This window comes from Aquarana catesbeiana, linkage group LG05, assembly GCF_042186555.1.
Source record: "Aquarana catesbeiana isolate 2022-GZ linkage group LG05, ASM4218655v1, whole genome shotgun sequence".
NCBI classification, from domain to species: Eukaryota; Metazoa; Chordata; class Amphibia; order Anura; family Ranidae; genus Aquarana; species Aquarana catesbeiana.
The window spans coordinates 536,027,971-536,172,149 of NC_133328.1; positions in this window are offsets into that span (position 1 = coordinate 536,027,971).

A 144,179-nucleotide genomic window follows, 5' to 3' on the forward strand; every position below is an offset into this window, starting at 1 on the left:
TTTCTGCTAAGTCCGCCTCTATGCCTTGCGCTTTTTGTAACAACGTCCCTCTATCTCTAGTTGCCCTCCACTCTGGTGTGCAGGCTTTCAGTCTCTCACTTATCTGTGGAATTAATCCCTCCATAAATTGTCTATTGAAGGCTCGGATTGTGACTGGCAGGGCCAAGTCCAATCCCTCATCTGCCATCATACTTTCCATAGATAAGTAAAATTCCGATACAGTCTGTCCTGGCATTTGCTTCATGGGTGATATGGACCCCCTCTCCTGTTGTTTTGCCTGACAAAAAGCTTCTAATCTAGCAATAAAAGGGGCCCTTGAGTCTATATGTCTGACATGTCCTGCCTCCAGGTTGCCATCCCCATCAACTTGTCCTGCAGGTCTGTGTGGACCTATTTCTGTCATAAACTGGTTAAACAGGGTCAGAGTCATTTTGTGTCTGCATAGATCCTCCCCATCCTGCCAGGTCGCTTCATGTGTATTCATTAACTGTGTCACAAATCTACAGAAAGCAGCTGGCTTTGCTACCGGGTCTGGGGCGCTCTGTATTAATGCCATAAGGGTGTCTGCCGACCATGGTGCCCAAGTCCTTATTTGCATTCTACGAGTGACAGTAGGCGGGGCATTTGGATGGGCTGCTTGTCCAAATTCTGGATTGTTTACCTGAACAATGCGTGTATCAGTGCGTACGGGAGCTACAGTTTCTGGATGAGGTTTTTGTGCCCCACAATGCACACATTCTACTGCCCATTCTGGGTTTTGTGCTCCACAATCCTGACAAACCCATCCTCTCCCCTCAAGTACAGGATATATCTTGTGTGGTTTGCCTTCTACGTCAGTGTATGGGGGTGGGATGGCTGAGCTGGGAGCCTCGACATTTTTTGTTCTTCTATCTTTCATATCCCAACCATCACAATCTGGATTATATTTCCACCCCTCTTCTTTCGCTCTATTTGAGACCTTAATTAAGCATTGAACCTGACGCATCCATTGCTTCTCTAACACCTCTCCTTGTCTGTCCCTTTTTATTTCACTCCATACATCCGGGTCTAAGCCCGCTGCTCCTTTCATCTTAAATTTACGAAGGACATCCTTTAAGTCCTGTGCTTCGGTTTTCCCATAAATGTTCTTAATTATCTGTGGCACCGTATAGTGCGCCACAATTCCCTGACGGGGATTTGTGTTCCTCTGGCCCATTCTAACAGTCCTGCCTAGGTAGCGTGTGGGACACTTAGTGTACAATATAATGCGGCTACAACATACACAAGAATGAATAATTACTTTATATGCTAGCCCAATAACAAACCAGCTAAGTTACACTAGTTCCTCGTTGCCTTCCTCCTAGGGTGCTAGAATACTAAAAACCTCTTCCGGAATGAGATTTCTGAAATCGAATTACTTTATATGCTAGCCCAATAACAAATAATTACTTTATATGCTAGCCCAATAACAAACCAGAATGCGGCTACAACATATACAAAAATGCGGCTACAACATATACAAGCATTCCTTTAAGTGGCCAGGTATCCGACTAGATCTCCGGACTTTATGGAGATCTTATTCCCCCCCTCGTATCTGGGGTCCCTCTCATGCACTCTTATCCCTGCTTTATGGAGCAGACAGGGCTTATACTCTCAACCCGTCTATGGTTTATGAGTTAGATGTGAGGTTAAGCATAAGCATCAGACCCCCAAGCTCACAAGCCCTCAAGTTCCCAATCATGTGAGGGAAGGCGCATTCCGTTGCTTAGTTCGGCAATCCCCTTCTAACTCATACCATCCTTGACAAGGCTCATTCACTTTCTCAACAAGACAGACAGACAGACAACAAATAAACAAATAATCCCAGCAATATAAACTAAAATATGCAGTAATTCTAGACTCACCACTACAGAGGCTGGTGTTTTAAAACCAGGAGAACCGTAACTGACAGAACGGATAGGCACAAATCAGGGGAGCACAGAATATAAGAAAAATAAAGCTTTTTCTTACCTGGCCAGGTTTTTGATCTGTGGTTCCCGGAATGCCTATTCCTTTTTGTTCCGTCAGCCGCGTTCGTCCACCTCTTGTAGTATCATCGGTGAGTCCCTCGTTCGGGCCCCAAAATGTTAGGGGCAACTCTTAAACAAGTTGCTTTAAGTTTATATTGCTTTGTCAAATTATTGCTTCTATAAGAAAGATGACACGGAGTCAGGTATGTCTGTATCACAGTTCTGAGCATAAAGGACTGCACCCTTTACTTCTTTTATAGGCAGCTTTACAAGCAGTAATCTTATCGGCATTACCAAATGAGGTTAAGGTACAAAGAGTTTCTTATCAGCGAACATGTAATGATTATTCAGCAGTTCCAAATTCCATCTAGATACAGATTGATACGTACACAGAAGAGAAAAGCACAAACAATTTAAATAGAACAATTGATACGTACACAGGTAAGAAAGGAGCACAAACAATTTAAATAGAACAATTGATACGTACACAGGTAAGAAAAAGCAGAAACAATTAAAGTGGAACTCTGAGTCATTATTTCAACCCTATCAGTGAGCCCTTAATAAAGGCATTTTTGGTTCAGTTATACTCGCCTATGTGTGTTTTCCTTAAAAAAAAAAAACAGTTTATTTGTGAGGAGGCAGGTACATTTCAAAAATACTATGTGAAATTAACAAAGGACACCAACACCAAACAATCTCATTGAGATTAAATAATACAAGATAATAATGGTATTGTGGTAACTTGACACACAAAACACACCCAAAAATATTCTTTATTAAAAAGCAAACAAAATTAGAAAAAAAAATAGCCTTGAAAAAAAAATTTTTACAATTAAAAACAAACAAAAAAAAAATTGGTCAGATGTGACAAATCAAAATATATTGAGGGAATCACAATAAATAATAAAGAAAGAAGTTTGTGAGAAGTCTGTGTGAATATAAGCAGCAAAACTACTTCATTCTTCTCACATTATAAAGAAGAAGAGAGTGCGCTGTATTAAACCATTTTTTACAATGCAGCGTGACGAAAGTGCTCTATCCATTCCGAACGCTAATTTTACCAGACCGAGCTGTTCAGTCTCGGAATTTCTTCTGAGCATGCGTGGCACTTTGTGTGTCGGAACTGGCCACACACGGTCGGAATTGACGCGATCGGATTTTGTTGTCGGAAAATTTTATAGCCTGCTCTCAAACTTTGTGCGTCGGAAAATCCGATGGAAAAATGTCCGATGGAGCCCACACATGGTCGGCCGACAACACACTCCGATCTGACATTTTCCATCGGAAAATCCGACCGTGTGTACGGGGCATAACATGTCATCTACACCCAGTGTTAATTTTGTCGACTAAAACTGACTAAAACATTTTAGTCGACTAAGTTAATACCATTTTAGTTGACTAAAATATGACTAAAACTAAAACAATTGAGTTTACTAAAATACGACTAAAACTAAAATGGCATTTTAGTCAAAAGACTAGAATGGGACTAAAACTAAAATGCCATTTTAGTCAAAAGACTAATGCCGTGTACACACGATCGGATTTTCCGAGGGGAAATGTTGGACGTGAGCTTGTAAGTCCAACCGCTTGTATGCTCCATCGGACATTTGTTGTCGGACTTTCCGCCAACAAATGTTGGCTAGCATGCTCTCAAATTTTCCGACAACAAATGTGTGTTGTCGGACTTTCCGATCGTGTGTACAAAAGTCTGTTGGACAAAAGTCCAAAGTACAAACACGCATGCTCGGAAGCAGAAGCGGTCGGTCTTGTAAACTAGCGTTTGTAATGGAGAATTAACATTCGTGACATGGCAAATTATGAAATCTCCATATGCAGTGCACAATTCTCTTCTTCTTTAATGGGATAATAATGAAGCTGCTTTGCTGGTGATACTGATGGAGTTATTGCAAACACATTTTCAAAGGCTTCTTTTTTTTTCTAGTGATATCAAGAATAATATTATTATGTTTTTTTTGTGTTTTTTTATTTGTGCAAGTTACTACAACAATATTATCCCATAATTTTTAAGATCAAAGCTACTATGTTGGTGTCCCTTGTCAATTTTACATTGTATTTCGAAAAATGTAACTGCCTACTTCCAAACTGTCATTTGAAGTAAAACACATACCAAGTATTATTCATCACAATTTTTTTATTGTGCATTAAAAAAATAAAACAAATAAAATTAGACATGCTATCTGCCAATAGAACTTAACTAAAAAGTGCATTCTATGCATCCAAAAATATAGAAAATATACCAAATTAAATCATTATTCAACCAAAAAAATCATGTCAAAGCAAGGCCAAGGCTAATAATAAATAACACTTTATCTCCTCCGATTCCACAATATGTCTGGTTGACAAACGGCTGTTCAGAAACTAACTGAAAAGCGCGAATCAACACTCACCAAACTTCTACTAACACGAAATTAGCAGAATGAGCCCAAAGTGTGGCGCTAAAGAGCTGAAAAACCACGTAGTACGTCTAGTACATCACTACGTTCGTAATTGTTGGCCAACATTTGTGTGACCGTGTGTATGCAAGACAAGTTTGAGCCAACGCCCTTCGGACTAAAACTAAATTGAAATTTGACATCAAAATTAACACTGGTCTGTAGTGCATGTTCATACTTCAATACCATAAATAAAGCATATTAGATTTTTCACTCCAGCAGTATATAATGAGTTTGGAAATTGTAGAGAAATGCTTAAATAATGCATTACAATTTAACTACACCTATTAGATTTTAGATGACTAACATGAGTTTCAGTCGACTAAAATGTCCTGGAGATTTAGTCGACTACATACGACTAAAACTAAAACAATTGCAGAAGACTAAAATAAGGCTAAAACTAAAATGCCATTTTAGTCTTAAGACTAAGACTAAAACTAAATCGAAATCTGCTGCCAAAATTAACACTGTCTACACCATTATAAATGTCAACCCACACAGAGTATGCCATCATATGTTGTTACTCACAATAATTTTATACCCTTATAATGAAGGCATTAATGCCCCCAATACTCCTTCTTTGATGGGTGTGTTCTAAAGTTATGAGCATATCATCCTCAAAGCAAGATTCTATCCAAGACTAAGTCCAATGGGGCCAGACCTGGAGTAGCTAGCCAACATCCCGAAAATCTTATTAAACCAAGTCGGGCTGCCCCTATGCTGGTAGATAAGGCGTTCATACCATAATGTTACTCCCATATTAGTTAACCACATATCTGGTGTTGGGGGGGGGGGGGGGCTGTGAGGTCCAATGTTACAATATCAGCTTACGAGCTTAGAACAAGGCCCTGGATACCGCATCCCAAACATTAATATCTGATATGACATCTTCCAGAATGCCCAGTAGACACAGCTTAGGGTCAAGGGATATGTCCAATTGAAATGCACTGTTAATGGTGCACAATATACAAGTCCAGTAGCTATGCAATTTTGGACATCTCCACAAAAGGTGTATTAGTTCACTATTGTCTCTGCTGCACCTTGCACACATTGGGTTGGGACGAAGCCCTATATTAATCAATTTGAAGGGGGTATGGGTGAACCTATAATAGAATATATATCTGGCACAACCTTTGAGTGACATTTAATGAGCACCTGCATACAGACTATGAGGCCTCAGACCAATGATCCTCATCTATAACACCTACATCTTTCTCCCATTTTTCCCTTGCCGTGTTAGGGAATCTATCCAGATATTCCACCAACAGCATCATATAACATCTAGAAATGAACCCTTTGGTGGAAATGGACTGTCGCACCATGCTAAAAAGAGGGGTTGGAGACAACGTAGGAGTCTCAAGGGAGGGCTGCACCTTAAAGGCATGTTGTAGTTGCAGATAGGGGCAATGCATATTATTCGGTAGCCTATAGTGGTATTGTAGCTGGGTAAAAGGTAGTAGCTTGCCATAACTAAAAACGTGGCAAAGATGAGTAATACCATATACTCGCCATCTGCCTGCGCCCTGTACTTTACCAATTCTGGATAAGTATGATTATTCCAAAGTGGGCTATAAGTAGTAAATCCTGACACCCGCTGTAGTTGTTTTGCCTTAGACCAAATGTTATGTATTAACCTATACGTGGGGTATGTTTTATGAAAATCTGAGCCTCAAAGGCCTCTGGGAGGGTCTGAGTCGCCACAAAATGTAATGCCACTGCTAAAGTAGAATCAAGCTGCACATCCTTCCCACCGTTTGTATCGCTCATACCAAGGGCAGCCATCAGAAATTTCTGGGCCCCTCACACAGCTTTAGGCCTGGGCCCCTCTAGCCTGGCCACCAACATTCCCCAGGGCTTGCCCACGGGCCATCCCACCGAATCCACACAACTGGCCAGCTCACCTGTACGCACTCAGCCCCCCCAATCCTGTACATATGTCAGTCCCCCAATCCTGTATATATGCCAGTCCCCCTCACACCAGTATATATGTCAGCCCCCTCACACTTGTATATGTCAGCCCCACCCCCCACACATCTGTATATATGCAGCCCCCCCACACCTGTATATATGCCAGCCCCCCTCACATCTGTATATATGCCAGCCCCCTCACACCTGTATATATGTCAGCCCCACCCCCCATACCTGTATATATGTCAGCCCCCACACACCTGTATATATGCCAGCCCCCCTCACACCTGTATATATGTCAGCCCCCCCCACACCTGCATATATGTCAACCCCCCTCACTCCTGTATATATGTCAGTCACTCTCACACCTGTATATTTGTCAGCCCCCCACACGTGCATATATGTCAACCCCCCTCACTCCTGTATATATGTCAGTCACTCTCACACCTGTATATATGTCAGCCCCCAACACCTGTATATATGTCACCCCCCTCGCTCCTGGATATATGCCAGCCCCCCTCACACCTGTATATATATGCCAGCCCCAAACCCCACCTGTATTTATGTCAGCCCCCTCACACCTGTATATATGTCAGTCCCCCAACTGTGCACAAAAGGCTTGCCAGAACCGGGACACAAACTGACTACCCCCTGTCCGAGACAATCACCTTGGGTAGCCCATGTAAGCGAAAGATCTCCTGAGCAAAAATGGAAGCCAGTTCCTTAGACGTGGGCAACTTCTTAAGTGGAATACAACGAGACATTTACGAGAAACGGTCAACCACCATAAGGATAACTGTGTTGCCCTGGGAGTTGGGTAACTCCACAATTAAATCCATAGACAGGTGGGTCCAGGGCCTCTCTCCATTGGGTATGGGTTGTAGGAGGCCCACTGGAAGGTGTCGTGGAGTCTTACTCTGAGCACACCAGGAACAGGCAGCTATGAAGGCAGTTACATCAGCACATAGACTAGGCCACCAGAATTGTTGGAAAATGGCCCAAAAGAGTTGATTCTTCCCAGGGTGGCCAGCAGCCTTGGGAGAATGGTAAGTCTGGAGCACAGCAGTAAGGAGACTCTCTGGGACAAATCAGCGGTCACAAGGTTTCTCAGGAGGAGCATGAAACTGAGCAGCAAGAATTTTGTCATCCAAAGGAGAAGTGAGACTGGTGCGAACCTAGCCAGAATACGGTCAGGAGGAATCACAGGTACTGGAACCGACTCCATCTTGGAAGTGGAGGAAAATTGTTGTGACAAAGCGTCAGCACTTACATTCTTAGTACCGGGTAAAAATGAAACAATGTAATTGAAACTAGACAAGAAAAGAGCCCATCGCGCCCTTCTGGGAGAGAGGCGTCTACCCTCAGACAAGAATGTGAGATTCTTATGGTCAGTAAGCATGAGAACCGCAACAGTGGTACCTTTGAGGAGATGTCTCCATTCTTTCAGGGCTAAAATGATCGCTAACAGCTCTCTGTCACCAATTTCGTAATTGCACTCTGCAGGTGACAATTTCTTGGAAAAGTAGCCACAGGGATGCATAACGCTCTCAGAGGTAGGACGTTGAGAGAGAAGGGCGCCAACTCCAGTCTCAGAAGCATCAACCTCAAGGATAAAAGGTAATGTAGGATCAGGATGTGCCAACACAGGAGCAGAAACAAAGGCAGCCTTGAGACTCTCAAAGGCCTTAATGGACTCCGGAGATCAACACTGTGGGTTACTGTCCTTTCTGGTCATATCAGTCAGGGGCTTGACCAGAGACGAGACGTTACGAATAAACTTCCAATAATAGTTGGCAAAGCCAAGAAAACGCTGCAGAGGACATAAACCCATGGGTCGGGGCCACTGTAGGACTGCTGAAAGTTTCTCTTGGTCCATTGAAAAACTAGCAGTGGAAATGAAACAACCCAGGAATTTAACCTGTTCACGATGGAATTCGCACTTCTCCAATTTGAAATAGAGATTGTTCTCTCTTAGTTTCTGAAGCACATGACAGACATCTGTGTGGTGGCTCTCCAGGGACTTGGAAAATATGAGGATATCGTCGAGATAAACCACCACACATCACTGCAACAAATCTCGGAGGACATCGTTAATAAATTCCTGGAAAACTGCTGGGGCGTTACAAAGGCCAAAAGGCATTAGGAGGCACTCATAATGGCCTGTTCTGGTATCAAATGCAGTTTTCCACTCGTCGCCCTCCTTAATCCTCACGAGATTGTATGCCCCTCTCAAATCAAGCTTTGTTAAAACCGTTGCTCCCTTGAGGCGGTCAAACAACTCTGTAATCATCGGAATCGGATAGGCATTCTTAATCGTGAAACGATTGAGACCCCTATAAACAATACTACTCTCAGTTCACCACTCTTCTTCTTCACAAAGAAGAAACCAGGACCAGCAGGAGACGAGGATTTACGGATGAAACCTCTAGAAAGTGCGTCTGCAACATACTCCTCCATGGCCTTATCCTCCAAGACCGGCAAAGGGTAAACACAGCCACGAGGGGGTATGGCACCAGGTTGAAGGCCACTTGCGCAATCATACGACTGGTGTGGAGGCAAACTACAGGCTTGAACTTTGTCAAAGACATCGCTAAATTTTCGGTACTCCTCTAGCAGGGAGGAGAGAGAAGAAGTTCACAGGACCTTGGATACCTTCTGTAAGCATAACTTACTGCATTGTGGCGACCAGGAGAGAACCTCAACACAGAGCCAATCAAAAGAGGGGTTGTGCCTCTGTAACCAAAGATAACCAATAACCAGCGGAAACTTAGGTGAGGAAATAACTTGGAATTGGATTATCTCATGGTGAAGAGCCCCTACGGCCATGGACAAAGGAACAAAGGAACAGTCTCATGAGTCACATGGGCAGGTTGTAGAGGTCTCCTGTTAAGAGCCTCAATGGCATGTGGAGTGTCAAGCAGCTGCAGTGGAATTGAGTGCTTCGATACAAAGGCAGCATCAATAAACAGGCCTGCAGCCCCAGAGTCGATTAGAGTATGTATCTCGACAGACGACTCAGCCCAAGAAAGGGTAACCGAAACCAAGGGCTTATCCTGGATAACTGGGGACGAAACAACTCCACCTAAGGTCTGTCTGTGACAGGACCTCAAGGTTCGGGCGTTCCCTGGACGGGTAGGACAAGACTTCAAAAAGTGACCTGCCTGGCCACAATAAAGGCACAATCTCTCCCTCTTCCTAAGGGTTCTCTCATCCACAGAGAGACTCGTGAAGTGCATGGGTTCATCTTCACTGACCGACTCAGTACCAGGAGGCATGGGAGGTGAGGGAGGCAAGGGTGGGACTGAAAATCTCAGAGACAAATATACAGGAGGCTTCCACAAGCGCTCCTTAAAAGAGAGTCTTCCGTTGAGTTTGGAGTCAATGAGGATGGCAAACGTGATCAACTTCTCCAGCTCAGTGGGTTTATCTCAGGCTGCTATCTCATCCTTGACGGTATCTGAGAGACCATGAGATAAAGCAGCCACGAGGGCCTTATTGTTCCAAGCAACCTCTGCTGCCAGAGTACGGAATTCAATGGCGTGATCTGCAACAGTTATCGTACTCTGTTTGATGGACATGAGGCAATTGGCAGCAGAAGCAGAGCATGCAGGATTGTCAAATACCCTTTTAAAGGAAGCCACAAACTCAGGGTAACTCAAGACAACATGTTTTTGCATCTCCCATAGAGGGTTTGCCCAGGCCAAGGCTCTCTCATAAAGCAAAGATATCATGAAACCTACTTTGCTTCTGTCCATGGGAAACGCCTGGGGCAGCATCTCAAAGTCTATCTCAACCTGGTTGAGAAACCCTCTGCATTGGACTGGATCGCCCCCAAATCGCTGGGGAAGCGGAGCGGAACCAGACATACCTCTTTTAGAGGTAATACTCGAGGCAGGTGCCTGCACAGAGACTAGAGCAGCAGCAAGGACAGCCTGCAACATAGGTTGTACCGGAGAAGCCACAGTGGGAGATTCCAAGTGAGCCATTTGTAATGCCATGGCAAACTGATCCATGCGGTGATCCTGCTCATCCAATCTGGAAAAAATATTACCAACAAGTGAATTAACTGCATCTTCTGAATTCATGGCCTTCGCCTACTGTCAGAAACCATGAATCAGACTGAGACAGAAGTACAATTAAATTTCACTTGTTTAATAATAATAAAAAAAAGGTAAACAGAGTAAACATAGTCAAAACATAGCCAGAGTTAAGGAACCGGAACGGAAAGTCAGACAAACTAAAGGGGAGCCAGAGATGAGCGTAGTAGAACAGCAAGCAGGATCTGGAGCCAGTAGGAATGTCAGCCAAGCAAGTCTTTAACAGAAACACAGGAGAGCATCTCTAGAGATGTGACCAAGGTGAAGGCAGAGATCATCTGGGCTGGACGGCTTAAGTAGGCAGGACTGAGGAGCAGGATATCATCAACAGGTGAGTCACTGTGGAGAGATAGGAGCTGGCAATTAGCCGACAGCTGAGCAGGCAGCTCAGAGAAGGGAGGGCTGAGCCCAGCCCTGACAAGTTCCCTCAATGAACTTTAGCTCCCCAGTGTCGGCAGCACTCATGTAGCCCCAGACCATGACACTCCCACCACCTTGCTTGACTGTAGGCAAGACACACTTGTCTTTGTACTCCTTACCTGGTTGCCGCCACACACGCTTGACACCATCTGAATCAAATAAGTTTATCTTGGTCTCATCAGACCACAGGAATAGGTTCCAGTAATCCATGTCCTTAGTCTTCTTGTGTTCACCTGCTCCCCATTCACACCTGAGACCTTACAGGGGCGGATCCAGAGTCTAGTCTCGGGAGGGGCACTGCCAGAAAATAAGGTGTTACGGTCTTACGGAACTGAATTTAAAGTATAATACAGTGTACAGAGGTCAGTAGTATGTAGGGTAGTGTACAGAGGTCAGTAGAATGTAGGGTGGTGTAGAGAGGTCAGTAGTATGTAGGGTGGTGTACAGAGGTCAGTAGGATGTAGGGGCACTGTGCAGGGAACAATAGGGCACACGATGGGGGGGATCGGGAGAGCATACACTGGGGGGATCAGGAGGGCATACACTGATATACTGGGGGGGGGAATCAGGAGGGCATACACTGATACACTGGGTGGGGAGAATCAGGAGGGCATACTCTGATACACTGGGGGGGGGGAGAATCAGGAGGGCATACACTGATACACTAGGGGGGGGGGGAATCAGGAGGGCATACACTGATACACTGGGGGGGAGAATCAGGAGGGCATACACTGATACACTGGGGGGGAGAATCAGGAGGGCATATACTGATACACTGGGGGGGGGGGGGGAGAATCAGGAGGGCATACACTGATACACTGGGGGGGAGAATCAGGAGGGCATACACTGATACACTGGGGGGGAGAATCAGGAGGGTATACACTGATACACTGGGGGGATCAGGAGGGCATACACTGATACACTGGGGGGATCAGGAGGGCATACACTGATACACTGGGGGGATCAGGAGGGCATACACTGATACACTGGGGGGGGAGAATCAGGAGGGCATACACTGATACACTGGGAGGGGGGGATCAGGAGGGCATACACTGATACACTGGGGGGGGGGAATCAGGAGGGCATACACTGATACACTGGGGGGGGGGATCAGGAGGGCATACACTGATACACTGGGGGGGAATCAGGAGGGCATACACTGATACACTGGGGGGGGGGATCAGGAGGGCATACACTGATACACTGGGGGGGAGAATCAGGAGGGCATACACTGATACACTGGGGGGGGGGGGAGAATAATCTTAGTCATAATCTTTTAATGAGTTCAATTTCTCACTTGTCATGAAAAGAAGATGAAGATCTCATTTGTCCTCTAACAGCACCTTTATGATAAGCTGCAGTAACTCAGCATAGAGGTGCCTGTAAACAAGTCCACAATGTAGTGCTGGCAGCAGAGCTCACCTCCAGGAACTTTCACACGGCTCTCTCTGCTCAGCAGCTGCACACATCTCCCTCTTCCAGACGAGCGTGATCTCGGGGAAAAGGCACCTCCCCATCCCGCCCACTCAAGCAGCAGCCTGCAGGAGAGAGGCTGAAGAACTACAGGGGGAGGTACAGGGGGTGGAGAGTGCAGTCCTGAGGTTTCTAAGCAATAATTCATGCTTAGAATGGCCGCAGATCTGGTTACCCAGGGCGCGCTCAGCCTCAGTCTTCAATATTTTCTTGGGGGGTGCAATTGCCCCAGTGCCCCCCCTGGATCTGCCCCTGAGACCTTGTAACACTAACGAGTCACATGACACTGGGGAGGGAAAATGGCTAATTGGACCCAATTTAGACAAATTTTATTTAGGGGTGTTCCCCCCCTTTGTTACCAGTGGTTTAGACATTAATGGCGGTGTGTTGAGTTATTTTGAGGGGAAAGCAAATTTACACTGTTATACAAGCTGTACACTCACTACTTTACATTGTAGCAAAGTGTCATTTCTTCAGTGTTGTCACATTAAAAAATATAATAAAATATTTACAAAAATGTGAGATACTGTATATGTCAGCCCCACACATACACAAATCTGTAAATACACACGCCTTTTGCCCCTCCTTGTACACAAACAGCCCCCTCCCTTTCCTTCACAGCCCGTACTTGTAAAATAATTTTTCCTACCTAGTCCCAGCTCATTTTCACAAAGCTGACATGTTGCTGACATAGACGAGCAGACGAGCACAGTACAGGCAGTTCACACAAGGGGTGCACATGCACATAGTAGCCAGAGGTGGCAGTAAAGAGTTCGATGTCTGAGCTCAATGACACAGAGAGCAGCAGAAGCTGCAAGATCGTTTCTATAGTGCACAACACGGCTCCCCTTCACCCGTCCTGCCTTCTTCTGGCCCAGACAGTCCCCTCTGGCCCTGGTTCCCCTTACAGTTGTATCGGCTATCAATTGCTGTATCTGGGCTGCCAAGTAATGCAGCAAGGGATTTGGTACATCTAAACCTCCATTATCCTTGGATCACTGTAATTGTTCCAGTCTGAGTCTGGCCGGCCCTGATTTCCAAAGTAGTGTATGGAATATGGATTTAACCAGTCTAAATATCTTGAGGGGGATAACCACTGGTGCATTATGATGAAAACGAAGCAGCTGAGCCATCAGAACCATTTTTATCAGGATGGCTCTACCTGCAACTGACAACCATAATTCGGACCACAACTTAACCTTGTCTCTAAACCGGGACAGTAGTGGAACTATATTTAAATGGCAGTAGCTTGTTATCTCTGCAGAGATAATGAGCCCCAGATACCTAAACTGCATTACTACTGGCACCGGGCAAAAGGATGATAGCTGAGAGTCCAGGGCCTGATCCAATGACAGGAGTGACGACTTAGTCCAGTTAATAGTCAGGCCGGATTATCTGCCAAAATCTGAGATTATATCTATGACTGCTTTTAAAGAGGGGCCCGTGTCCTCCAACAACAAAAGCATGTCATCTGCGTATAACATTATTTTTTCGTGCAGTGTTCCGTACCCAAAACCCTCCTCCAGATTACTATTTCTGATTTTAACCACCAAGGGCTCTATCGCAAGGGCAAACAGGAGAGGGGGAAGAGGACACCCCTGCCTTGTGCCCCTTCCTAATTGGAATGACTGAGAAATCCTGCCCCCCTCCATAATTTCTGCCTGAGGGTTATGATACAGCAAATGTACCCAATCGATAAAAGTCTCACCAAAACGAAACTGTTCCAGCACTGAGATTATATCTATGACTGCTTTTAAAGAGGGGCCCGTGTCCTCCAACAACAAAGCATGTCATCTGCGTATAACATTATTTTTTCGTGCAGTGTTCCGTACCCAAAACCCTCCTCCGGATTACTATTTCTGATTTTAACCACCAAGGGCTCTATCGCAAGGGCAAACAGGAGAGGGGGAAGAGGACACCCCTGCCTTGTGCCCCTTCCTAATTGGAATGACTGAGAAATCCTGCCCCCCTCCATAATTTCTGCCTGAGGGTTATGATACAGCAAATGTACCCAATCGATAAAGGTCTCACCAAAACGAAACTGTTCCAGCACTACCCACAAATAGCACCACTCCACACTATCGAAGGCTTTGTTGGCATCAAACGACAACAACGCCCTTGCTCCCTGATTATCTGCTGGGGTTTTCATGTTTAGATGTAATCTTCTAAGGTTAACAGCAGTGGATTTATTAGGCATGAAGCCCGATTGGTCTGTATGAATGATGGTAGAGATTACCTTATTCAGCCTCCTAGCCAGCACCTTAGCTAGGATTTTTATATCAGATTGTAGCAAAGATATAGGCCTGCACAAGTTGGGCTCTACGACCGGCTTATTAGATTTCAGGAGTAGAATGATAATGGCCTAGACATGGAAGATGGTAGCAGACCTTGCTCACGAGCCTCATTGAATACCTTGAATAATCTAGGTAAGATAGTTTCTGCATAAGTTTGAAATACCTTCACTGGTAGCCTATCATCTGCAGGAGCCTTAGAGGTGGGAAAAGAGCTGGTCCTCTCCTGTAACTCAATGTGCGTGGAGCATCCAGGCTATTTTGGTGGGCATCAGAAAGAGTGGGTAACCAACTGCAAATCGTTTGACAAAGCATCAGAGGTATATGAAACCTTAGATGCGTATAAGTCTAAGTAAAATTTCACTAATTCTGTCATAACAGTTTCTGGGGGAATTAGCGAGCTCCCCACCAGGGAGTTTTAAAACGCCAATCACCGGGGGGCCGCTGGGTGGATATTTACTATTTTAGCAAGGAGGTGACCAGTTGGTTCCCCCTTCTCATTACTTTTACTTTAGAGAAGAACCTGTTTTTTTCTACTTTAGGGTTAAGCATTTGTGTCAATGCATCCTGAGCGGCCAGCCAGGCAGATCTGGACTCATCTGTGGGTTGTGCTATTTGTATTCTCTCATGATCCTGAACATGTTGACCACCCCCCTGCATTGGTGTTCATGGTAGCGAAATGTAACACTTCCTTGCATTGCTGTTAAGGGCAGTGAGATGTAACCCTCCCTATCCCCCCCCCCCACACCAGGCATTGGTTGTCATGACAGTTAAAATTACCCCCCACTTTCCCTGCATTGGCAGTGAAATGTAACCCTCTCTTGCATTGGGGGTCTTGGCAGTGAAAGTTAACCACCCATCCCCCCTCCCATCGGTGATCACTTACTACACACTCATGTGCCGCTCTCTCTCTCTCACTCCCCAGGCTGGAACTTTACTTGTACTGTGGGCGGAGATAACTCTGTCCAAAATACAGTCTCTCTTTCAGTGCCGGGTGCTGGAACACAGAGCACACTCCAGCACCTGGCATCCCGCTGGCACTCTGCTTTCTAGATGGTGCACAACAGGCCATGGACTGCATGCAGCCTGAAGACCACATGATGAGTGCAGGGTTTTAGAGGGATTTCCTTTTACTTCCTGTTTTTGCTATGGGATAAGTAGTGAAGGAAAATCTTCCTAATAGGACACATGTGGCAAAAAAAAAAAATCTGCCAGGGGTTATAACCTTCCAGTATGTTTTTCCTTTAGTTCGACTTTAACCCTTTTGCTAGCCAGGTCTGTATGTCATATGGACCTGACAGCAGGGGGGTTTACACAAATTCCTAGTGGCGGTTGTGTTAATTCTGACAAGCAGACTCCTGCCTGTCAGGTGGAAGCATTCAGGTGGCTGCGCTGCTGCCCAATTGTTTCACAGCCCCCCGCGTGCGCATCCCCGCCATGTATCCCAGGCTCCACTTGCCCATCTGTGGATGCAGGAACAACATAGCAGTTGCTGGGGGGTAGAGCTGTGGGAGAAGAGGGGACTTATGTCCGCTGATTTCCTCCCCTCCTTGCTGCTGACTGGGAAAGCGACATGTTTGACAACACTTCCAGGTCAGCCTCTCAGTGTTCCTGGTCAGCTTGGTAGGGAAAGAATGCATTTTTGCATGCACATGCTTGGATGATAGAAGTCATCAGAGCATTACCTCATTCTTTAAGTTCTAGGAAAAATCCACTTGAAAATGTTTAACGTCTGTGAACAGACTATTAGCGTTTAGTAAATCAACCCCATTGAGTCAATAAAATAGGTAAAACAATAATTCTGCAATATACAGTAGCATACACAGAAGAAATGTATTACAATTCATTAGTTATCAAATTGCTGAAGACAAATGAAATAGAAAACCTAATCATAGACTGTTTGCAGGTATAAGTACAAAATAATATAGCAAAGCCCATACAATTAGAGTATAATTGGTTGAGAAACTATGCAAACCCAAACCAAGTATAGGAATTTTTGGAACTTAGTAGTATCCTAAACATAACAGATCACAAATGAGTATATGGCACCGCAGCTTGAGTATATTGGACCTTAACAGTAAGAGCCAGTGTTCAAAATCAAGTAGGAGCTGATATGTAATGGACATCAAATGGAAGATTCTGCCTGCCACATATCCCAAATTTTTTAGAATTTTTTTTCAGGCAACCTCTATGGCCTAGTTCAGGTTTTTATATTATTCTCCTATTTCCATTGTTGTAATGTAGGCACCCCAGGTTGAATCCATACCCTAAGCCTAGTACACACGATGAGATCATCGGATGAATGAACATCCGTTTTTGTTTTTTTCTTTGCATGCTAGTCTCTATATAGAAAACGAATAGGTTACTAAAGTATGAAAATTCTCATAAGACAGAATAAAAATTCGGTAGTGATGTAATGTATTTGTATTGTGTTTTTGGACGAAAACTGTACTGATTAAATGAAAATCATACGATCTGGTATTGTACAAGAAAAAAATGTAATGTTTGTCTTTAAGGATAACTTCAGTTGAAAGCTGTGTACTAACAATAAGATTATCGTACGATTATTTCGAAAGCGGTATTTTTTGTACGATTTTCTGATCATGTGTACTAGGCTTTAGCTATCAGCTTTTTGGCAGTAAACAATAACACATGCAAGAAAGGGTTATAGATACATGTTCAACTCTAAAGACTCAGAAGGACCCAGCAGGCATAAACGAAGGTCTAGTTATAATGGGAACCCATGACGTCATGGAAAAACTTTATCATTTGCTTCCAGTAAGCCTCTATTTGACAGTAGGGCAAGATAAGGTGGGAAAAGATGCTAGAGACCCCTTGACACTTAACTTAATGAGTTACAAGATGGTTTACATCTTGATAACTAAACTGGTGTCACATAGGTACAATGAATTATGAACAGATGAGTGAGCTTATCAGTACGTTTCCGGGAGACTAACCAAGGGCTGGTTAGAACCTCTTCTCAGGTCTCATCAGCAAAAGGACCCACATCAGCCCCCCCCATATAATCTTTCTATTATAAGCCTAGGCTTCTGCTGTGGGGTGTTCATTTTTGACTGTTGTGTACTTTCTTCAAAGTATGTTCATGACTTTCACATTAAATGAGTATAAATAGAGAAAATCATTTAAAAACATACAAACACTGACCTTACACAAAGCTTGAAGCTGCTTGTTGTATTATTCAGTATTACACAGAAAGGTTATACTGTGTGTAAACATTGGTGTTATTTAAGAAAAGTGGCCTTTTAATAGCACAGTTTATTTATTTTGCTCAGCAAAGTACAAATGATGACTATTCAGGAAATTAGATATTTATAGTGAACCTGTGTACTTTCTATCATAAGGTCTCATGTCCACAGACGTTTTCACAGCCGCTTTTAGAAGCGTTTTTCACAGCTTAAAAACACCTCTCCATGTTACCCTATGGCCTCATGCCCACCAAGGCATTTAGGAGCTGTAAGTGGCAAAGGCGTTTTTAAGCTCCAAAAAAAACACAGCGTTAATCCTTGTCCAGCGTTTCTCTGTCTTTATTCAAAATCAGTGGTTCCCTATGGGAGCCCATTGATTTGAATAGAAGTCGCACCAGATGTCGGATCAAGATGATCCGACTTGTGGTGCGACTTGTGTGCTGAGAATCTTGAAGGGGAACCCCGCCAAAATTTTGCATGAGGTTCCCCCCCAAGATCCATACCAGACCCTTATCCAAGCATGCAGCCCGATAGGTCAGGAAATGGGGGGATAGTGCAAGCGCCCCCCCCTCTTGGGCCATACCAGGCCACATGCCCTCAACATGGGGGGTTGGTGCTTTGGGGCAGGGGGGCCCTGCGCCCCCCTGCCCAAAAGCACCTTGTCCCCATATTGATGAGGACAAAGACCTCTTCTCGACAACCCGAGGGGAGAACACGTCGCCAGAAGAGGGAGAAAAGCTGGAGCTGCCTTAATAAAATACTTTAAGAACCTGTGTAGTGTGTTTATTTTTGACACTTTTTTTTAGGTGAATGGGTAGGGGTACCATGTACCCTATACTCATTTACATGGAGTGGGGGGGCCGGGATCTGGGTGCCCCCTTGTTAAAGGGGGCTTCCAGATTCCGATAAGTCCCCGCCAGCAGACCCCGACAACCTCCATGCAAGGGTTTTTGGGAAGAGACCCTTGTCCTCATCAACATGGGGACAAGGTGCTTACCAGGCCACATGCTCCAAAGCACCAACCCCCCATGTTGAGGGCATATGGCCTGGTATGGTCCAGGAGGGGGGGCACTCTCTCGTCCCCCCCTTTCCTGACCTGCCGGGCTATGTGCTCAGATAAGGGTTTGGTATGGATCTTGGGGGGGAACCTCACGCAAAATTTTGGCGGGGTTCTCCTTCACGATTCTCAGCACACAAGTTGCACCGAAAGTTGGATCATCTTGATCCTACTTTTGGTGTAACTTCTATTCCAATCAATGGGCTCCCATAGGGAACCACTGATTTTGAATAGAGACAGAGAGAAAAAAAATAGAGTTTTTAACGCCGCTTTTTTCCTGGCGTCGATATTAGCTTTACAGCTCATTTTTTAAAATGCCCGTGGGCATGAGGCTAAAAGTTTGAAGTGAACTTGTGGCAGTGTCAACAAGACTTCATTTTACATTTTGCTTTCTATGCTTCTGGTCTATGCTGTGCCATTGTCAAGATATAGGCACATCAAATGTGCAAATAGTGACTTTTTCTGAAGTCAGCATTTGCATATTAAAGGCTCACCTTTGTGAAAAAAATAATAATTGTACATATTTTTCAGGAAAAATATGTGCATTTTTAATTTTTGTTAACTGGAGTCTGCAGAGCATTGCACTCGGAATCAGTGGATCCCCGGAGCTGCAGACTCCACCTACATCTCTGAGCCTGTACCTCCATACAGGCTGTCAGTTTCAGAGCTGCAGGAAGAGTGAATGGACTAGAAAGGGAGCTCATCAGAGTAACATATTTCAAAGGTGAACTTATCTTTTAACCATAGCTCCTCACTGCCCCTGATTTCCAGGGACCGTCCCTAATTTGGAACAAAGTCCCTCCTGCCCCTCTTTCCTCCTCATTTGTCCCTCATTTTGGTCTGATCTATGTAGTTGTATATAAAATGCACTTTTTATCTTTCAAAAAGTGTTTCACAGTGCTAAACTTTTCATCCAATTTCTAAATTGCTGCATTTGTAAATGTCAAAAGTTAGTATAAAGGAATAGTAGTGGTAAAAAAAAGCACTTTTGGGTTAAACTATTCTTTTTTCTTTATAATTCTAGGGGGTGTGGCAGGGGTGTGTCCTATGCCTACATAGTTTTGCTAATAGGTGTCCCTCATTCCTGTCTCAAAAAGTTGGGAGGTATGCTTTAACACTTCAATATCATTTGCACACGCAGCTTCCCTTGTGTGAGACTACATGACCATTTTTACCCACTGGTCAGAATCCGCCCCCCAGAGTAACAAGAAATGAAAGATTTTAAAATCACCATAAACTATTCTGAAAAAAATGGTGGGGGTGGGAAACTGAAAAAGAATACCAATGTGTAAGAGGGTGTTAGGAGGCAGCAGTGAGGTTGTATATGCTTGTTCATGAATAATGGGGCAAGGCGTAATTTCCTGTCTGGCCACTTGATGGCAGCCTTTCCCAGAGTATAACTATAAAAAGTACAGAGTAGATGGTGTGGAGTGTGCAGGTTCTAGTAGGACACAAGTAGAGAGTTCCTGGTGTGGCCTTCATGGGATATTGCAGGGCCTGGAAAAGCAGAGATGTAGACAGTTTTGCCTGGATGGGTATGCCATGACATCCTGTCCCTTAGATGGACTTAGCTTGGGGTACATGACGGAAGAGAACCATAAGGTGGGCATCACTGACATCAACTTCTGGAGAAAATTCCTTTTTATGTCAACCATTGCAAGTAAGTAAATTTATTTATATTATCAGTGACTCGTCCCTATTATTGCCGTCAGTGACCCATACCTGGAGTGGTTATACCTAATGGGGCAAAGAGGTGTGGGCTGGGAATGTGTCTATGATTGAATTTGCTACAGGATTGACTATTCTCTCATGATTTCCTCAGGAAGTGAGGGCTCACACCAGCGAGAGCTTAGACTGGACTGCTGGCGGTACCCATGGTTTGAACATGCACTATATTGTCAAAAATATTGGGACACCTGCCTTTACATGTACATGAACTTTAACCACTTTAAGACCGGGCCTATTTTTCAAACTTGTTGTTTACAAGTTAAAATAATTTTTTTTGCTAGAAAATTACTTAGAACCCCCAAACATTATATATATATATTTTTCGAACACCCTAGAGAATAAAATGGCAGTCGTTGCAATACTTTTTGTCACACCGTATTTGTGCAGTGGTCTTACAAGCGCACTTTTTTTAAAAAAAATTTACTTTTTTGAATTAAAAAATAAGAACAGTAAAGTTAGCCCAATTTTTTTTTATATTGCAAAAGATGATGTTACACCGAGTAAATTGATACCCAACATGTTACTCTTCAAAGTTGCTCCCACTCGTGGAATGGTTGCATGTTTTGAGTTACAGAGGAGGTCTAGGGCTAGAATTATTGCTCTCGCTCTAACGATTGCGGTGATACCTCACATGTGTAGTTTGAACACTGTTTTCATATGCGGGCTCTACTCACATATGCGTTCGCTTCTGCATGCGATCTCAGCAGGACGGGGCGCGTTTAACATTTTTAAAAAAAATTTCTCATTTATTTTACCTTTAATTTTTATTTTTTACACTGTTCTTTAAAAAAAATGTGTCATTTTTATTCCTGTTACAAGAAATGTAAACATCCCTTGTAATAGAAAAAAGCAGGACCCCTCACTCATCTCCTTACCTAACAGGGAGAAGGTCACGATTGCCTCCGCCGCTGTCGATGGCTCCAGTAAGTGGTGGAGGGCACCGGAGTGTGACGGAGGCCCTCTCCCACCACCGATAAAAGTGATCTTTCAGCGAATCCGCCGCAGAGACCACTATTATCTGAAAGCGGGCCGTCCGCTGAAGAAGAGGATACTGGGGTTATGGTAGCTAGCTGCTGCCATAACAACGATAACCCTCTTCAAACAGCCGACGTATAATGGGAAGTGGCACCCTAGTCTTAGTTCGTAGGGTTCAATATTGAGTTTACCCACCCTTTGCAGCTATAACAGCTTCAACTCTTCTGGGAAGGCTGTCCACAAGGTTTAGGAGTGTGTCTATGGGATTGTTTGACCATTCTCCCAGAAGCGCATTTAGGTCAGATACTGATGTGGATAAAAAGGCCTTGGCTCGCAGTCTCCACTCTAATTCATCCCAAATGGTGTTCTAACGGGTTGAGGCCAGTCAAGTTCCTCCATCCTAAACTTGCTCATTCATGTCTTTATGGACCTTGCATTGGGCACTGGTCCAAAGCATTTGGTGGCGGGGGGATTATAGTATGGGGTTGTTTTTCAAGGGTTGGGCTTTGCCCTTTAGTTCCAGTGAAGGGAACTCTTAAGGCATCATCATACCAAGACATTTTGGACAATTTCATGCTCCCAATTTTGTTGCAACAGTTTGTGGATGGCCTCTTTCTGTTCCAACATGACTGCACACCAGTGCACAAAGCAAGGTCCATAAAGACATGGATGAGTGAGTTTGGGGTGGAGGAACTTGACTGGCCTGCACAGAGTCCTTAACTCAACCTGATAGAACACCTTTAGGATGAATTAGAGTGGAGACTGCGAGCCAGGCCTTCTCATCCCACATTAGTGCCTGTCCTTACAAATGCGCTTCTGGAAGAATGATCAAACATTCCTATAGATACACTTCTAAACCTTGTGGACAGCCTTCCCAGAAGAGTTGAAGCTGTTATAGTTGCAAAGGGTGGATCAACGCAATACTGAACCTTACGGACTAAGACTGAGAAGCCATTAAAGTTCATCTTTGTGTAAAGGCAGGTGTCCCAATACTTTTGACAATATAGTGTATATGTAAAGTTTTAGGTAAAGCAAGTCATATACATTTTTACTATGAGCTCAATTTATGCAAACAGACTTGAATGGCTAGGTATATTACAGCAAATCTCCAACAGGGACATAGAAAACAATAAAAAACTGACTCTAGCCTTCCCCTACTCTACTTAAAAAAAGTATTTTTATTTTTCAGTCCATCTTGCTGTTCGAGAGTTCTTCTCAGTTCCTGTCTAGTAAACCACCCAGCTGTGCAGCTTTGTCAGATATACTACCAAGTACTGGTAATGTGCATTATGACAATGAGACATCCCTTAAAATGCTAGTCACAGTTTTTTCCACTAGATATTTTTCCCTTACATGCAGAAATGCCCTAAAACAATGTGTGTGTGTCTTGTCTTTAGCCCTTCTTTGGGGTCCAACCAAGCAATTGTATCCTCTCATGATTTTAATTACCTCAATTCCTAGACACTTTCACCCCCTTCCTGCCCAGGCCAATTTTCAGCTTTCAGCGCTGTCATACTTTGAATGACTTTTGTGCGGTCACACAACCCTGTACACAAATTACATTTTTATAATTTTTTTTCAGACAGATAGAGCTTTCTTTTAGTGGTATTTAATCACTACTGGGTTTTTTATTTTTTGCTACAATTTTGAAAAAAACAAGTTTTTCTTTGTTTCTGTTATAAAATTTTGCAAATAAATAATCTTTCTTCATACAATTAGGCCAAAATGTATTCTGCTACATTTCTTTGGTGAAAAAAACCCAAACAGTTTATATTATTTAGTCTGTAGGAAAGTTTTAGAGTCTACAAACTATGATACATATATCTGAAAAAGCGATCATTCCTGATATAGTGACAGCCCAAAGCCCAAAAATGCCAGGACAATACAAATTCCCCCTGAATGACCCCTTTTTGGAAAGTAGACAGTCCAAGGTATTTAGTAAGAGGTAATCAATTTCTATTGATTACTGACATTTTATACCAGTATATAATATTATACATTTTATCTATGTTTTTTTAATGTTGCTTGTTGAGCTGTTTTATGGTTGACCGCATGGTCACATTGTGCCCAGTACTTAATTTTTAATAATTTATTTTTCATGTGCGGTGTTTTGTGTGTGTGTGTTTTTTTGCCATGTCACCTGAGAGACTTTTTAGGGTAAATTCCATTTTTTGTTCCTTTACTACCAACCAGGGTATATTGTGCCCCAATTCAGTTGTGGATCCGCACAATGGACCCACTGGTAATGGTTCTCGAATTCCTCATTCTGAGGCCTTTGAGATCCACATGAGAATGGCCTTTCTCGCTCTTCAGAGAGCCCGTCAGTTTGAGTGCACACAGTGGTGGGACAAATCCTTTTTGTAGAAATATCTAGAATTAAAAATCACCCCTAGAAGATAAGGATCAAAAAATGTGTGGGTTCTTGGATGAGGGTCTGAAGAAGGGTTGGCATCTCTTCTCTGAATTCTCTACCAACAAATGGATCCAACTCATTATTCAGCAGAGAGATTGTAAATTGGAGAAAGCTAAATATATGGTCGCAGTCCAAGAGACTCAACTCCTATGTTTCTCCACTTCCAGCCTCTTTGATAAATGATCCTAGACCCTCGATCAAAACCTAAAAAAGTTTGAGAATAACTTGGTTTATAGAAAACTGGGTAAATTTGATAATAGATAAAAAGTAGGACAGCCGCACTCCAAGTTTGCCTTTTATTCAAAAACTACAAACAAAAATACATGCCACAGCAGAACAAAAGAACTAACGCGTTTCACACTATATGAAGTGCTTAAGCTATGATTAAGCACCACATATAGTGTGCAATGCATTAGGGCTTTTGTTCTGCTGTGGCATGTATTTTTGTTTGTAGTTTATGAATAAAAGGCATATTGGGAGTGTGGCTGTCCAGAACTACTTTTTATCTATTAGCTATATGTATTGTCTGCACCTGTGGCTTCTTAACTGGTGGAGATTTACCTTTGGTCGATCCTCCTGGAGCGATGATACCTCCCTTCTTTTTCCTGATTTCTGGACTGGGTAAATTTGATCAAGACCTTAGTTACTATAAGGAGGGTCAGATTTTTAACTGGAAACATCTTAAACGTCCTGTCCATCTTCCCCCTCCACCACCCTCCACTAAATCCTCATGTCCTAACGGTAATTTTAGAAAGCACAACACTGTCAGCCCCAAGCATGTTGGCACATCTGTAACTTCCAGGAATCAGTCAATTTAAAAAGGTTGAGCCTCTGACTTTTTCCCAAAGTAGTAAGTCAATTCCCAGTAGGTCTTCTTCATCCCAGCTCCCAGGGGTGGGTCCCTTGTGAAAAAGGGATGTTCCAGCACTACATCTCATTCTCTAGTATCCGTATTGGATGGTTCTACCATACCAACCAGTGATGCACTTGCTAACATTTCCAAGCTTGGGTATCCTAGTAGTCCCATCCATGTGACTTCCCGAGATGCAGAGAGCCCTACTATTGGGCCTGTTAATTCTTACCCCATTTCCACGTCTAATAGATTTAGTCCCCTTTAGGACGATATCAATACTCAAGTCACTTACCCCATCAGCCCCTCCTGTGTATCGGGTAACAACTCTCCCAGGGGTGACCCGTTATCACTCCTTGTTAATTCTTTTTTAGAGCATCCCCCCACCAACCCATTGGAAGGAAAAAGAACGTTTCACGAGGTAGACGTGGGGGAAGGAGAAACTTCAATTGATCACAAAAAAGACAGGAAAGGGAGCAACTAGCAGTAAATAGTACAATTAAAATCTACAATTTGTCTTCCCACACACTTACAGAAGCCGAACATTGTCTGCTTAAGAGAGGCCTTAGTTTTTCGCCATTTGCTACTGCCAACAAATTCAGTCTTTTTAAAGATCTTAACTGTTTTATACGGAATTTAACAGTTAAATGGCATTATATTAAAAACACCAATGACAACTCTTTGTCCCAAATTGAGCCCTCGACTAGTCACAACATTTCCAACAGTGACCACGATATTTCCACTCTCAAGGACTTATGGGACTTATGGGATGAGGGCCATATTGATAGTCAACCCTTGGAGGAGTGTTTTGACCCTTCAATCTTACACACCCCCTTTCCATCTCTTATTCCACTCAGTCCCGAGGTTCTTTTTTGGACACCTATTATCAAGTGGTGTACAAGGACTTGGTTGAACTATGTGACATTAGTTTAAGCCACAAGTCCAACTTATTGCCATTTGAGCAACTAGCTCTTAAGGCCCTAGAAAATAATCATAACATCATTATCAAACAGGCCAATAAGGGGGGCATTATAATCATTCAAGATCAGACTGAATATCTCAATGAGTCACTGAGGTTACTATCTGATAAGAACACCTATCGAGTCTTGCCCAAAGATCTGCTTCCAGAGTTCCATTTGGATCTCCACAATATGGTCCTTAGTGCTACCAGTGATGGCATTCTTAGCGATAAAGAAAGGCAGTTCCTAACGCCTACTTCATGCAGCACACTATATTTTTACCATCTTCCTAAGGTGCACAATTTGCTTTTGAATCCACCTGGTAGACCCATAGTGGCTGCTACCAACAGCTTTACCAGCGGACTCTCCCAATATATAGATGGGTTTCCTCAGCCGATTGTTCAAAACTTCCTTTCCTATATACGGTGTAACGTGGTCAATCCGCGCTACCCCCAAAGGATATTGGTGAAAACAATATATGAAAATTTATGAAAAAATATATAAATAAATATGATGCAGTGAATGTTAGTACCTAGGTGACGGTGCTGCAATCTAAAAAAACTGGAATATTCAGCTTTGAAGTGTAATATAAGAAAGTAGATGCGCAACCCAAACAAAAAGAAAATCAAATGTGTGCAGAATAGGAACACCGATTGGTGCAATGTCCCGTCAGAACAACCCAATGAGAACATATATCAGCAAACTGATAGCAAGAAAAATTAATCTGAATTAAACCTGTGTTAGGATATGAAATACATATAAGAAATATATATACATATGCTAATAAAAACACGGGAAAAAGCCCATAGAGTGTTCTATAAAGTCCAGTAAAGGATGAAATAAAAGGTAGGTAGAAAAAACCCCCAAATGGTCCTTTCCAGAATGTAATCCCACACTATAATCAGCAGATGATAAGGAACGCCTGATGGACGCTTACCAGAACCGTAGGACCTCTGTTACGGAGGTCTAATGGGCACAGACAGGAGGAAAATCTCAGACGAGGGTGGTAGATTCAAATGTCCGTCTGGTTCCTCTCCTCCAATGGTACAATCTGGCTCCGCTATGCTCCGTGGGATCCATGCTGGCGAGCAGGAGTGCGGGCTTTCAGAGTATGTGTCATAGGAACAAAGAAGAGGGCTTCATAGTTCAGTCCATTTGGATTAAAAATGTATTAAAAATGTATTAAAATACCGACAAACACAAAAAACCGACAAGCACAAAAAACAGGCAGACACTTCAATGCGAAAGGGAAAAACACAGCCGTGGCTCACGCCAGCTGGCTGGTATGTGGTGACATCAGATCCTCTAGCTCCGCCCAACACTGCATTTCTCCGTACAAGGCCTCTACGGAGAAGGTTGTTGTTCTGACAGGACATTGCACCAATCGATGTTCCTATTCTGCACACATTTGATTTTCTTTTTGTTTGGTTTGCGCATCTACTTTCTTCCTATATACGGGACTCAATGTTATTGACATCCTCCAAAACTACTCATGGGACAGCCACTATCTTTGGGCATCCCTGGATGTGTATTCTTTGTATACCTCCATTCCCCATGAGGTAGGCTTGGAGGCTCTCAATCATTTTTTGTCTAGAGACTCACGTTATAATTCCCGCCAGGCCCAGTTTATACTCGAAGGGATTAAGTTCTGCCTCAAACATAATTATTTCTCTTTCCACGACAAGTTCTATCTTCAGACTAGAGGCACAGCTATGGGTGCAAGCTGTGCACCCTGCTATGCGAACTTAACAATTGGTTTTTGGGAGGAATCTTCTATTTGGAATAATAATCCCTAAGCCAAACATTTCATTTTTTATGGCAGGTATATCGATGACGTGCTCATGATTTAGGATGGGACAGTCGATGAATTTGGCCTTTGTGGTGTATTGCAACAGCAACCCCTTAGGCCTCACATTCACGCATATCATTGACCATGATCACTTGTTTTTTTTGGACCTGGAATTGACTCATGAGCATGGTTCAGTTATCACCATTAACCATTCCAAACCAGTTGGTGGCAATTCCTATTTACATTTTGGGAGCTGCCATCACCCTTCTTGGAAGAACAACATACCCAAAGGGCAGTTCCAGAGGTTACGTAGGAATTGTAGGAGGGATACTGACTATATTGCCCAGGGCAGGTTACTTACACATAAGTTTAGAGAGAAAGGCTACCCGGACGAACTCTTGCAGGAAGCGTTTGAATTTTGTCTTACCCAACAACCTGCCGATAGAGCCATCATAGCCTCTTCCAACTCCGGTGCTTGGTTCATCACAGGTTTTAAAGGCAATTATAATGCCATTTCTAACATTATCCGTAAGCATTGGCCCATTCTCTGTTCAGACCCCAGGTTGGGCCCGCACTTACCATCTGCCCCCCAGGTTGTTTTCAGGAGAGCTCGTACCCTGAGAAATTGTATTGTCCCCAGTAAACCCCCCCAAAAAATACTGTTAGAAACATGGACATCAGGTGTTTTTTTGATAACCGGGTTGGAATATTCCAATGTAAGAAACGAGGTTGCCTGACCTTTCAATTTATAACAAATGGTCAGTCTTCCTTCCTTGATAGTTCTGGCAACACATATTCCATCAGACAATTCATTACGTGTTCTATTCAATTTGTTGTCTATGACCTGCGGTGTCCATGCAACCTTTTATATGTGGGTTGCACCATCCAGACTGTCATGAAGATCCTGCCAGTAACCGGCGTCCCAGGCGCACGGGAACCCGGCCACGGGTCCCATTGCGCATGCGCGTGCGTTCACGGGTGCGGTCACGCACGGGTACGTGCGTGCGCACTCCCGCCGGTGTCAGGCGGGCTATTTAAACCTGCCTGTCACACTCCATCCCCGCTGTCTGCTCTACAGCGTTCTGTGAGTGTTACCTGATCTGTGTATCCTGTTATCTGACCCGGCTTCCTGTTTGACGATCCTGCTATCTGCCTGCACCAGACCCTCTTGGCTTGCCTGACCATCCCTCTGCATCATCCCTGGTACCTCTGCTGTCCGAACGTTGCTGACCACTGGCTTGTTGACCCTCCGCTGTGTTCATCAGCTTCCAGTCTGCTATTACCTGCTGTTGTTCCTGGTTCCAGTCCAGCTTCCAGTCTGCTATTACCTGCTGTTGTTCCTGGTTCCAGTCCAGCGTTCCAGGCTACCTTCTGCTGTGTTCCAGCCCAGCGTTCCAGGCTATCTTCTGTTGTGTTCCAGTCCAGCGTTCCAGGCTATCTTCTGTTGTGTTCCAGTCCAGCGTTCCAGGCTATCTTCTGTTGTGTTCCAGTCCAGCGTTCCAGGCTATCTTCTGCTGTTGTTCCAGTCCAGCGTTCCAGGCTATCTTCTGCTGTTGTTCCAGTCCAGCGTTCCAGGCTATTACCTGCTGTTGTTCCTGGTTCCAGTCCAGCTTCCAGTCTGCTATTACCTGCTGTTGTTCCTGGTTCCAGTCCAGCGTTCCAGGCTACCTTCTGCTGTGTTCCAACCCAGCGTTCCAGGCTACCTTCTGCTGTGTTCCAGCCCAGTGTTCAAGGCTATATTCTGCTGTGTTCCAGTCCAGCGTTCAGGCTATCTTCTGCTGTGTTCCAGTCCAGCGTTCCAGGCTATCTTCTGCTGTTGTTCTAGTCCAGCGTTCCAGGCTATTACCTGCTGTTGTTCCTGGTTCCAGTTCAGCTTCCAGTCTGCTATTACCTGCTGTTGTTCCTGGTTCCAGTCCAGCTTCCAGTCTGCTATTACCTGCTGTTGTTCCTGGTTCCAGTCCTGCATTCCAGTCTCTGTCCTTAGTCTACACCTCAGACTACTGACTCCAGAGGGTGCCACCACTACTGGACTTTCAGCAACTGTTGATCCTGCCAGGCACCCATACCACTCTTCACTCCTGGCCCTCTGTCTCCATTCCAGGGGAACGGGAGTGGGAGCTGTAAGGGAGGTCTTTTCCTGCACTTCAGGCTCACAACCTACCAGGTACGTGACAGTAGCAGACAGGCCATGTCTGAGCCTGAGCAGGGAACGTCTCCCATGGAGGAACTCTGTGCACACCTGGCAGGATTGACTGAAGCAGTCAAAGATCTGCAGCAAGGATACACCAGACTGGAGGAATGAGTGTTAACCCTGTCTAACCCCATTGGGGCCCAGGGAGCTTCCTCTGCTCCTGCTCCTTCAGTTGGGCCTTCCTCAACGGTGGAGATGCTCCCTCAGGAACCTAAGGTTCCCACACCTGAACGTTTCTTCGGAAATCGCCATAAGTTCAGAGCCTTCCGCAACTCCTGCGAACTATTTTTTGCTCTTCAGCCACGTACCTTTTCCCTGGAGGCTACAAAGGTGGGCTACGTAATCTCTCTACTCTCTGGTGACCCCCAAACCTGGGCCCATCGCCTCTTAGAGCAAAAGGACATATCTCTGACCAACCTCTCCACTTTCTTTGACGCACTAGGCCAGTTATATGATGACCCCCAGCTATCTGTAACTGCAGAGGCGGCTCTACACACCCTTCAACAAGGTCGCAGAGCAGCAGAGGATTATGTGGCTGAATTCAGGAAATGGAGTGCGGATACTAACTGGAACGATGCGGCTCTCCGTTATCAATTTCGGTTGGGACTTTCTGATCCTCTGAAGGATGAACTGGCCAGGGTGGGTACACCACAGACTTTAAATGCTTTAATCGATCTAGCTATCCAGATCGATCGACGCCTACGAGAGCGCAGGTCTGAGAGAGCTATGGGGTCTTCTCGTCCAACTTGGGTTACCCCTAAGGTTCCCCATCACCCATCATCAACACCACCTACCTCCACGCTTAACTTACCTGAGCCAATGCAATTAGGAGTCCTGCGGCCTTCACTCACCCCAGAGGAACGACAACGTTTCTCCCGCTCTACAAGACTCTGGTCCGCCCGCACCTGGAGTATGCTGTCCAGTTCTGGGCACCAGTCCTCAGGAGGGACGTACTGGAAATGGAGCGAGTACAAAGAAGGGCAACAAAGCTAATAAAGGGTCTGGAGGATCTTAGTTATGAGGAAAGGTTGCGAGCACTGAACTTATTCTCTCTGGAGAAGAGACGCTTGAGAGGGGATATGATTTCAATTTACAAATACTGTACTGGTGACCCCACAATAGGGATAAAACTTTTTCGCAGAAGAGAGTTTAATAAGACTCGTGGCCACTCATTACAATTAGAAGAAAAGAGGTTTAACCTTAAACTACGTAGAGGGTTCTTTACTGTAAGAGCGGCAAGGATGTGGAATTCCCTTCCACAGGCGGTGGTCTCAGCGGGGAGCATTGATAGCTTCAAGAAACTATTAGATAATCACCTGAATGACCGCAATATACAGGGATATGTAATGTAATACTGACACATAATCACACACATAGGTTGGACTTGATGGACTTGTGTCTTTTTTCAACCTCACCTACTATGTATACTATGTAACGTCGTCGAGCAAATAACTTGTGCCTGTATTGTGGGGAACCCAGGCACTATGTCAGGAACTGTCCCCTTAAACTCCGTAAGTGTTTATCCCTATCTACTGACTATGTGACATCTCTGGTTAAAAATACCACTCACCTTGCTATTCCTCTTCTGCTACAGCTTCCAGGGAGGGATCTACAAATCACCGCCATTATTGACTCAGGAGCTTGCAGCTGTTTCATGGATTCTCGTTTTGCCATCCAACACCAAATACCTTTGTCACCTAAAGCCCATGGACTCTCTATCCATCTAGCTGATGGGACCGCTATCAAGTCTGGACCTGTCACCCAAGAGACTATGCCAATACCCGTTTTCGTTTCCAACGTCCATCAGGAACAGCTGCGCCTGGACATTATCGCTTCACCCCTGTTCCCCATAATACTCGGCATGCCATGGTTACAGGCCCATAATCTGGACATAAATTGGATCAAGGGTGAGGTGACCTTTCCCTCTCCTTACTGCCAACAGTTTTGCAGAACCCAGAACATCCAGGAGAACTCTACACTGTTATGCCTAGATACAGATCCTAGTCTACATCAATCCATTCCTTCCGCCTATCATGATTTCCTGGACGTATTTAGTAAACAGAGGGCAGAGGTGTTACCCCCTCACCGGGCCTATGACTGTCCCATTGAGTTACTTCCTGGTGCTGAAATTCCTTTTGGAAGAATATTTCCCCTGACTGAGGTGGAGCAAGGGGCATTGAAGGAATACATTGACGAAAACCTCAAAAGAGGCTTCATTCGTCCATCCACGTCCCCCGCAGGTGCTGGCATCTTCTTCGTGCAGAAAAAAGATAAAACCCTCAGGCCATGTGTGGATTACCGCAAACTAAACAAAATTACTGTGAAGAATCGGTACCCTCTCCCCTTAGTACCAGAGTTGTTTCAGAGACTGGGGACGGCTACCATATTCACCAAACTTGATCTCCGTGGGGCCTACAATTTAGTTCGTATTAGGGATGGAGACGAATGGAAGACCGCTTTTCGTACCCGTTATGGACATTTTGAGTACCTCGTGATGCCTTTCGGCCTGTGTAATGCCCCTGCCACATTTCAATACTTTATTAATGATGTGTTACGTGACTTTCTAGACCTGTTTGTCATCGTCTATTTAGACGACATATTGATTTTCTCTTGTTCCCTTGAATCCCATCGCAGGCACGTCAGAAGTGTATTGGGTCGACTTCGACAACACGGTCTATATGCAAAGGCTGAAAAATGTGAATTCGAACAGGAAAGTATTCCATTTTTAGGGTTAGTCATTTCCAGTAAGGGCATTAAAATGGACCCCCAGAAGGTCACGGCTGTTCTAGATTGGCCAGTCCCGTCTGATAAGAAAGGAATCCAGCGATTCATTGGATTTGCTAATTTTTACCGCAAATTTATTAAGGGGTTCTCAGCCATCATTGCACCCATCACACAGCTTACCAAACAGGGTACACGCTTCCATTGGTCGGCCGAGGCTCAAAAGGCTTTTGAGACTCTCAAGGGCCTTTTCACCTCCGCCTCTGTACTAAAGCATCCAGATTCCTCTCTGCCATTTATTCTAGAAGTGGATGTATCTGAAATTGCTGTAGGAGCAGTATTATCCCAAAGACAGGGAACCAAGGCCCTGCTGCATCCTGTGGCCTTCTTTTCTCGTAAATTATCCACGGCAGAGAGAAATTATGATGTAGGTGACAGAGAGTTGTTGGCAATCAAGTCAGCATTGGAGGAGTGGCGCTATCTTTGGAGGGTGCCGCTCATCCAGTTTTAATCTTTACAGATCATAAGAACCTGGAGTATTTGAGGTCTGCAAAGAGGTTGAAACCACGTCAGGCCAGGTGGGCTCTCTTTTTCTCCAGGTTCTCCTTCCATGTCACTTACCGTCCTGGCTCCAAGAATACCAAACCTGACGCCCTGTCTAGGATGTTTCACAAACCTCAAGAGATTTCCCCTCCAGACACCATTTTGTCTCTGGGGAACTTTCTTCTACTTCAGGGAAACCTGCTTTCCCAGATTAAACAGGCCTTCGCAGGAATAGAATCTTCCATTAAGACAGAGCTCCAGGTTAAGGATGGGTTATTGTGGCATGAGAGTAGGATCTTTATACCTGAAACACTACGAGTTGCAGTACTAGAGCTTTGTCACGATCATGCGCTGGCTGGGCATTTCGGTGTGGCTAAGACCACTGATTTGGTTCAGCGCACCTTCTGGTGGCCTCAGCTGCGCAAAGATTGTAAGGAGTTTGTAGAGTCCTGTACCACCTGCCTTAGGAACAAAGGGCACAAAACAAAGGCATGGGGTCTACTAAAACCCTTGCCTGTCCCAGATAGACCCTGGAAAATGCTCTCTATAGATTTTATTGTAGAACTACCCCCAGCCGGGGGCTTCTCTTCAATCTTTGTCATAGTGGACCGGTTATCGAAGATGGCGCACTTTGTCCCAATGAAGGGTACCCCTTCAGCTACAGAAACAGCACAAGCATTCATTAAAGAGGTCGTCAGGCTCCATGGGGTACCAGTTAATATCGTTTCAGATCGAGGGGTACAATTTACCTCTCGATTCTGGAGGGCTTTGTGTAAAACCTTGGACATTGAACTCTCATTTTCATCGGCTTATCACCCCCAGACTAATGGGCAAACAGAAAGAACAAACCAGACCCTTGAACAATATTTGCGCTGTTTTTCTTCCTTTGCCCAAGATAATTGGATTGCTGTTTTACCATTGGCCGAATTCGCTTATAACAATTCTATTCATTCTGCTATCAAGCAAACTCCGTTCTTTGCGAATTATGGTTTCCACCCCTCATTTTTACCAAATTCTCTTCCAGAATGCACAGTACCCGCAGTCCAGGAGAAATTGGATTTCTTTACCTCTAAGTTTTACAGGACACCATGACCAGAACCCAGGAGTACAACAAAGCAACCTTCGATAAAAAGAGGCAAGGTGAGCTCTTACTTGCACCTGGGGATCAGGTATGGTTGTCCACCATAAACCTCAGGTTGGCCTGCCCTTCCAAGAAATTGGGTCCCAAATTTCTTGGACCATTCCCTGTTAAACGGAGAATTAATGAAGTTGCATATGAACTTGAACTCCCGGATTCACTAAAGGTACATCCAGTTTTTCACGTGTCCTTGCTTAAACCATCTATTACCAACCCATTTCCAGGTCGAAGTACGGATCCTCCTGATCCAATCCTGGTACATGGGGAAGAGGAATTCGAGGTGGAGGCTATCATGGACCACAGGAAAAGAGGTAACCAAAATCAATTCTTAATAAAGTGGAAGGGGTTTGGCCCAGAGGAGAATTCTTGGGAACCAGAGGATAATATTCATGCTGAAGACCTGTTACAAGCCTTTAAAACAGCTCATCCAGAGAGATTTTTTTCAAAGGGGCATCCTGAGGCTGCCCCTTGGGGGGGGCGCAATGTCATGAAGATCCTGCCAGTAACCGGCGTCCCAGGCGCACGGGAACCCGGCCACGGGTCCCATTGCGCATGCGTGCGCGTTCACGGGTGCGGTCACGCACGGGCACGCGCGCGCGCATTCCCGCCGGTGTCAGGCGGGCTATTTAAGCCTGCCTGTCACACTCCATCCCCGCTGTCTCCTCTACAGGGTTCTGTGAGTGTTACCTGATCTGATCTGTGTATCCTGTTATCTGACCCGGCTTCCTGTTTGACGATCCTGCTATCTGCCTGCACCAGACCCTCTTGGCTTGCCTGTCCATCCCTCTGCATTATCCCTGGTACCTCTGCTGTCCGAACGTTGCTGACCACCGGCTTGTTGACCCTCCGCTGTGTTCATCAGCTTCCAGTCTGCTATTACCTGCTGTTGTTCCTGGTTCCAGTCCAGCTTCCAGTCTGCTATTACCTGCTGTTGTTCCTGGTTCCAGTCCAGCGTTCCAGGCTACCTTCTGCTGTGTTCCAGCCCAGCGTTCCAGGCTATCTTCTGCTGTGTTCCAGCCCAGTGTTCCAGGCTATCTTCTGCTGTGTTCCAGTCCAGCGTTCAAGGCTATCTTCTGCTGTTGTTCCAGTCCAGCGTTCCAGGCTATTACCTGCTGTTGTTCCTGGTTCCAGTCCAGCTTCCAGTCTGCTATTACCTGCTGTTGTTCCTGGTTCCAGTCCAGCATTCCAGGCTACCTTCTGCTGTGTTCCAGCCCAGCGTTCCAGGCTACCTTCTGCTGTGTTCCAGCCCAGTGTTCCAGGCTATCTTCTGCTGTGTTCCAGTCCAGCGTTCAAGGCTATCTTCTGCTGTTGTTCCAGTCCAGCGTTTCAGGCTATTACCTGCTGTTGTTCCTGGTTCCAGTTCAGCTTCCAGTCTGCTATTACCTGCTGTTGTTCCTGGTTCCAGTCCAGCTTCCAGTCTGCTATTACCTGCTGTTGTTCCTGGTTCCAGTCCTGCATTCCAGTCTCTGTCCTCAGTCTACACCTCAGACTACTGACTCCAGAGGGTGCCACCACTACTGGACTTTCAGCAACTGTTGATCCTGCCAGGCACCCATACCACTCTTCACTCCTGGCCCTCTGTCTCCATTCCAGGGGAATGGGAGTGGGAGCTGTAAGGGAGGTCTTTTCCTGCACTTCAGGCTCACAACCTACCAGATACGTGACACAGACCCTGTGCACCAGGATTGGTGAACACCGCAGGTTCATTAAAAAAGGTTTTAGAGAGCACAGCATTCCCCGTCATTTTGCTACCCACCATGGTATGAATTTTTAGGAATTGTCGGTCCTAGCCATCGAATCTATACCCTTGAGTGACATGACGGGGAACAAAAGATTTCTGCGTTTATGTTAACGCGAAACCCTGTGGATATATAAGCTCAATACTCATTCACCCAATGGGTTGAATGAGGAACTTGTCTCTACAGGTTATCTAATATATTTCAGTTGTTTCCTCCCCTGGTTTGTTTTTTTGTGCATATATAGACAAATATAGATTTCTTTTGTGTATATATGCAATGCATCATTTTTGGGAACTTAGAATTTTTTTTATATGTCTCCCTTTGACATGGTGCTGTGTGTGTCTTTCCATATACATATTTTTTTTCTTATTTATTTTTTATGTTTTTACATTTTTATATGTATACTAGTCTATGTGGGTATGTGTGTGTGTGTGTGTGTATATATATATATATATATATATATATATATATATATATATATATACAGTATGTATGTGTATATATATATATATATATATATATACGGTATATATATATATATATATACATATATATATATATATATATATATATATATATATATATATATATATATATACACATAATTAATGTTTATGTATATAGATCATTTTTTTGATTTTATGACTTATTTCTTTTCATTATTTTTAATTATCATCTTCTTTTTTATACATATTTTTTTGTAATTTTTTAAAATATATTTGTATTTATTATTTGTCATTATTTTAATTTATTATTTAATATATATGTTTCACATATATTTAGATGTAATGTTGTTATTCACTCGGGTGGGTGGAGCCTCATGGATGACAGCGGTGCTCAGCCCCTCCCCTACCTGTTTCCTCATTTCCTGTTTTGCTCTAGTTAAATCTTCACACTTTGCCGACTAACAGATAACCTGAAGAAGGGTCGTGGCCCCAAAACATGTAGTATCTCCAGTCGGCGATGTGTGATCTTTCTTACTCTTCTGGTACCAGCAGCTTTTGATCGGCCCCAGCAGCAGGGTTTGCCCATATTCGTAGGATTTTCTTGGCTGGCTTCCCCAGGCTGTGATGTCACTTCCAGGCACCGGACCCAGTCCAAGCAGCCATTGGACACCAGCCCCTACAGTTCCCGTGGCTACAGCTGCAGCCCCCCCTCCACCGGACCCCTCTCCCTACGGTTCTGGTTGGGCCCCTTGTCAGTGGCACTCCTGCACTTTCTGCTCCATGGCTCTGTGTAGTTTTCCCTGAGCCCCTGTGACATCCATTTGGCTCCAGCCTCCAGGTATTGCCAGTTCCATACCCAAGTCTCTGCATGACCGTCTATAGATTGCTGTAAACCTTGGTGATTACCTTCACTTTTTTATAAAATAAAGAGTCTTTGCTTCATACCTGAGGATTTTGTATATATCTGTTGTTCAGCGCTGTCTTTTCCCCTGATTGTCTATGGCAAGTTTTTGAAGTTGTTAATTTTTTGTCACAATTGTTTGGAAAATTAAGAAATTCAAAAAGATTTTTTTCTTCAAAATATATAAAAAAAGTTGTCTTTTTTTTTTTTTTTTACATACCAGTCAGTGTCCCTGATCACCGCCACACCGGTTGTATGATGATCCTGTACTGCAATATAATTTTTCCAATTTTTAAATTCATTCATTGTGTACTATTGTGATTAGCTGTGCCACAGCTAATCACATGGTACAGATGGACTGTGATTGGCCCTGTCTGTACCAGGTAGAAGCAAAATAAAATAAAAGGTCTGCAGTCACCAGTGATGCACCTCCATCCCTATATACATATACAAAAAAAGAGAGTCGCCCTGGGACTTTAAATAAGGTGGTCACAGTTAGCCACTGAGTAACAAGAGTAATAGCAGTATAAATGTTTATTAAAATTAACGTACATACATGGATAATATAGCATATTAGCTCAGCCAATGGATTTGCACATAATAAAGAGAATAATTAAAGTTGATACAAACGTTATAAAATGCAGTATGCACGCATCAGAAAACCCGACGCATGTTTCGTGAGATCATTGCTCGCATCAGGAGTGGATGCGGATGAGATGTATCTAAATAAACAAAAAGATGTGTCACAGTGGTAAATGTAAGAACAATGGCAGAATGGGCCAGAGCAAAACGGCCCAATACTTACCAATGAACGAAACCAGAGTTTCCATCGCTGAACCCCCAAATGGACGGCAGCAGCCAGAGTATGGCACGGGAGCTGAGGGGGAGAAGACGGACACAGGTACCCCCAGGGGGGACGCCAGGAGGCAGACACGGCATAAGTATAAGTATAAGTACTCAGAACAGTAAAGCTCCGTACACAAGATCGGATTGTTGGCTAACAAAACCGTGGCATTTTGGCCAAAGGACGTTGGCCCAAACTTGTCTTGCATACACACGGCCACACAATTGTTGGCCAACAATTACGTACTAGACATACTACGTGGTTTTTCAGCTCTTTAGCGCCACCCTTTGGGCCCCTTCTGCTAATTTCGTGTTAGTAGAAGTTTGGTGAGTGTTGATTCGCGTTTTTCATTTCTCACTTTTCATTTCGCGCTTTTCATTTCACGCTTTTAAGTTCGTTTCTGAATGGCCATTCGTCAACCAGCCATGTTGTTGAATCGGAGGAGATAACATGTTATTTTTTATTGGTCTTGGAGTTATTGCTTTGACATAAACCAACAACGCACATCTGTCCGTGGAAAATTTGAAAACCTGCTAGCCAACATTTGTTGGCGGAAAGTCCGACAACAATTGTCCGATGGAGCATACACATAGTCGGATTTACCGCCAACAGCCTGACATCGAACATTTCCCGTCGGAAAGTCCGATCGTGTGTACGGGCCTTTAGGGTTCATTTACATTTGTAGTTTGGGGGGTGATAAAACACCATAGTTAAAACATATTTTTATCATCCCTGCCCCAACTGCACTACCTTTGGGTACAGTGGTGTACACATGTTGCAGCCGCAGCATGAGTTATACGCCCTGTCATGGTTGGTGGGTGTAGCACCTGCCAAGCATGACCCATTCACGTGAATAAGGCCGCTCTGCAAATGCCCTGCAACCTTGTGCAGTACAGCAAACAAGCAGTTAAAGCAGACAGGGTTGTGTTGCTTTCTCACCACCTGCTTTAACCCCTTGGACCCCGCGAAAGCATGCAGTTGCGGGGCGCTTGCAGAGTGGCCCCATTCACTTGAACGGGTCGTGTTTGGTAGGCAGTAACACCTAACAAAAGCAACAGTGGGTTTAATTCCTGCTGCGGCATTTGTACACCTTTGGCTGCTGCCTCAGCAACTAAAAGGGGGTAGGGATTGGAGGCGGTAAATCCACAAATCAGCTGCAGGGTTTTACCAACCCCCAACTTTATGTGTTAACGAGCCCTAAGGGTGCCGCTGCCGAATTCAACTAAGGGCTCATTCACAAGTGCAGCAGGCACTGCTGTTCCTCTGAAAAGCAATCTGAGTGTGTTTGGCAGGTGGTGAGTAGGGATGAGCTGAACACCCCCCTTGTTCGGTTCGCACCAGAACATACGAACAGGAAAAAAGTTTGTTCGAACACGCGAACACCGTTAAAGTCTATGGGACACGAACATGAATAATGAAAAGTGCTAATTTTAAAGGCTTATATGCAAGTTATTGTCATAAAAAGTGTTTGGGGACCTGGGTCCTGCCCCAGGGGACATGGATCAATGCAAAAAAAGTTTTAAAAACGGACGTTTTTTCAGGAGCAGTGATTTTAATAATGCTTAAAGTCAAACAATAAAAGTGTAATATCCCTTTAAATTTCGTAGCTGGGGGGTGTCTATAGTATGCCTGTAAAGGGTCGCATGTTTCCCGTGTTTAGAACAGTCTGACAGCACAATGACATTTCGAAGGAAAAAACCCATTTAAAACTACTCGCGGCTATTGCATTGCCGACAATACACATAGAAGTTCATTGATAAAAACGGCATGGGAATTCCCCACAGGGGAACCCCGAACCAAAATAAAAAAAAAAAATGACGTGGGAGTCCCCCTAAATTTCATACCAGGCCCTTCAGGTCTGGTATGGATATTAAGGGGAACCCCGGCCAAAATTTTTTAAAAAATGACGTGGGGTTCCCCCTAAATTCCATACCAGACCTGAAAAGGTCTGGTATGGATTTTAAGGGGAACCCCGCGCCAAAAAAAAAAAAAAAAAAAAACGGCGTGGGGTCCCCCCAAAAATCCATACCAGACCCTTATCCGAGCACGCAACCTGGCAGGCCGCAGGAAAATGACAAGAGACAGTTTTTGACAATTCCTTTATTTAAATGCTTCTTCTTTCTTCTTTCTTCTATCTTCCTTCATCTTCTTCTTCTGGTTCTTCTGGTTCTTCCTCCGGCGTTCTCGTCCAGCATCTCCTCCACGACGTCTTCTATCTTCTTCTCCTCGGGCCGCTCCGCACCCATGGCATGGGGGGAGGCTCCCGCTCTTCTCTTCATTTTCTTCTTCATGTTCTTCTCTTCTTCCTTCTTCTCTTCTTCTCTTCTTCATTTTCTTCTCCGGGCTGCTCCGCATCCATGCTGGCATGGAGGGAGGCTCCCGCTGTGTGACGGCGTCTCCTCGTCTGACGGTTCTTAAATAACGGGGGGCAGGGCCACCCGGTGACCCCGCCCCCCTCTGACGCACGTGACTTGACGGGACTTCCCTGTGATGTCACGGGGAATGCCACAGGGAAGTCCCGTCATGTCCCGTGCGTCAGAGGGGGCGGGGTCACCGGGTGGCCCCGCCCCCCGTTATTTAAGAACCGTCAGACGAGGAGACGCCGTCACACAGCGGGAGCCTCCCTCCATGCCAGCATGGATGCGAAGCGGCCCGGAGAAGAAAATGAAGAAGAGAAGAAGGAAGAAGAGAAGAACATGAAGAAGAAGATGAAGAGAAGAGCGGGAGCCTCCCCCCATGAACCAGAAGAAGAAGATGAAGGAAGATAGAAGAAAGAAGAAAGAAGAAGCATTTAAATAAAGGAATTGTCAAAAACTGTCTCTTGTCATTTTTAACATTTTTGACAGTTTTTTAGTGAAATGGTAGGGGTAAGTACCCCTTACCATTTCACACAGGGGGGGGGCCGGGATCTGGGGGTCCCCTTGTTAAAGGGGGCTTCCAAATTCCGATAAGCACCCCGCCCGCAGACCCCCACAACCACCAGCTAGGGTTGTGGGGATGAGGCCCTTGTCCTCATCAACATGGGGACAAGGTGTTTTGGGGGCTACCCCAAAGCACCCTCCCAATGTTGAGGGCATGTGGCCTGGTACGGTTCAGGAGGGGGGGCCGCACTCTCGCCCCCCCCTCTTTTCCTGCGGCCTGCCAGGTTGCGTGCTCGGATAAGGGTCTGGTATGGATTTTTGGGGGGACCCCACGCCGTTTTTTTTTTTTTTTTTTTGGCGCAGGGTTCCCCTTAAAATCCATACCAGACCTGAAGGGTCTGGTATGGAATTTAGGGGGAACCCCACGTCATTTTTTTTTAAAATTTTGGCCGGGGTTCCCCTTAATATCCATACCAGACCCGAAGGGCCTGGTATGGAATTTAGGGGGACTCCCACGTCATTTTTTTTTTTTTACATTTTGGTTCGGGGTTCCCCTGTGGGGAATTCCCATGTCGTTTTTATCAATTAACTTCTTTGTGTATTGTCGGCAATGCAATAGCCGCGAGTAGTTTTAAATGGGTTTTTTCCTTCGAAATGTCATTTTGCTGTCAGACTGTTCTAAACACGGGAAACATGCGACCCTTTACAGGCATACTATAGACACCCCCCAGCTACGAAATTTAAAGGAATATTACACTTTTATTGTTTGACTTTAAGCATTATTAAAATCACTGCTCCTGAAAAAACGGCCGTTTTTAAAACTTTTTTTTGCATTGATCCATGTCCCCTGGGGCAGGACCCAGGTCCCCAAACACTTTTTATGACAATAACTTGCATATAAGCCTTTAAAATTAGCACTTTTGATTTCTCCCATAGACTTTTAAAGGGTGTTCCGCAGCATTCGAATTTGCCGCGAACACCAAATTGTTCGCTGTTCGGCGAACTTGCGAACAGCCAATGTTCGAGTCGAACATGATTTCGACTCGAAATCGAAGCTCATCCCTAGTGGTGAGGAGGTGATATGTTGTCTCCTCACCATCTGATTTAAACCCATGATTCCCACCACAGTTAGAAAGCAATCCCTATGAACACACTTAACCCTTTGATTGCCCCTGATGTTAACCCCTTCCCTGCCAGTGTCATTTATACAGTGATGGTGCATTTTTTTTAGCACTGATCACTGTATTGGTGTCAGTGATCCCCAAAAAGTGTCATTTAGTGTCAGATTTGTCTGCCGCTATGTCACAGTCCTGCTAAAAATCGTTGACCATTACTAGTAAAAACAAAAAAATAAATAAAAAGTTCATAAATCTATCTCAGAGTTTGTAGGCGCTATAACTTTTGAGCAAACCAGTCAATATACGCTTATTGGGATTTTTTTTTACCAAAAATATGGAGCAGAATACATATTGGCCTAAATTGATGAAGAAATTAGATTTTTTTACATTTTTTTACTGGATGTGTTTTATAGCAGAAAGTAATATATATATATATATATATATATATATATATATATATATATATATAATTTTTTTTTTTTTTTTTTCAAAATTTTCTGTCTTTTTTTGTTTATAGCGCAAAAACTAAAAACCGCAGAGGTGATCAAATACCACCAAAAGAAAGCTCTATTTGTTGGAAAAAAAAGGACATTCATTTTATTTGGGTACAGTGTCGCACGACCACGCAATTATCAGTTAAAGCAACATAGTGCCAAAATGGCCTGGTCAGGAGGGAGGTAAAACTTTCCGGAGCTGAAGTGGTTAAGGTTGCCTACCCCTACTCTAAATGAAAACAAAGATTACTCTGATTAGCTTAGGCAGAGATCGTGACATCATATATCCGCCTCTCCACCTCAGCCAATTAGAGGAAGCTTTGTAGTCATTCAGAAAATACAAAGCTGCCAATGAATAGCCTGACGTAATTTTGTTCCGGGTGTGAACCAGGATGTTTCTGTCCCACAGCCGGAACACAAGGCTGTATACTACTACATGGTGCTGAGGCTACATACAGTTTATACAGCGTGCCCAGCAGGTGCACCTGTCAGTGTAGGAAATAGTTTGTTTTGAATAGCTTGGCCAAAACAAACTATTTAAAGGGACTGGTTTATTTCCAATGATGAGCTTTTGAAGTTAATAATTATGAACTATGTAGCAGTACCCTCATGAGGGCTGCTGAGTATAGTAGTCCACCTGTCACCCTGCCCAGCCAGGCGCACACTTTTTACACTCCTCAGAGACAATAAAGCAGTCCTTGCATTTTGTTTTTGTTTATTTTATTGAGGGGTATTAAACTTGGATAGGGATGCCAAAATGCATTTTACTGGGATTAGGAGCTGGCCTAGTACATTTTGCTGGGATAAAGGGCTGGCGTAATACATTTTACTGAGATAAAGGGCTGTATAATACACTCTACACTAAAGAGATGCAGGGTTGGTTTAATACATTGTAGGGGGCTGGCACAATACATTTTACTGGGATAGGGGGCTAGCATAATACATTTTATGGGGATAAGGGGTTGGTTTAATGCATTTTACTGGGTTAAAGGGCTTAGCATATTACATTTTATTGGTATAAGGGGCTGGCACAATACATTTTACTGGGATAAAGAGCGTGTATAATACATTTTAAGGGGATGTGGGGTTGGTATAATACATTTTAAGGGCATGTGATTTTGGTATAATACATTTTACTGGGATAAAAGGCTGGCATAATACATTTTACTGAGATAAGGGGCTGGCACAAAACACTTTACCGTGATAATGGTCTGGCATAATACTTTTTACAGGGATGTGGGGCTGCCATAATACATTTTGCTGGGATAAGGGGCTGGCATAATACATTTTACTGGAATAAGGGGTAGGCATAATACATTTTGCTGGGATAAGGGGTTGGCATAATACATTTTGCTGGGATAAGGGGCTGGCATAACACATTTTACTGGGATGAGGCGTAGGCATAATACATTTCACTTTAACCTGAAATAAAGAGCACCAGAAATAGAAAAAATGTGTTTAGTTTTGGGTTCTTATTTAGCACATGTTGTTCCTTATTGCTGATATTTGTGGGGTCTTGGGTTAGAAAAGGTTGTACACCAGTAATGTTGATCGTCTTCTACCTATTTATTTACATCATTGATGTTTTGATGGTTAAACTGGTCACACGTGGCAGGAAATATAAACATCACTATAGCCTTAAGACATAAACCTGCTTCCAACATTATGTTCCAACTCATTTTAATTAGGTGGCTTCTTCAGTTTACCATCCTCATGATATCCATTAACTGCTCAGGTGATTCCTTTGTATCTCTGCTCCGTTTTATTACATTGACGTCTTTCAGCGGAAGACTTAACATCATGACCTTAACATTTAATGTATTAATCCTAATTTTATCCTTCTGCCTTGACTCTCAGCTGTATTAAATCAGCGCAGGTTAAGTCTGACTTGCATATTTCCCCACCCGGTATGAATAGGTGCACTGTGTAGTTCCCCCCCTGTGCTGACCACCCAGTTTTATGAGAATCTGCAGTGAAGTAGAAGATCTGTCATTGTGGAGGGATGCTGGGCAATGCGGATACAGCATGGCATTGATCACAAACAATGCACCTTCTTTGTCTACTATCTCCTGAGCTAACCTGACATAACTTTAACTTGTGGTCAATGCTATCTTTATTCTCTTCAGGAGGAATGCTATTTGGCCAGCATTATTAAGAAATTTTCTGCACAATGTTTAGTGACTGAGCAATAAGCCACGATTCTATTAAAAAGCCATCTGTGTAATTAATAGCACATTTGTTCTCAGCCGCAGCTCAATTTGTCCATTAGTGGTGGAGAAGTTCAGGACAAAGGCTAACGCGGTTCACTTCCATTTTACAAGAATTTTCCAGGAAGTTAAAAACACATGATAATTTATCAAAATGAAGACTTTTATTGAAAGAGCAGAAAAGACACTGCCTCTTTTCTGCTCCATTGTTCCAGGAGAGGTTTTTCAATACTCCTGCATCTAGATGGTCTCCACCTTTTATTGTTGGGCACATAATAAAGGCAGAATGTGTAAATGTCTTGTAAAAGCCCAATATAATGATAGATCGCTTTCTAAAGCGCCACATCAAAACGTTTGTGAATGGCTTATTTTTGGAGCTGACATTTCAAGTATGGTTTGGTGTTTCTGCCTCAATGCAGCCACTTAAAAGTATTCTTATAGCCTGGGGCCGAACAAGTTTTACATGGGACCTTTTTCCATATAAAAGATGCTGAAAAAAAGTGTTTGAATGTAAGGTGTGTGGTTAAAGAAAAATGAAAGGCTAGGGTTTTATTTATGGTTTTATTACACCAGGGGGGAAAGGCTTAAAAGGAAAATAGTCATTAAAGAGTAATAATCAGTTTTTAGCTTTTATACACGGAAAAAGAAGCGAGACTACCAGTGGGATCCTGCCATGTAAGTCACTGTTATGGGAAATAAACTGTTCTCCATGTGTACTCAGGTTGGGATGAAAGAATGTAGATTTATTTTACCTATGAGTGGAAATCCTGTGTTTTGATTTACAGGAAAAGTCACAATTTAGGGCAGTAGTTTAAGTATGGCTAATTTATATGAATAGAGCCCATAATCATGGGACTCATTTCATTTGTATGTTAACTACATGTTTGGATACCTGTGCATTTTTATGCTTATGACAGCGGAGGAGGCTGTAGAACAGATATCCCTAGAGCAGGCTTAACACAGGGGGAAAACAGCAGCAAATGGCTGAGAAAATGCAACTTAGCCAGTTGAATCGTACCCTGGGAAGGATGAGCAAGATGACGTCAGTGAGTTTGGGGAGAGCATAGAGATATACAAAGGTTTCTCAGTCTACTGTCCAGATTGTGAGAAAACCACTTTACATTTGTAGGCACCTGAAACAGAAACAACAAATTATAATTAAAGTAGCACTATAGGCAACACTTTTTTATTCATTTCGGATAGAGTAAGGGAGTGTTACAACTCCACTTTTTTTTTTTGCCATCTTTGTCTCATTGGGGAGATTTCCCTTCACTTCCTGTCCCACAGCCAAACAGGAAGTGAGAGGAAATCCCTGTGTAGCACCCTCTACCGATAGGTAGGTGCTAGTAAGGTATTTTTACTAGGTTATCCAGCACAGGCAAATTTAGGCAGGCCTATGCTGCAAGCCAGGCCTGTCTGTTTTGATCTGGGGGCTGGGAGTGGTCAGAGTAGCAGTGGGTGTGACCACCTGCACTTCAGTTCTGAGGCGCCTCCCATGTTTCTGAGGAGAATGTTCTATAAAGGGGGCTGGGCCTGGAACTGGAGTGGCAGGCAGCCTGTGTGTGAGCCCTGACCAATCCCTATCGAGATTGGCAGGGGACGGACCTCACATATAAGCTGAGGTGATATTCCACTGGGGGTAGAGTCGGCTGGGTGAAGTGAGGAATGGCGTGTTAGCCACTCGCAGAAGGCCATCCCCATCTGGGGGGTGGTGCGCCAATCACAGGAGAAGGCCTGGGGAGAGCTGTGAGGGAACATTGCCTCTACACAGTCATTGGCAATGTCTCTGCCACCACACGGATGGCAGGGAACTCCTGGAGCAGAGGGGCAAGTGAAACTGTCGGTACGCATGGTGCAGTTAAAGTTCCTCATCAAAGACTCAGGGCTGTTGGAAGGTTGGTGAGTGTTACCACAGCTTAGGGGTGGAGGTGCCAAGGGCTGGAGGTGCCAAGGAGTCTGTGAGGGAACTAGTACACGGTCACTAATGGAGTCTTCATCAAACACACAGTGGATGATGGGGAGTCCTGAATCAGAAAAGAGACTGTGGGTATCTGTGTCAAGTCGATGTAGCCTGCGGGCTCATGATTTGCAAGTTGGGCTGGCTGGGAACAGTAGTCCATATTTGCGAGAAGATATGCTTTTAACCCACTGGACTCCGGGGAGAGGTTCTGCAGGCCTCAGACCTAGTGGCAGCGAGCAACCAGAGCCACTGTAGGGAGGCTTATTCAGAGTGGGCCCCCTGCTATTCAGTAGAACAGGATGTGTCATATTTCAAGTAGTATGTCTCTACCACCACACGGTCGGATGGCAGGGAACTCTTAGATGGAATAGTCTGAGGTTGAGCAGAGAAGAAGCAACAGTCTGCATGGAGATGCAGGAGGAAATTCATACCTAATACAATATGCACATTACATCTTCTGGCTCTAACTTGATCAGAATGTACTAAATCCTAACATATGATGGCAATAACTTATCCTATGGGCATCCCATATTCCTATCCCTATCCAAGTTGTACCCCTCAATAAAACAACAGAAAACAAAACTCGCAAAAGACTGTTCATTGTCTCTGGAAGTGATGTATGAAGTCTGGCAGTGGGGTGATTTGGCGGATTGTTCGTTATTAGCTGCAACACCATGGCTACACCTGCAAATTAAGGGAACTCCTTGGGGACCCCCAGGCCACCAGAACTAGTGTCCCTATTAGAAGATTTCCCCATAAATACTTTTCTAGGGATAATTCAAAATTTGGTATTTTCTCTTATGCCGTGTACACACGGGCGGACTTTTCGACCAGATTGGTCCGACAGAACGAATCAGTCAGACAATCCGAACATGTGTGGGCTTCATTGGACCTGCAGCGGACTTTTTCGGTTGAAAATCAGACGGACTTTAGATTTGGAACATGTTTCAAATCTTTCTGCCGAAACTCCGCCGGACCCAGTTCCTATCGAGAAATCCGCTCGTCTGTATGCTAGTCAGACGGACGAAAACCAACGCTAGGGCAGCTATTGGCTACTGGCTATGAACTTCCTTATTTTAGTCCAGTCGTATGTCATCACGTACAAATCCGTTGGACTTTGGTGTGATCATGTGTAGCTAAGTCCGTTCGTTCAGAAGTCCGTCAAAAGTCCGTCAGAAAGACCGTCGGACCTTTGATGCCGAAAAGTCCGCCCGTGTGCACACGGCATTACTTTCACTTTCAATGATACTGGTAAACAGGACAAAGAGAGAGGGTGAATCTCCTTAATGGGGGCACAGACAGAAATAGAAACTGACAGGTGTTCTAATCTCTCTTCACTCTATCTAAAACTTAAAAAAAAAGTTTTGCCTTTAGTTATACTTTAAAGCTGAACGCCAGGCAAACAGGTAAAACCCAGGCAGTTCCTTTTACTAGCCCAAATATTTGTATTTTTGTTCTTCCATTTCTGAGATTTACACAACAATGCCACAAAGCACAGTCAGGATGACACCACTTTTTCTGTTACAGATGTAAACTGTACAGTAAAGAGCAGCAGCAGATTGATAAGCTCTTCTCCCTATTTACTCTTTTGTTTCCTTCTATCATCAAATAGTTACATAGTTGGCAAGGTTGAATAAAAACACTATCCAGTTCAACCATAGTGTGTGTGTGTACTGTTTTCCATATCCCTGTACATTGTGTTTGTTAAGAAACACATCTAAAAGTCATTTAAACTTATCCACACTCTCCACTGACACCACCAGCTGTGGAAGGGAGTTCCTTATTATTACAAAGAACCCCTTATGCAGTTTAACCACTTTCTGCCCAGCCAATTTAGATACATGGCAGGGTGGATGCTCACTAGTTCTGGCAGGATGTATCTATACATTCTTGAAGAACTGCGCCTTGCACGTGCCCCCTGGGGCACACAGTGGTGCGATTTGTAACCACTTTGTCCACAGGACACAGCAGATTACCATTCATAATACTAGACCGATGTGATTGGCTCTGGTACCATGTTATCTCTGTGACCAATCAGTTACAGTAGTAAGCTAGGCTGTCATTCATGAGGCCTTGCTTGCTAATGTTTAATCTCTGTGATTGGTCAAATAAAAGTAAGTAAATAAAATTGTTAAAAAATATATATATTTTTTATACATACTGTCTCCAAGGCAAATGCAGTGTCACTACGGTGATATTGTACCACTGCGGCGGTGATCATATACAATGGCTGACTGCTCTGATATCACTGAATGTCAGTGCTGCCAGACCATTATCTCTGATCAGCACAACAGCAGTACAATGTCACCAAGATCAGTGCTGTTAGTCAGTATCCCTAATCACCGCCACCCACTCACAGTGTCCCCAATCATCACTGCACCAGTGTCCATAATCATTGCAGTCCACTCACAGTGCCCCTAATCCACCACCCATTGGCAGCAGCGGCGGCCCGTCCATAGGAGGGGGGCAACCCCCCCTCCTGTGTAGTCACAAAAAATAAACATTTTTAAAACTGCCCCTTTAAGAGAAAAAAAATGTCCTTTAACTAAGTGCACTGTGTTCGGGCGCCGGACACAGTGCACTATGGGAAGCTCCACGTCAATGCAATCACGAGATTGAGTTGAGTAGCGCTGAGTAGCTTCCGCTCGTAGAATCACTACGGACTGGACATTGTTGTTTAAATCTTGAGGTTACTTCCGGGTCTCGTGTAATAGACCAAAACTGGAAGTGACGTCGGCAGCTCCGTTCTTCGGCTCGAGCAGAGCTGCTGGAAGGTAAGGAATGAGATCTCGTGCGCCATGCAGCATGAGGGATATTCGGTTCAGTGCACTTCAATCACAGATCACTCGGGGGAGGTCGGAGAAGGACTTAGCACTATGCAGTGCTGTCAGTCCTGTCTACTGTATGATGCTGCTCTATATATCCTGATGTGTGATGCTGCTCCATATATCCTGATGTGTGATGCTGCTCTATATATCCCGATGTGTGATGATGCTCTATATATCCTGATATGTGATGCTGCTCCATATACCCTGATGTGTGATGCTACTCTATATACCCTGATGTGTGATGCTACTCTATATACCCTGATGTGTGATGCTGCTCTATATACTCTGATGTGTGATGCTACTCTATATACCCTGATGTGTGATGATGCTCTATATACCCTGATGTGTGATGCTGCTCTATATACCCTGATGTGTAATGCTGCTCTATATACCCTGATGAGTGATGATGCTCTATATACCCTGATGTGTGATGCTGCTCCATATATTCTGATGTGTGATGCTACTCTATATACCCTGATGTGTGATGCTACTCTATATACCCTGATCTTTGATGCTACTCTATATACCCTGATGTGTGATGATGCTCTATATACCCTGATGAGTGATGCTGCTCTATATACCCTGATGTGTAATGCTGCTCTATATACCCTGCTGTGTGATGCTGCTCCATATATTCTGATGTGTGATGCTACTCTATATACCCTGATGTGTGATGCTACTCTATATACCCTGATCTTTGATGCTACTCTATATACCCTGATGTGTGATGCTGCTCTATATACCCTGATGTGTAATGCTGCTCTATATACCCTGATGTGTGATGATGCTCTATATACCCTGATGTGTGATGCTACTCTATATACCCCGATGTCTGATGCTGCTCTATATACCCTGATGTGTGATGCTGCTCTATATACCCTGATCTGTGATAATGATCTATATATACTGATCTGTGATACTGATCTGTGATGCTGCTGTATATACCCTTTCTGTGATGCTGATCTATATACTCTGATCTGTGAGGCTGAGCTATATACTCTGTGTTTTGGGGTGTAATACTAAGTATGCCTATGGTGTGTGTTAGAAATATCTTATTAATTGACAAGTTTGTTTAAAAAAATATATTTTCATTTTCTTTCCTGTATTTTCCAAAAACCTGTGGCAAAAAATGAAATTTTCAGGATAGAACTTTTTGACCTTAATTCTAAGCGGTATGTGTGGAGAAAACCAGGCACTGCTCATCACCTGTCCAATACAGTCCCAACAGTGAAGCATGGTGGTGGCAGCATCATGCTGTGGGGGTGTTTTTCAGCTGCAGGGACAGGACGACTGGTTGCAATCGAGGGAAGGATGAATGCGGCCAAGTACAGGGATATCCTGGATGAAAACCTTCTCCAGAGTGCTCAGGACCTCAGACTGGGCCGAAGGTTTACCTTCCAACAAGACAATGACCCTAAGCACACAGCTAAAATAATGAAGGAGTGGCTGCACAACAACTCCGTGACTGTTCTTGAATGGCCCAGCCAGAGCCCTGACCTAAACCCAATTGAGCATCTCTGGAACTAAAGACCTAAAAGACCTAAAAATGGCTGTCCACGTTTACCATCCAACCTGACAGAACTGGAGAGGATCTGCAAGGAGGAATGGCAGAGGATCCTCAAATCCAGGTGTGAAAAACTTCTTGCATCTCTCCAAAAAAGACTCATGGCTGTATTAGATCAAAAGGGTGCTTCTACTAAATACTGAGCAAAGGGTCTAAATACTTAGGACCATGTGATATTTCAGTTTTTCTTTTTTAATAAATCTGCAAAAATGTCAACAATTCTGTGTTTTTCTGTCAATATGGGGTGCTGTGTGTACATTAATGAGGAAAAAATGAACTTAAATGATTTTAGCAAATGGCTGCAATATAACAAAGAGTGAAAAATTTAAGGGGTTCTGAATACTTTCCGTCCCCACTGTGTATATATATATATATATATATATATATATATATATATATATATATATATATATATATATATATATTGTAAACTCTATAACTTTTACACAGACAACATGACATACTGATTTGGATTATTTTTACCAAAGAAATGTAGTAAAATATATTTTTGGCCTACATTTATGAAAAAAAAGGTTATTTATTTGCAAAATTTTATAACAGAAACTTAGAAAAATGTGTTTATTTCAAAACTTTCAGTATTTTGTTTTACCTATATAGCAAAAAAAAAAAAAAAGCCAGTTATTGTGTACTACCAAAAGAAACCTCTATCTGTGTAAAAAAAATGATATTAATTTCATTTGGGTACAGTGTTGCATGCCTGAGTAATTGTAATATTGTAATTAAAACTCTGGCAGCTCTGAAATCTGAATATTGGCCTGGGCAAGAAAGCGGTGAAAGTGTCTGGTATTGAGGTGGTTAAGTTTGAACCGTTTCTCATCCAACTTTATTGTGTGTTCATGTGTCTTTTTTACAAACTTAAGATTAAAAAGTTTCCTCCGAACGCTAGAGTCACTATTCAAAGATTTATATATTGCTATTATTTTCTCTCTTAAAGTGGGGTTCCACCCAAAAAACAAAAATACCTGGAAAAAATCTAAAAAAAAAAACCAAAAAAAATTTGGATATTTTTTTTTTTCACTTACCTCTAAATGCCTGTTGCTAGGTGGTCCCTCGTAGTCTGCCTGTTCCTTTGCCTGGGCTGGTGACATCACTTCCCCCCAGGCACAGGAAGGGCTCCGCTCTGCTCCCTCCCTCCTGTCAATCATCTGGGACCCATTACAGGTCCCAGGTGATTGAGCTGCCAATCACGGCGCGCGGCGCCGCTCGCGCATGCGCAGTGGGTGCCAGGCTGTGAAGCCACAGCCCGGCGCCCACAGTTGAAATGCCGGTGCCAACGAGCGGAGGGGGGGGACGAGCGGGGCCTCGATCCCCCGCATCGCTGGACCCAGGGACAGGTGAGTGTCCAATTAAAAGTCAACAGCTGCAGTATTTGTAGCTGCTGACTTTTAATTTTTTTTTTTTTTTTGACGGCCCCCTAGGTGGAACTCCTCTAAGGGCCTTTTCTTCATGAGTGTAATGTTTGTAGTTGTTCCTTATAAGTGAGGTGCTCCAGCCCCCTCCCCCTATTAGCTTTGTTGCTCTTCTCTGGATTCTCTCCAGTTCATTCACAGCCTTCCTAAGGATGTGTGACCAGAACGGGAGAGCATAAGATGTGGCCTAAGCAGAGTTTTGTAAAGTGGAAGAATTATAGTTTCATCTCTTGAGTAAATACCCTTTTTAATACATGCAAATAGTCTGCTGAACTTCCCTTGCAGCAGCTTGGATTTGATTGTAATTGCTGATTCTGTCATCTACTAGGACCTCCACATCATTCTCCATCCCAGATTTTTCCAAAGGTTCTTCCCCTAGCATGTAACTTACTTGCAGATTTTTAGCTTCCAAGTGCATTGCTTTACATTTTCCTACACTCAACCTTATCTGTCATATAGCTGCAACCCCCCTTTTAACTAGGTCTTCTTGTAAAGCTGCTAGATGCTGTTGTGGAATTATTGCTCTGCTAGATTTGTTTAATCTTTTGTGGGATATTATATCAAATGCCTTAGGGAAATCTAGATACACTAAAGGCATAGGCCCCACTCTATTCAAATAACATCTCACCTCCTCATAAAATCTTAAAAGGGTTGGTCTGGTAGGATTAGTTTTTCATAAATGTTGGTTACTACTATTGATACAAATTTCATCAGTAAATTCTTGTATATGGTCCCTTATCTTTCCTTCCCATAGTTTTAATATTGATGTTAGGCTGACTGGTCTTTAGGTTCCAGGGATATATCTTGGCCCTTTTTTGGTTATTGGTACCACAATGGCTTTTCGCCAGTCAGCTGGTACCATTCCAGTCAGTAAACTGTCCCTAAAAATTAGGAATAATGGTCTGGCTATGACAAGTTCTTTAACCACTTCAATACAGGGCATTTTCACCCCCTTACTGCCCAGGCCAATTTTCATTTTTCAGCGCTGTCGCATTTTGAATGACAATTGCGCAGTCATGCAACACTGCACCCAAATGAAAAAAATTTTTATCATTTTTTTCTTTTTTTTGGTATTTGATCACCTCTGCGGTTTTTATTTTTTGTGCTATAAACAAAAGAAGAACGACACGTTTGAAAAAAAGACAATATTTTTTGCTTTTTGCTATAATAAATATTCCAATTTAAAAAAAAAAAAACAATGTTTTTCCTCTGTTTAGGCCAATATGTATTCTTCTACATATTTTTGGTTAAAAAAAATTGCAATAAACGTATATTGATTGGTTTGCGCAAAAGTTATAGCATCTACAAAATAGGAGATAGATTTATAGCATTTTTATTATAATTTTTTTTTTTACTAGTAATGGCAGTGATTTGCGATTTTTATCATAACTGTGACATTGCGGCGGATACTTCGAACACTTTTGACACTATTTTGGGACCATTCACATTTATACAGAGATCAGTGCTATAAAAATGCACTGATTACTGTATAAATGTCACTGGCAGGGAAGGGGATAACACTAGGGGGTGATCAAGGGGTTACATGTGTTACCTAGGGAGTGTTTCTAACTGTAGGGGGAGGGGACTCACAAGGGGAGTAGACCGATCAGTGTTCTTCTGTACTTGGAAAACATGATTGGTTTCCTCTCCCCTGACAGGATGTGAATCTGTGTGTTTACACACACAGATCCACGTCCCGGCTCTGTTACTCGCAATCGCGGGTGCCCGGTGCCACACATACCTGCTCCCTAGCGACGCGACGGGCACGAGCGCCCCTAGATGGCCGGGAAGCCCAGGGCTTTATATGACGCCCGCCCAGGATTGGAGATCCCCCCTGCGGATGTCATATTACTATGGGCAGGGTATGAAGTGGTTAAGGACTCATTGGTGTAAGCCATCTGTTCCTGGTGATTTTTTAAAATTATGTTTTTCTGGTCCTTTTTTTTAACATTGATCTCTGTCAGCTACAAGTGTATATTCAAAATAATGACAATAAACAATATTAAACTTAGTGCTGAAGACGCCCAGTGGGAAGGGCGAAACGCATCAAGCGGGGACGAGATAGACGATACAAACTGGCTGGAGCGCATGGCAAGACGGCGATTTTCATTTACATGCCCATATGATCTTTTTATGCAGTGAGTGCATTTGTTTTTAACTCTTTCAATAAACCAAACAGTATTACGCTATATACATCTCTCTCTTCATTGGTATACTGTATACTCTATACCACCACAATAGGAACCTAGTAACCGGAGGAGCAGGAAGGAGATATCCCATCCACTGATGCAGGATGAAGACCTTATGGTTTTATGGTTTTAAATCATATTGCTAGTGAGTGGGGACCAAGGAGGAGAGCACAGAGTGGCACTGGAATCCTCACAAGCAGGAATTAACTACATTTGGCACTTTATCTACACGGATGGACTTTCACTTATGATTACACTATTATGAACTTTATGGTTGCACTAGCACTTTATTTGTTTGTTCAATATTTGTTTACATAGGAGCAGCACTAAATTTAATATTGTTTATTGTCATTTTATAGGAACCTGACACAATGGCAGCAGCTTCCCAGTACATATAATATAATTTATTAGATGCTTAAACACAGATAGTATAACACATAACCATAGCGCGGGTATTTACACTATTCCACATATTCAATATAATGTCTAGTTTGTTATACGCCCCCTTTTCATTTGTTTAAACTGAGGAGAAGAATGTATTAAAGAGGAAGTAAACCCTGATGGGTTTTACCTCCTCCTTATTCCCCTGCAAAGTAAAACCATAATGGGCTAGTATGCATCGCATACTAGCCAATTATGTGGCACTTACCTGCGAACAAAGCCTGCGATGTCCCCGCTGCAGGAAGCATCCATCTTCGCCCCTCTTCCTTCCAGGGCCGCGGACTCCGGCTCTGTCACTGGCCGGAGCTGAGTGACGTCGCTCCTGCACATGCAGGAGATATTTTCAGTACATATAGGTAAGCCTTATTATAGGCTTACCTATATGTAAAAATAGGTCAGGGGGGTTTACAACCACTTTAAAATTGAGCTGTCTTCTTCCTGTCACTTGTGGCCAGCTTCCCTTGATCATAATTTATAGCGCCAACATGTTCTCCCCTCAGTTTTTTACTATTAATATATTTGAAAAATACTCTCCTTAGCAACGTGCCTTTCGTAATCTATTTTATCTGCCCTGATCGCATTTCTTATTGTACTTGGATTGTCAGTAGTGATCCTTCAACCTTATACTTATTAAATTACTGTTTTTCTTGCTAATATTTGCTAATATGCCTGTTTAAGTTATTGTTTAAAGGCTAGCAGAGGGCCGCATTCAGCCCATGGGCCACAGTTTGGAGACCACTGGTATAGGAGCTGAGTGAAAATCATTTTTTTCAATGGAGGACGAAGGGGGGAGTGCGTACTCGTCAGACCATCTGTACTGCTATTCTGCCTGAAGACCCTAAACTGTTAACCACTGCACACCGGAAGTTCAGAGACAGGAAGAAGACAGGCACCCCTGTAGTTAAAATTTTCTCCAGGATCCATCCGCCTGCACAACGGGGGACATACTTAATTACAGATGAGTAAAATGACTAAAGGTGTGGAGATTTTTTTTCTTTGCTAAACTTCACTTTTAAAATGTACCTTCATCCTAAAGGACATGTTGTGCTGCCCTGCCTCTTCCCCCTCCCTCTATTACAAATAGTTTTTTTTAAGTGAAGTCTTATCTAGGTGAGAATTTCTCTCTGCCCCCTGTGTATGCGCAGATGTGTTACAGGTCCTGAGAGAGCCCTGCAGCACATTTGCACATGTGCCAGTTTTCCCGGTCATCTGTTCACACACAAAGTCTGCTACAAGGGAAGTCTGAAACTTTTCCTGTCTTTATGCGTGCCTGGAAATCACCTGCCGGTCCACAAGGGGCACAGGGGCACCACCCCCCAGCCTGTGGCGCTGCCCCCCAGCTTGCACCATCTGTGTGGCCATGCACTGTGACCAATAGATTTTTACCAAGTCCATCACCCCCTCACAGGCATGTGGCTACATCCAGAGGCCCCAACTGGCAAGTTTTATATTGTCCTTTGGGCGCAGAGCACTGTGGCCTGAGCCCTCCCACAATGCAATGCCAGTGAATCGGTATTGGCTTCCTGGCAGAATCCAGAAAGAAGAAGCTGCAGCATCGGACAATCCAGGGGAACTCTGCTGTAGGGTAAGTGCGGACCTAGAGGGGGAAGCCCGCACCCCCCCCTCAAAATCCTCCAGCACCAGCCGCCACTGGTGCAGAAGTGCCAGCCTGCCAGGCGGATGTGCCAGGAACTCAAGGCTTGGCAGAGTCTGTGGACACATCTGCGCATCTACACACCTGCGCATGTGCCATAATGGTGGCGTAATGTAACAGTAATGTAACTGGCATACTATAGTTGTACAGGAACATACGCACACATTCACCTATCATTATGTTTTTTTTTTTCTTTAAGGAAACCCATGCAAACATGAAGAAGAACATGCTATACAAATATTATGCAAACAATAGGATAGAAGACATTGTCCCAGTGGGCCGCAGAACTAAACACATATAAGTAGCATACTGATATGTCTATTAATATCAAGCTGCAATATATTTAACTGTCCGTCCCAGTACTGGGCTATGGTTTATTGACCATACTGGCACAAAATGAATAAGGGCACAGACACATCTGAAGGGTTGTCACTCATACTGCCTCATTGTATAAAATAGAAAACAGATGTAGTGATTGTCATTTATTTCTAATAAGGTCATATGAAATCATGCAAACATAAAAAAAATGACGTGTCTGGAAGTCTTACATTGCAATTAATCTCGTTGTCTAGATGTATGCCAGCATTTCTCCAGAAAGAACAGCTTTGTGTTTCTCAAAACATAACAACCAAGGGATCTGCATTAATTTATTACAAGCGCTGCCATTTATTACAAGCACTGGGGATGATGGGAGTTTTCAACAAAGAAAGCACTAGAGATCTTTCCATCTGAATCCCATGAATAGAGATAAGAATACACTCTTCAGCATGATATCCATTAGATGGATTATAAAGGCAACTAGTAAATTAATCATGCTTCTCACTGATTTTATGGCTTGATGTCCATTTACGATATCTAAATCAATAAGCAGCTGCAGGCAAAACACCATTTAAAACATTAAAACCACCAATATCAACATTTTTATCATGCTATACATTTTCATACAGTTGTTTATTTCTTTAACAATATTTCCAATAGATTTTTCAGTTTCACTATCATGCCTAAATTTATTTTGGTAACAGCCTCTCTCCCCTGTAAAGCAGCACTCAGACTGGTAGAGGGAGGGACAGCACCAGAAGCCAATCAGCTGTGCTGCACGCGCATGTTCTGACAGGGATTGGGAATAAGATAATAGGATGAGAGAACAGGTGTACAAAGTTTTACAGTTGGTTTTCTGTAGGGCCAGTGTCAGTTTGCTTTTGTTCGCTTTAGAACTGATTTTCTCCCTGTACGAGTGAGAGAGAATGCAGGTGATATGAGAATGCAGAAGCACCTGAAGCAGGTCTAATGCAAGCCAACTATGCCCTCAATAAATTCTGAATGATGTCAGAAGCATCATAAACTGATGTAAAAAACATGCTGCATGTGCCTAGTAGAGCTGAAGCAGCCACAGCCTAAATAGAGAAGCCTCTCCTGCCAGCATGCTGCAGACAAGGGCTGTTGCTCTATGTGTGCAATAAGTAGTCTTTTTACAAACACGTTCAGAGCTCCCCAATCAGCAAAGAACATGAGTTTTTCTGAATGCAGAGCTATAGTTCATTCATAAAATGTGTTGATCCTCTACTGATATACCACTGTTTCAAGACAGCGAGCAAGGGTCTGTACAGAATGCTGGCAGTGAGCAGGCCTCACTGGGGTGCTGGGCTGTGGAGGGGGGTGGTAGCAGTTATGGGACAAGGTCATCTAGAGCCCAGGTTGAACATGCCAAACTGCACCCTCCCTCAAGATGTATAAGCATTATGTGTCAAGAAAAATCCCCCCCCCCAAAAAATTGAGCACTAATCTGCATGCTTACCCCCAAAGCATAATTTCCCCCTCCTCCCAGTACAAATCTGCCCCCTGCTGAAATACCCCCTCCCAGCACAAATGCTTGCCTTCCATCCCCTAAATCCCCCCAACACAAATGCCCCTCCTCTAAAAAAAAAGTCACCCCTCCCTTCAAATTTTCAATCTCCATATGCATCCTCTCCCTGCCACTCCAAATCCCCCCTCCTAGCATAAATCTACCCCCTAAATTTCCCCTTCTAGCACAAATCCCCCCATCCCAAACAAAAATTTCCCCTCCTAGCACAATTCCCACCCCCCTTCACCAAATTCCCCCTCCTAGCACAAATTCTCTTCCCCTTTCCCCCCCTCCCAGCACAAATTCCTCTAAACCACCACTCCAAGCAATTCTTACCCCCTGCCGTCCCCCCAAATTGCCCCTCTCAACAAAAATCCCCTTCAATCTCCTTGCAGCGTCCCCCCCCCCTCCCCACCTCACATGAAACCACAGTGTCCAGGGCAGTCGCCTCTCCTGCCCACCCTTTGTCCCAGCCCTGGACGGTAGCAGCTGGATCAGGCTCTCAGCGGCTCACTGAGAGGGTGAGCCAGCTGCAGGTCCAGGCATCTGGGTGGATGGAGACCATATGGTCAGGATCTTTTCAGAGACTAGACTGGATCTGTAACATCAGCTGACAATGGGCTTTAGCCCACAGCTGGCTGAAAATGGGTCACAGGAGTGCAGAATGAACTGTACTCCTACGATCCACAAGAAAAGTACAGCCAAAAAAGCTTTCGTTTTACTTTTGCTTTAACCATACCAATAGTGAGATGGTGAAATTACAAAGCCAATAAGGATAGCGCACACAGGTGGCGAAGGACTATGACTGCGTCGGGGCATAGTGTGTTTTTGTGCTTTCTTTGGAGATTTTTTTTCTGGCGGAAGCTGCACCTGCGCTGGCTTTTGATATTCCAGCTGAGGGGTGTTGCCAGCGCTGGAGCATAGAGTGTATTTTCAATTACAATTTGGATCATCTTTTCCCAAAATAAAAACTTGGCCATGACAGTGACCACCAAGGCCCGTTTTCCTCTGGAATAATATCAGGTTGTATCAAATATTTTTACACATCTTTAGGTATATGGCTTCACATCCTTCCTTTATTTTCTCTTTTCTGCTCCAAAAACGTCATCTTAGTGCATTTCAATGCAGCTACAATGGCTATTATTAGCAATGGTATGTTCTTATGTTACACCATAGGTGCAAATTGTTATGTTCAGGGATCTCAAGAGATGCTCCATATACTGGGCCTATCAGTGGGTACTTAAAACAGTATAATGAACTATTTTTAATGCACTCTCTGAGTTTGCTGTTCCTTATGTCAGTCAAGCATTTCGGCAGACTATTTCTGTATTTGGAGAGACTTCTCATATCTCTCACACCTATCAGAAATCATCAGTAGCTTCTTCCCTCACAGACAATTAAACAATGTCCCTGGAATGTTAATTGCAGAGAGAGTAGGTAAACCTTTTTTTTTTCTATATTGGTAAAATCTAAAGTAACTATTGAGAAAAATGTGCTCAGTGCATAAAAGTTTGCGTTTATACAAAGGCCATCAGGATACTTCCATTTTTAAAATTTTTTAAATCTTTGTCTTTTGAAGGTGACATGCTTTTAAAATGACAAATTGCTTTTCACTTTTAAAGGTGTTTAGCTAAAAAGAACTCCCTATAGTTTTACAGACTTTACGAGAGTCTTGGGTGTCCTTTACAGCACAGCTCAGAATGGAGGTGGGAGAAACAGCACAAGGAGCTAATCAGCTGTGCTGCAGTACAATGAGCATTCTGATAGGGGGAAAGAGCAGAGTAACAGAGAGATGAGGTCATCAATCTGCTGCGTTTCCTTTTACTGTCAAATACCAGGGTGGGGCTGAGGAGAAGAGTTTACTGAACAAGTGTTACTGAGCTGCATAGGAGAAAAATCGTGTCTTCTTCTCTGTTAGACAAAACTGTGGCATGTGACAGAGCTGTGTAAATCTCAGAACAGATAGACAGAAATGCAAATCATTTGGTAGGAAAAACAGCTCCCTTATATGTATTCTATCTGTGTATTTAGCTGTTGTCCTGAAGTTCTGCTTTAACCACTTCAGCCCCGTAAGGTTTTATCCCCTTCCTGACCAGGCCATTTTTTATGATATGGCACTGCGTTGTTTTAACTGACAATTGTGCAGTTGTGCGACACTGTACCCAAATAAAATTGATGTCCTTTTTTTCCCCCACAAATAGAGCTTTCTTTTGGTGGTATTTGATCACCTCTGCGGTTTTTATTTTTTGCGCTATAAACAAAAAAATTTGTAAAAAATCTAATTTCTTTATCAATTTAGGCCAATATGTATTCTGCCACTTTTGACACTTTTTTGGAGACCAGTAAAACTAATACAGCGATCAGTGCTAAAAAAAATTCACTGTTACTGTACTAATGACACTGGCAGGGAAGGGGTTAACATCAGGGGCGATCAAAGGGTTAAGTGTGCTCCTACGGGGTGCTTTCTAACTGTGGGGGATGTGCTTTGACTGGGGGAAAACAGAGATCCGTGTTCCTGCTTAGCAGAAACACAAGATCTCCATTTTCCCCTCTGGCAGAACGACAATCTGCCTTGTTTACATAGGCAGCCCGCTGTTCTGTCTCTCCTCGGAATGATCGGCGGGCCCCAGCGAACATCGCAGCTGCCGAACCCGGCGATTGGCTCCTGCTGTGTCCAATCACAGCGGGGGCGGGACTCTGGCGGCTCGCGCGCCCCAGAGCCTAAGAAAGAAATCACGTACAGGTACGTTCTGTGCTTAAGGGCTGCCCTGCTACAGTATATGTACATGGGGTGGTCTTTTAGAGGTTAAAAATAAAAACATACTAACAATTGAGAGAAATATACAGTGAAAGTATAATTAGCAGCTGCATTATGGGTCAAGATGTTGCACTTAAATTGGTTATAAACCCTTTCATATACCCAGTGAAAAGACTGGTCTCAGGTGATACACAGAGATGAAACAAATCTTCCTACATAAGTTGTACCTGTCTATCTGCAGTCTTCTCTTCTCTACATCTGTTCAAAGTGCTGAAACATTTAGCTTGTTTGAGCTGTTAGAAAACAGAGGGTGGAGAGCTGAAGCTACACTCTGCAGAGCTCAGTGAGGAGAAGTCTGAGAGATGATTTGAGGAAAGGGACACACTCCCCACCACACAGCACACAGCAACAGAGCTGAGGCTGTCAATCTGCTGGAGATCCCTCCCCTGTCACCTTTTTTCTCTTGGTGTCAGGAAAACTTGTCAGAAGTGATTCATACTGATTGCAGAGGAATGAACCTGCAGGCAGAAATTACACTTTGTGCTTTTAATTGAGACAAGCACAAACTATAGAGGGATGTGCATTGTTATTTTTCATGCCTGAGGTTTATAGCCACTTTAAATATTCAACCAGATTGTGTAAAGTACAGCTTACTGCTTTCTAATACATCTGTACTGATGTTTGTAAGATCAGTTTCTCTTTGTGGTGCCGGATGCCATTCCATACTCAGAGGAAGATAGGAGCTGTGCTAGAACGGGCCTCATGAGAAAGCTGCATATAGCTGGGGCCATTAGGCTGAACTATCATGTATGGAAACGTTATCTTAGAAATTTGTGAGTGACAATATATATTTCAATTGCCGTGACAAATTTGTATTCCAAGTAAACTGGGTTACATGTTTTAATGCCCAAAGGTGAGATTCTTAAGCCTTGCCTTTAGTGTGCCAAAATTCCATCCATTATTCTATTTAGCAATCCATCCTACCTATTTTACTAAGCCCCTCCTCCTCACAAAAATGTAATCAGCAGATACAGACAATGGGCCTACAGACTGAAGTATAATATACTCATTGGGTTGATTTACTAAAGACAACACATTTTGCCAGGGAAGTTGTACTTTGCAATGGAATTTTCACTTGAGTTTAGTGAATGTGGAGAAATTTCACTTTGTAAAGAATATTAAATTATGTGCAAGAAAAAATATATATAATTTTTGCTTGCACATGATTGGACATTCACTAAGCTCTGGGGAAAATTCCCATGTAAAGTGCAACTTCCCATGCAAAGCGAATAGTCCATTTGTCTTTTGTAAAGCAACTCTATTATGTTTAACAGAATAAAGTTCAGCTAAAGATAATTTTCTTTTGGTTATGTCTGGTTTAGATTTGTATGGAGGTCTTCTTTAACTAGCAAGCTTAGCCATGCAGAATTTTACGGTTAAAAAAGAAATGGTTTGGTAATCTCCAATAGTTAACAGTGGCAGGGAGATTATTTTATACAAGGCTGTTATTGTCATCTGAAATGTGAATGATACCTGTATATCCAATAATTTGTGGAGCTGTCAAGGCAAATCAAAACAGCTCTACTTAGAAATGTCAGCATATTTGATGCACTTTAAAATCTAAGTAGACAACGGTGACAGCTAAAGATGGTTATGAAATAATAAGAACAGCAGCTTATATTTAGTGTGACTGATGACATCATCACTTAGATAATCAGGGTTATCTCATGCTTGGCAGTTACTCAGGCTGGGGGATTAACCTTGAAGTGTGAGGAAACACTTTGTGATAGCTTCATACCTGTATTTAGAAAATAGGGTTAAGTTGGCATTTATTCAGGGTGCAAAAAAACACTGCAGGAGAGAATAACACCGACAAGATACACATCAATCAAAATGGGCCATACATGGTAAAGAAATAATGTTCAGACCTAGACATTCACCCCAACAGTGAGGAGATACAGCTTAAATTAGATCTTACCATAAATACAGTATGTATACATTTACAGATCACCCATCAAAACATGTTTTTTCTTTTGCATATTCTATTTATGGAGTATTTTGATGTATATTACAAAACAAAGCCTATTGGGCATACCCAGGCTTAGGTACAATATAGAAAAACATAAAAGACATAAAAACAAAACCAACCACTTACATGGCAACCAATGCCCTCCGGCACTCAATGTACCTTTAAGAGTAGAGTTGTCTTAGGTGAAGAAAGGACAAAAATCTTACAACAGTAAATCTATTGCCCCCCACCACAGGAGGGAAAAGTGTAGCACCACAAAATCTAATGGGACACTTCAGTGGAAATAATAGTATCAGTTGAATCTATCCAAAGATTTCAAACCTTTTTTTACAGCATCCTCTAGATCCATAGGTAAATTTATATAGCCGCACCGCTGCATTAACTATGTGTTTCCAGAAATCAAGTGTGGGAGCCTGAGGGGACTTCCATTTGAGAAGTATAGCCTTACATGTATAAAACAATAACAAGCCTATCAACGTTCTTATAGCTCAAGACATAGCCAAGAGATGGGTCAGACTCAGAAAGCAAACATCAATAGTTAGAGGTATAGATATTGAGGTTACAGAACGTATGCACCTGGACACATCTTCCCAAAAAGACCAAATGACAGGGCAGTCCCAGAAAACATGTATGAAAGTTGCCGAGTCTTCTGGACAACACAAACATTTAGAAGGATGTGCTGGAAAAATCCTATGTAATTTTTGAGGGGTAAAACGTACTCTATGAAGGATTTTAAATTGTATTAAGCGATCCCTGGTATCTTGCCGCTCTTATGCCCCGTACACACGGTCGGACATTGATCGGACATTCCGACAACAAAATCCTAGGATTTTTTCCGACAGATGTTGGCTCAAACTTGTCTTGCATACACACGGTCACACAAAGTTGTCGGAAAATCCGATCATTCTGAACGCGGTGATGTAAAACACGTATGTGGGGACTATAAACGGGGCAGTAGCCAATAGCTTTTATCTCTTTATTTATTCTGAGCATGCGTGGCACTTTGTGCGTCGGATTTTTGTACACACGATCGGAAATTCCGACAGCGGATTTTGTTGTCGGAAAATTTTATAGCCTGCTCTCAAACTTTGTGTGTCGGAAAATCTGATGGAAAAAGTCAGATGGAGCCCACACACGGTCGGAATTTCCGACAACACGCTCCGATCGCACATTTTCCATCGGAAAATCCGACCATGTGTATGGGGCATTACAGTAAAGAACCCTCTACGTAGTTTAAGGTTAAACCTCTTTTCTTCTAATTTTAATGAGTGGCCGCGAGTCTTGTTAAACTCCCTTCTGCGAAAAAGTTTTATTTCTATTGTAGGGTCACCAGTATGGTATTTGTAAATTGAAATCATATCCCCTCTCAAGCGTCTCTTCTCCAGAGAGAATAAGTTCAGTGCTCGCAACCTTTCCTCATAACTAATATCCTCCAGACCCTTTATTAGCTTTGTTGCCCTTCTTTGTACTCGCTCCATTTCCAGTACATCCTTCCTGAGGACTGGTGCCCAGAACTGGACAGCATACTCCAGGTGCGGTCAGACCAGAGTCTTGTAGAGTGGGAGAATTATCGTTTTATCTCTGGAGTTGATCCCCTTTTTAATGCATGCCAATATTCTGTTTGCTTTGTTAGCAGCAGCTTGGCATTGCATGCCATTGCTGAGCCTATCATCTACTAGGACCCCCAGGTCCTTTTCCATCCTAGATTCCCCCAGAGGTTCTCCCCCCAGTGTATAGATTGCATTCATGTTTTTGCCACCCAAATGCATTATTTTAGATTTTTCTACATTGAACCTCATTTGCCATGTATTTGCCCACCCCATTAATTTGTTCAGATCTTTTTGCAAGATTTCCACATCCTGCGGAGAAGTTATTGCCCTGCTTAGCTTAGTATCGTCTGCAAATACAGAGATTGAACTGTTTATCCCATCCTCCAGGTCGTTTATGAACAAATTAAATACGATTGGTCCCAGCACATAACCCTGGGGAACCCCACTACCCACCCCTGACCATTCGAGTACTCCCTATTTATTACCACCCTCTGAACTCGTCCTTGTAGTCAGTTTTCAATCCATGTACTCACCATATGGTCCATGCCAATGGATCTTATTTTGTACAGTAAACGTTTATGGGGAACTGTGTCAAATGCTTTTGCAAAATCCAGATACACCAGATACACCTTTCCAACTCTTTTCTATATACAGCTTGATGGTAGGAAGGATAATTTATCATTTTCAACTGGCAGCACTGTTCACAGAATACAGAAAAGAAACATAAATTGCAATTTTTGCATTGAATGGATTAGGAGTAAATAACAACTGTCATGTATTTATTCATTCCTAAAGAAGAAGGGATTAAGGGGGTAATATGATTATCTTGTATAAATATATTAATGGTCTATATAGTAAATTCATTGGTGTTCAATTTAAAGCAGAACTTCACTTTTTTAATCAACATTGACTATTTTTAATTTTTATGCTGCTAGAATTAGTAAATACATAGGAAAGTATAACAAATTTACTTGTTTTAAACTTTTTTTGTAAATTCCATCAGTTCATAAATACTTGTTGTTTTCCAGGACTAGGAAAATCATGTCATACATCCCAACAGTCTTCAGGAGGGGGGAGGGCATAGAGCCCAACTGTCCCTGATTTTGAGGGACTGCCCCTAAATCAGAACATAGTCCCTCTGTCCCTCTTTCCTCCTCATTTGTCCCTCATTTTGGTCTGATCTATATAGTTGTATATAAAATGCACTTTTTATCAATCATAAAGTGTTTCCCAGTGCTAAACCTTTCCTTTATTCCAATTTCTAAATTGTACATTTCAAAAGCCAGTATAAAGGAATAGTAGTGGTAAAAAAAAACACTTGTGGGTTTAACTAATCTTTTTTTGAATAATTCTCTTTTAGGGGGCGTGTCAGGGTGTGTGTCCTATGCCTACATACGTTTGCTAGTAGGTGTCCCTCGTTACCTTCCCAAAAAAGTTGGAAGGTATGGGTTTTCTCAGCTAAGCACAACCTCCTGCGTGCATGCCTGAGCTACAGCCCGATGGATTCCAGGAAGTAAATGCTACATAAATCATTACTAAACTCTTTAATTCATTTTTATTATTGAAAGAAAACACATCCATGTCCCCATGCTTTATTTTGCTGAGAATTCACTTTGAAATTCACTTTGAAAAGCACTCCCCTAGCATTTCTGGCCATGGCCATCTTGAGTCTGCCCTTACTCAAGATAGCCATGGCCGGAAATGCTAGGGGGATATTTCTCAGCAAACATGGATACATGGAGGCATGGGTGAGTTTGCTTTGAATATTAAAAATGAATTAAAGAGTAACTCCAATTTTGTTGAGAAAAAAAAACATTCCCATCTGGGTGATCTATGAATGCTACAGGGATTTTACCAAACTTTGTTGCAGATTCCTACTTTTTGTTGTTCTGCAGAAATAGCTGTTTTTTTTATCTGTGTCCATATGCAAAATGAATGTGAATGGGAGTGATTTTATAATTATCAATCAGCTGCTGCACTTGCAGGGTTCTAATGAGGAAAGTCGCAGGGTCTACATCCCTTTAGATGTGATTTCCCTTTGGGAGTTTATCACCAAAAAGAAAATTTGTGTTGCAGGGGATACCCAAAATCTGACTTGTACCTTAGTGCAGACTTCTGGGAAGATCAGTAAGCCAATCACACATGCGGGAAATTACATTTCTCAGGGGCATTCTGTACACCATCTGTGTACAGAACGCCTTCAGGTTGCCATAGTATATTGCATTTTACAGGAAATTACAGCACTGCAGATTGAAAAGGAAAGGTAATTTTTAATAACATTCAAGTACAATATGACTTGTGTCGCAATTGTATACACTATATTGTTTTTTGTTTTTGTTTTTTCCCACAAAAGTGGAGTTACCCTTTGCATTTAAAAGAAAAGGAGTGTGAAATAAAAAAGGAATTTCATTACTGAATATTATCATTACAGAGAAATAGATATTTCATAAAAATGCAAGACCAGTTGTAATGACAGCCTCCCTCCTCAAGTGGCAGTAACAATACTTTATGAGCAGACTTCGGTGAAAATGATGGCTGGATTATTTTCCCCATTGCCTGCTATGAGTACATATTGCATATGTTTATGGAAGTGGAATCCTAACTCCATATCTCCTATAATTCCAATAGTGAGTTAGGTTACTATCTGCTATAATTATCATCAGGGCCAATTGGTCCTGTTTGGGGACTAAGTCTAGGTTCAAATTATGCGGTTGATGCATTTTTCAGGCACATTTTGCAGCGCGTTTTTAAACCCACATTTTTTATGTGTTTTTGCATGCAGTTTTTTATGCATTTTGTATTTTCCCTTTAAAAATACTGTATCTAGCTGGTTGCTAAGGAGCAAACTGGGAAGCTGACCATCACATCCAGAACAACCAATGATTCATCAGCTGTCAGCTGAGTGTAAAAAAAAATTGAGAAAAGAATTGCTAGCAAAAAAATTCTGAAAGAAAAATAGTGTGGGGTTCCTTCCCAGGCCCCTTGGGTACCCTACCCATTCACCAAAAAAAGTGTCACATAGAAAAAAAACACAAGCACAATCCAAAAATAATGTTCCCTGATGTAGATCAATCACGTCACTCGCAAACAAAAAACAAAAAAAAACCTCCACACTCATCAAAGGCTAACCTCTGACTGCCTGCTCCTCCTTCTGACAGTTCTTAAAAAGGGAAGGGGCGTGGTCACCCGTGACATCACCTGGTGGCCCGCCTCCTTGTGACGCCACCACCCAAGCATGCGACGCATCAAAAATACAACACTTGTGTTTCTGGTGCAACTCCATTGGAGTCTATTACACGCAAAACGCAACCCTTTTCAAAAAACGCATCAGCTGAAAAACACATAGATGTGAACGTGTACCATAGGAAACCATGTTAAATGGACTGTAGTGCGACTCTTAAACATAGATATATTCAGTGTGTGTCACTCTCCTGATGGTCTCCTGTGAACAGGTTGCATTTCTCTACATTTTGATATTTGGATGTTGGCACTGTGCAACAGTCATTGCTATTTCTTTATTCTTTACTGATTCCATGAAAAGATCCATTCTTGTGAAATGTGTTGACCTTCTGGAATTTCCAACTTGGGAGTTATATACTAATATGTAAATTGTGTTATTATATGAAACGTTGATCATGAGAGATGTGATCATATTGCTTAGGACTTGGTTACGTGCATGTTTTTAATATTGGTACATTTGAACTTAGGAAAAAAATTGAATAACATTTTATACAAGTGTGTCATCTCTAGTACCAATAAAGTCCGTCTTTCTTTTTCTTTTTTCAATGATATCAGGATGTGGTACACAATATGGCGGATTACCTCTTTAAAAAATCCCTTTAAACTAATATGACCCAAATCATATTACTGTGTGTTTTTATTGGACAAACCAAGGTTTGTGTACTTTGAACCTTTAAAGCGGAACTTCAGTCATTTTTTTCATCTTTCCATCTATTAAATCTTCTGCCCTTGTTGTTTAACTTTGGATAGTAAAACATTTTTTTGTGCCAGTAAATACCTTACAGCCCACTTCCTGTTTCTTGTCTGGTCATTAGCCTAGGCTTATGACATCGTGCACAGCTCTCTCTATCACTCTCGTGAGAGTTTGCCAGGAAGGGAGGGGGGGATGAGTCATAAGAGGGACAATGAGAGCTGCAGAGTTGGAGGTGTGCCTCTATGTGTCTGTGTGAATCCAGGAAGTGAACAGGCAGCAGCTTCAGCTGCCCACAGTTAAAATGGATGCAGCCAGACTCAGAGGAGGGAGATTTCTAAAGCATATTTGGCAAGTACAGAATCACAGTATATATAAAATAATATGCAAAGTGTTTTTTTTTTTTTTTTTTACAAATTATGTGAGCACAGACTGCAGTTCCTCTTTAAAGTATTTATCTGCAACATTATAGGGAATATTTAGAAATGTTAATTGTGTCTTTTAGGTACCCTGGAAAATGTACCTTTTGTGTGGAATTCCTCCTAAAATATTACAGTACACTATCTGGTATGAAGGTGCGTACAGCTCATATACTGTATCTACAGTGTGAGATCTAAAGTACTGCTGCCTCTGACTACTAGTCTCAGGATATCTGCAGTGAGATCTGGAGATGTCAGCATTTTACTGCTCATTTTTCACTATGCTGAAGTCTCTGACATGACAAATGCAAAGCATGCCTCTACCAAGATGGCCATTTCCACGCAATGTAAAACAAGGCATGGTATGTTAGTAATGGGGGAAAGAACAGCTGAAAGGCAACCACAGGCAATACTGGTGACCAGTCCTTTGCCCCGTCTACCTTTTTTGGGGGAACAACTTCCTGAGTTCAGTTCTTCTTTAAATTAAGTTTATTTTTCCATTTTATATGTATTTGAAACATGTGCATAGCACACATCACCAAACGTCTCTTTACTCCAATAGTGTAGTACAGCTTTTCTTAAACAAAAACCCAAGTGTTTATGATAAGCCCAATGACTGCGTAGTATATGTAGTCTAATTTTTCTAAGAACAAAACCAGTGACAAGTGATGTAGAACATCGTACATATAGGGGTCTATTTATAAAACATTAGTTGGACAAATGTCACACACATTTGTGCAGACTGAACACATTTTGACTGTAATTTCTATACTGGATTCAATCCTATGATTGCCAGCTCCATCTAGGGACCAAAATGTGGTATAATTTCTCATTGAGGTATTTCAGAATTCCTTACCTAATTGTGACCACTAGATGGAGCTGACGATCATAGGAATTAATCTATTACAGAAATTACAGTGAAAATTAATTCAGCCTACATGCAGGGCCGGATTAACATAGGGGCTATTGGAGCTGCAGCTCCAGGCCCATTTGCCAAAAAAAAAAAAAAAAAAAGATCAAGGGTCGGTAGGGGGTAGGTAGCCTAAGACCTACCCCGTCACTGGTCAACATTTAGGGCTCCTAGGACCTAATGTTCTGGAGATACGGGGCTCCTTACACAGCCTGTCAGAAGCTACATACAGCGCGACCAGTTTAAATACAAGCTGGCACACTCTGTTTGCAGCAGACTGAGAGGATGAGCTCACAGTGCCTCTTCTCACTTCTTGTCAGAGGCACTGAGCTCAATGGACAGCTTGGAGTCTTGGACCAATGGTAAAGTACCATTAGCCCAAGCTGTCCAATAAAAATGAGTCATAGAAGGGGGCATGTGTCTAAAAGACACATGCTCCCTTCCAGCCCTGCCCTTTTAATTAGAAGCAAAAACCTGTTTATGGGTATAAGATTTAATCCCATGTTTTTCTCACACAGTTAAGAGGGGGAATAAGAATCTTCTGCTGCTGAAAAGGTACAAGCTAAATCATATATTATTATGTTATAAGTTATAAGATAATAATTTATTATTTATCTATTTACTGTGAAATTACTGGTTTGAAGTTATAACTTCAAACTTCAGTAATTTGTCCTTTAAGCCACCTGCTTGAGTACAGTTTTTGAAAATATAGTAAATTACCTTAAAAACAATATATAATAATTATTTGTGTATTACTTATGGTAATTAACCCCTTGCCACCCAGGCCGATTCTGACACTTCTCTCCTACATGTACAAATCATAATTTTTTGCTAGAAAATTATTCAGAACCCTCAAACATTATATACGTTGTTTTAGCAGACACCCTAGGGAATAAAATGCTGGTCATTGCAACTTTTTATGTTACACAGTATTTGCGCAGCAATTTTTCAAATGTGTTTTTTTTGGAAAGAAACTGTTTCATATAAAAAAGAAAAAACCCACTAAAGTTAGCCCAATTTTTTTGTATACTATGAAACATGATGTTACTCCGACTAAATAGATACGTAACATGTCATGCTTTACAAATGCTCACACTTGTGGAATAACTTCAGTACTTAAAAATCTCCATAGGCAATGCCTTTACAGGTTACATGTTTAGCGTTACAGAGGAGGTCTAGTGCTAGAATTAGTGTTCTCGCTCTAACGATTGAGGTGTATGTAACCTGTGTGTATCTGGCTCTGGTACTAGCCAGTGCCTCACCAGCCACTGACCTCACCGCACGTCCCTGACCCAAATCTTAAAAATACATTTGGACAGGGCTGTACGAATGCCGTAGCTGTGATTTTACTTCACAGTTGCAACGGCACCTTTTTTTTTTGTAATTTCTTTAGCTGCAGCATCTTTAACTCAGCCTGCAGAGTTTGACAGGCAGCACCGCCTGTCAAACTCGCCTATTGATTTCAATGCGGCCACTCTGCAACTGCAAGCCAAACTCGCTCGCAGTAGCAGCATAGTCCAACAATGTAAAAATACTATTCAGCAATGAAAAAAAATGCAAAAAAAAAAAAAAACCAAGGAGGCAGCAGTAGCACCTCATAAACACCTGTCAGCTGCTGCTATACCACTTATTGAAAAGCAATCCACCACAGATCACTTTTCAGAGGGCAGTAAGCATTAAGGCAAAAGTGAAAGAACCTTGAAACACATCATCCATTTCACACTCATCACCACCAAGCAGGTCACTCCCCAGCCACTTCCCATGTTAGCCACCTCCCTTCAACTTAAATCACAGGTGAATATTTCCCAACCTGCAGATGGCAGACCCTACTCCAAAAGATATCACTCCCAGTTACTCCCCCACCCACTGCTTGATATCCCTCCATGACCACCTCACACCCCCCTGCTGACAGACCTCTCTCCCCAGCCTGTCCTCACACACCCTCTCACCTGCTGACCTGTGGGTGGGGAAATCACTCCCACAGTGTTATTGTGTTCTGCCAGTGGGGAGCCTTCCCTACCCACACAATACAATGATCAGTGTTGCTAACTATAGCTGTTAGCACTGATTGTTTTGAGAAAAACCTGGCAGGCTGGTTGTACTCAAGTCGATAAATAGATTGACTTGTATACAACCAGCTAGCCCATACATAGATCGACTATGGTTGGTCTCTGCTTAATTGGCTTAATTTTAATCCATGTATGGCCCACTTAACCACTACGCAGTCCCTAAACATCCTTCCACAAACCTTTACATTTTTCCTTCCCAGATTCCTTCATCCTCCTCTCCTGTACATAGTGCCCACTGTCATACCCCCCACAATCCTCTCCTGTACATACTGCCCACTGTCACATACTTCTCTCCTGTACATAGTGCCCACTGTCATACCCTCCACACTTCTCTTCTATACATAGTGTCCGCTGTCATACACTCCTCTCCTGTATATACTGCTCACTGTCATACCCTCCACACTCCTCTCCTGTACATACTTCTCAATGTTATACACTTCTCTCCTGATTCCTTCATCCTCCTTACCTGTACATAGTGCCGACTGTCATACCCTCCACATTCCTCTCCTGTGCATACTGCCCACTGTCATACCCTCCACACTCCTCTCCTGTGCATACTGCCCACTGTCATACCCTCAACACTGCTCTCCTATACATACTGCCCACTGTCATACCCTCAACACTGCTCTCCTATACATACTGCCCACTGTCACAGGCCCTGTATCTGCCATTTCATTCAATCACATACATCGCTACAAACAGACTCTAAATAAACAGTCCATTCGGTTTTTGCGATCATAGTGGTACTTTGAATTTGCTTAGCATTTCCCTATGGTTGGTCTGGCCAGAAAAACAAACACATATTTACATATATTGTGAAGCAAAACCTTAGTCTCCCTCTAGATTGTAAGTCAGCACATCATAGGCATTCGTCCATGTCTGACTCTTTTACATTGACTCAGAAATATATATATACTTCTTTTTGTGTATTTTGTATAGGATTTGATTAAACTACAACATTTTGCCTGCTGATATTGTCTTAATAAATAAAGAAAATATGGGCATACAGCTAAATAGCATACTGGGCACTCACGTTTCAGTTTACTGTAGTTAGTCCTCAATAATAGAAAACATCTGATTTGTTGCCAATAGTAATCAAAATGGGGCATCTTCTGCCAAGTAAACATGGGGAAATAACTAGGAGGAAGTTGAACAGATCCATTATTTTATAAGCACATTCTGGACAAAGTAGCACATTTTAACAAGTGACATAACACATTTTAGCACAGATGCATTAATGCAACGCAACAGACCTCCTAGGTGTGAATGAGCCCCTAAAGTGGAATTCTAGGCTATTCCTAACTACACTTAAACCTGCCCCCTCCCCCTTTGTAAATCCTATTCTAACTGCCCTGTGAAAGGAAGATGATTATACTTACCAATTCTGAGGGCGCTCCAGTCAGATCACGTGATTGGCTCTAATGCCCATACACACGGTCGGAATTTCCGACAGAAAAAGTCCGATGGGAGCTTTTCATCGTATATTCCGACCGTGTGTATGCCCCATCAGACTTTTTAGGTCGAAAATTCAGACGGACTTAGATAGAGAACATGTTCTATATTTTTCTGACGGAACAAATTCCTATCTGGAAAACCGCTCAACTGTATGCTGTTCCGACGTACCAAAAATGACGCATGCTCTGAAGCAAGTACGAGACGTTGTATGTGTTGACTGGAGCGCCCTCAGAATTGGTAAGTATAATCATCTTCCTTTCACAGGGCAGTTAGAATAGGATTTACAAAGGGGGAGGGGGCAGGTTTAAGTGTAGTTAGGAATAGCCTAGAATTCCACTTTAGGGGCTCATTCACACCTAGGAGGTCTGTTGCTTTGCATTAATGCATGTGTGCTAAAATGTGTTATGTCACTTGTTAAAATGTGCAATTTGTCCAGAATGTGCTTATAAAATAATGGATCTGTTCAACTTCCTCCTAGTTATTTTCCTATGTTTAGTTGGCAGAAGATGCCCCATTTTGATTACTATTGGCAACAAATCAGATGTTTTCTATTATTGAGGACTAACTACAGTAAACTGAAACGTGAGTGCCCAGTATGCTATTTAGCTGTATGCCCATATTTTCTTTATTTATTAAGACAATATCAGCAGGCAAAATGTTGTAGTTTAATCAAATCCTATACAAAATACACAAAAAGAAGTATATATATATTTCTGAGTCAATGTAAAAGAGTCAGACATGGACGAATGCCTATGATGTGCTGACTTACAATCTAGAGGGAGACTAAGGTTTTGCTTCACAATATATGTAAATATGTATTTGTTTTTCTGGCCAGACCAACCATAGGGAAATGCTAAGCAAATTCAAAGTACCACTATGATCCCAAAAACCGAATGGACTGTTTATTTAGAGTCTGTTTGTAGCGATGTGAGTGATTGAATGAAATGGCAGATACAGGACCTGTACTGTACATCTATCTCAGCACACAATCGTTTAGGGATAAGGAATTGTTGAATGTTTTCTTTTTTTTAACGCAATTTACCAAACGATATACATGTATATTTATTATGGCAAGGTAGTAAAACTGATATGTCCCATGGTAAGCTGGCACAAGGCACAGACAGAAATCACAGGGCCTGGTTTACTGGAGCATGACTCTGCATTCACTTCAGTCATTCAAGAGGGGGGAAAGAGAAGATTTTTTTATTCAAATTCCCCTCAAATGATTGAATATTTGTGTTTTGTTCCTAGAATTGGCACTGCACCTCATTTATCAGCTGTATTTATAGACTGTACAAAGTAAAACAAGGAATATGTCCTATCCTTTCTAGTTTTAACTAGACACAGGTATCCTTCCTGTCTAAGTAGCTGCCTGTAGACCAAACACCTAGAAACACACAAAAATGAAGCACAACTGTACTTATGTCTGAAGTGTCAGTGGAGCTCTTAAGGGATAGCAGCTCTAGAGATGTCCTGTATCTTCAAACATGGAGCCATCATGACCAGTGTGAATTTTAACCACTTCACCCCCGGAAGGATTTTCCCCCTTTCTGACCAGGCCATTTTTTGCGATACAGCACTACGTCCCTTTAACTGACAATTGCGTGTTCGTGCGACGCTGCACCCAAACAAAATTGACATCCTTTTCTTCCTACAAATAGAGCTTTCTTTTGGTGGTATTTGATCACCTCTGCGGTTTTTATTTTTTGTGCTATAAACAAAAAAAGAGCGTCAATTTTGAAAAAAAAACAACAATATTTTTTACTTTTTGCTATAATAAATATCCAAAAAAAAAATTCATCAGTTTAAGCCAATATGTATTCTTCTACATATTTTTGGTAAAAAAAAAAAATTGCAATAAGCATATATTGATTGGGTTGTGCAAAAGTTATATAGTCTACAAAATAGGGGATATATTTATGGCATTTTTATTATTATTATTATTTTTTTACTACTAATGGCGGTGATCTGCGATTTTTAGTGGGACTGTGACATCGCAGAGGACAGATCGAACACTTTTGAAATTTTTTTGGGATCATTGACATTTATACAGCGATCAGAGCTAAAAATAGCCACTGATTACTGTATAAATGAAACAATACATAAAAGAACCGCGCTAAATATAAGCAATCAATGAATCCTCAATTATTTCGAATGCTGTAAAGTGATCAATATAAAATAAATTAAATATCAACACAATATATATGTGAAAAATAATCAGAGAAATGTGCTATAAAACTGGATGCAGATAAATATAAAAAGTGACAAAAAAAGGTAAAGTCCGTGACAGTAAAAGTGACTTCTGATATCAACAGTCCTTATTGCAATATGTTCCACCAATAGTGATTGGAAACTTTAGTGAATAAAAACATCTTGTGAGAAGAATCCACCACCTATGTAGATATATGTTTACCAGAGGTAAGCTGTAATGAAGCTTATGCCAGAAATCCACTCAGTGGGGACACCACCATCTGTCTCAGCATAGAGGGAGGATCACCCGGGACTCACCGACAACAAGGCCCAATAACTCAGCAATGGGAACCCAGGGGAATAAGAAACATATCCTCCATAGTGTGAATCCGCTTGAATAGTTTTTTGAAAACAGTAAAAGTAGCGCACTTACCAAAAAGAACGAATAAAACAGCATGTAATATAAATCAGCCGGCCGGCCTGCATGCACCCGTTCGCAATGGGATAGAAACGATGACGTCAGTGTGTCTGCCTTCCGACGTACGTTTCGTCCTTTTGGACGTTGTCATAGGAACATTTTTTTACTGTATAAATGAAACTGGCAGGGAAGGAGTTAACACTAGGGGGCAATCAAGGAGTTAAGTGTTCCCTAGGGAGGTGTTTCTAATTGTGGGGGGATGGGACTGACTGGGAGTAGAGAGAGATCGCTGTGCCTGATTACTACAGCAGCTCTCTCTCTACTTCCCTGACAGAACCCCATTCTGTTTCTGTGAGGAGTAATTGCGGGTAGCTGGTGGACATCACGACCATCGGCCATGTGCATCAACTCCGGCGTCACGCTGCGCGCGCCTCTTAGAGCTCTTAAAGTGGCCGACATTCACCCAGGGAAGCCAACCTGCCACAGTATAATTACAGAAGCTGGTCGGCAAGCAGTTAAAGGATAAGTTCACCTTTGTTCATATTTTTTTTTTCTAAATTCCAGCCACCTATGTACCAATATAAAGAAAAAGATCGAAGCTTTACTATTACTTTAAAGTGTATTTGTTCCCAAACTATTTACCTATTTTTATCAAGCTATAAATAGGTGGTAAAACAAGCTGTCTTTGACCTCTCTAACTATATGTATAATAAAGCAATTCATTCTCAAAGATCCTTAAAATCACAACAAGACTTTGGGAACCGGATTTCAGTTGGTTTTAGTAAGTGTTTACATTAGACTGGCAGTCTGACACAATTATGTAGCAAAATTGTTGTAAACTTTAAAGATGATTTTATCCACGATGCCTATAGCTTCAAAGGAGAATGAGGACTTTCTTTAAAGTAATCAAAAATATAAAGCAAAAGATGGGACTTAAAGGTGGATAAACTTGCCCAAGACATCACACTTTATGCATAAAAATAAAGCTTATTATATACATTTACAATCTTTTTAGCGCATATCATGTAGAATCCACAAAAATTACAGCATGGAAATATGCAACAATTGCCGTAAGCACATCTCCTGCCTTTCAACCTCATTACATGTTAGTAAAAGTCACATCATGCTTGTATCATATAATAACGCATATATTGAAGATGAAGGAAATTTCCCAACAATGAGATAAATATGCAGCAGGAGATGCGTCTCAATGGCAGGACCTTCTTCAGGGACTCTGGGCACTGATAACAAAACATATCACATCACATTACCTAGAACTAGATTATATACATAGTACCATAAGATTGCATTGTAAAGTACTCACAAAATGGTTGTATAACACAGTGTATCAACTTAGGGATATCAAATTATTTAAATGGCTTTTTGTTCATAATATGCAAATAAAGGAAGGAAAAATATATAAAAACCAGACTGAAGCTCAACCTTAATGTATAAATCTCTAATCTAATCTAATCTAATCTAATCTAATGTCCACGTTCGGTCTTGAGGACACATTATATTCTTTTTTGACTTATAACATATATATACTTTCAGCGGCGGCCCGTAATCTATATGCAGGGCTCCTGACGCATGGATTCCTAAGGGTTTTTTTTTTTTTTTTAAGCACATGATTAGGGTCAGAGGCTCTAAAAGGCTTAAAAAAAGTCCACCCAGTTGTGTGACAATAGGGAATGAATTTGCGCTGTTGTCTTCTTGATTCTCCTCCTGGCCAATCAGGAAGCGGGTCATGAGACCCGTCACCCGATTGGCCAAAAGGAGAAGCACTCATATTGACCGCTTATGAGGAGGAGGGAGGAGATGCATGACGGAAGCCGCTGTGATGCCAAGGAGTATGTAAAGATTCATGTAAAGCCCCCTTTTCACTTTAAGGGAAACTAAACAAGATAGAGGTATACATATTGTTTGTCTAAAATTCATTTCCTGTCTTTTAGGTTTCAGTTTGGTTCTGTGTTTATAATTTTATAAAACTTCAAGCTACAAAGGAGTTCTACACACTGGAGAAGACCTTATGAGGGATCCGGACCAACTTTACTCACTCACGCATTTTCCATTTAACATTTGTCCCAAGTGCTTGCTCTATTGCTGAAGAGTAAATATGGTTTCTTGCTTCCTCTGTATATCCTGTGCGAGCTGTTTCACTGCACTGAAATAAAAGCAAACCCAAAGAGCTCTTGCCAAGAGTCTTGAGTTTGTTGGTGTTCCTCATTACAAGGGAAGTGCTCATAATTCTTGTGAGCTGTCCCCCTTAACTTCTATACATACTTGTCTTGATGCTGAAGTACATTATATTATTCTATTCACTTCTAAACTGTGTCAGAAGTGTGTGGACGTCTGAAAGCGAGCATTTATTTTACTTAAGAAAACAATTTAAGATTCAGGGGTCAGTATTTTAAAATCACAGACTGTGGCTGTGCTGAGTAAATATGTCAAGATGAAAGGCCCTGAATTCTGACATTAACACAACATTTCAAATATTTGTCACTAAGCAACAAGGTGTACATAAAGTCAAACCTGCCAATCAAAATATGATATTTAGCTTCCTGGTGCTCTGAGGTAGAATAACAAGAGCGTACAATTCACACTTTAGAATTCTAGAAGTATTCCAGAATGGAACTGAAAAAGGATATTGGATGGGTGTCAATATATTGTCTGACATGTATTATATTTTTTTTCTTTGGCTGCTCAAGTACATGTCATAATCTCAGCGGTATATTCTGTGAAAATGATTGGCTAGAGCAAGTAATATTTCACAGAACGAAGTCAGTAGAAAAACTCCAGTCTGTAGAAAAACTTACGTTGAGGCCTGTATACTGTGACTTTGCCATTTGTTTATGCTGCTTAAGCATCCAGGTGTAGTGTGCAGGCAGCTAATTCATGTTTATGGGCAGACAACTTGCGTTCAGGACCGCTCACTTGCACCCGCACTCCTGTCATATTAGGACCAGAGGCCGTGTCGGTGCAGCGGCTGCATCCCCATAGACTTGAATAGGCTGCTTGCATGCAGCGCCTTATGACTCAAGCCACATTAAAAAATGGCCCATTTATGGTGTATGAGCCTCAGCGTCTGAGAATGAGGCCCAAAATGTCTAATGGAAAAGCTTTTTAGACTGCTAATTTGAAAAATGCTGAGCTCCTAAAACAGACATCTCAGACCCCTTCCTGCTGGCCTTATTCTGTGCTACCTCATATATGCGTTGCTGTTTTGTGTTGAGACCACTATCAGTTTCATGCTGTCAGCGCTGTCACTGATAGCTCCAGGCCATAGAGTGATGATCAGAAGCCAGTGAGATGGGCTCCCGATCACATGTTTACCGTGACAGCTAGAAAACAAGATAGATGTATACAGTTTGCTTGCACCCGCACTCCTGTCATATTAGGACCAGTGGCTGTGTTGGTGTTGTGTTGAGACCACTCTCAGTTTCATGCTGTCAGCGCTGTCACTGATAGCTCCAGGTCATAGAGTGACGATCAGAAACCGGTGAGATGGGCTCCCGATCCCATGATCACTGTGACAGCTAATCACGTTGATTATAGGTGATGATCACAGCAATCCTAGCTAATAGGCATTTTAACCTTTAAGACCACAGAATTTATTTCTTTGGATCAATTGAATAGTTTAATTATAAAATAAGTTCACTATAAGTGTTATTCTTCATGATTTGCGCTTATTTATGGCTTCTGTAGCAAAAATGATATAACTACCTATTTCTTTTCAAATAGCCAGTATTTGCAATTCACCTATGGAGTAATCAAAGTGACCTACACTTTCTGTATGTAACTTTTTAGATATGATTTTAAAACTGGCAAAATACATTTTAAATGAAGGCCACCTACTGTACATCTTTATACAGGCCATTGCAGTGTGTTAACATGCGATATGTTAAGGGTTAATGCGCATTGTGTTAAACAGAAGCTGACACCAAATTATTAATTTAAAATGCTTACTTGCAGTGTTTTCCTTTCTATAAATAATTTTATATTCACCTGAACATTGTGCCTTTGATCTTGCTAAAAATGTAAATAGTGCAGGAAGAGTCAATTCCTAGCACAGCTCCCTTTCTCCTTGCACATCTTAGCACTCTCCTCTTCTAGGAAAGTTTAAATACTCTCTATGCCAGGCTTCACTAAATAGCGGACCAGACCAAGTTACTGTCCTATCCAGACCACCATGGTCCTGCCATTTAGGAGCCAGCTTTTCCCTCAAGCCTTGGTCACTGTTATTGTAGGCAGAGTGAGGAGCGGAATGCTGTTCATTTCTGAGGGGCAATCAGGAGCTGGCTTTTCGCCCAAGCCTCGGCCACTGTTATTATAAGCAGAGCTAGGAGCGGTAGGCCGTTCATTTCTGAGTAGTGGGTGGGGGCTGCAGAAATTAACTTCTCAAGTTAACCAGCAGGTGATTGGTTGCTAGGACACAGGGTGGTCCTAGCAGCCAATCATCATCTTGTTAATAAGAAAAGTTAACTCCGGCTGCTCCTGTCCACCGCTCAGAACTGAACAGCCTCCCGCTCCTCGCTCTGCTTACAATAACAGTGGCCGAGGCTTGGGGAAGATGTAAGAATGGGATTGTAATTTAAGAGGAGGGGACTGTAAAGTGAAAGATCTGAGTCATCACACAAACAGGATTCAGACCTCTGTTGGAAGAAAATTTTACTGATTGGACCTCCGTGAATTTTAATTTATTACCCCTGCTCTATGCTAATCCAGCCCCTCCACCCCTCCCCTATATAACCTTTTATATCTGAAAGATGCCTGACAATTAGATTTGGATTAATTGTCCTCTCTGCAGCCAAAATGCACACTATTGTTTATGGACTCTACTACTGGTACAAACAACAAATAATTAAAAAAAAAAGTATGGAATACTTAAGCACTGCTATGTAAAAATACTAAAACAGTGTTTGTATCTAGAACAGCTGCACCATTGAAATAGTGATCTCACTAACATAAACTGTAAAACATTCAACAAAAATAGTGCACTAGTTCAATCTATGTATAAATCCAAAACACTGGAGCTTAGCTATAACACCTATAGAACCTACCAGTGATAATGGTTTAGCAACATGAACATTAATTGAACATACATTATAGTGATAATATATGACACTCAGTGGTGAATATGTGATAAATAGTTCAAGTGAAATAAGTCCCAGAAAATAGTGATGAATGTAGGATCCTTCCTTAGACATCGAATATGTGCCACATAGCAATGAAATCTCATGATAAAGATCACCACCGCCAGCTCCAGGTGAATAGCCCGCTCACCTTAGGAAAAGATGTTTTGGGTCAAATCACGCCTCTGGTAAAGTGGTCTTTGACAATCCTGAAAGGCAACACTGCTGTATGTATGGTCATTTGTACCTCCTTCATCGTGCAAAATTGCTTCAATAGATAGGATTTTATTAAACCAAAAATGCCCACTCACATAGCAATCATCTTGTAAAATGCAAAACATCTAAAAGCTTGCCTCCTCACTGCTTCTTCCGGGTTTACTGAGACACCAAAAGTGATGTCACTGGCTCCGCCTGACGCATTGCGTCACTGGTCACATGACTTCTTCAAAAAGGCAAGCATTTGAATCTGCACATCTCTTCAAAATTTTATAAAAAGGCATTCTGAGCCAATCACTTCCTGTATCATCCAGGAAACATCATATCTCATCATGCACTGCTTTACTGCATCACAGAATAGGGCATGTTTTACCACTCTGGACCACACCTCCCTCATTATTATACCACCTCTTTTTTCCACTTACTTTCCTGCTTTTTCCTTTAAGGTGGCCATATACAATTTGATTGTACAATTTCCTTTAGATCTACCGTCAACTATGTAGTGAAAGAGCCTGTCTGATTTGATACATAATGAATAGACTGCTCAGGTGGTAAAGAAGCTATACAATCAGATTGCGTAGTGTATGGCCAGTTTTATACAAGCACATGGGAGGGAGTGGGTAGAGACAGTCAGCTGTCATTGTGCTTGTGCATAGACTAGAAGTGAAATTGACCTTTAATGTTGTGTTGTCCAGTGTGATTGGAAGCACAGGCCTTGTCAGCAGCTGGTTTGGCAAGACCTAATGAAGGGAGCGTTGTTGGATCCATAAACCGCCATGGCTACTTTTATTGGAATAAAGTTGTATCTGGACCTCTTAACAGTGGTACAGTGCTTCAATTTTTTAACATGTATTTATTGATATCTGCATCGCTGTTGGGAGATTTTACCTCCAATCCTGACAAAAAAGAATGAAGAAAATCCCAACAAGCAAACTGATAACAACAAAGATTCTACCACTCCTCCTTTAAAGTGATTTTAATACTGTCCCTTCACTTCCTGTTCAAGTAACACAACCAGAAGTGAGGGCAATCTTCCCTAAATCTTCCCACTGAGGACACAGCAATACAACTCCTTTGTCCATGTGCTCTAACCCTGCTCTATTCTAAACTAACAAAACATTTTCAGTAAAAGGGTGGACTGGGACTATGGTGAAAATTGGGCATGGCTACTAATCGCTACAACCAAAATTGGCTACAGACAAAAGATTACTCCCAGAAATACACATTTTTTGTAATCTCTATAGAAGCTCAAATCCACATGTAAACACATAGGGTACATTTTGTTATATTAGCTAGCAGCCCCTAAAGATGGTTTTTAAATGGGAAAATCTTCTATTGTGGCTTCTATGAAGTTCAATAGTTTACTGTGGCTCCTTGTGTTCTACCCATAAACAGTTACACTACTTTGATTAAGTGCTTTGGCACAAAAGGAATATTAATCTATAGTATTTGACTCAACCTTCTGTGTTTGAGAAATTGTTCCTTTAATCAAAGGATTTGCCACCCTGTAGTTGAAACACATGGAGCATAATAAACCATGAATTTTCATCCTGCTCTTTCACATTACAAATTGCCTGGTTACATTCATTATGGGCATGACCTCATCACTCTGATATTTACCACAAATAAAGAATGGCAAATTCTCTGCTGGATTGTGGAGGTTTAGAAAAATGTTTCTCTCATTCATTAAATGGAAAGGATGGTTTATTCACCGTGTGCCACGACGATCTTCAGCCAGGATGACTCTACATGGAGAAAAGCCATAATGTTAGACACCGTAAAGCTGAATTCTGTTACCCACAGCAACCGATTTGTGTTTTATTCTTATAGTCCATAAAATTGAAAACTGTTTCACTTTTTGCTGCAATAAATTTCTCTGTTTTGCTTTCTTTTGGGCTGCTGAACATATCAATTAAAGTGTTTCATTATATCTGTTTTGTAAGTGCTGTCAGAGCTGCCCTGAATCTTTGCTCTCTACTAGAGATACGCTTGGGCATCCCCTGAACTCATCTCTAACCCAAACTCCTTCTTTTTTGTACTCCAAAGAGCTGCAGACCTGGTCATTCAGTATCCTGCAGCTTATGTGACACATAGGAGATATATTACTAAAGGCTAGGGATGGTCTCGATGTTCGAGTCAAATGTAAGTTCAACTCGAACATCAGGTGTTCGCCGAATACAGAACATTATGGGGCAGGATCAATCGCAGGAAATTGAAGCGCCACGGAACGCCCCATAATGCACTGCGAGATTGCAGTGCATTGATGTCTGATGATTGGCCAAAGTATGCACCTGACCTGCATTCTTTGACCAATCACAGCGCACTCTGCTGTGAGAGCCATGATTGGCCAAAGGCAGGGTGCCTTTAGCCAATCATGGCTCAGGGGGCTAAGTCCACGCCCCACACTATATAATGCTGCTTACACGGCGGCCATATATAGGGTTATGAATGAGAGAACTAAGTGAACATGTCCAAATTGGGCCCAAAGTGTTAATGTTTTGTGTGGCCATCATTATTTTCCAGCACTGCCTTAACCCTCTTGAGCATGGAGTTCACCAGAGCTTCACAGGTTGCCATTGGAGTCCTCTTCCACTCCTCCATGATGACATCACGGAGCTGGTGGATGTTAGAGACCTTGCACTCCTCCACCTTACGTTTGAGGATGCCCCACAGATGCTTAATAGGGTTTAGGTCTGGAGACATGCTTGGCCAGTCCATCACCTTTACCCTCAGCTTCTTTAGCAAGGCAGTGGTCTTGGAGGTGTGTTTAGGTCATTATCATGTTGGAATACTGCCCTGCAGCCCAGTCTCTGAAGGGAGGGGATCATGCTCTGCTTCACTATGTCACAGTGCATGTTGGCATTCATGGTTCCCTCAATGAACTGTAGCTCTCCAGTGCCGGAAGCACTCATGCAGCCCCAGACCATGACACTCCCACCACCATGCTTGACTGTAGGCAAGACACACTTGTCTTTGTACTCCTCACCTGGTTTTCGCCACACATGCTTGACACCATCTAAACCAAATAAGTTTGTTTTGGTCTCATCAGACCACAGGACATGGTTCCAGTAATCCATGTCCTTAGTCTGCTTGTTTTCAGCAAACTGTTTATGGGCTTTCTTGTGCATCATCTTTAAAGAAGCTTCCTTCTGGGACGACAGCCATGTAGGCCAATTTGATGCAATGTGTGGCGTATGGTCTGAGCACTGACAGGCTGACACCCCACCCCTTCAACCTCTGCAGCAATGCTGGCAGCACTCATACATCTATTTCCCAAAGACAACCTCTGGATATGATGATGGGCATGTTAACTCAATTTCTTTGGTCGACCAGGGTAAGGCCTGTTCTGAGTGGAACCTGTCCTGTTAAACCACTGCATGGTCTTGGCCACCGTGCTGCAGCTCAGTTTCAGGGTCTTGGCAATCTTCTTGTAGCCTAGGCCATCTTAATGTAGAGCAACAATTCTTTTTTTTCAGATCCTCAGAGAGTTCTTTGCCATGAGGTGCCATGTTGAACCTCCAGTGACCAGTATGAGAGAGTGAGAGCGATAACATAAAATTTAACACACCTGTTCCCCATTCACATGTGAGACCTAGTAACACTAAGGGATCACATGACACCAGGGAGGGAAAATGGCTAATTGGGCACAATTTGGAGATTTTCACTTAGGGGTGTACTCACTTTTGTTGCCAGTGGTTTAGACATTAATGGCTGTGTGTTGAGTTATTTTGAGGGAACAGCAAATTTACACTGTTGTACAAGCTGTACACTGACTACTTTACATTGTAGCAAAGTGTCATTTCTTCAGTGTTGTCACACGAAAAGATATAATAAAATATTTACACTTTTGTGAGATACTGTATGTATATATACTCTGCATTCAGTATAGACTATATATACAGTGCAGGCAGTCTAGTGTGTATATAAATATATATATATATATATATATATATATATATATATATATATATATATATATACACAGTGCAGTCAGTGTACAGTATATAATACAGTGTATTGAAGTGGCTAAGGGGAACCGGGGAACCCTTTGACACCCTATGACCCTCCCCAAGTCCATACCAGGTCCTTTGGGTCTGGTATAGTTTTTAAGGGGAGCTCCATGCCAACATTAAAAAAGAAAAACAGTGTGGAGTTCCGCCCAAATCCATACAAGGTGCTTTGCTTCTGGCATATATTTTAAGGGGAACTCCACACCAAAATGTACAAAAAATGGTGTGGGCCCCCCTAAAATTCATACCAGACCCTTATCCGAGCAAGCAGCCTGACAGGTAAGGATAGGGGGATGAGTGCCCTATCCCTGAACCATACCAGGCCACTTGCCCTCAACATGGGGAGGGTACTTTGGGGTCCCTGGCCCGGTGGTTGTGGGGATCTGTGGGTGGGGGGGCTTGCCCCCAGATCCCACCCCCCCTATGTGAATGGGTATGGGGTACATTGTACCCTTACTCATTCACCAAAAAAAGTGTCAAAAATTAAAAACCACAATAGACAGTTTTTTTATAAAAAAAAAAAAAAAAAAAGTGTCCCGCAATGTCCATCCATCTTCAATCATGCTGCTCAACAGACCCGAAAACAAAAAAAAGCTCTGCCTCGATGGGAGGTGTCCCCCCGACTGCTGTCTCTTAGCTGTGACAGCTGTTATATAGGCAAGGGCGGCAACCAAGTGACCCTGCCCCTTCTAACATCATGTGCCATCAAAGGGGGGCGCGGTCATCTGGTTACATCAGCGGGTGGCACTTCCCTTGCCTAATATAACAGTTGTTACAGCGAAAAAACAGCAGTCGCTGGGAGGCCTCCCATGCAGGCGGAATATTTTTGTTTTTTTATCAATTTTTCGGGTCAGTCAAATGCCATGATTGACGATGGATGTACATTGTGGGACACTTTTTTAAAAAAATTTTTTTAAAGGAATTGTCAAAAACTGTCTTTTGTGGTTTTTACTGTTTGACACTTTTTTTGGTGAATGGGTAGGGGTACAATGTACCAGATACCCATTCACATGGGGGGCAGGAACCCTTGTTAAAGGGGGCTTCCAGATTCTGATAAGCCCCCTGCCCGCAGACCCCCACAACCACTGGGCCAGGTTTATGGGGATGAGGCCCTTGTTCCCATCAAAATGGGGGCAAGGTGCTTTGGGGGGACCCCAAAGCACTATCTCCATGTTGAGGGCAAGTGGCCTGGTATGATTCAGGAGGGGGGTGCTCACTCGCCCCCCCCTTTCCTGGCCTGCCAGGCTGCTTGCTCGGATAAAGGTCTGGTATGGATTTTGGGGGGGACCCCACACTCCCGCCGCTCTCCGGTGCCCTCCTCCGCTACCGACGGCTCCGGGTCTGCTCCCTGGCTTGGTATAGAGACGAGTGAGGGGAAGATGGCCCCCACCCATCTCCATACCATTGCAAGGTGGAAGCGACGTCAAAACGTCACTTTTGACGTAGCTCTTAAATGGACATTTTTTTTTTTAATGACATTTAACTTTTTTTATTGCATTTTAGTGTAAATATGAAATCTGAGGTCTTTTTGACCCCAGATCTCATATTTAGGAGGTCCTGTCATGCTTTTTTTCAATTACAAGGGATGTTTGCATTCCTTGTAATAGGAATAAAAGTGACACAATTTTTTTTAAACGAACAGTGTAAAAATAAAAAAAGGTAAAAGAACAGTATAAAAATAAAAAAGGTAAAATAAATAAGAAAAATGCGCCCCGTCCTGCCGAGCTTGCGTGCAGAAGCGAACGCCCGCGTGTGCAGTGCCCGCATATAAAAACGGTTTTCAAACCACACATGTGAAGTATTGCCATGATCTTTAGAGCCCTAGATCTCCCCTGTAACGCAAAACATGCAACCTGCAGAATTTTTTAAACGTTGCCTATGGAGATTTTTAAGGGTAAAAGTTTGTCGCCTTTCCACAAGCGGGTGCAATTTTGAAGCATGACATGTTGGGTATCAGTTTACTCTGCATAACATTATCTTTCACAATATAAAAAAAATTGGGCTAACTTTGCTGTTGTCTTATTTTTTAATTCCAAAAAGTTTATTTTTTTTAAAAGTGCGCTTATAAGACCGCTGCGCAAATACGGTATGACAGAAAGTATTGCAACGACCGCCATTTTATTCTCTACGGTATTAGAAAAAATATATATAATGTTTTGGGGTTCTAAGTAATTTTCTAGCAAAAAAAAAAACAGTTTTTAACTTGTAAACAACAAATCTCAGAAAGCGGCTCGGTCCTTAAGTGATTAAGTTAAATATCCCTTAATAACCCACACCGATTTTTACATGAATTTTTATCTATATTGCCAGGAGCCGGCAACACATTACAGCCGCAAGCAATTTTAAATGACATTTTTTCCTTTAGAAATGTCATTTTACTGTGGCACAGTAAAACACATCAAACAGATGCACCACCTTACAGGCAGACTAAGGGGACCCCTCAGGCACGATATTTAAAGGGATATTTAATTTCTATTGTTTCACTTTAAGCATTATTAAAATCACTGCTCCTGAAAAAACGGCCGTTTTAAAAACTTTTTTTGCATTGATACATGTCCCCTGGGGCAGTACCCAGGCCCCCATACACTTTTTTATGGCAGTAACTTGCATATAAGCCTTTAAAATTAGCACATTTTATTTTTCATGTTAAGTCCCATAGACTTTAATAGGGCTCGCTTGTTCACACACATTTTTTTGCCTGTTCTCATATTCTGGTGTGAACCGAACTGGGGGGGGTGTTTGGCCCATCTCTACTAAAGGACAATGGTTTGTTCACTTTGCAAGAGAAGTTTCTGTATGTGTGGGAATTATCCCCAGAGTCTGGTGAAGGAGGTCAAGCTCTGCTGATTCCATTATCAAATCATGTGCAGGCAAAAAATGTGTTTTTTTATTTTTCTTGCACCTTATTGGGTATTTTTTCCAAGGTGATATTTCACCGCATTCACAAAGCTCTGGGGAAGTTCCATTGCAAAGTGCAACTTACTTTGCAAAATGAACAGCCAATTTGATACACCTTACAAATGTTCTACTTAGCTAAATAAACCTAGCTACAAATGAGCAGGGCATTTTAAAAATCATGTTTTTTTTTTGTACATGGTTGGATGGTTGAAGCTACATCTTTGCTATTTAAAGCAATATTAAAGTCTTGGTTTTCCTTTTTTTCCCCTAAAATAACAAACATGTTATACTTACCTGCTCTGTGCAATAGTTTTGCACAGATCCTCCTCTTCTCGGGTACCACACTGGTGCTGCTGGCCCCTCCCTCCTGCCAGGTGCCCCCACAGCAAGCTGCTTGCTGTGGGGACACCTGGCAGGAGGGAGGGGCCAAGCAAGCAAGCTCCCAATCCGTGGCTCTGTGTGTCAATTCACACATATAGCCATGGCTCAGCCCGCCCTGCCCTGCCCCCTCTATTTCCTGATTGGCTCACTGGCTGTGATTGGCAGGAGTGCAAGTCTCCAGAGAGGGGGCTGCTGCACACAGAAGTTCTTTTTACCGTCATGCATAGAATGCATGAAGGTAAAAAACCTTATGTGCATTTACAACCACTTTAAGTTTAGTTACTCCATGTAGCGGTGTTTCTAAAAAAATACAAAATTAGCAAACAGGTAATGTAGTTGGAGGTGCAATTAAAGTGTAACATTAGCCCAGCGAGACAATAACTCTGGCGATGGTACTGAATATATCAGTGAGACTGATTCACCAATACATTGAGTGAGAGCTAATTTATTTGATCCAATCATGTGAAAAGCAAATTTCTGTTTACTCATTAAATCTGCACTTAATTGGGTATTCAAAGTAAACAGAAATCTTCTTTTAACAAGCTTGTAGGGTAGGTGGGGTGTAGTTGGTCGTCACGTCCTTCATGTTTTCCACCCATTAGGTGCCAAGCAAGAGTCACATGAGAGGCTTACCCCGGGATGTTTTTTTCTGTGTTACGCTAGGCACTTTGAATAGGGTCACTGCCTTACACAGGGGTTACCTTGACTGGAACAGCCAAAATCACCACAGTCACTTGTGCAATTAGGAGGGACACTCAGAGGCCTTGCACTCTCCACCTGTCCAGCATATTACGCTACCTCACTCCCAGTAATAGTATGGGGTCCCGCCGTGCACCTAGCGCGGACTCCATCCATGCACTTCACTTAACCTTTTCTCTTCCGTACTTGTGTACAGGATAAAGGTGACGGCGGTGCAAATCTGCTCCCATTGCTAGGTAAGATGGATTACTGTTGAAGGAGTGCCAACAACATCTCCCTCGTTGGAAAAGACTATCTCATCTGTCACATGCACACACTTACGATGGACTGCTTTGTTACCCTTGGTAACCTCTGTTTCTTCACACTATACAAACTCCTGTACCACTTCACCTCTTCATACCCCGATGTGTTTAGTGACCAGAGCTGTAATTATATGTGCCGGTTACTTGCATTACACCCCTTCAGTAACTTCAGACCAGGCAAAGGAAACATTTCAAACACTTAACCTGAATAAATTAACATGATGACAAACACAGAAAACAGTCTGAAATAAAGTGCGGTCATTTCTCTAACATCCCTAGTCCCTAACTTCAGGCTTGTGTCTGCCTCAGCATACCTTCCTAGGAAAAAGTCCATTACTGGCTGAGTCCATAGATGGTATCTAACCTCTGCATGGCACTGGAAATCCAGACTCTGGCAATGGCATTGAGCGGGACTGACAGAGCAGCACACACCAGAACTGAACTGAACTCCAGTACCCTAGAGCCCAGGCCTCCGTCCTTTTTATAGCAAACTGGACTGGGGGGTCGGACCTAAGAAAACCAGCCAAGAAAGACCAGAGAAACACAATTAACCCCCACCTTCCCAGGAACTGCAAGCATAACAAGCCCTTAGTAAGTTAGCTATGTTGTCTATCTGTTTATCTGTTCTCACTTCTGTTCTTATGTCTAGGCAGAAAAGTTGGGGAGCGGGGGATTTAAAATATTTGCTGCTCCACTTTTCTGGTGTTAATGACTTGCGCCAAATTCATGAGGCATTTGCAACACTTTTGGTTCTAATGCCACGTACACACGGCCGGACTTCCCGACAGAAAAATTCCGAAGGGAGCTTTCGGTCGGATATTCCGACCGTGTGTATGCCCCATCGGACTTTTTCTGTCGGCATTTCCGACGGACTCAGATATAGAACATGTTCTAAATCTTTCTGTCGGAAATGCCGACAGAGTTTAGCCCGTTGGCAACTCCGGCAGTGTGTACGCGGCATAACAGTGACTCGTTCACCAAATTCTGGTAGTTCTAAAATACTCCACTTTTACATTGTTTTGCATTAAATGCACCAAATGTGAAAGTGGAGCTAATTAAGACTAACTCTCTTTTGGCATACAAACTGGCTCAGACAGATTTTGCTAAAGTGTTTCTCGTGCATTCTGAAAGTGGTGCAGCATGAGCTCTAGAAAGGTATATGAATTTGCATTCTTCACTACTTTTAGAATGTTTATTGTTTTGACTTCAATACTTTTGCTTATTGACCGAAGACAAGTATCTATGCTTGTACTAGATAAGTAACTTAGAAGTACTGAATTGTCACACAGTGGGGTAGATTTACTAAAACTGGTGCACTCAGAATGTGGTGCAGTTTTGCATGGTAGCCAATCAGCTTCTAACCTCAGCTTGTTCAATTAAGCTTTGGCAATAAAACCTGGAAGCTGATCGGTTTCTATGCAAAAGTGAGCCTGATTTTGCACTCTCCAGCTTTAGTAAATAAACCCCTGTGAGGCAACATTTTCAGAAAAAGGCCAGTGATAGTAAACCCCATACCTCCCTCAAAAGAGGTGGTCTTTAGGTAATGCTTTTTCATGTATATAGGTAATGAACTATTTCAACAACACTCATGATTTTCCTTCTGTTTTAACATATGCAAGTAAACCCTAAAATTTGTTTTGCTACAGCACTGTGTATCTTAAACAATTCCCATTTTTTTTATGTATTATTTATTTAAGTTTACATTTTCTAAAGTGTCCAACAATAAGAATACATCCAATTATTACATTCAAGAGTAATTTACATAGATGGTGATAAACATTTAAGTTACAAATCCAGTTATATGTAAATTATGAAACCATAAAGAATAGGAGATTAAGTACATCAGACATGGCCACATCTTTTATTGTGGCATAATTTGCCATTCCTAAGTATATTATTAAAGGTGTCAAACTTTGTGTATCCAAGTTTATAGTACCATCAACTGGCCATACATTAGTGACTCATCTGTGTCTAAGCGGGAGACTACCCAAGAGTATATGGGAGAAGATAGGGGCAGGTAAAAGAGAGATTGACAGGAAAAAAAAAGAAAGAAAATGGCCCAAAAAGACAGCAATTTGATATAGTCCAAGATATTTAACTAGCTAGAATTTGTAGTAGAAGTATAAACATTTTTTTTTTCATTTTGGATAGAGGAGGGTTTTAACCTGTGTCGGTTTTTTTTTTTTTTGTGTCCCATTGGGAAGATTTACCTTCTCTTCCTGTCCCTGGAAGTGAGTGGAAATCCCTGCAAATTAAGGGAATCCACTGGGGCCACCCAGGTCACCAGAACTAGTGTCCCCATTGGAAGCTTTCTCCTTTATTACTATGCTGGGGCAACCCAAAATTTGTGATTTTCCTTTACTTTCGCATCTCAGTGATAATGAGGGCACAGACATCAATAAAACCTAATATTTGAAGAAAAAAGCTTTGCCTTATATTTAAAATTCCTCTGTACAGGAGTATGCGATCCAGTAGAACTACTGCATTTCTTGTGGAACTTATCATACAGTATGCATCTTTTAAGGAACTAGTTCAATTTTCCATTTGTCTGATATCCTCTATCCTGCGGAAGCACTGCAAAGATGGAGGGGCTGTGGAATTCCACAGGGCAGGAATCCATGAACGAGCAGCCTCCACTAAATGTCTCACAACCAATTTCTTATACGCTTGAGATACTACTGTACTATGGATTAGGAGGAAGGATGCAGATAAATGGGGTACTGCCCAATTTTAGTACGCGCTGCAGGTGTCCAAGTAAACTGGAATTCCTTTTCCTACTTGTTCAAAAAAACTAAGTGATGATTTTGAGGTCTCTTCGAGTAAATATTTATAAGTGAAAGATAGAGCGCGTCCTGTTGGTCCTTCCATTCAACATTCAAGCTTAAAAAGAGTTAATGAGCATGTGAATAAGGAAGCTTTGGGTTATGATTTGAGAAAATGAGAGAGTTGAAGAAGGTGCAAAGGCTCCAGGTAACTAAAAAGCTGTTCGTGTGACATGATTATCCACTTAGAGTTTCTTACATATTACATCGCAGAATATATGTGGTTATGATGCAGTGACAATAGGGAACCCCCTGTAACCCTGGTAGGATTTTAGGGTTACCCAAAATCAAATAAAAGAGAGATGGGGTTGATTATATGCCATGGGAACTGAAAGCCGTAGCACTAAACCGCCAGGTAGGCACAATAGATGGATGTCTATGTAAGTCTACCGATACAGCACTGGTCTCCAAGGAAGTACCTTCAGTGGAGTAGGGGATATTAACTGTTCCAATGCAACCCACTGTTTAACTTTCATGTGCCTTCTCAGTGCTGCTGATCTTTTGCTGACTCTTTAGAGCCACTTTCTTTGTCCATGTATGCTCTACAGCCACAGTTGCAGGAGCATTTCTGAGGGCGGATAAACTGATGGTGACAACAGTGGACTATGTCTGCGTGATGTGTATTGAAACCATTTGTAGGCTCCATGAAAAGCAGATGTGTCAGATTGACTACATAGGAAACTGGGCGAAAGGAACTGAGAATTATCATCCTATAATAGGAAATGCCTGAACAAAGACCTTCATAGCAAAATCACCATTTTTTAAAATTACAGCAGCAGATTAGAAATTATTTTAAAAGACTGTTGATTTTACAATTAAAGCTTATAAGATGTTTTAGTTTTTGGGTCTACATATAGTTAAACATCAAAAGTATGAAAATCTGCTACATACAATAAATTCATACAGGAGACTTTGAATTGACCACGTAACACTAATGCCCTGTACACACGATCGGACATTGATCGGACATTCCGACAACAAAATGGATGTTGGCTCAAACTTGTTTTGCATACACAAGGTCGCACAAAGTTGTCGGAAAATCGGATCATTCTGAACACGGTGACGTAAAACACGTACGTCGGGACTATAAACGGGGCAGTAGCCAATAGCTTTCGTCTCTTAATTTATTCTGAGCATGCGTGGCACTTTGTGCGTCGGAATTGTCCACACACGGTCGGAATTTACGCAAACGGATTTTGTTGTCGGAAAATTTTATAGCTTGCTCTCAAACTTTGTGTGTCGGAAATTCCGATGGAAAAAGTCAGATGGAGCCCACACACGGTCAGAATTTCCGACAACAAGCTCCGATCGCACATATTCAGTTGGAAAGTTTGACCGTGTGTACAGGGCATAACATATAGTTGGAACAAAAAGCTGTATTATTGTGTTAGCCCCTTCGCAACACCTTAATGAGTTCAACTAAAAATTATTTGTCTTTCTTTAGATAATTGTTTGAATTTAATTGAAATGTATTATTATTATTATTATTATTATTATTATTATTATATTATTATTTTTGTTACCAGTTGTGAGTCTTGAGTGCAAATAAAAACCCAACATGGTGTCATTCAGTAACTTTTTTGTTTCCTATAATCTCTTAATTCTTTTTAATTTTCAAGGAGTTTTTCAGTTATTTTTGAAAAGACAGCACTACATCTGACCATCCTTATGCTGTTTGTTTTGATTTCCATAACTACAGTTAGCTAAGTTTTAACAGCTTTATTTGTTTATCCTGCGTGCAATTTACGGTTTAAAACAAAGTTTATTTTCTTCAGAATTTTTGCCAGACTTTACTCTGCCGCTGCAGATGCCAAAACACATCTGAGTTACTTTGATTTATCTCATCCAGTTGCTGCTGGCTTTTTATTCTAACATATAGCTTATTTCTGGATAATTTATTTGAAGACTAAGCATTCCTCCACCCATGTGATGCAACATTCATTCTAGTGTCTATTCAAAAATCTTTTACTGATGTATATACACTACATGTTAGTTATTTGTCTAAGTGTCTACAAACTATGGTATATATACTGCAAAATTTTAATACATTTTTTATACTAATAATGGCGTCAATCAGCGACTTATATCGGGACTGTGATAGCATGGCAGACAATCTGACACTAACTGACACTTTTGACACTTTGTGGGAACCAGTGACACTAACACAGTGATTAGTGCTAAAAATATACACTGTCACTGGACTAATAGCACTGGCTGTTAAGGGGTTAAACATCTAGGGTGATCAAAGGGTTAAATGTGTGGCTAACCAGTGTTTTTGCATTACCATGTGGTGCTTTTACTAAAGGATGTGCTGGATTTTATTCCCTGCTCTGCTGGGAAACAAAATCCAGCACATCCCCCCCTTGCATAGACAGAGCTCTGTTCTGTCTTTTCTCCTCTTCCTCTTCCATACATTGAACAGCCTTTGCTGGTAACAAAACACAGTAGGCTCTGCAAACTGGTGGAAACACCCTGTATGATATGTTTATTTTGAATGTACCATTTTATAAAAAGTAAGAAAAAATATATATAAAAGATCAACTTATAAATTTGTCCAAAAATTAAATTAAAATAAAACTGACCACAGGTCAGTATTGTTTCCCTTTAAAGACAAAGAGTACTTATTTAGGTTGGATCACCTATTCAAAATCTTCCCATCCAGCTAGATATGCTTTAATTTGTGCCCTTTTTCTGTATATGGTGGAGAGAGGTTGGTGTCTCACTGGTGCTCTGGATGTTAATGAAAGATGCACCTTTAACACCTTTCTCTTTCTTCTGCTATTCAGTTTCCACTATTCATTTTTTAGTTTGCCATAGCCTAGCCCCACAAGTATGAGTTGGCAGGAGGAATCACAGCATTTGATAGGATAGCAGGCATTATACACACCTGGAAGTGTGAAGTACTTGCAGTGGCCAGGGAACAGCAAAGTGGCATTTCAAGACATGGACCACCATATAGATAAGTAAATTCCCTGTTTTTTTTTTTAGCAGATATAATTTTGGATATAAGTGGCCTGTTACTGATGATGTTTTCACAATGCAACAAAACTTTATGTATTTAAGGACACAGCACAGCGTCTATACCCCCATTATACCTCCTTCACAGCATTATCTTTATTTCTACAGTACAAGTTATCTTTAACCTCCCTGACGGTATTCCCGAGTGTGGCTCAGGGTGAATTTTCAGCACCAAAAGCGGTAACCCCGAGCCACACTCGGGATCGCATCACAGGATCCAGGTACAGCTTACTTACCTTGTCCTCAGAATCCTGCGATGTCTCCCCATTGTGTGTGCGAGCTGTGTCCTCCGCTCGATTCATCACAGAGCCGAGCTCCGTTCCCTGTGAGCGTTGCGACGCACAGGGACAGAGAACGACGCCAGATTCAAAAAGTGAAACACACACAATACATACAGTACACTGTAATCTTACAGATTACATTACTCTATCAAATAATTTCACATCCCTTTTATCCCTAGTGGTTTGTCAGTGCCCTGTATGCAGTTTTATATTATAAATACAGTTTTTTCTGCCTGGAAACTGGAGATTGTCCATAGCAACCAAAACCGTCCCTTTACATCAAAAGCAGTTTTAGACCAGCTAGAAAACAGCAATAATAAATTAAAATTACTTGCAGAATTGAGCAATAGTGATTAGTGGGGAAATTTGTCATCAAACACTGAAAGTAATGACAGCGACAATTCTGCAAACGAGCAAATTTCAGTGTTTTTGATTTGATTACATTATTTAATATTTTTTTATTATTATTATATTATTATTTGTTATAATTATTTATAGTTATTTATTATATTATAATATATGATTTCGTGTTTCAAACTTTATTATACCCGGGATGTCTACTAGACTCTTGTTTGGACCGATTTAAGTGAGTTTTTCCTAAGAATTACAGGCCTACAATATAAAACGCCAAATTTCCATGCAAAATAATTGTACCGCTTTGAGCATTAAAAATCTGAAATAATCATACCACCAGGGAGGTTTAAAAAGTAATTTAAAAAAAGCAGTTGTTCCTTCCACATGGTATTTACAAATGATTTCTGATATGAAAATACTATTCTCAGATCATGATATCATTGGGCTAGCTCATCCCCCTTGTTTTGTGGTAGTACATCAAAGTATTAAAGTGTACCATGATGTCCTTCTAACACTTGCACCACACATCACTGTATCAGCCTACAGTCACCGTCATCACTTATAATAAGAATTTACGTTTCAGCAAATTGGAATTTCTATTCTCTTTCTCTGCTGCCAACTCCTGAGCTGGTGGAAAGATGATAGCAGGCAGATTATCTTTTAACAAGTTTTGTTCTGTCTTGGATTTTCTGCAGGGAACCAAAGAAGCAGATGTAACTATTCTATGTCAGGGAAAAATATAACTATAAAAAAGATCTTTTACATAATTGTCAATGGTAACAATTATTTATCGGATAAGAACTTTTTATATATACTCAGATTGAAACTATAAATTCTTATTCTTCAACTTTATATACCAAAATATATTGGAAAATCTGTGTCTGATAACAAGCATATCTGAGAGTTGAAAGAACTTTTATCTGACTTAACCCCTACATGGCCTGTTTGTAGAAGGCCGTACTTGGTGCAACTGGGCTATGTATGGCCAGCCTTATAAGACTCATTCATTTAAAGGTAATGCATAATGTTTCCAATATTTATGTATTTCGATAAATATGTAAAAGATAAGTTTGTGTTATATTTTCTTATCATTATGTTTTAAGGATGTAAAGCAAATGTACAGATTTTTTTTAATTTAATTTGTTTCTTTCTTTATTGCAGCCAGAACATTTGGTGTGTACAAAGTCTTGTCTTGATAAACATCTCAAGGAAAGAACTGAAGTCTGCCCTGAACAACTTGAATTTCACTAGATTCCTGCCGAATCTGATAAAATACAGACCCTGGTTAGCCTTAAGGGCTCCATCCGGCTCAATAAAAGTCGCTTTTTCAATCAACATTGTTGAAAAAGCCCGGTAAAAAAACGCCAGCGGCACAGTGATTGTATGCGATCAGATGTAGTCACTGCTTGGGTATTCTGACAGCAGCAGGTGCCGGCTGTCAGAATACAACTAGTTGGCAAGGGAGATTCAGGCTGCTATACATGTATGACTACCTTTAAGGGTCAGTTGACTCAGAGTGGTATTCCAGATATAGGTGGTAAAATTAGTCACCACTATGGAAAACAAATCAACAAGGCGTACCTTTAGGGAAAAATGCATCTTGTGAAAGATATGAAAAAGCAATATTGTACACTCTTCCAAATGCCTTCACTAAAATACTTCTCATTCTCATTTTTATACATGTGTGCGGATGCAATGCTAATTTTGGTAATATCATGCTTAGGACTACAGTGTATATATATATATATATATATATATATATATATATATATATATATATATATATATATTATATATTTGATTCTGACCACCACTAGGGGCTGCTGCTTGGAGACCTTCTGTTTGTGTTGAGCAGAAAGGTCAATCCGTCTCACATGAGCAGATTTTTTAGACCATAGTGACCCAGCAAAAAGGTAAATGGCAGTTTATTATTAGAATTTTTGGGAAGGATTTGATGCAGGATGAGGTAAACATACATAGGAAGGGTATATTCCATTTTCTAGCCTAACTGGTCCTAAATTGGCTAAGGATAATATGTAAATAAATGTATAGTACATGACTGCATTTCTACTGATGGGGAAAAGACTGTCTATTAATTAGCCTCTTTGTTGCTGCTGCTTATAGGCAAAGGTGTACTGGATCTAATGGTAAATCTGGCCCTAGGCTAGGTAAAGTGTTAGGTGTTAGAGAAGGTGGCTATGAGATTCGTGATTTGGAATTAGGTTGTGCAAGGGTTAGTGTGAGGGTGAACTTAAATGTTAGTGACGAGGTTGCATGTTAAAGCATTTTTCTAAAGGTTAGGTTAAAGGAAAACTACACCCAAGAACAAAAATGTTACATCTGAGGATTGGTAAGCTAAAAAAGTAACATCTAAGAAATGATAAGCTGCAATATATAAAATTTTTGTCTTTTGGGTTTATACATGCTTTAAAATTTACCTAAAGTTCCCCTTTTACAAACTAAAAGCAGACAGTTTCTTCATTGCCGAAGAGATATGCAATGTCTCTTCTGCAATAAAATACACCTACCTGCCTGTTAGCAGAGTTCCCTGGCATGTAAACTGAGCTGTGCACGTGCAGCTCTGCATACAGTTCTGGCACAGTCCCTTTGTTCTGGGATCACTGATTCCTGCGTATGGGTAAGAGTGATGTCATCCCACACCGGCTAATGAAGATGGCTGAAGACCAGCACCCAGACGAAAATGCTGGTGAGGGATAGGGAGTGTTGATGAAAAGGTACATTTAGCTTTGCTTTAAGTGCCCAAGCCGGGGGTAGGTTAGGTATTAGGTGATACTTTAAAGTATAAGTGTAAACCCTAATGATGAACTTCTGTTAATTGCTTCTTTAGGTCCTTTAAAGATATTATTAAAAATGTTTTGTTATCTCTGTGCAGTAAGTGCAAAAAAAAATCTGATGATCCTGATAGAAATAATATGACCTCATAACATTCTGAGCGCTTTCCCTATGCTGCCCGCTTACAGCTACCATGTTTAAAATGATCTATGTAGACTACAAAACACCTCCAGTTATGTGATGGAGAAGAAAAGAGGAGGAGGTGTTCTGTAGTCCTGTCCTAGGGTGACAGCTCTACTCCTTCATAGATACTGCATTGTCATGTAAGAACAGGAAGTGTCCAAATTCACCAGTATAAGAAAAAAAGCCTAATGCCGCGTACACACGGTCGGACTTTTCGTCTACAAAAGTCCGACGGACGCCGACGGACTAAAGCTGGCTGACAATCCGATCGTGTGTGGGCTTCCCCGGACTTTCAGCGGACTTTTTCAGCCTCAAATCCGACGGACTTTAGATTTGAAACATGCTTCAAATCTTTACGTCGTAACTCTGACGGACCCCGAAATCCGCTCGTCTGTATGCTAGTCCGATGGACAAAAAAACGACGCATGCTCATAAGCAAAAACTAAACGGAAGCACTCGGTCTGGTAAAACTAGTGTTCGTATTGTAGGTAGCACATTCCTCACGCTGCAAAATCTGTGATCGTTGAATGCAGCGCATTTTAATGTCTTCTTTACGAATGCTATAAAGAACGAAGAATGTTTTGCTGTTCATATTCAAACAGTTCTCCCAAACTGATTTCTGGATTCTTTTTCTCTTTGATCTCATGAATGATATAGTATGCTTTTTAAAAACAATGTTTCCATACTAATAATAATTTTTACACTTGTTTTTTTTTGGTGGAGTCATCTTTTATTGTAAATTTTATCCAGATGTTTATTTTATGATTGTTGTCGAACTTCTTTGATGTTTCTGTATGTTTTTTGTTTTGTTTTGGTGTTTGTAAAGTTACCACAAAGAACCCTTTTTTTTTTATAGTGATTTTTTCTTTTTTGTATATAAAGTTAACCCAAAGAACCGTTTTTGGTTATGTATCATTTTTTTTGTGAAAAGTTACTACTAGAACATTATTAACATTATGAATGTATTTTTGGTGTGTTTTTGCAAACTCAATGAGATTGTTGTCCCTTGTTAATTTGACATTGTGTCTAAAATCAATGATTTAAAATAAAACACATAAAGTCTTTTCATAAACTCAAAAAATATCCATTGATTCATGGTCTAAATAAAATAAAGAGGAAGTCAACACAGGAAAAAGTCTGTGGACAAGAAAATTGGGAACTTGAGGAGTCCATATAAGAGGGAGCACAATCTGATCCAGGAATCCCAGAGATCAACAGCACCAGCAGATGATATAGATGTCCCCAGACTGTGGTACTACAACAGCCTGCGTCTTCTGTCAGACCAGACTGAACCCAGGTCATCACTTTCTTCTCTTCCCTGCAGCCTTTCCTCCACGCTGCCCTGCACCCTTCCCTGCAGCCTTCCCTGCAGCCTTCCCTGCAGCCTTCCCTGTAGCCTTCTTTGGAGGCTGTGGCTCTGGTGTTTCAGTTGTGGCAGGAGGGGGAGGGGGAGGAGGAGGAGGGGGGGCTGCCTCATGTAGTTGGGTGTTTCTTGTTAGCGTTCCCTGCAGCCCCTTCTGGATTGTTTCCCCAAATAGTCGCTCGCAAATGAGGCGCTGCTCCCAATCCATTTTAAGAAGCCTGCTGGCTAAGTAGCAGCCATAGGACTCTTCCGCTTCGGGGGGGGACTTTAAAAAATGGGTGGCCTCTTGCATGAGGCGCAGGGATGCCTCCTGTGTGACCGTCCCTTCCTGGCCCTTTTTTTTGGAAGGCGGAGGGATTCGGTCAGGCTCCTACTGGGCCCAGCCACCTCACTGGGCCCAGCCACCTCCTGCCTGACACTGGGCCCAGCCTCCTCCAGGATGATGGTGAATCCGGCCTCCTCCAGGCTGTCCATGGGCCCGGTCTCCTCCTGCCTGCCACTTTCCCCACATTCCTCCTGGATGGACTCATCCTGTGTATAAAAAAAGGACATAGTTTTTGTATATATTTTTGGGTTCATCAATGACACACAATTTGCTTCTCATGACTAGCAAATTCAATGTGAATACATCTCTTTAATAAAAGAGTCTAATCAGACACCCTAACTTTTTGAAGCAGGTGCCAAACATATTTACCCACTACTGTCAATTGATATGTATACACAATTTTGAGGGCAAAATTATTTGAATCAATTATAACATCCAGTTAACATCATTAATATTAGGACAGTAAATATTTGTTAAAATAATTTACCTGACTCCAGATGGTCATATCCGGTTCATCCAGGATGAAAGACCCAGCTTGCTCCTCATCAGCCTCTGCTGGGGTGGAGGGAAGGGTACATGGAAGGGTGGAGGGAAGGGTGCATGGAAGGGTGGAGGGAAGGGTGGAGGGAAGGGTTGAAAGTGATGCCCTGGCTTCAGTCTGGTCATCAAGAAAACGGAGTTGATTGTAGTACCACAGCCTGGGTACATAAACATCATCTGCTGATGCTCCTGATCTCATTGATTCCTGGATCTTGTTATGCTCCCTCTTATACATGTTCCTCAAGACCCCAATTTTCTTTAACAATGTCTCCATTGTTGCTTCCGGGATGGTCGCCTGGACAAAGGACAGAAGTCTCTCCAGCGTTAACTTCCTCACATGCTTTAAATAATACTGAGGGTGTTTCACCTCCCACAAATTCCTCATCTCTCTGTATTTTGAAATAAAAGCTGTAATGAAATCTGGATCCTTAAATAGGGGATTCATAATGTCTGTAAAAGATAAAGTCACAAGACAAAAAACACTTATTAGGTTTCTGCTAAACCCTCATCATCTTATCACTATGTAGGCCTCATCAATCTGTCAAGCCATATAGGCCGCTTGCTACAAAGTCTTGACCAAATGTATACATTTCAAATTACCTTCGTTTAGTAGCGTCCCAGTCCACTATCACCTACGCACAGAACGTACGTACGACACAATACGTAACAGCGCTTTATACACTGCACATGCGTAATACTACGCCTACTTGGCCCGCCCCTGACGTTCTTTTTGTTTACGCATATAACCCGCCCTTGACTCGACACGTGCGCAAGAGCCCTCTTTATACACTACGCATGTGTGAAACTCCGCCTGCGTCGCCCGCCCCTGACGTTCAATTTTAACTCATGTTCTCCGCCCCTTAATTCAACACACAGAACGTACGTACGACACGTGCGCAAGAGCCCTCTTTATACACTACGCATGTGTGAAACTCCGCCTGCGTCGCCCGCCCCTGACGTTCAATCTTAACTAATAATCTCCGCCCATTTTTTTTTACGGCGCGTAGTGGGGTGAATAATGGCGGAGACACATCAGGTGTGTACTACCTCAGGTAGCGAAGAAAGCCCGGAGGCCGGAACGTCAAGATCTGTGAGGCCTAGATTTAAGGCCTCCAATATGTCCTTTAAAGAGATGGTGGAAATGGTGGCCATTCTTAAAAAAAAGGACTATGATGGGAAGTATGGGCCGTACGCCCGGCCAAATTTGCGCAAAGCCAAAATAATGGCGAAGGTGGTGAAGACCTTACAGGCTTATTTTGGGGTACAGCGCTCAAAGGATCAAATTCGAAAAAGATGGTCCGACCTCAAACTCCGGGAGCCGGATCAGTACAGACGGATCCGTAAAGTGCTGAAAAAAAGTAAGTACTTATCGTGTTTTCATCTTGTGTTGATTACCTCGTATAGTGCTCCATGTGCTTTTCTTTCCTATACGATTTTTGCATAGTTTGAAACAATCTTTTAATAAACCTCGTTACATATCTATAGATATATGTATATATATATATATATATATATATATATATATATATATATATATATCTATCTATCTATCTATCTATCTATCTATTTATATTTATATCTATTTATATCTATTTATATATATTTATATTTTTATATATTTATATATATTTAGATATATATATATTTAGATATATTTAGATATATATATATATATATTTATATATATATATATATATATATATATATATATATATATATATATATATATATATATATATATATATATGTGTAATGTTTTTTGAATATTTAAATTTATATATATTTTTATATTTAGATTTAGTTTGATATTTAGATTTGTATTTATTTATAGATATAGAGAGAGAGAGAGAGAGATCAAGATTTTAAGCTATATTTAGATATTGATATCTAGATATCGAGATATCTATCTATCTCGATATGTCTTTAGAAAATAAAATCTTTAAGTCAACTAGGAACTCTACACAAACAGACAATTTGTACACCACTTCACTACAAATGTTTGAAGATTACTATGTACTAAAATATCTGTGTGCTAAGTATATTAATTTTTTGCTTCACATAGGGGAAAAATCACTCAGCCAAGAAGAACCCAGTCCCCCCCAACCAAAAGAACATACTTGGGAAATCAGCCCAAGCCCCACTGAGGATGTGGAGGAAGGAGAGGTGGGCGACATGGGCACCCCACCAGGTGAGTGTCTGACACACCAGCTTACGGTAATCTATGCATGGCTGCCTTTTTTTATGTAATTTTTCTACTCTATTTTAGGTGATCTGGTTGTGCTTGACTCAAGCAACAGTGCCACCCCCGAGGATGTTCATGAAATATGCGACATGGGCACCCCACCAGGTCAGTGTCTGAGACACCAGCTTATGGTAAGGTAAACTATGTATGTGTGCATATTTCTAAACACATCTTTTTTTTCATTCCATTTTAGGTCCAAGTGACTATTTCACCACAGACAGTGCCCAACGGCTAATTGCTCAAATAATGGCCTGGAATGGGGAGATAGATCAAATGCGTAATCGGCTGGATCGTATGCAGCAGGAAATGAAGGACATGATTGATGTTTTGAGTCGAATCTAAATGCCCTTTTTGAAACCCAAAAACATCGATCATGTCCTTCATTTCCTGGTTTGCTGACCCCATTCTGGGCCTTCTCTTTATTATTTTCTGTAAATGATATGCCTGTTTTACAACATCAACAAACCACATTTTTGAAAATAAGGAGGCCTGTTTTTAAAAAACCCCCAAAAAATAAAAAACTGTTTTTAAAAAAACCCCCAAAAATTAAAAAACTGTTTTTAAAAAAACCCCAAAAAATAAAAAAAACTGTTTTTAAAAAAACCCCAAAAAATAAAAAAACTGTTTTAAAAAAACACAAAAAAAAAAAAAAGGTTTTTAAACCCCCCAAAAAAATAAAGTTTTAAACCCCCCCCAAAAAAAAGGTTTTTAAAAAAACCCAAAACAAAAAATAAAACAGTTTTTCAAAAACCAAAATAAAAAAAGGCTGTTTTTAAAAAAGCCAAAAAAAAGCCTGTTTTTCAAACAAACACCAAAAACATTTTGAAAAATGAGGCCTGTTTTGGTAACCCCCCCCCCCCCCCAAAAAAAAAAGGCCTGTTTGTTAAAATCAAAATGCCAAAAAATATATATTTTAAATTATCTAAAAATCTAAATAATTATATCATTCTAAATTTATAAATATATCGAGATATTTTTGGCTAGGAACATTTTATACTAAATGCATAAGTGAATGTATACCAAAGATTAAAAACCTCTGTTTAGGAATTAAATTAATGTGTGGTTTGTTATTTCAATGCTCAGTATCAGTTTGTTTAAATTTAAAAAAGTTGTTTACAGTGACAATGGAGCTTATTTAGAAATTTACAAGGAAAATACAGTTGGCACTACAACTGCTTGACCATAACCTAGGAGAAAGCCCAAAAGAAAGGCAAGCAATAAATATAATTCAAGATTTCATCAAGATTTTTTAAATTTTGATTCTTTAGATATCCTGGCCCATTGCAATGGCCCCCCTACCCATAAAATAATTAACATATTGCTGTCTAACTTGACGGGCACTTTGGGGGGCCAAGCCAGTACGGACAGTATCCAGGCCCGTAAGATTGTCACTGCTAATAAGTCTGGCCTCAGGCCCAACTGGCACAATATAATTTTGTGAATGTTTGTGCAAAAAGTTGTGCAGGATGCAGCACGATAAAATGATAAAATTCATTTTGTATTCCGCCAAATTAATGGAGTTTTGAAACAGGCGGAACCGGCTGGCCAGAATCCCAAACGCATTCTCAACAACTCTTCTAGCTCTGGCCAGCCGGAAATTAAAAACCCTCCTCTCCGGGGTGAGGGTTCTTTGGGGGAATGGCCTCATGAGGTGCTTGCTCAGAGCAAAGGCTTCATCAGCAATGAAAACAAAGGGGAGTCCTTCCACGTTATCCGCATCAGGTGGCATTCCCAGGCCACCACTCTGGAGACGCTGGCAGAACTCCGTCTGGGCAAATACTCCTCCATCCGACATCCGGCCATTCTTCCCCACGTCCACATATAGAAATTCATAGTGTGCCGACACCACTGCCATTAAAACAATACTATGGAACCCCTTATAATTAAAATAGTATGACCCCAAATGGGGTGGTGGCACGATGTGGACATGTTTCCCATCTATAGCCCCTCCACAATTGGGAAAGTCCCAACGGGTGGCAAAATGGGATGCCACAGTCTGCCATTCCTGTGGCGTTGAAGGAAACTGGGGAATCAAAAAGAAAACAAAACTCAGTAATTTTGAATATAACATTGCAAGAAAATTATACAATTAAAAACATTCTTGCCCAGCATCAGTATAACATTAAATAATTAAAATCTTCTTGAAGAAATAATATGGAAAGGCACACTTATCAGATTGCTCACCCCCTTTGATGGCACATTGATTACATTTTAGGGGGTGGTGAAATTAGAAAAAAAAAAGTTTAAGGACACGCAGGGATTTATGGACTAAAAAGGCTACAAGACTGTGCAGTTGTCGCACTCTGCAAGTGCAGTTGCTCCCCAGCTTAAAGAAATGAGGTAAGGTAAAAATGCTTTCATGTTGCAAGGAGTACACAATCACATGCAAGGGCAATTAATCAAAACACTTTGTGGCTTGCATATGATTGGATGATGGAAATCAGCAGAGCTTCTGCTCATTTACTAAAGCACTGGAGCAAATGCACTTGTAGAGTTTTTGCAAACTGCAACATATATTTGCTTTGTAAAAATCAACACCACAGAACATTCTAGAAAATTATTAGGGGGGGGGGGGGGTTTGGAAATCTAGTTAATTACAGGCACATTATTTGGATAGAGTTTAGGTGGGGGGGTTGGGAAATCAAGCTAATTACATGCACACTAGTTGGATAGAGTTTAAGTGGGGGGGGGGGTTGGGAAATCAAGCTAATTACATGCACACTATTTGGATAGAGTTTAGGTGGGGGGGGGGGTTGGGAAATCAAGCTAATTACATGCACACTATTTGGATAGAGTTTAGGTGGGGGGGTTGGGAAATCAAGCTAATTACATGCACACTATGTGGATAGAGTTTGGGGGAAACAAAATACAATGCAGCTGACTAAATACATTCAAACTGAGTAGACTAGGTGGATATGTGCCCAGCATTGTATGCTGGGGAGGTTATTGAATGCAAATATACATGCATGACAAAAAAGAACAGGAAAAAATTCCAGCATGCGTGAGGAGAAAAAGGGGACATTCACACTATATTGCAATGATGGTAAGTAGTGTAGCAATTGGTTGCTGGAGCAACCAATTCTTGGTCCATGAACTCCTCCTCGCCCTGTTCATGGACTGGTCTTGGTCTGAAGAATAAACTACAGCACCAAGCACATACAATGCACGAGCTCGACGACGAGTACGTACAGGTAACATGGCTTCAAAACGGTCGGCTGGTCAGAATGCACTTAACAGAACGCACTGAAGAACAGCAAGGCCTGTGAAGAGCGACCTGAAAATCAGGAACGAGCGGACAATAAAACAAAGATTTCTCAATGCCAACTGACCAAACGCACTGAAAAGCAGATACAAACCTCACAAGCACAGACTGAACAACAGTCAAAACAAACTGAAAAATACGAGTCTCACAAGCGCGAATCGTCTCTCACCAAACTTCTACTAACACGAGATAAACACGAGATTAGCAGAAGGAGCCCAAACGGTGTCGTACGGGCTATTGAACTTCCGTTTTATAGTCTCGCCGGACTTGGTGTACGTCACCGCGTACTAGGCTGTCGAACTTTTGTGTGGTCGTGTGTAGGCAAGTCCGTTCGTTAGAAAGTCTGCCGAAAGTCTGCCGGAAGTCTGTCGGACAGGCTGTCGGACTTTTGTAGACGAAAAGTCCGACCGTGTGTACGCGGCATAAGTGTTAGTTCACACCAGACGCAGTTCCATTCAGTTCTGTGTGCTTTTTTTCTGCACAAAATGCATGCACAGTGTTTTCAATGTATTCCAATGGCTCTAGTTCACACCATGCAGTCAGTTTCCAGTCAGTTTCTGCACTGATATTGTTTCAATGTTAGGAATACTTTTTAGCTTGGAAATAGGTTTGGAAACTTGACATTTAACTTGTTTCTCAGTGGCAAAAACTACTTCTGGCACCAGTATAACTAGTGCACAAAGACATGGGGAACAGAAAGACAAAGGCTGTTGGGACAGGAAGACAGGGCTGGAAGAAGGTGCACCACTGCCGAGGCAGTCATATGGGGGGACAGGTGTACCTCCCCTGTAGGAAGTGCTGCCAACTCTTCACTGTTTTGCGACTGGGAGCGGGCAATATACAGAATCCGTCAGAGGAAGTGGTTGCATGGAGTTCTTCTCATTTTGCTCGCTATGCAGCCTGGTGAAAGAGCCAGAATCTATGTAAAAACTATACTAATCAACATTTATGTACAAATATGAGTTACAGATTGTCTGCTGCACCGGCTGAGGCATTCTTTACCAAAGCAAGCCAACATTAGATCATGTAAAAGTGAAAGAACCTTACGCTACAGAAATAATAAATATGGGATAAATATGGGACGTTTTAAGACAAAACGTACATTGAGGCGCATCCCAGTCACGTCATTTCCGGCCACTTCCGGTTCACTTCACTACGGCGGTGGAATTCATGCCAATCTACCAAATGGAAGCTGGGAATCTGCAGACTTATCTGTCTGGTGTTTCATGTTGTAATCCTCAGTGCCGGGAAAAGGCACCCGCAAATGTAAGCAGACACTTGGCTTTTGTTTTTATCTATTTTAAATAAATTGTGTTACGCTATGGTCCCGTTTATATCTATTTGTTTATGTGCTACCGCGGTGGAGAAATAACAAGATTTCCAGCTACATCTCCATTGGTATACCAGCAGGACTATTGATCCACTCAAACAGCCTGATTTGACCTTCTTTTTAGCTAAAGAGGTCACGGTGGTCCAGTGAGTAGGGATTTCACTCACATCCACCGGGTGATTTATATGAAGTTTGCCACTGGTAATGGTGTAAGGATTGGAGTCTTATCACAAAAGACACATGGACTTTGTTTTGATGAAATACTTGATTCACGGTCAACATTATCATTAGCACTGGAGAACTCTTATTATTGATGAATTGTTTATAATTATTAACTAGCACAATGCACTTTATCATGTATATTTACTAAGATTGGTAATATTTAACACTGAATAGCACTTATCAACAGTGCCCCCTATCACCATACACCCCAAATCAACATAATGTACCAAAATAAACTGAACTCTGAAACCCAACAACTCAAAGAAATCTTCCTCTCTGCTACACTTTAGTCTAGTCTACTGCCTGCTGGTGAAAGAGTTAACTGTGATCACTTTTTTTCTGCCTGGACATTCATTTGCCTTTACCTTTTGCATTTTCATACATTAGTCTGAAGAGCCAGGAGGTAAACAATCAGAAACAGATGTCCCAAGTCATCTACATGAAGCATGCGTTCAGTTAGCATGCAAATTGCCTCTCAGAACTCCCTTACTGAACCGTAGGAGTAAAATAAGAGACCTGCTCTGTAAAAACAGATAAACCAGTTGATTAAAGATCTGGGTTCAATCAAATGTTTAATTGTAATGCCTTTTTAGTCGAGGCCCAATTATTGGTAGCAATTTTTATGACATCAGTATATTGAATATTTATTTGAGAGCAAGTACTTGACACAGAGCAGCGTTTGACAAGAGGTCGCTGTTTGATCAGAGGGATCAAAGGATCACTCCCAACACAAATAAACAGATCTGACACTAAGCAAATGAAATGATTTATGTGTCATTTGGTCAAACGTTTTTATAAGAACGTTTTTTTGTGTCACTGGCTAGAAAAATCTGCTCAAGGTCTTGTAATAACGTATTTATTTTTTCTGAAAACTTCAGCTTAATAGCTCTTTCACCTTTTTAATGATATCTTTTTCTTATAACCCCAGCAGAATTTTTTCCATGCAAAATTAACAAATCATTATTAGGAAAAAATGTGTACGTTTCACAGACTTTAAAAGGATATGAAAAAGTCATTTGAACAAGTGGTTTACAAAGATTAAAGTCTGCAATCTGACTTGATGAAAGGAAGTATGCTTCACTTCCATTTTCAGTCATGTATCTGTTTTTATTGCTGTAATAATACTAGCTAGAAGCCATGTTTAGAGTCAAAATAAAACACCTTTGTGAAGAGGGGCAGCACAGCCTTTCATACACTTGACAAGTCTTCTTAAAATTGAATTTTTACTCTATACATAAAAGATCAGATACACACACATACAGTAAATATATATATATTATAATTATTATTATACAGGATTTATATAGCGCCAACAGTTTGCGCAGTGCTTAACAAAATAAAGGCAGACATTACAGTTACATTACAATTGGGTACAAGAGGAATTAGAGGGCCCTGCTCATTAGAACTTACAATCTAAAAACTGATATATATATATATATAGTACTGTGCAAATATTTTAAGCAGCTGTGAAGAAATGCTGTAAAGTAAGAATGTTTTAAAAATATATATTTTATATATTTTAATTTGTTTATTTTTATCAATTTAAAAAATGCAAAGCGGGCGAACAGAAGACAGATCTATATCAAATCAATATTTTGTGTGACTACCCTTTGGCTTCAAACCAACATTTTATAGGGTTAGAGTCAGGTTGTTTAATAACCAATTATACCAAGCAGGTGCTAATGATCATCAATTGCATATTAACCAATTATGCCAAGCAGGTGCTGATGATCATCAATTGTATATGTAGGTTGAAACACAATCATTAACTTAAACAGAAACAGCTGTGTAGGAGCATAAAGATTAGTGAGGAACAGCCAAACTCTGCTACTAAGGTGAAGTTGTGGAATACAGTTTCATGTCACAGGTCATATAACATGGCAAGACTGAGCACAGCAACAAGGTAGTTATACTGCATAAGCAAGGTCTCTCCCAGGCAAAAATTTCAAAGCACTGGGGTTTCAAGATGTGCTGTTCAAGCTCTTTTGAGGAAGCACAAAGAAATGGGAAACATTGAGGACCGTAGACGCAGTGGTCAGCCATGGAAATTTAATGCAGCAGATGAGATGCTTACTTCCCTTTGACATTGATGGATGTCCAGCAGTGCCATCAATACAGAACTGGCAGAAACCACTGGAACATCTATTGGTCAGAAGTTGTCTTTATGCAAAAATGTACTTTCCAATTAATTAATTGATAAAAATAAATGAATACACTTCTACTTCTGATAGCATTCTTAATTTACACAATTTTTTCACACCTACCTAAAACTTTTGTACATTACTGTGTGTGTGTATATATATATATATATGTAGCGCTGGTAGATTTTAATCTACCGCTGATAGGTAAATTTAGTGGGTCGCTTATTAGAGGGAGTTAGATTTGCCTCTGTTCCAGCTTGGCTGACGTTGCGTGTAGTTCCACATTGTGCTGGTTGGTGTCGTTGTCACCATCGGCTGGTGTTGGAAGAGCAACGCGTTGAAGATAACTCGGTGGAGGTGGTCCTCCGAGTTGCATTCTGGGAGAGGGTATTTATGGGACAGATGCCATGTTTTAGGGTTCGTTTTTCAGCCACCTGCTGACCCTTCTGGCCGACAGGTATGCACTAGGAATACCACCTCGTGGTCCTCCATTCCAGAGGCCCTCATCGCTGCGGTGTGTGGGTGGGCCCAGAAGCCTGTCTGTGGCCTACCACAGCAGCAGAGGAATGGTCCTGAGCTGTCTATCCTGAGTGAAGAAACTGGACAACCGAGGAGATCCCAGGGAAGGACCCGTCATGGAAGAATCACGCAGAGTGCTGGTCTGGAGAGGGGCCTGGTGACTCGGTTGGAGGACGCATTCCGAAGTAATCTTACAGTATAGTACTGCCGGGTTGGCTTAAAGGTTCAAGTACTGTATCTGACATTCACCACAAACCAATACATCCTGTGGCAGAGGATCGTACGGGTTTTATTCCAAACAAGTCTGTGGCAGAGACTTTAGTTCGTGCTACTTGCTGGCTGCTAGACAAGTGAGAGAGGTCTATCCAGGAGGGCAAAGATTGAATTCCACCAGGGGAGCGTTTTCAACTACAAGTGATTAATATTCAGAGAAATGTTTTAAAGAATACTAAGAAGAGTATTTGAGCTTCCCTGCAGCTTTCCTTCTGCCTCTCTCCTGCTATTTCCCTTGTTCGTTTATTAAAGCATTGGAAAACCTACTCAAGTGTTTGGTGCTTATATCGTCCAGAGGTAAACTCAACGGAACCCTAGACCCGGTTCTGGTGAAACAGAGGTATCGAGAGTGAAGGTAACAAGCCCGCTTAAATCAGCAGCTCCACTGAGAGTTATTGCTACATATATATATATATATATATATTTATATTTATATATATATATATATATATATATATATATATATATATATACTATATTGTCAAAAGTATTGGGAAGCCTGCCTTTACACACACATGAACTTTAATGGCATCTCAGTCTTAGTCCGTAGGGTTCAATATTGAGTTGGCCCACCCTTTGCAGCTATAACAGCTTCAACTCTTCTGGGAAGGCTGTCCACAAGCTTTAGGAATGTGTCTGTGGGAATGTTTGACCATTCTTCCAGAAGTGCATTTGTGAGGTCAGGCACTGACGTTGGACGAAAAGGCCTGGCTCGCAGTCTCAGCTCTAATTATTTACAAAGGCATTCTATCAGATTGAGGTCAAGACTCTGTGCAGGCCAGTCAAGTTCCTCCACCCCAAACTCGCTCATCCATGTTTTTATGGACCTTGCTTTGTGCTTTGCTTTGACAATATAGTATATATATATATATACACAGTATCTCACGAAAGTGAGTACACCCCTCACATTTTTGTAAATATTTTATTATATCTTTTCATGTGACAACACTGAAGAAATGACAGTTGACTAGTGAGTGTACAGCTTGTATAACAGTCTAAATTTACTGTCCCCTAAAAATAACTCAACACACAGCCATTAATGTCTAAACCGCTGGCAACAAAAGCGAGTACACACCTAAGTGAAAATGTCCAAATTGGGCCCAATTAGCCATTCTCCCTCCCTGGTGCCATGTGACTCATTAGTGTTACAAGGTTTCAGGTGTGAATGGGGAGCGGGTGTGTTAAATTTGGTGTTATCGCTCTCACTCTCTCATACTGGTCACTGAAAGTTCAACATGGCTCCTCATGGCAAAGAACTCTCTGAGGATCTGAAAAAAAGAATTGTTGCTCCACATAAAGATGGCCTAGGCTATAAGAAGATTGCCAAGACCCTGAAATTGAGCTGCAGCACGGTGGCCAAGACCATACAGCGGTTTAACAGGATAGGTTCCACTCAGAACATGCCTCACCATGGTCAACCAAAGAAGTTGAGTGTACGTGCTCAGCATCATATCCAGAGCTTGTCTTTGGGAAATAGAGGTATGAGTGCTGCCAGCATTGCTGCAGAGGTTGAAGGGGTGGGGGAGTACACTTAGGTGTGTACTCACTTTTGTTGCCAGAGGTTTAGACATTAATGGCTGTGTGTTGAGTTATATTGAGGGGACAGCAAATTTACACTGTTATACAAGCTGTACACTCACTATTTTACATTGTAGCAAACTGTAATTTCTTCAGTATTGTCACATGAAAAGATATAATAAAATATTTACAAAAATGTGAGGAGTGTATTCACTTTTGTGAGATACTGTAGATCTGGAAAAGTGGACGCCACTGGAGCAGTTCATCTCAGGTGACCAGTGGACCCAGAAAACATGTGCGTTTTTCGGATGTTGAGTTGGATCTGTTGGAACATACTTTTGCAGCCTCACATTCAGAGGGGTCATCAGTGTGACTGACCACTTCAAATCAGCAGGATTATTCACAAACCCCGACTTCATCAAAAAACAGCCAACAAAGAGGGAAACAATACAGAAAGGGCCGTAAAAGAGGCACAAAAGGACAAGGAGAGGTGGCCGGAGGCGGAGTCACAGGAGACCAGAAGCGTTATCCATCTCAACGTCCACCACACCTAATGTAGTGGACTCCCCTGGGACATCAAATGTTCTTAACTTATCTGACAGAGTCCTCTTGGAAGATGAGATAAGGTTGTTGTCCAAGGGGTTAAACTTTTGCCCAAAAACACTTCAATCTGTTTGATAAGATTTTGGATATCAACAAGTTCGTTCGGGATTTGATAATTAAAAAACATTATTTTGCAGCAGAAATTATGGACCATGGTGATTCTATTCAATCTCCTGTTGATATCTCTATATTAATGTTTTTTCTTTCAGGGAACACTGTGTTATCAGAGACTTGGAGGACTCCTTGAGTGGACAGATGGATTGGCACGTCAATTTAACCAATGGGGAATGGCTGTCTTTGAAAAGTCTAGAGGATGATGAATCCATTGTGATTCGTAATTTGAACAAGGGGGGTCTGAATGTGGTGATGAATATAGAACAATGTAGTAAAGAAGCTGCTGGTCCATTATCGGATTCCAACACTTCCACCACACTAAAAAGTGATCCCGCAAAGAGATTTAAGACACTTTTGTCTACTCTAGTTGAGAGGGGGGTTAGTCTGGGTATTTTTAACCGCAAAGAAGTGGATGTATTGGTCCCTGATTGCCCTGTTCTCCCCACCTTTTACCATCTGCCCAAGACTCATAAGGGACTTGACCCCCTTTATGGGAGGCCCATTATTTTGGGAATCGGGTCCTTTAATGAGAAACTTGGACAATGGTTGGACAAACAGCCTCAACCCCTGGTGGTAAAATTACCTGGCTATTTAAAGGACACCAATCATTTATTGAGGATGGTGCAGAATTAGTACTGGGAAGTCCATAATTCCTGGTTGACATGCAATGTATGTAGTCTATACTCTTCAATACCCCACCTTCTAGCCCATCTAGTGGGAGTGGTCCCGCATCTTTGGGTCAGAGGACCCCTTTAGATCCCAAATTAAACCTTAGTTACATTGATGATCTGTTGAGCGTCATGAAGATGGGGTAGCACATCTTGATTCTTTCCTTGTATTCCTGAATTCCAATAATGTATCTTTTACAGGCCAAGGAGACAATAGTAAGATCTGCTACCTGGATGTTGAACTCACGGGTGGGACATCAGGGGTTACTACTTACCTCTACAGTAAACCACTTTTGGGCAATTCTCTCCTCCTTGCCCAATCAGGACACCCAAAACATACCATCAAAGTGATTCCTGTTGGTCAATTTTTGAGGGTCAGATGTATCTGTAGCAGTGATACTGCCTTTGAACAGGAGGCATCCTCTTTATATAGATGGTTCCTGGATCAAGGTGACCCAATATGGATGATTGACAGGGCTCTGTCAATTGCCAGGGGGATAAGGAGAATTGATCTCTTATCCAATAAAAACATCCATAGAGGTAGTAATCACAGAAGCGAGTGTGACAATAGACTCACCATTACCACCCCCTTCAGTGCGGAATTTGACTCCATTAGAGGTATTATCCTCAAACATTTACAGATTCTTTTGCATGGAGGAATTGTGCAAAAATTCAGAAAGGGGGGGTTAATGTGGTATCGCGCTGGGCTCCAACCTTGGGACGGTATCTGTCCCCAACTTTTTTACTAGAAAACCTATCAAATTCCTCACATGGCTTCACTGCAAGGGGAATTATAAGTGTGGATTAGTAGAATGCCCATGCTGCAAATATGTACTAGGAGGAAATAATTTTAGTTCAATGACTAATGGAAAGGAATATAGTATAGATTATTTTTTATAATTGCAATACTAGTTATGTGATCTATCTTATTTCATGTACCGCTTGTCATGTCCAATATGTAGGGAGTACTACAAGACGTTTATGGGACAGGTTCTATGAACATATCTATAGTACTGATAAAAGTAAATCCCCCAATATAGCATAACGTTTCGTAATGTGCCATGGAGGTAATAAATCCACTATGAAGGTACAAATCATAGAGAAGATTAGAGTTCCTAAAAGGGGTGGTGATGCCTTCCGCTTGCTGTGTCGCAGAGAAGTATATTGGATTTTTCATCTACAGACTCGCATTCCCATGGGCTTGAACTACAAATGGGATCTTAGCCATTTTCCATGAATAAGGGTTCCATGTACTCCTCTACTTACACTACTATAACGAACATGTCCCTCATGTATTGTGTTCACTGTTTTACTGTGTGTCATACCTCTGGGAGGTATTTGGCGTTTCAGATCACAGATATACATTTTTTTGTGTTTTCTTGCTTTTACCATAAAATGCCTCCCAAGATGGAGACACAATTATAGTACTCAATCTTTCTATTCCTGGCTTCCTCCTTTTTTCTCAGCTCTTGGTCTTTTTTTGGTTCCGGTTTTTTTGTCCCCGAGGGAATTTTTCTTCCCTCTTTTTTTCTAACAGTCCTCTGTTTTTTCTGACCATGTACGAAGATAAACCTTTGTTTAGTACATAGCTAGGACGGATATATGGGTGTCCGGATGTATCTTTACTCATATTTCCCGCATGTGATGATTTTATGATTTTATATTTTCCCGGGCAGGTTATGAGTATTGTTGTGAGTTGGTGACCACCTTAAACAGTTATATCATTTAATGGTCTTATATAGCTGGGAGGAACGTATTTATAAACATTGCTTTAACCACTTAAAGACCACCCACTGCAGTTATACTGCGGCAGGTTGGTTCTCCTGGGCGAATCGCCGTCATGGTACGTCAGGCGCTTTAAGACCACTAGGGGGCACAATGCTGGAGCCGATGTGCATGGCCGGTGGCCGCGATGGCTTCTGAGAGACAGAACGGGGATCTGTCAATGTAAACAGACAGATCCCCGTTCTGTCAGGGGAGGATAGACAGAATGTTTGTTCCTGGTGATTAGGAACAGCACTCTGTCTCCTCCCGCAGTCACTACACTGCCCCCACAGTTAGAAACACCTAACTAGGGAACACTTAATCCCTTGATCGCCCCCTAGTGTTAACCCCTTCCCTGTCAGTGACATTTATACAGTAATCAGTGGCTCTGTCCGCCGCAATGTCGCAGTCCCGCTAAAAACTACTGATCACCGCCATTACTAGTAAAAAAAAAATAATAATAAAAATGACATAAATCTATCCCCTATTTTGTAGACGCTACAAACTGCGCAAACCAATCAATATATATGCTTATTGTGATTGTTTTTACCAAAATATGTAGAAGATTACATATTGGCCTAAACTGATGAAGACATTTTTTTTTTTGAGGATATTTATTATAGCAAAAATTTAAAAATATATATATTTTTTTCAAAAATGTCAGTCTTTTTTGTTTATAGCACAAAAAAAACCCACAAAAAACGCAGAGGTGATCAAATACCACCAAAAGAAAGCTCTATTTGTGGGAAAAAGGACATACATTTTGACTGGGTACAGCATCGCACGACCGCGCAACTGTCAGTTAAAGCGACGCAGTGCTGCATTGCAAAAAATGGCCTGGTGATTAAGGGGGCAAATCCTTCTGGTCCTTAAGCGGTTAAACTATACATGTATGTTTGGTTACAACTTACTCACTATGCACTTTTTTGTGTCAAAATCTTTTTGTGTCAAATGATATACACTTGATCTGGCCATACATTTTTGTGGTTTGGATTGGTAGTTTTTCTCCCTCTCCTCATATTTTCTCTTTTTCTTTTTTCTTTTTTGCTACTTAGACTGCAAATTTTATTTTTCCAGCTCGAGTATTTTATATTGGTTCAGCCCTTATGAAATCCCTTTGGTTTAGCCAGATGGATATGGTGCTATATGTGCTGTTTTCCTTATACTACTTGCATATATTTATTTATATATACACCATTATACCTCTATATAGCAACCTAAGATCTTCATGTTGATGTCTACTTTTGTTTTGCATTTTTTGTCGGCATTGAGAAATAAGAGGTGGAGAATGTTTCTGTTACATTTATGTTTGTGTGTCTATATTTTACATTTTATATTTTTTTCTTACATTTGGACATTTTGTGATGCATAACAATGTGACATTATGAGTCATCCCCTTTTCTCATAATTCTCAATGAATGCATTCAATGCAAAGCAGTCAAGATGTGTGTTCACTGACCACCCACTCACACCTGTGTTGGAGAGGGGGTTGGGCCTATTTAAGGAAGGTCAGTATAATCTTTCAGGGTTATGAGTAAGCACAGTTAATTGTGTGAAACGCGTCAACCATTGTCACCAGCTCATGTACCTGTGATGTGTGTCATGTACTACTATTTTCAATAAATAGACATTCGTTATGCTGGAGTGCAGCCGTTTCCTTCAATTTCTGGAAATTTCTACCACCCACTCAAAATCCATTAATAGGAGAGTATTGGTCTCCAAGCATTCAGGAGGCACTCCTGCCATCTCCTGAATGTTTTTTTTTTTTTTTGTAAAAAGTTTTACAATGATGTATGAGAAGACGAATCAGGTGAATAGAACACATTTAATTTACTTAGCAATATATTCATTCTATTCATATTGTGTCTATCAAATAGTTATTTCAGTAATATGTTGGTTGTCAGATTGCAAAAACCTTGTCATCTGTAAATATAGATATGGCTGGAAAAGTTGGCATTAAGGGTGTTTCTGACAAGCATTATAAATTACTCTCCAGTCTCTCCAAAACACCCCTTAGATTCCTAAATTAGTTGTGTTTCTGTATATGCCCTCTTCGGGGACCTGAAAAGATGGGTGTTTGTTCATCTCAGTAGTTCCTGACGCCATCAAAATTATGAAGGGATTCTGATGGTCTTTCAGCAAGGAACCAAAGACCAGGCTAATCTTGCTTTACTATTATTCACGTTTAATCTCTTTTGTTTTACTGTTGCTAAGTGTCTGCTTTGTAATATTTTTTCTGTAAATATTTTCTTGCACCTTTTAGTTTCCATTAAACATTATATTTTAAATTGTTAAGCTAAATCTACGAATGTTCTAAATCTGAAAATGAAAGAATCCTTCCTGTTACATTCCTGTCTGGGCACGTCAGCAAGTGTCACAGACATTTCTTAAAAGGTCAAAACTGCTACAGCAGATGCTGTGAATAGTCCACTGAAACACGTGGTGGCAGCTATTCTTTGTGCATGTAAAAGCCTGCCCTAGTGCCTGGCCTAGTGCTGACCACTCTCAGCCTGCTGGATCATAGATTGTTGTACCACGAGCTGGAAAATCGATGTGAAGCTGAGAGTGTAAAATGTCACAAAACCCAATGCACATGATTTTCGAAGCTGGTTTGGGAAAATAAGTACTTGTTAGAACAGAAAATATATTTTTAAAGGTGGCTGGTAGTATGTGCTTTTAAAATCCTGTTTACTTTCAGCCTTGTAATCTCAAAGAAAACACTTATATTATTTTGTATTGCATGTCATATCCCAGTGTTGTTGCAACCCATATCAGCTAACAAAGCAAAATATCTCAATTTCTGTATAAGTACTGGAGCTATACATAAATACATTTTTGATTTACCTCTATTGTTTAGTGTATTCCGTATTTTTGGTGGTTGCAATGGTTCTTTTAAGTGATCGTAAATCCTCACCTTGTAAAACAACTCATTCAGTTTAACCATTTGCTTACTGGGCACCTAAACCCCCCTCCTGCTGAGATACATTTTCAGCTTTTAGCAATGTCACTCTTTGAATGACAATTGCGCGGTCATACAACACTGTACCCAAATTAAATTTTTATAATTTTCCCCCAAAAAATAGAGCTTTCTTTTGGTGGTATTTGATCACCTCTGGGTTTTTTATTTTTTATTAAAAAAAAAAAAAAAGACCAAACTTAAAAAAAAAAAATATATAAAACTGTTTTATATTTTGTTAATAAATGTTTCAAGCAGGTAATTTTTCTCCTTCATTGATGTATGCTGATGAGGCTACACTGATGGGTACTGATAGGCTACATTGATGGGCACTGATAGGCTGCATTGATGGGCACTGATAAGGCGACACTGATGGGTACTGATGGGGTGGCACTGGTGGGCACTGATAGGTGGCATTGGTGGGCACTGAGAGGTGGCACTAATAGGTGGCACTGATAGCTGGCACTGATAGCTGGCACTGATGGGTGGCAGTAATGGGCACTGATGGGTGGCAGTGATGGTCACTGATCAGCACTGGTAGGTGACAATGATAGGCAGTACTGCTAGGTGGCACTGATGAGGCACTGATTGGCACCACTGGTGGGCATTGATAGGTGGCACTTGTGGGAACTGATAGGTGGCACTGATTGCTGGCACTTACGTACTGTGGGCACTGATTCGTGGCACTGTGGGCATTGATTTGTGGCACTGGCAGGCAGTACTGGTGGGCACATATGAGGCTCTTCCTCTTCAGGATGGATGTCCCTTCAAACAGAAGCCGGTGATCGTCTTTTTTTCTCCTCACGCTGTCAACGTGAGGAGAGATAAAAAACGATTACCAATCCTATGTTTACATCACATGATCAGCTGTCATTGGCTGACAGCTGATCACGTGGTAAGGGCCCCTTACTCAGATCTGTGATCACCCGAGTCTCACTGACTCGGGTGATTACAGAGTGCGCCCTTCAGGGGGGCGTGGCGAGCCTGCAAAGGGGAGGACGTCAATAGTTATACTCCTGGCAAAGCAGGTCCGTGCTGTAGCCGTCGTTCGGCTATAGCGCGGATCTGAAGCAGTTAAAATAGAAATGAAAGGCAAAACATTTATGTATAGATATAAAAAATATTATATACACTTTTTTTCCTTCCCAACCCTCCTCCCTTCTGGCTTGCTAGCTCCTTGCTTGCTTGCTTGTTTACAGTCTTTTTAAAAAGTGATCACATTCCCTCTGTTCTCAGATGCATGAGAGCTTGGTGAGGAGAAACAGCAGCACACTAATCTTCCCAGTGAATGGCTGTGCAGAGGGGGCGTGTGAGGACAAGTCTGATCATTGGAGGAGAGCACACTGAGTTCCCAGCACAGCTAGAGAACTGACCACAATGTGTTCTTCTGCTTAGTGTGGTCAGTTTTTAATAGTAAAGCAGAGGACCTGGCAGGAACATCAGGGATTTCACACAAAGAAAGCAATACAAAGAGAACATGAGCATTTTTCATACAAGTAGATGGTCCAACAGGCACATATCAGGAATATAAAATGTTGAGTTTACACATTCTTTAGGTAGATCTTGATGTCATCTTGTAACAGCCAATGAAGATGGCCAAAGATCAGCACCCAGGAGAAGATGCTGCTGCCAGCAAGGGACAGGGACCGTTGAAGGAAAGGTAAGTTTAGCTCCGCTTTAACATGTAAAATATGTTAATAGTTGTTTTCAAATGTTTTCACTACTGACCCCCTTTTATTAGCAGCACTTTGCTTAAAATTAGTGATGGGCTTGATGTTCGAGTCAAACGTAAAATCCATACCAGGCCCTTATCAGAGCATGCAGCCTGGCAGGCCAGGAAAGGGGAGGGATGAGCGAGTACCCCGCCCCCCTCCTGAACCATACCAGGCTGCTTGCCCTCAACATGGGGAGGGTGCTTTGGGGTGCCCCCCAAAGCACCTTGTCCCCATGTTGATGGGGACAAGAGCTTCTTCCCAACAAACCCGGTGGTGTTTTGCTGCTACACACAGAAGACTTTTTTTATTTGAATGCCTTTACAGCTCCTTTAACATCATCCTGCAAATGCTATGTCCAGTTTGGACACTTAATGTACCATTATCTTTTTAAAAAAGCAGTTTCCATTAAAATAATTTTACCTTTTGATCTCATCCTGAGGGTTCTCATTCAGGCACTTCCTATTAAAGAAAGACGACTGTCTCTCAGTTGTTCTCCTTCATTGCCACCCCATCACATCTGCTCCTGAGGGAGACTAAGGGCAGCTTTGCCAAAATATAATGTGTAGGCATGATTGACTGTTGTCCAGGGCTTTTTTTCTCAGAGAATAGGTGCAGGAACTCAACCATGCCCGCCACACACACATACCTGCCAAATGGCATCAAATAGTAGCTCTTCCCTCTACATACAACCCCCTCTCTCCACTGCCCTCATCCCCCCCTCCTTAGAAGCTCCACCATCTGTCATACCTTTGTTGCAATATTAGGCTGAAACACCTATCCGGCTGTAGTACCTCCCAGCATACTATACTATACTACAGTCACTTGCAAGGGAGATCATGTAGTAGGAGCATCAACAACTGGTCACCAGGGAAAAAATGGAGACCACAGAGGGTGCAACCTTCTACGCACCCTCTCCTGCCCATGACTGCACTGAACCCTGGGTACCTGCTCTGTATCTCCCTTGTCCCTGTCTGGCACTCAGTGGGAACTGCGCAGGAGATGTGACCTGTGGGAGCTACTGGGAGATAAGCTATCACTTCTAAATGCAGAAGCTGGACTTCAGTGTTACCAAGTGATAGTTCCCCCTAGTTCCTGCTGAAAAAAAGCCCTGCTGTTGTCACTATGTGCAGCCAACACTGAAACAAGTGCATAACGACAGGATGTGGCTGAAAAGGCTGGAGGAGATCAGCAGCTCTGAGATTCAGAAAAGTCAGCATTATCTTCATTATCATTTGAGTATAAACTTGAGTACATGTAGGATTCTGGAGAGAACACAGAAACTCCATACAGACTGTGTCTATGGTGGGAGTAAACCCAGAGCAAGGGCTACAGAAGGAAATAGTGCTGCTTCCATATCAGGCAGTTCCATATCAGGGTTCACATAGTTTTTATTGCCATGGTAAGTGCATCATAAATATTGAATTATTTCCAAATATTACATAAGTTGTTATATAAGTATAGTTATAGTAAAAAATTGGTAGCTAGAAGTACATTTTTCGTTACTTCTAAGAAATATCTTATAAAACCATTATGAAGATTGTGTAGGTGTGCTAGCCTCTTGGAAGTCTGATATTGTATGATGAAAGATGTATTATTCCACGTATGAAACCTCATCTGAAAATAACAGCTGTGATTCTTGAATGAAAAACTGCTCTCTCATTTTTTAGTACCTTTGTTGTAACTGGATACAACATGACCAACTAGCAGCAGAACAGCATGTCATGTAGTTTTCAAATAACTCTCTCCTTTATGTGTTATACATTCATGTGTTTTTGTCATTTAGTGCAATGCAATGTTTACAGAAATAAATCTGTACACAGTTGACCATAGGTTCTCAGCTTGCGTAGGCATTAATGAACATGTTACAGCTTGCCACCAAATGCCTCTATACAAGCTATTTGTTATCATGCTGATATTGACCTTAAAAATATCTTGTATTATGATGACTGGAAATCACTGTTTGTAAAAGATATCCAACTATCCACTTTCAACTTAATATAACTAGATACCGTAGCTCCCAACTGTCCCTGATTTTGAGGGACTGTCCCTGATTTGGAACGAAGTCCCTCTGTCCCTCGTTCCTCCTCATTTGTCCCCCATTTTGATCTGATCTATATAGTTGTATATAAAAATGCATTTTTAATCTTTCAAGTGTTCTGCAGTGCTAAACCTTTCATCCAATTTCTAAATTGCTGCATTTGTAAATTCCAAAAGCCAATATAAAGAAGTTGTAGTGGTAAAAATGTACTTGTTGGTTTAACCAATCATTTATTTTTGTACAATTCTCATTTAAGTGGACATGGTAGGGTGTGTGTCCTATGCCTACATACTTATGCTTATATATTGAGTGAAATCCCTAGTGTTCTTGCCAGTCCCTCTGCTTTCCTATTAAAAACTGACCACATGAAGCAGGAGAGCTCAGCGTTGTTAGTTCTCTAGTTATGCTGTGAACTCTGCCTGCTCTCCTCCAATGATCAAACTTGTCCATACAAGCTCCTCCTGCACAGCCTTTCACTGGGAAGATCAATGTGCTGCTGTTTCTCCTCCCCCCAACTCTTATGCAGCTGAGAACAGAGAGAATGTGATCACTTATAAAAAAATAGGAAAGGGGTATTTATAATGTTTTTTTTATATGTATACACAAATGTTTTGCCTTTCATTTATATTTTAAACTGACAGAGCTGTTTTTCAAGGTGAGGGTTTACAAACACTTTAACTAAGCTAAGGCTACCCATATATGCAGAGATTTCTCTCTTTTTCTTTACCTGGTCACCACTGAAACAGAGTTTCTCATTTGCCAAAATTTCTCTAAAAATCAGGACATTTAGTTGAAATTCACTATTTTGGCTGCATTTGCAAAATGCATTGGAGTCAGAGTTAGAGAAATTAAGGTGTTTGTATAGGTTCAGCTTTTATTTATTTATGTATTTATTATTTTATTTATTTAAGTAACAAACATGTCATACTTACCTGTTCTGTGCAATGGTTATGTACAGAGTAGCCCCAATCCTCTTCTTCATGGGTCCCCTGCCGGTGCTCCTAGCCTCTCCCCCCCTCGCTGAGAGCCCCCATAGCAAGCTGCTTGTACTGGGGGCGCTTGTGTGTGTTCGCTCCCGAGCCACCTCTGTGTGTCTGAGACACACAGAGTACTGCTCAGCTCCGCCCCTGCTCCCTCCTCACTGGCTGTGATTCACAGCAGTGAGGAGGCAGAGACCCAGTTGAGCTGCTGCTGTCGTGCACATTGCTGGATGGGGATTGGGCTCAGGTGAGTATAATGGTGGCACTAAGAGGGAAGCTACACTCTGAAGGTTATTTACCACATTCATTGTAATTTTGTAACCTGTCTCCATGCTGCCGAGCCAGGCTCTTGGCTGGTACCATGGATTTGTAGCCCCTCTCACCATTTAGGGTATCTTATGTCTGCTATACATCATTTCTCTCTTTAGCAGTCTAGATCTTTAACTATTTTTAGGCCATCACACAAGCTCTCACCAATATATGTGTACACCACAGACAGTTCATTATTTACTAATCTCATGCCCAGTGCCCCTATCGATTTTTTTTATATATATACTGATCCCTTATTTACCAATACACATGACTCTAGAACATCATGTTCTATTGCCTATACTTGGAACCTGTCCCACCATTTGGCCCCCTCGTTCCTATTTCTTAAATTACCAGCACATTAGTATCCCTTCATGATCCCCCATGATGGGCTGAATGTCCAATACTTACATCAAGTCTAAATGCTTTTTTCCCAATGCTTTTTTCCCAGTATTTTAGGATTTATCACACATATTTTATCATTGGTTTTATTTTTATTTTAGCCACCTTTTATTGTTCCATTCCTCTCTATTTGTTCCGTGGTCATTCCCATTCTCAATATGTAGTACATTACATTGGTTGTCATTGTTTTTATTGTTATTTTCAGTATGTTATTACCTGTATGACCATATTATTCTCCACCTGTGTTTCATCACCTGCGTTTCATCATCACCTGCCATCTCCCCCTATCACCACAAGATGGTGGACTCTATATATATATAGCATGTTGAATTCCTGCATATCCAGCTTGACAGGCTCAGAAACGGCGTTGCAACGCTTCCGGTGATGTCTGACCCCGCTTCGGCCCACGAGCTCCTCAGACCTCTCCTCTGCATTACCATCTGAGCCAAAGAGTGTACAGAGCCGGTGGACAGCTTTCTATGGGTTCCTGAGTGACACATAGAACTGAGGGGACACCCAAATTTTTAGTGTTAGGACCACAGATTGCAGGGTGCCCTGACGTGGCTCTGTGGCTTACGCATGCGTTTGTAAATGCGTGCGGACTGAACCCCTGTTTTTAACGCGTACTGCTAGACAGGTTAATTGGTTGTCTGCGAGCTGGTGGTAAGTAGGCTTGGAGTTTTTCCTGGGCATTCCCCAGGTTTTGTTGTTATCTGTTTGTGGCCTTCCAATGCCTCTTACTGCGATAGCCAGCTATAAGTGAGGGTGGTGGCAATGTTTTTGTAATCACGTTGGGGTGTGTATTGGTCCAGCAACGCACCAGCACCTTTGCAGCCATTGTGCTATTTGCTGGGTGTCTGGTGTGTCCTGTACCTTTAAGAAGTGGTGGGCTCCCTTCAGTCCACCTGCCCTCACTTAACCATCAGAATGCATGTGCCTCCACTGTGGGGACAGCCAAATTTTTAGTGTTAGGACCACAGATTACAGGGTGCCGTGACGTGGCTCTGTGGCTTACGCATGCGTTTGTAAATGCGTGCGGACTGAACCCCTGTTTTTAACACGTACTGTTAGACAGGTTAATTGGTTGTCTGCGAGCTGGTGGTAAGTAGGCTTGGAGTTTTTTCCTGGGCATTCCCCAGGTTTTGTTGTTATCCTGAGTGACACAGCCTGTTGAACCAGCGAGCAAGAAGATGCACCCCTGCAGCATTTTCCTCATGCTGATCGTTTTTATTTATTGTACCATATAGTTTTTACAGTTCATACTTAGAAGGCGCCTCTTTCTTTACTCTTTTACCTTCATGCATACAATGCCTTTAGAACCGTATTTACAGAGGAAGTATTCCCTGATGGGTTTTACTTCCACTTTTTTCCCTTGCAAAGTAAAAGTAAAAGCATAATGAGCTAGTAATAGCCCATTATGTTGCACTTACCTGCAAAGGAAGCCCGCTGGTGGCCGCTTCCATCTTCACCCCTCTTCCTTTTGGGGCCATGGACCCAGGCTTTGTGACTGGCCAGAGTCGCGTGACGTCATTCCTGTTCCTGAGCATGCGCGCGGGAGCCGACGGTCAGGGCACGGGCCCTTGCCCTTTCTTTAGTGCGCATGTGCAGATGACATTGGCACAAGCGTATATGGTAAGTATCTCCTAAACTGTGCAGGTTTAGAAGATATTTCCAGTATCTACAGGTAAGCCTTATTCTAGGCTTACCTGTAGGGAAAAGTGGTGTGTAATGCCCAGTACACATGACCGGTTTTCCCGTTGCAATAAACTCTGAAGGTTTTTCCGACGGAGTTCCGACGGAATTCCGCTCAAGCTGTCTTGCATACACACGGTCACACCAAATTCCGACCTTCCAGAACGCGGTGACATACAACACGTAGGACGGGACTAGAAAACGGAAGTTCAATAGCCACTAGCCAATAGCTTCCATCTCGTACTTGCTTCAGAGCATGCGTCGTTTTTGGTAGGTCGGAACAGCATACCAAAACCCATGACCAGCGGGTTTTTCCCGATAGAAATTGGTTCCGTCTGAAAAATTTAGAACATGTTCTCTTTCTAGGTACGTCAGAATTTTCGACGTAAAAAGTCCGATGGGGCATACACACGATCGGAATATACGATAAAAAGCTCCCGTCTGACTTTTTCTGTCGGACATTCCGCTCGTGTCTACACGCCATAGGGGTTTACAACCAGTTTTAAGGCTCTAAATGGCTACTGAGGATTGCACATGCTACTTTAACATTTTTTATATATATATATATATATATATATATATATGTTTAGCTTTTTTAAGCTTCTGTTTTAAAATAATTTATATCTTTGATTGAGTGCAACTAAAAGGAACTACAAGAATTACAGAGAATTATAAAGCCATGTTATCACCAGATTAGTGTTGCTGCTAGTGTAGGGTTTTCCCTGAAATTAGCTTTAGGATTGGTTTTCTGTTTCTATTTAAAAAATTACTCCCAAGTGATTCCACTAAACAACTGAACGCCAGTGTCCTTAAATAATTCTAATTCTAATAATTCTAATAACAAAAGACTAATCTGGATGGGACTTTCTAGGCATTCAACATATTCACATAAATATTAACATAAATAACGGCATAAAACATATTTCATTTAGAAATATCATAAAAATACATTAAAAACCATAAATCAAGCTGCACATAAATTCCGTGTTCAAAGCATAATGGGTACAATTCCCTTTAGTCTCAAAGTGTTTTGAAATGGCTTTCTTCCTCAGGTTTGCACAGAATTTGTGTAAACTGAAAAATAGGCAGAGATATCACAAACAGTCCCTATACAGTATATAACTCATACAACAGAATATGCATGTAACTCACATTGCACTTACAATCTCCAATGATCACTCGACATGCAGCTGTTAAGATCACTGCTGTGTTGGAGGGTCATAAAACCATCCCCCTCGGGTGAACCCAGGACCACCTCCCTCAACAGCATCTATGAGCGCCAGTCTTTCAGAAAAAAATGGGAAACAAATGAAAAAGTGATAGTGATGCTAAAATATCCCATCGGCAGTGTATGAAAGGACATACCTTTCAAAAGATTATAACTGTTTAAAGAGCAGGCTCCAAATTGTATAGATCATAGGCATCAGACCAGAAAATACCAAACTCAACAAGGCCCAAAGAAAAATAATGAAAAAGCATGTATAAATATAATTATCTCTGTAAGCACAGATCTGAAATAAAAAGAGAGAGACCCGCCATCTACTTACTTTAGACTGCCAGCGTGGAATACAGCAAGCCAAAAGACCCTTTCTTAGCAGTTGGGAGTTTATATAGATTTAAAATAGAAGATAAAGAGGTGCCTCTGAGTGTAGACTGTTAACTAATTTATTAAATAAAGAACGTTTAAATACACTCACATTTTGTAATGTGTACTCAGGCACATCAACAGTCCATGTTCGGTGTGAGGGGAGTGAAGTGTTCTGCCGCCATTCTGTAGGATTCTTAGCCAGCTGGATGGTGAAGAAGAACCCGGAACAAGGGCTGGAACACTGGTGAGGCACAGCGTTGGACATGATGATGTCACCAGACGTGATTGCGGCGCATTTCGGAGCATGCGCACTGAGCCAGAGGGAATCAGGTGCGCACTTTTGTTAAGCTATTAGAAAAGGGACTCTTCCAGTCCCAGCTGGTAGGCCAAATTCTGAAGGCCACAATCCTTCTCCCTGAGATTAGTGATGGTTAGACTACCCAATTCTCTTATCATTTCAATGTCATCATTTTCCAACTCAGCCATCCACTTGGGAGGAGAGCCTGCAATTGGACTCTTAAAGGAGGCAGCAAATTATGCACTCCTGGAAGTTGCTCTTACCACAAGTCTTGAACCTTAGTAAAGACATCTCCTGATCTGTTCCCTCCTCTACTGATGTAACATAGGACAAGCCAGTACACCTCCAATGATACCAAAAAAATGGACAGGACAGCCCCAGTCTAATGTGGCCTCACACAGGACATCGGCCAGACTTCACTCCTGTCACTCACCTGACCAAGTGTTCCATATAAAATAGATAAGTAAAGATTGTGTCCATCTTTCCAGATTCCTGCCATGCATGCGTGAGACATATGACGCCATCATGCATAGTGGCGCAATAGCATCCTCTCATGCGCAAACCCACCAGCACCATGACAAGCCTGTATACAAGAAAAAGAACCGCTGCTCCAGGTGTATAAAGATAAGGCTGTTTGGAGAATCTTGCAAAGTGCCAGCCCCAGCCCGCCTCCATGGGAAACTTGGAAAGGAGAAAGAAATGGCTGCACATCAAGAACTTCTGATTGCCCTTTATTTTGTTTCACAAAGATAACACCAAAGACACCAAACTGTGATCACGTAGACACGTTTCACACATACGTCTTGTGCTTAATCATTACCATTACATTACCATTACCATCATTACAAGCCTGTTACTTTCATTTTTAAGATTTTTCTACTAGCAGACTGTCCTTAACAGTTTACCTGGTGAAATTTGAGGCCAATTTAGGTAATATTTTGGTGGAGGAAAAATCTGTAGTATTGCTGCAAAATCAAGTTAAGTGAAATTTTCCACTCATCTCTACTAGATACTCAACTTACCTTCCCACAATTATGATGCATCTGTCAGTAATTATTCTTTCCTATCATGCAGCTCAGTGGGGAGACATACAGAAAAACACAGAATGTAAACACAAAGAATGGATGACTACGAACATTTGTTAGGGTCAAGCTCAGATGTCATCTTCAATCCTCTCCATCTTCAAAAGCTGATGTTTATTTTGTGTGTCTGCATTGACCTTCATACAGTAAGTGACACTAGTAATAAAGTTGTGTTTTTTTCTTTCATACAGTATACATTCTGGAACATGTTATCAAATTCACAAAATTATTCACAGCACTCCTGACCTCAGAGGAACTTTTACATTCCTACTCAAGTCATACATTGACAATAGGAGAAAGCAAATTGGCGTAGCATGGGGTTGATATACTAGAGCAATAGAGACTGTTCTCTTTGCGACGTGTATTCATTTTATACCCAGCTACTGTAAGTAAAAAAAAAAAAAAAAGGATGATTTTTCTGACACATGATTTGATGATGAAAAAAATACAAAAATAAATACATTTAAAACAAAATCTGAATGCTAAAAAAATGCAGACTTTATGGATCACTTTGTCTTACTCTACCATATGTGTGTTGTATACAGTTATAGTACCATGCTTTCAATAAAGTATAACTAAAGCAATTTTTTGTTCTTTTGGTTTGGATAGGAGTGGTGAGGGGTTAGAAGGATGACTGGTTGCTGTGTTCCAGTTACAGAGATTCAGTTTCTCTAAATGTCCTAATCACCAATGTCACTGGGAATGAAAGTGAGGATACTCTTCCAAAGATGACACCTGTTCCCATTACAACTGTGTAAAGTGATTGTAAAATCTAACAAAGATGTTATACTTACCTGCTATATGCAGTGGTTTTGCACAGAGCAGCCCCGCTGGTTTTCCAGGCTCCTCCTATTCTCTGTGTGCCCCCGTAGCAAGTGCAGGCTCATTCCCAAGCCACATTGCCTGTGTCCATTGACCCCATTCTTCTTTACACCATTTGATTGACAGCAGCAGGAGCCGAGTCCCTGTGAGAAGAGGATGCGAGTTGAGAGAAGACTACAGCTGGGCACAGTGCTGGATCTCTAAAAGGGGCAGGTAAGTGTTTTGGGGGGGGTGGGGGTGGTTAGTGAGTTATGCTTTAAGGTAAAAACACCCAGCCTTTAGAACTACTTTAATTGGATATTTCCTTCAGGTTGGAAAGATGGCTTCTTACTTCATGTTGAGACTACAGAAGAGGAAATTAAGTGAAATATCTTTAATAGAACACAAAACATGACAGCAGTTTTAACCCTCTCTTATTCACAGTTCAGTTTTCAAGGGTAAAAATATCCTTGGACACCCTAAACCAGTGGTTCTCAACTCCCGTCCTCAGGACCCACTAACAGGCCAGGTTTGCAAGATAACTGAAATACATCACAGGTGATATCATTTGCTGCTCAGTGATTGCAGGATTCTAGTCTGCATCTCCCCAAGGTAATACTTAAAATCTGTCCTGTTAGTGGGTCCTGAGGACAGGAGTTGAGAACCACTGCACTAAATTAAACTTGTTTCATTTGTGCGTCATATAAAGATTTTCTAAGCAGAGAAAAGAAACAAAAATGTCGCCCATAGCTACCATCTAATGCTTGCTAACATTTCCAACTCTACTCCGAAAAATGACAGTTATACTGACTGGTTCCAACAACTAAATGGACATGTGATGTTTATTTTAGTTATATAATATTACAAGTATCAGGGCAGACTTAGAAAAGAGGAACATTTTATACTTACCTGACGGTAATTTTCCTTTCCTGATGCAAAGCACGACAGCATATATGTATGGTAGGCTTTGCCCCCTGCCCTATTCCAGGACTAGTTATACTATATAAGTAAGTCTCCTCCCTGCAGGCAGCATTCTTGTAACTTTCAGCAACAAGGTAGCTTATGACTTGACACTTGGATATCTGAGATCCTTCTAGACCTATTAGCCATACAAAATACTTCTTCCATGTTACTGCCCATATTGAGGATGTCTTATCCCTCTGAATGGAGAGTGAGACAATGTGTCCCACACTATTTGGAAGACCCCAGGGGGGAAAGAACAACCTGCCCAGGTCTTTCGGAATTGGTTTGCCAAGATATGCAATAGTTACTGGATCCCAGAGAGTGAGGTCACGACCGAGCCTCATCTATCCTTTAATGCCGTCTCTAGGCTTACTTGTATACAATTTAATTCTCACAGCAGGAAACAGAGGATTCCATCCTTTAACCACTTCAATAATGGGCACTTTCACCCCCTTCCTTCCCAGACCAATTTTCAGCTTTCAGCGCTGTCACACTTTGAATGACAATTGCGCGGTCATGTAACACTGTACCCAAATTAACTTTTTATAATTTTTTTCACACAAATAGAGCTTTTTTTGGGTGGTATTTAATCACCGCAGGGGTTTTTATTTTTTACGCTACAAACACAAAAAGACTGAAAATTTTCCAAAAAAATGAATTTTTCCTAGTTTCTGTTATAAAATTTTGCAAATAAGTAATTTCTCTTGATAAATTTTGACCAAAAATGATGCTAAATTTCTTTGTTAAAAATAATCCAAATTAGTGTTTATTTGGTGTTAGCAGTGATGGGGGACAGGGGACATTTTTTATTGGGACACTGAAATGTGTATAAGGACAGAGGTATATCAGTGGTGCTTGGTGTACTTTGTGGGGTGATCTGTAACAGCTCTCTGTGTAAAATCATCCTCACACAGAGAGCTGTCACAGATCTGAGCATTCCCCCCCCCCCCGCACTGAGCTCTCAGTGAGCTCGGCGGAGAGACCTGTCACAGAGACACGTGTCTCCGTTTACATTGTGACGCTGTGATTGGACACAGCCGTCAGGTGATCGGGAGGGCCAGTCAGAATGATCACAGGATCGAGACGCAGCGCGCCTCATGGCCGCGCTGTGAGCACTTGTTTTGAGGGACGTTCGTGAATGTCCACTCAGAACGAGGAAAGGACCACCCGGCCATTTATGTGCAGTGGCTGGGTGGGAGCTAGTTAAATTCTGTAGGGTTTCCTATGCTCTAATGTGTTTGAAATTTGGAGCAGGCGTCCAGACCTTGAATTTCAAACACTAAAGGTGAGAGCGGCAGGTGAGCCTTCACTTCTTGGTCTCCAGCATCTAGTTATAACTTGTCTGAATTTGGAAGATACCGTTGGCCACACTGTGTGAGGTGTTGGATCTCAGGAAAGAGAATAGGAGGTTCTCGGATCTCAGACTGTACCCGCGGATATCATGGCCTGCAGGCCACCGGGCAATTATTCTCCTCATCACCACTGAACAAATGCAGATCCAGATAAGAAACCTGGAGACTATTAGGTTTGTTCAATATACATATTGGCTAATCTGCAGACCGGGCTGGATGTCTGTAGTTTCTCTACTTTCACCTCTGGGAACCCACCAAGGTTACTGTCAGATCAATATCCTGATCGCCTTTTTTGTTGCTGATCCCTTGAACGGCTTGTTGTTTTGGAGACCATCCCTTGACATCCAATGGCTTTGTACCTTACGCCATCTGGCAGGAAGTTCTAGGAAACCCGAACCTAAAGGGCTGGCAGACCTGACTGGGAGATACCTCTGACAGAAGTTGACTAGTCTTGCATTCCTTCTCGACAGCAAAGATAGGACTTCCCCGTTTTGCTGAGTCTTTGCAGCATAGCTGAGGCTCTGTTTGTTGCATTTTTGGAAGGTCTTCAGTCTGCGACCACTGCAACTCTGACTTTGGACACCTTGTCCTCCAATGGCATGAATACCCGACAAGTAATAGATTGCGATGATTGGTATGCCTAGTATCTGATAAGCTGAAAGATTAGCTAGCTTAGCTACCTCCCAAAAGGGACTTGTCTCCTCTTTGGAGTCACTGTTCCTGGTGCAGGTAGCAAGTCTTCCCTTACTACAGTTAATACAGTTGTTAACCTTCTATTGGGCCCTTGGACCACATGGGTTACTACAGGCTACTTCTTTACCCTTTTGCGACCGAGGGATGCAACCAATGGGAAAGAGCTATAATTTGTTCAAGTGAGATACTTATAATGTTGCTGAGTGTAATTCTGCTGTATTCTTCAGAGATTCAGAACTGATTCCAGGCAGGTCATTGCTGTAATGAGACTAGTTGGTCTCTTGATGATGGCTCCTCCCAATTTGATCAGAGTCTGAACTAGAACTTTTTTCCCAGGACTTGGAAGATATTGCGCAAGGCTGTTGCCCAAACAAGGCTCACCAGAAGTCCTTGTTCCCACAAGACGACCACTACTGGACCCAATATCCTAGGAAATGCCTGGAGTTTGTGGAAAGGCCACAGTCTACCAGATGAACTCGTAGCGAACTCTTGAACCGCCAAGAGAAGGTACTTGCAGAAACATGGGTGTCTCAAAGTATGTATACACACACATACACACACCTGCTAGGTCTAAAGACCATCAACAATCTTAGCCTAGGTTTCCACTATTGCGACCTAAAAGTTGTGCGATTTTGCTGCGACTTTTATGAGACTTGAAGCAATGCCTGTGTATTCTTGAGGTGCATGGCCTCAAGTCGCATCAAAGTTGGCTCAAGGTAGTGCAGGGACTACTTTGAAGTCGCTGCGATTTGAAGTCGCACCGCTATGAACGGTACTCCTTGGAAATCATGGGGTACGATTTGTGGAAGCCAAGCCTTACTGACGGCTAGAGAGATTGATTGCAATGATCTCATATGCAGTTTTGGATCCTAATCGTTCTGCTTGTTGACCAAGTCTTACTTTTGACTAAAGAACATGCAATCATAACCCTTGTGTTCTAATGCGTCATGGAGAGAATGCAATGAGTTGGAGGAGAGGAATGAAAATTCCAAATTCCAATGGCTTCCTTAATGCACAGGACTCACCGATCCTAAAGCTCAAATTTACATATAATTCTGTCAGCCGACCCTACTGGGTGACTTGGGTTTAGGCAGACAAATAAACATGATTATTGATTCTTTATTCTCCTCTATAGTTTTCCCAGGTTTAACCTGTCATTCAATCTTTGTTACTTTGCCTTTTGGCTATCTTCTGGTCATTGGCGATTAGCATAAGGGATTAATCCCCCTTCTAGATATCACTGGATCCGACTTGAACAGTCACCACTCTGACTTAAAAGCGGTATGTGTTACTTGTGGGATGAGCCATAAGGGTTAACTGACAACAACGGACTGAAAAAGAAACATCATACAGTCTTGTATGCACAGTGGCTGAACTGCATCACTGGTTACTTCATTTTCACTCTAGGATCAGCCATCATAGAGAGTTTATCACTGGCCAGAGCTCTGCTTTCATCTTTGTCTGGGATCCTGACAGTCTGGCTACCGAAGTGAGCTCAACCGCAGGTCACAAAACAGTAGTATGAACCTTCTTTATCTCCAGATCCATTCGCCATTCCAGGGTCTCTGCAAAGGATATTGTTTTTCTGCTAGCAGAATGGCACCCCTGGCTAATCTGATGAAGCCTGTTTGGCTGGCTGCTTTTGAGGCAGAGGTACGCTTTAAATGACTTAGTTGTTTGATTAGCTTAGTACCTGAGCATTATTGAATAGAGATCCACACAGTCAGTTTGGACAGTTAAAACATCCACTTTTTGCTTCTGATATGCCAACTTTCCATAGCAACTTCCTAGAAGCAACCTGTTATTAGCTTAAGCATTAGAATTACTGCAGACACAGACCACAACCTGTGAAGCATTAGTAAACAGAGTGGCACTATGGACAGCCAGTAAGATTCAGATGTGTGATATATGCTTTCAGTGGTGCCAACTAACAGCATGACTGCAGACAATAAGTCAAGCCTGTAGGGCCAGGCCTTGCTGAGTTAATAGGAAGGCTTCAGCCCAGCACAGCACGCCTGCTATCAGCATTAGAAGTATTGCAGACACAAACCACAACCTGTGAGGCAATAGTAAACAGACTGAAACTATGGACAAGCCTGAAAAATTCACATGTGTGACATTTGCTTTCAGTGATGCAAGTTAACAACATACTTGCAGCAGTAACTGAATACTATGGATTTGTGCACCATGTGCTGCCTTACCACCTGCGCACTTCATTGTCAAACAGGAAGTCCATCCATGGAGTCATGATGAAGGAGCAATCCCTATAGACCAGATGCCATAACCCCACTCATCCTGGATCCTGAGGGGGGAGGTCCCCCCCATTTAGGAGTTCTTACAGCCTGTACAGCGGGGAGCTTCGACACAGGAGAGGCTTGAACCTGTGCGGCTTGGCCAGATAAATCCAGCAAAGTGAGGGAAAAGAAAAATCCTGCTATTAGCATAACCGGCTGTAGCAGTGAGGAAAAAAAGAGAATTTTGCCTGCAGGGAGGAGACTTACTTATATAGTATAACCAGTCCTGGAATAGGGCAGGGGGTGGAGCCTACCCATACATATATGCTGTCATGCTGGGTCAGGAAAAGTGTTATTACTACCCATGCCCTGATTACAAGGGACAAGTGGTGTGATTATGAAATAATTAATTTTGTTGCAAAATGATCAATTTCACTGTTTGTAAAATGTTGCTGTCACAGGGGAAATTTGCTTGAAAAAAACTGTTCTTTTACTTTTATTAGAGGGTTTGTTTCCTTGAAGGACATATTTAGGTCTATTTCACGTATTGCTTTTTGAATTTTTGTTTTTCTTTGTGTGTATTTGATTTTTTTTTGTGTACATTTTTGGTGTAAAGTAAAACAATGAGGCCTTCTCTGGAACATTTTGCTGCATTATTGTCTCCTGTGGTAGAAACATTGTGCCGAGAGCTGGAATTCCATCCATTGAACCTGTAGGGTCCACATCCCCCACCCATTAAGTGACACAATAGGATGAGTGAGGTCCACTTACAGCAACGTCTGTGTGCAGGGTAAGATCAGATATGCGTTTATTTAGAACACATGTGGGTGTGGGGGGAGGGTGAGCTTACAAGCTTACATTAGCCTTCTGCATATCAAGGTTAAGATACATTTTTTAACATCATTGGTTAATAGCAACTAATTGCTTCACATCTATCCAATCATTCAGTAACATTACATCAGAGTACATGTACTTCAGATTTGTTCTCCCACACTGGCAGAGTGTTGGCTCATCTAGTGGCTCTTGATGTCTGGCGAAATTCCTTGAGTCCAGGGTGTGGTAATATCTGTGGATAATATCTGTGGTAATATCCACCGTTTGGAAAGGCTGAGGCGAGTGATGTGGTGATCAGAAATGTCCATCTGCAATTTCCTTATGCAAAGCACCCAAAGCAACACCCCTTTATGGGATCGCCTCTTTTACACATTTTCCTGTTTTAGAATATTATGGCTGTGTAAATAAGTTTACCGTATATAAAATATGTTGTCATCCAGGGCCGCTGTTAGAAATCACAGCCTACCTGAGCCTCCCCCCCTAAAAATACAAAATCATTCTTAGTGGACACAAACATTCTGTCATAAATAAAAAACATAAATTCCATCTTCAAGCCAAAATTCTCCCTAAACAATAATGCACATATTCTATCAACTCCCAGTTCCAATCCCCCATCCCAGCACAAATCTTTGCCCCCCCCATCCCACCCAAGTCCCCCCTCCTAGCACAAATCTCCCTCACCCCAAAAAATCACCCACCTAGCACACATCCTCTTTCTTCTCAAACTTTCTATCCTAGCGCAAATCTTCTCCCCCAAATCCCCCCTTGCCAGCACAAATCCCCCCCAATGCCGCCTATTAGCCCAAATTCCCCTACCCCCTCCTGGCAACCCCCCCCCCATCTCCCCTCCCAGCACAAATCTTCTTTCTCCAATCCCCTCCTAGGACAAATTCCCACAAATCCCTTCTTCTAGCACAACCCCCTTTACATTACCCTACCCAGCACAAATTCTTCTTCCCTACCTAAATGGCCCACCCCCCCCCCCCACCCCCAGCACAATCATCCTCTATCCTGGCTCAACCCCCCCCCCCCAAAACCATGTAATGGTCAATCCAGCCATGGCAATGCTAATTATTTTCTTATAGCTTATCAGTCAGATTTCTGTCTTTGTAATAACTACAAATTTATTTTATGAATCAAACAAACATACCCCATATAAAAGTTACAGTTTCTCTGCTATCGATATCATTTTCAGATCCCTGGAAGCCACAGCTAAAGCACGATGGTAATAATAAATCCTTTACATCCTGAAATGAAGGTTTAATAGGAGATTAGCTGTCAACCTGTCACATAAATAGACAACTTTACCTGAGGCTGCTAGTTCATGGAGTCTTTGAATGCAGGTCATTCTCACACTCTTCTCTTTCATACAGCAGTGCATAATCTTTAGTTTGAAGCAGGCTACTCTTCCAGTCCCCAAGAAATGCTATAGGGAAGAATGTGGCATTTGAAAGCGTAAAAACAATGTTTCCCAAGCTGTGCTGCTTTGTCTCATGGACAGTATATAAGTGTGTAGCCCTGGCAGCCATTAACACTCTCATATATTTTCACATGCTTCAAAAGAATAGGTAAACAATAGACATGTGACTGGAGGGGGCCTAATCCATCCAAGAGTCTATTAGCAAACACATCATCTTGATGTTAGAAGCATTAACTGGAAGATCTTACAAGAGAAAAGGATGTTTTTAAAGGTATCCAAGTGGTTATGGGGGCTACTCAGCCTCCAGACATCTTTTTGTTCTTCTAACGCACTTACAGGTAAAACATTTCACATCAAGGAGGAAAACTGTTGTAACCTTTGAAGCAAGACTATTGCATATTTTGAGTTATCATGATATAATATAATCAATCCTGGAAAATAATTTTGTTGAAATTTTTATATTTGAACAGAACTGGGGAGGATCTGCAAGGAGGAATGGCAGAGGATCCCCAAATCCAGGTGTGAAAAACTTGTTGCATCTTTCCCAAAAAGACTCATGGCTGTATTAGATCAAAAGGGTGCTTCTACTAAATACTGAGCAAAGGGTCTGAATACTTAGGACCATGTGATATTTCAGTTTTTCTTTTTTAATAAATCTGCAAAAATGTCAACAATTCTGTGTTTTTCTGTCAATATGGGGTGCTGTGTGTACATTAATGAGGAAAAAAATGAACTTAAATTATTTTAGCAAATGGCTGCAATATAACAAAGAGTGAAAAATTTAAGGGGGTCTGAATACTTTCCGTCCCCACTGTATATGTTTGCTATTCCATTGAGTTTTTTTCATTTTTTTTTTACTTACCATCCCTGAAGAACAACTACCATTGCATTTAGTCTGCACAGACATGGTATATGCCAAAGTGGGAATATAGCCTATAGATATGATATGGCTGGTCCCATGTATATAAAAAAATTATAAACATTAATATTATGATTGTATAAAATAATTAGGCCACAATCTGGAAAACCACTAAACCTACCGAAAAAATAGAATTTCTCTAAACTGAACAGTGCAAAAACTTCCATACACAGGGAGCCTAACTATAAAATATAAACCATTTATATTAAAAACAGCTTACATTTGCAAGTGCACTAGTAAGATAATGAAGCCACACTATCTCGTGAAGTTACCTCTATAAAGTGTGGCCCCTAGTCAAACATATGGGTTGCATTACTTAAGATATACAGTGTATACTGTATAGATACATAGATAAAACCATGAAATAGGCGAAAGAGAGGTAACCTCACCTACAGCCTTTCCCATAATGGAGAATATTGTGAAAAGAGTCAGCACTGAGGCTAGGTTCATACCTATCATTTCACAAATATGAATTTGTGCCTGCGGATTTCCAGCATGTTTTTGTGCTTTTTTACAAGCATAGGGCAGCCAATTCATTTTAATGGGCTGCCCTACATGTGACAAATGCACCAAAGTAACCCATGTACCTTTTTTTGGGTGTTGAGTTTTGTGCCTTTTGTAACTGTGCATTGCACCACTTTCTTGATGCGTCGCATTTGGGGTGCCATTAACAATGAATGCATTATAAACACAACGCTCAGCCTGCGAGGTCTCAGCCTGACAGGAGCAGCATGTGCAGGAAGTAGGTGGAAACTGGTAACATAGAGAAACCTGGGGGAAAAAAGGCTGCTGGCTAGTATGTGCAGATCTGCCATACAAGTGACAGCCTGCAGACCCACTCATGGGATGTCTAAAGTAGATACGAGATATGATGGGTAAATGTACTGAGTGTATAGCAGGGGTCTCCAAACTTTGTAAAGAAAGGGCCAATTTACTGTCCTTCAAAATTTAGGAGGGGCCAGACTGTGCCCAGTGGTAGTAAACAATGGCTAATCTTTGGTATTGGGAGGAGAAATAGTTGGTTGATGCATATTTTTACCACTGGGACTTCCAATATCCAACCTGTTCAACAAATAGGCACATAAACAGTCAAATATGTGTTGGAAGGTTTAGATGTCACCAAGGGTCCTTGAGGTGCTGTGTGATATCTGTTCTGAGTGGAGAAAACGAGTTTTGTGGTCTTCTTCAGAATCGGTAACTCTTGGAATGGGTCCACATTTTACTTTAAATCAGCAACCTTATCATGCATATGGGCTCCTTACCCTGGAGACAAGCTGCTGCAGGAGCAGCATGTGTGAACAAGAACTGGGAGAGTGTCTATGTAGACCTCAAGGAGCGGCGATTTGACCAGGCAATATGACCAGGCTGCTACCTGAGAGAGATATTAAGAGTCTGTAAGTAATTAGGCAGGAACCTTGCAGCCCAAGTTGGGCAGTTTGTTTGTCATGAGGCTGAATGAGATAAAGTGGTGAGTCTGTGCAGAGACAGGAACAGGAACTACAAAGTTCGAATAGCCAATAGGCTGGAAAATTGCTGTTTTACATTGTGGATACTGACCTATACATTTTGACCTATAATTTTGAATTAAAGTGGGCAGAAAGCCCTGAAACATATTTCACTGGCTGACATGAAAGGTGCCACTGTTGAGTGAACCCCATACACTATATATACAGTATACAGAGAGAGAGAGAGAGAGAGAGCGAGAGAGAGAGAGAGAGAGAGGGGCAGTGACAGAGAAAGAGAGAGCATGACAAATAAAGTGAGCTTGTTTTCATTTGATGTAGCCCCATCCTCCAAAAACTTTTAGTATCATAATGTCCAACTCTTCAGTGGTACAGACAACCAAAGCACATTCTGGCTAGATAATTTTAAGGCATGTAAAATCAGAACTATTATGAATTATCGAAACAGAAAGGAATATGTCCATGCACTGTAAAAGCAGGATTATCACAATTTTCATTTGCAACTCAATATATAATTCCAGGATTTGCTTTAACTGACTTGTCCTTTGTCTTCTTAGTCCCCCCTTTAAATGCCATGTGTATGAGAGGAGTATCTCCCATAAGGAAAGCTATGAGGAGTCAATGGAAACTGACAACAAGGTTTAAGAAAACAGAAAAAGTAAAGGCTTATTGCTGGACAATAAGGTAAGCAAATTACAGGGTTGAGAGCATAGTGACAAATCACATTTTCATCCTTGCTTCCCCTTACCTTACACCGATCTGCTGGCTATTTTCTTATAGATGCAAAGATCCTCATTGCCTGTACATCTGAGCCAATGAAAATATAAGCATGGCATTTACTGCCTTAAGAATCACACTTTTGCTGTGCCAGTTAGGAAGATTTTCTGACATTAAGCCGGCCATACACGTTTCGAATCATGGCCGGTATAGCAGGAACCGACCGATATTCAAACCATTAGTGGGCAGGCTGAATCTACCAAGTTGATTGATCAATCAACTTGGGTACAACCAGCCAGCCTGCTATAGCCACTAGTGATAATCGCTGTCTTCTGCCGGTGGGGAAGGCTTCCCCCGCCCGCTCCCATCCCCACCGGGAGAAGACCGTGATTATCGCTAGCGATCAACTTGGTTCATTCAGCCGGCCCATTAATGGTTCAGATCTCTGTCTGTCAGCACTGTCTGTGTTGATGGGGGAATCATGCAAATTTCTTTCCTGCAACTCGTGGTTGCAGGAATGAAATTCCTACTGTCACCATCTATGACCTGCCTTAGCAACATTCCATAGGTTCTTGGATTGTGATAGCAATTTTTCTACAAATTTTACTTGTTGGTAAGAGGCTTTCATTAGTGATATACAATGCATTTACATGACAAGACTAAGCATGTTGAGGGTAAAAAAAGATGCTGCCCTGGACTGTCCTTCCCATTAAGAGAGGTAGTAGTCTGTTGAGACAGTTTAACCACTTCAGCCTCGGAAGGATTTGCTCCCTACCTGACCAGGCCATTTTTTGCGATATGGCACTGCGTCACTTTAACTGACAATTGCGTGGTCATGTGATGTTGTACCCAAACAAAATTGATGTCCTTTTTTTCCCCACAAATAGAGCTTTCTTTTGGTGGTATTTGATCACCTCTGCATTTTTTATTTTTTGCGCTATAAACAAAAAAAGACTGTCATTTTTCTAAACACAATATTTTGTACTTTTTTGCTATAATAAATATCCCCCCAAAAAAATGAAAAAAAAGAAAAACAAATTGCTTCATCAGTTTCGGCCGATATATATTTTTCTACATAGTTTTGTTAAAAAAAATTGCAATAAGCATATAAGCATATATTGATTGGTTTGCGCAAAAGTTATAGCGTCTACAAAATAGGGGATAAATTTATGTCATTTTTATTATTATTAATTTTTTTACTAGTAATGGCGGTGATCTGTGATTTTTATCAGGACTGCGACATTGTGGCAGACAGATTGGACACTTTTGACACTATTTTGGTACCACTGACATTTATACAGCGATCAAAGCTAAAAATAGCCGCTGATTACTGTATAAATGTCATTGGCAGGGAAGGGGTTAACACTAGGGGGCGATCAAGGGGTTAACTGTGTTCCCTAGGTGTGTTCTAACTGCAGGGGGGATGGGGCTGACCTGGGGAGGAGACCGATCGGTGTTAATACTTAGTATGAACTCACAATCTGTCTCCTCTCCCTTGAGAGAACTGGGATTTGGTTCTCGCTCTGTCATGAGCAATCGTGGGTGCCCGGCAGTCATCGCGCATCGGCTCCGGGGACACACAGTGGGCGCGCGCCTCTGGCGGGAGCCGGCAATACATTACAGCTGCGAGCAACTTTGAATGACATTTTTTCCATTAGAAATGTCATTATTGCTGTGGCATGTTCTATACATTGTACAGATGCGTCACTTTACAGACAGACTATGGGGACCCCCCAGGCATGATATTTAAAGGAATAGTTAATTTTTATTGTTTCACTTTAAGCGTCATTAAAATCACTGCTGCTTTAAAAACGATTGTTTTAAAAACTTTTTTTTTGCATTGATACATGTCCCCCGGGGAAGTACCCAGGTCCCGATACACTTTTTATGGCAATAACTTACATATAAGCCTTTAAAATAAGGACTTTTGATTTTTCATGTTCGTGTCCCATAGACTTTAATAGAGTTCGCATGTTCGACCCATCCCTAGTGGTTTATTAGGGCACGAGTTTGATTTTTCACACGTTATGATATAATTTTATATTCATTTTTCTATATGAAGTGTGCACAGGACAGCTCTGAAATTCTGTCATGATCGACGGATATTTTCTTTGGCACTTATTTAACAGACAGAGATCAAAACACTTTCAAAAGTATATTTATTAGATCAAAGGGAACAAATAAGAGGAATTCATTGTTAGGGTTTATATGAACTTTTACAAATTTCCGCTGGCCGGTGTCAAACTCAAAAATATAATATGTTATAAACACTGTAAATCTAAAGTTATTTAGAACATTGTCTACATATTATTAGGACCCTGTTGAGAGTCCTTTTCTGAATTTTTATTATAATTGCTTTTGGTGACATTTTCCTATCTAATTTAATTTATTGTGTCATGATCTAAGATTATGAAACGTGATGAAGCACAGCCTGGAATGTTTATCTGTGGAAGATGTCCTTGTTATCATGGATCTGGCATAATAATAAAAAGCTTAGAAATGATCAGAAAACCTAATCATTTTGGATGTTTGTATGATTTTTAAAGATTTCCTCCCCAGCTGCCAAAACGAAGCAAACCAGATGGCAATATTACACTGAAAGACATGGCACACAGGCTTCTGGACAAAACACCTGTCTTGCTCGGCTTCTCTTCCTCTATAGTAAATACAACAGTGCTCATCCTTTTCACTTATTTATATAGAACAAGATTAATAGTTAATCCCTAGATTTTCAAGCAAAACATCAATGGGAATTCATTGTATGGATTCTACAGAGTACAAAGAACCTATGAAGCAGCTATAAATAAACATAGACAGGGTAAAATATGAGGAAGGGTAATAATATTTTTCACTGGCCCTGTGGCTTTATTTCTACAGATATTTGTAACCAAGCAACACTTATACTGAAGCTCATTAAAGTCTGGAAAGACTTTGGATCCTACATCTGATTAAGAGAATGCCTATGCCTGAATATAGATGGACAGATATCTTCCAAAAAACATAATACCTGGATGTCCAGGAGCATGTTTTTAGAGTTCTCCCATTATGATTCTGCTGATTCCCATTACGAACTGCTGATTCACAGCAATGTGCTAATAAACTCATCTCCATCGAAAAATTAAAGATTGGACTTGCTACCAGAGAGACTTTCCAACAAGGTGCAAAGTCTTGCTGAGCATAAACTGTTGCCTATGACTGCTGAAGAGGCTAATTTTCATCCTATAGGACAGTGGTCTCCAAACTGTGGCTCAGGTGCCTGATGGGGCCCTTTGCTTGCTTTTATCTGGCCCTTGGGACACTAT